The sequence below is a fragment of the Pseudochaenichthys georgianus genome, chromosome 1 (genome assembly GCF_902827115.2).
Source record: "Pseudochaenichthys georgianus chromosome 1, fPseGeo1.2, whole genome shotgun sequence".
Taxonomy (NCBI): Eukaryota; Metazoa; Chordata; class Actinopteri; order Perciformes; family Channichthyidae; genus Pseudochaenichthys; species Pseudochaenichthys georgianus.
In genome coordinates this window covers 33,167,945-33,312,123 of record NC_047503.1, presented here as the reverse complement: position 1 = coordinate 33,312,123, position 144,179 = coordinate 33,167,945, and the positions used below count along the sequence as shown (strand labels likewise).

Below are 144,179 nucleotides of genomic sequence, written 5' to 3'. Positions count from 1 at the left end.
TTTTCAAATACGTTAAGTTGACAGTTATAATAACAAGTTACCTTAGAGGTTAATATTTTAAATACAAAACAATAATGATCTTCAGCAACAACACATCAATGTGTTCCATAATAGGGCTATATACTTGTGTCATAGGGGCCATTCTCCATATCAAGTATGCCATTCAACGATAATTCAACGCTGTGAAGAAACTGTTTACCTTTAATGTGAACATCACTAATTCGTTACGTAGGTTTCACTTCCAATGAACTAATCAATTATGACTTTATTGGGCTATTTCACCTACCTAAAGGCCCTAACCTAAGTTCGTTTATCCTGCCCTGAATTTACATTTGCATTACTATTTGGATCACCTGTCTACAGGTAGCATGATGTACAGCTAGTAAAAACGTCATTGAGCTTTGTTTTAAATTGTGTAAACCTATACTGTTTAATAGCACGGCTCTGTTTTACTACGATATTAAACGCACAGGTGTTTTGGTAGTAAGTGAATAAAGCAACAGTGTGGATGCTGCTCGGTGCGGCTGTTGCTGGGAGCTCCGGCCAATCAAAGCCGCAGCGCTGCCATACAAGTACTTTGGGGGCTGGAGAAGCATGACATCATGCACAGCCCCGTCCCTCCCTGCGAAAACAAAGAGTAAAACATCTTTATTTCACTACTCCAAACAACAGTCGACGACACAGCGTCTGCACTGTGATACCCCGCGGGCCCGTCCTTAAAACCCACCTGGGATCTGGCCCTGGTGCTCCGGCGTGTGCAGCGGAGTCTGGGAGGGGCATCCGTCCGCACGTCCGGGTAATGGCGGATGGGGAAGCCACCTTGTCTGTGGATGGGACAGCAGTGATGGGGGCTTAGCAGAATAACATCCCACTTCTGCGTGTCTATTTTCTCTGTTTAGCTTGGTATTCAGCTCTCGCCATGGATCCAGAGAAAACGTTGACATTCTGCCTCGGGCTGAAGGCTGAGGAGGTAATGCACAGATTTCCTTTGATGCACACACACTGCCAACAGCTGGGCTTCAGTTATTGTGCAGAGCAACATGCTTTCCAAGGTCTGTGTTGTTGTTGACAAACAGTGGCCTCAACTTGTTCTGTAACCATCTGTCTTTCATGTCTTCATCTTGAGATGTGTTATCTGTTGACATGTATCGAGGACAAAGGGGGCATTTTTTTTGCACCACTGCAGCAAATGTTTGGTTTCCAGTAAAGTCTGTCAGGTCTGGCTTTAATTTGGTTGTTTGTGCTCAATGTTAAGGTTTACTGTGAGAGCTCTAGGTAATGCATAACATTGGATAATAGGTTTTTAGAAGCATGGGTCCTCTAACGCACAACTGATGTCCTGACAGATATACTGTACTAACATGTCCTGTAAGGTCATTATCTCTAAACTAAGAGCTACCACAGAATTTCACTTTTTCTTGGAAAACTATAGGAAAGTTATGAGTTGGATATTTATGATTTCAATAGCAGGTTGTAACTTGTTGATAAGACCGCAGTTAGATTTCAAGTTAATTTCTTGTTTCAAACGGAATAGCATATTACATCTGCCGTAATGCACCAAAGATTTCTTTTTAATTTATGCATGTCATTGAAAGAGCTTTGTCTGCCAAACTCTTGTAGCCTCATACATCTATGTACAGCTGCTTGTCCAGCACAAGAACAGCACCATGCTGAATCAGGACACTGCTGGCTCCACACTGAGGATGATGTTTCCTTCTTTCAAGTCTGTTGTTGTCGGAAAACGTGTAGGCTTACACAGCTGTATTTATTACAACAACATGAAACCTTAATTGGTTTACATCTATTTGAAGGATTTCAAGAAATCTGCTGTATGTTAAGCCAGTGTGCCATATAACAACATATTGATAACATCTGACAATAAAAGTCCTGTGGGGAGATTTTGTTATGCTTGCTTTAATGTCATTGTTAATATTAAGTACAGTATTGCCTCAGCATAAGATTTCACCAAGGAAGAGTGCAGTGGTTATCTTTATTGCATTTAGTCTGACAATAAAAGTGAAAATCTTAAAACATGATGATTAAAATGGTTTGCCTGAAGTCCCTTTACCTCACCTTAATCGCATCTTATTTCATGGCATCGTGTTCATGACAAAATTACGTAATGGCATGTTTTATTTGCATGTTCACAATTTACTGTGACTTGACTTAAGGCCATTTTACAGAACTTTGAATGTTTTCTTCTATCCTGCAGCCTTTAGCAGTGCTTCTCCATTCGATCTCCCCTCACTCATGATTTGTGGGTTTTCAGGTGTCAGGAAAAGGCTGACAGGTTTTAAGTCATTTAGTGAAGGTTTGTATGTGTGTGTGTGGTGGTACTATGGTAAACCTTGGGACCCCAGGGGTGGAAATAATTTGTGGTGAGTCTGTGGTCTCTGGGGAAGTCTGAATTATCACTTCACACCCGTGTGCGTGTACTCTGTGCCGTGCGGTGGATTTACCACAGGAACTCTGCTCCCTTCTGAAACCCTCTTGACTCTGACTTGCATAACCGTACAAAAGCTTACGTATGAACCTCCTGAGGTTATGTTTGACAGGCAAATATCCAGCATGACTTCTCTGCTGGCCTATGCAGATAGACACATTTTGCAGGATATCTTATTTATCTATGATTAGTTTTAGTAAAGTTAATACAAAAAATAGCTCTTGTTGAACAGTTGATTGTCAGTAGGGATGTCATTGATAAACCTGAACTCTGGTATTTATCAGACCTCAATACTTGTTTGGTATCCTCTAAAATGTGTCTGCAGCACATAATATTTAAAATCCCCAAGTAGCCAATCCAAAGTTTGTATGCTTTGATCATATTGTGTGTTGTTTAAATGGTAATTTTTAGAATATGTCATGAAGGAAGGTTATTGTCAGTGCTTGTACAACCAGCTTGGAGCCCTTTGGCTTATAGTGCTACAAAGTTAAATTAGTTTGAAAGAATATAATGTATCTCTCAAAGAAAGAAATCAACTAAATGGTATTTAGGTAAAAAACCTAAATACTGTATTGCTAGTATCGGAAATCGTACCCAGCTATAGATGCACTGCCTGTGAACATCATGTGTTCATGGTCACATGTCGCTGCCAGCATCCACATCACTTTCCTGCAGAAGAATCCTTGTCAGTTTGTCTCATGCTCCACCTTCATGTCCTTGCTCTTTCACCAGTGTGATTCGAAGATATGTCATGCATTTTATATAAACCTGTAGATGCACAGGTGTTGCTGATGCATATGAACAGTTGTATATGATGTATTTGATCAAATGTCATTATCTCTAGGCTAACTAACGGCTACTATTGTCATTTAAACAGCCTCAGGGTAGAATGTGGAGTTAGCTGCGTGTCACATTTGGCTCATTTTCATTTTGCACTTTGTAAAAAGACAATAGTTGTAACTCAGAACCTGTGGCACGAATTGCACTGGGCGAATGCACATATGCTATTTATTTCCTTTGTAGATAGTATGCAGACTCAGTCAATATATGTTTATTCACTCGTTTTCCTAAAGGTAGGTCAGCCTGTGTGATTTTTTTTTTATAGGTGTCATTGCCTGAGATGCTACATCTGTCAAAAATACCCTCACGAGGCAAACTGATACTCTTTTAAAAGGACCAGATGCTTCATATAGTATGTGACTGGTTTTAGTGTAAGAATGCTTTGTCAATCAACATTTTAATAACTTATTTATCATGCTTTTATCAAGTCTTTTGTTTGTTTTGCTTTTAAATACATGAATATCTTTGGGCCTCTATGTTTTTGCAAATTGAACATTTCACCTTGGGCCTCAATTTTCTGACATATTTTAGACTAAACGCTGGATTTGAATGGTCACAGTTTTAGAGCTGTAGCTATTGCATGTATGTGTGTGTGTGTTTGAAAGAGAAAGGGAGAGTGTCTGGGAATTGGTGCCATCTGTCTGCTACCTCGGCCCACAGAGGAGAAATAGGTTTTGTTAAAAAGCCATTGACCTTCCCGGCTCCTTGAGGAGCCGAGTGTTGGGTAACCTGCGGATGGAAACTGCTTTTAGTGGCCTTTTTTTCATGCCTGAGTACTAGAATGACAGCACAATATATGGGTTGTTTGTGCCCTTGTCGGTAATCATACAGTGCCATACTTCGTATATTTCTTTGCCGTTTACATCATATTATTCCTCTCTGTTTGTCTCCTTTTTAACCATTGTCTCTCTGCCTTTTTCCAGATGACCATGTCCCTGCAGGGCCTGGATGGGACTGAAGCTGCTACGGTAGGGAGCGTGACCTTCAACCACTAAACATTTCATACACTAGATAATATAAAACATTGTCCACACATGAGTAAAAAAAGCCTCCAAGCGTAACCACAGTGGTTGCTATGGCAAATAATAATAATTTGTTAGCACTTCTCAGCCTCATATGTGGTAACTATGTACATAACAGATATAGCAACCAACCTGTTCTTGCAGCATTATTACTGTCGCGTCTGAGCTCCTCTAGACTCTTCTCGCTATGTATTGAAATGTTTTTATGATGTGTCCAAAATATAATATTGAAAGTATGGCTTCAAATCTTCTCTCTTTAGCACTGACCTGCTAATGAATAAGATGTAACGTTTAAATTCACAAAGGGCTTTCCATTTCTCTTTTTAGGTGGCTGTTTCCCAGAAGGAGCGCACAGTGAATAAGGTGTGAGGTGTTTTTTTATTAAACCACAAACTGTAGCCACCATCTTAAAGCTGCAGTAATTAATATTTCCATGCAAAAATTAATTAAATGTGTAACGTGAAAGGGGTCACTTGTAGCAAGCAGCCCATAGAGAATTATCAGCCACCATGAAGCATTCCAGAATCATATAGTCAAATCAGGCTCAGTTTCAAACTAACACAGGCAGCTTTATTCACCAATAAGCTCTGGGACCAGTATCACAAAGATATTTTAGGCTAAGTTCTTTTTTTATTCAGAATTCATTGTACCGTTGTCTTGCTTAACATACTGTAGTCCAGAAATAATCTAAAGGCTGACTATTTGTGACATCTAGTCAAAGTCTTTCTTTGTGAAACTGAAGATGCCACTGTACACTACCTGCACAGACAAAATGAGTGACTATCTTGTGAACCTAATCGAGCATTCAGCTACTTAAGGGACACATATTTCCCTTATGAGTTGGAGGCCAAAACAGAGCTATAATACAGATACAGTATAGATTGTATTGGATTTATTTATCAGTTGAACATGGTCATGAAATGAATGCTAATGTTACTCTAACACGTCGGCCACAGTTTATCAATACTATGTCAGTATATACAGCTTATTGTGCCACTGGGACATAAAAGTCAAATTGAAGAACCACCCTCTTTCAACTCCCTCTCGTGGTCTTCATGAGGAGATGGAGTTTTCTCAGTAGTCACAACGATGGCTTGATTGTCATAATTTGACTTAAGTATGGACATTTGGGTTAGGCGATAGCGTGGTCATATAAAGGTGAGATTGAAACCCCTGTGTCCGTTTTAAAGATGGTGTAAGATGTTAATGGCCTCCTGTTCTGTCCTGACCTTATCTTCTGGTTAAAAGCCTTGAAAAAAAGAAGCGGATTTCAGGTCAACAGTCATATTACATTTGCATGGTTTGAAAGGTCCCTGCGCTCATACTTTTCAAAAGGAAACCATAGTCACACCAACTATTGAACTTTAGCAGAAACATCATTTTCTCTGTGGTGATGCTTTGTTTTGTCCACTAGGTGGTGAAGCATCACGGGGGCTCAGGTAGCCAGCCTGGTGTCAGCCCCAAGTACTGTCCAGGGGTCAACAACAACAACCCCGGCTACCTGTGTGAGACGGGGCACTGCTGCGGAGAGACGGGATGCTGCACCTACTATTATGAACTCTGGTGTGAGTCACCTGACTTTACTTCTTCTCTACTGTGTTACTGTAACAAGGTCATGAGGCCAAGGCTGCGCTCTGTCACATGTATTATTCAGTCCTGCCAGGATGTGTTCGGTGAACTGCACACAAAACAATCAGATTTTACTCACATTTCCATTACATTCTTCAACATATACCTGGTAATTGGATTTATGGAGCATTGAATGGATTTATCAAACCAGCATATCCAGACAAAATGTAAATTAAATAATCCGACGTAATAAATGTTGTGCATTTAATGTTATGAATTTATGTTCAAATGAATTCAGACAGACACCATGAGTCAGTTTTAAAATGTCTAACATCTCTCTTGCAGTGATGAACTTCTATTGATATAATCGTCTTCTATAACACATTTAACCTATATCTGTCTGTTACATTCTCAATTAGGAAACATTTAGGTTTACCTAATTGATGGGCCCTTTTTGAGCTTTTCCCTTCACCCTTCACATTAACTTTAGTTGTTGTTATTGTGTCATTGGTTTAATCTTAACTTGTATCTAAAAATGCTTTCAGGGTTCAAGAAATAAACACTAGGAAGCACCAAACTACAGTGTTGGGCTTCATGTTGCAACACTCTCTAGTTTAATCTGATCATACAGTCAGATCACAGCATCAAATATTTGGAGATTTAAAGAAAAAGTTAGGGGTTAAGTAATATGATGTTGTTGAGGATTTATACTCCACTCCCCAGCTGTACGCTGATTAAAACCACTGAATTTCTAAGTGGTATGTACTTAGGAATTGTTCATTTTTTGAATATTCATATTAATTATAAATATCATGGTCAAATGAATGCAAACAAAGCAAGGAAATTCGTCTTAAATCATAAGGTTTTCTTTGCAAAGCTTACAGTAGTAATGTAAAACGTTAAAATATTTGTACGTGATGGCACAACATATCCAAAACCACCATTATTATCGCCTCTTATTTGAATAGATCTGAGATGCAATTTCAAACAACAGAACAGATGATTTGTTCCGTTCATATTGATCTTTGATTATTGTTGGGCTCCCGTTGTGTGCAGGGTTCTGGCTGCTGTGGACGATGCTGATCCTCTTCAGCTGTTTCTGTGCTTACCGCCACCGCCGAGCCAAGCTGAGGATCCAACAGCAGCAGAGACAGAGGGAGATCAACCTGATCGCCTACAACGGAGCCAGCAACTACCCTTCCTCCATGCTTGACCTCAGTAGGTTCTTTTATTCATATTATCATTATTTTTGATGGTGTATTTCTGCTGTCAGGGGAACTTCAGAGTCAGAGACTTTTAACATCAATGCTGCAAAGAAAAGTTGGAACAACATAAAGCTATTTGATTTAGATGAGCAGCGGGCCACTGGTTTTTATTATACGACCATCTAACAATATTATTTATAGTGCATTTGTTCGACAACTTGTTTCTCGAAAGTTGGGAAATAAATAATATAAAAAATGTTGGTGAGTTAGTTATGTGGGATTGACTAAAGAAAATACTGTGCCCATGTTAATGAGGAAGCATGTGAGATATTTCTCATTGGTGTGTTTTAAATAGTTTTTGGTCACTAAGGAGGTATGGACCCACAGGCAATACTTGTTAGTAAGTTACACTCGTTGTTGTGATTTATGTCAGATGCATATTAAAAACTGTCTCTCTAGTCTTGTAGCATACTTCACATTTGAGCTGATGTGTCACATTTCTTTCGTCTCAGGTTTTCTGGCATCCTTCAAGTTGCCTTCCTACGAGGAGGTGGCGGCGCAGCCCTGCACTCCTCCTCCGCCTTACAGCTCCGTCTTCGCCCTGCAGGGAGGAACCATGGGGGGTCCTAGCTCTTCCTACGCTCATTACCACCACCACCGTCACCCCTGCCCTCCCTATCTGGGCCCCGGCCCCGGTCCCAGTGGCCTGACTTCCTCCCAGAGCTCTGACAACTACACCAGCTGCTCCTGCGAGTCGTGCTCCCTCACCTCCCCCTCCAGCACCTCCTTCTCTCTCCAGGTGACAGACGAGACGTACAGCAGCCACTTCTCCACCCCCAGTGAAGCAGGGTGCGACTGCGCCGTCATGCCGAGGCTCGGGGCCAACTTCACTCCGACTTCTTCCCCGACACCTCCTTCACAAGTTCCACTTGATGTTATACCTGCCGCCGCCCCAGATGTCATACCCATACAGAGAAGGTCCCCTAACGGCAGTGAAGGGGTCCCGCTGCCAGCTCTCTCTCTCCCTCTACACTCTCGTCCTTCACACCCTTCTCGTCTGCCACTTTATCCCCTCATCCTGTTATCCTCCCTCTCTCCTGGTCAAGTCCATCCTCTTCTCTTCTCAGACCCACTTGGAGCCATTCAGAGAAGCAGAAAAGAAGAGGTCCTGCCTCGTGGTCCGCCCCCCAGACCCGCTCTGTCCCCCCCTAAACCGGCTCTCTTTGCTTCAAATGTGGCTGTTTTAACATATTACAACAACAAAAAAGAGGAGCAAAAACGAGAAGAAGAGGAAGAAGAAGAAGAGGAGGATCATTTCCGGCATCGCAGGCTAACGGGTGACTCGGGCATCGAGGTATGTCGTTGTCATGTGAAGAGAGAAGAGCAAGAGGAGGAGGAACTGCAGAAAGGGCATTTTGGGAAAGGAGGAAGAGAGGCTTTGCAGGAAGAGGAGAGGGCAGACGTGCTGCACGACAGCATGGACTGCTCCCTGAGAGCGAGGGCTGCCGTTCACTCACCGCTATCTGAAGACTGCGCTGAACAGCGAGGCCTCGTCTCCTCATCCCGCAGAATCCTCCAGAAGACGTGCGAGGCCATCATCACTGTGGAGTCCTCGTAAGCTGACAGCGAGATGTGATCCAAAAGAGAAAGAAGTGAGAGGAAAATGCTTGATAGCATCTTCATGGATCAAGACTAGTAGGTGAAAAGTCACTGAAGAAAAGTCTTGCAGGTCTTACTTTAACGGTTGGAGACGGGATGAGAAATGAAACCTCTTGTTTTCTCTGTATTTAAATGAGAAACTCCCAGAGAAGCCGACACCTGAAAACCCTTTTTTTAAGTTAATTTATTTATGGTTTAGGAAAAGGCATATCTTATTCTCTGAAGTTATGAACGAATTGCTCTTTCCCCATCTCCATTTTCACTAGTGGCTCAGTGTCATATCTCTCTGTCCCTTTACTGTTTAACATTGCTAAAAGAGAAACAACATAGAAACAACATGCCTAATAGTCAGTGGTGCCTAATAGTCAGTGGTTCCCAGCCTGGTGGTCAGGACCCCTCAAGACGTCTCCGGATAACTCGAGGTGTCTTGACGACTAACCGTGTAAGAAAGTAGAAACATATTGTTATGATAAAGAAAAAACGACATAATGCTTTATCTAATATCTTTTTTATGTGAAACTATTAACAGTTTTTTGTGCACTTCAAAGTTGTTCAATTAAACAATCGAGAGGCAAACATCTATCTTTAAAGGGCCTGCTTTAAAAGTCTTGGTGTGAAATGTGTGAGGGGTCCACACATTAATATTATTTTATTTTAAAGGGTCACACACACCACGGTTGGGAGCCGCTGCCTGATGAAGCATATTACTCAAATCATCTCAGCAGCAATGAAGAAGACTGTCTATCATCAACTTACATAGTTTTAAATTGAGGACAAATTATATTCTAGAAGTTTATGAAGTTAAGTCACTCATCAAATTATTTTCAAAAGAGCAGCTCTAATTTATTGTGTCTCTTGATCCTGTTATATAATTCACTGGATCCTATCTTTTGAAGGAGGTTCACAACTATTGAATAGTTTGAGGTATGTGGTGACCTTTTTAGTTGTAGGGTGATTTTATTTGCTTTCACCTACTTCCCTCTGTTTTAGAGGAAATAAGAAGGGAACCATTTTGACTGAATTGTGAAGTGTGTGTTTTTAAACATTGTGTCTTACGTTGCTCCCAATAGGAAAGGGGTGCCAACTTTAATTATATCGTGTGGGTGGCAAAGCTTTACAATGGTAATATATTGTTGTTTTAGACTCTTACATGATTATACTGTATAATGAACTGACTGTTTGACTTTGGATTCAATGTTGTTGAACACGTTTTCCTGGTTGGTCGTTGCCATTTTTTTGCAAGGCAACATAAATCTGATTCCTCCATGGGCGGACTGTTGGGTTTTTACGAGGCAGAAACTTTAAGCCTAGTCTCCTCACTGTTATTGAATGTAAAAGGTTATGCATCGCAACAAAAAGGAACATTTAAATTGTTTACTGATAATTTTTATAGAATGCAACTTGACTGAAAAACCTCTGGAAAAGTGTCCAAATCTGCAGCAAGGCAATACAATCTGCCAGGTGTGGGGTTTGAAATAAAGTGCCGATTGTAATGTCTGTCTGAGGCAAGAAATGATTGTGAGATATCGATGGTGTAAATGTACGAGGTAAAGGGTTTAGAGTCAGAGTAATGCCTCTTTATTTTCTGTGGCTAAAAGGTGGTCACTTCTGAGAGTTGGACTGCTTTTCTCTTAATGTATCCTGGCTGATCCTTTTTTGTATTTAAAATCATCTGTCAGTTGCACAGTGTGTAGAGAATAGCCTCACTGTGAGGTAGAAACTTGTGGTAGATACTCTTACTTGCTAGGATTGTGTGAAATTGGATGATCTTAGCAGTGGGAATAGCACAAATGTACTTTTGTAATTAATTCTCAGTGCAAAGTGTACTAAAGCATAGAACAAGATTTAGAAAGTGAGAATGTCTCCCATCACATTTTTGTATGTGTTTGTCTTGCTGTAGTCAATAGACAAATGTGTCTGTAGTTCAATGACTAGACGCCACTTCATTGTGTCCTTGGCTCAGTGCAAAGCCACCTTAAATGTCTAAAGTTGAAGGCAAAGCTTTCAACTCATTTATAGTTCTACGGAGTGAAAACATTGCCTGGGTTCGGCTCAATATTACCTTTATTTGTCACAGACAGATCTTGTTTGTATATGGAGTCTAAGGATGTTTTGGTTTGTTATGAAGGTCATTTTAACATCCTCTGATCATCTCTGTTGAAAGCTCTCCTGTGATGACTCGGAGGTGAAGGATGGTCTGACTGAGACTGTTCCCCCTCTGAACATTTCAATATGTAATCTTTCTGGCGGCTATGGTAAATGTTTCGGCTATATAGTCGGGATTTTTTTAATTTTGTGATAAGTTCAATGGGCGTTTATCAAAGTATATGGTGCCTAGATGAATATAGACTTTCTGTAAGGCATTGTTATAGTTTACTGCTGCTATGTGAGTGTATATGTGTTATGTAAATTGTAAAGTCGTACATCAAATGGGCAAAGATTTTCTAGCAGTGCTTAGCAGTCTCTTTATAAAATACACAGTACGCAGTACATGTGAGACTTGCAAAAATAGTATTTAGCAATAGTATTCACACTTTTTTCCTTACTCTAGTTAATGCTGGTTGATGGGAAATTAACTGTTGTGAAAAAGACATTTACCTCTTTATTACTGATCCGTGAGCTGTGCTGGGCAGAGGCCTGTGATTGTACATGACTCTGCATTTGAATGCCTTGGCTTAAGGTTTCTCCCAAGTGCACACTCAGATGATCTGGTTTTACATAGGCCCAGTTGTGCCTGTCGTGTATTGTCATTATATTTGGGTCACGGAGCTACGCATCTGTGTTTCTTAAAAATATAGTTGTTGACGTTATTTCCAGAGTCCCAAAAGATTAGATAAAGGTTTGAAGGCATTTCTCAAATTCAAGTCTTTTTTCCTTATCCACACAAATACGGCAGCTGCACATAGTGTATCCCCTTGCTTCATGTGTGAACGTGGACCAATATTCACATGTTTTTTTAGCTGTTACATTTTCTATATTAATGTTACTTTCTATTTTTTCTATTTTTCATAATATTATTGCATTTATTTGGCCGTGGCCCATATGCAACATCTTGTTTATTTAGAGCCCAAAGAGGTAAAGTCAGCAAAGAAATTCAAGGAAGGTGTGCCCCAATTCTCCTTTATGACAATTTTTGAGTGTCAATTTTACATAGCACAACCAAACGATGAAATATTCTGTTATGAAAATTAGAAGGAAAATAACCTTTTTATTGTACAAAAGTCGTTTTATCCAGATTGATAAAGGCATCCTTCATTGATTTTGATCAGTGTTGTTGTGTTAAATGACTTGATGGACTTATATTATTAATTTTTTTCAAACAGATGTTTAGCTCTGTGTCTCAAATGTAATTGTAAGCAAAAAGGGCCCAACCAGAGGATACTTGGACTCCAGCTCTGATTTGACATTGAAGCCAAACTGAACTGAGTTCAGTGTATATAGAACTAGTTTGTTTTATTTACCTTGTCAGCAGCTAGTATGCACAGACAAAACGCCCAAACTCTACCCTCATTGCCACTGAAGGCCAAGGCCTGATATAAGACTGTTACCTCGCTGAGTTTTGACTGCAAAGGACTGTTTACTTCAACTTATCAAGATAGTATTTACTCTATATTTGTACTGACTTTATTTTGTGATGCCGAGAATTGAAAAATTGAAATTGAAGAGCTCATGTTGGTACGGCTGAAGTGCTGTTTTGCCAGGAAAAAACAAAATATCAGTCCCTGTTAATTCAGGATTACTCAATGTTTGCCCCTGGGAAAGTGTTCTCCCCTTTTACCCCTACAGCTACAAGACAGCAGGATTTTTAGAAGTATCTTTATGTGATTGTATGTGGATTAATTCAGATAAATATTGCTACAACATGTGGTGTTCTTTGAGGGTATCCTTGTGCAATTCTACCTGCGGCTCTTCAGTGTACGCATGTGTGAGAGAGTTATCGTCGGCCGTGTTGTTGTGCTGTTTAAATCATCGTTGCTTATTATGAGGCCAAAGTCGATTGTTGCTGGTATTTGTTAACATGTCAATATAAATATCCAAACATGTTTATGTCATCATGAATATCAAGTTGATTTTGTATCTTGGTGTATAGCATAGAGATTTCTGATGCTTACTCTGATGTAAAATCAAAACTAGCAGATTCTCTCAGATCTATTTGTTTGGTTGCACATGTCCTGGGGGGTATACTGCGAAGCAGGATTTTCGCTTAGCCGGCTAAATTCAGGGAAAACTCCGGCTTTCCGGTCCTACGAAGCTGGTTCTCTTTTTAGCAAGCTAGATCTCCATGGTAATATATGCTAAGCAGCTAACCTGGTCGGGACCAGGTTAGGTTGCAGGCTAAGAGCTCAACTCAGTGAAAGCACCGCCTGCTGACCAATCAGAGCTCAGTGTGTGGAGTTTAAAGCGATCAAGTCATATTACAGGAGAAAGGAAATACAGAAAAACTGCCGTCGCAGGAAAGACGGCCGGCAAAAATCACCGACTGTGTGAACGTGAACATTAATAGAATATCACCTCCATCTTCAGAGCAATCTGACTATTATAACATTAGCGTTAAGAAAGCTTACTTAAATATCGGCCACAACATAAGTAACCGGATCAGAGTACATTAAGTACAGTCCGCGGCATATCACTTCATAATGTATCATATCTCTCCTTATCTGAGTCAGCTGAGCCGTATCTGGCCGTGCAACACTCACAGTGTCACATACTGTATGCAGAAGTATTATTTTAAGCAACACATAAGTTGACGAAACACTCGAGACAAATGTAATTGAAGTCAGATCGTGTTTTAGACGGGGCAGTGATATCATAAACCTGTTAATGTACGCATTCAAACACTTTTTCTTTTACCAGCTGTATTCACCTTGCAGGTGCAGCTATGTGGCTTTTATCCTGGATAAAGTGTTTAAGTCATGGATGTTTAAAGTTTAACTTCTTCATTTTTGACTAGTATTAAAGTTCACTTTTCATTCAGGAAGTATGACGCTGCGCTGTCAGTGCGCTTCTCCATGTTTGTGATTGGTCGAATGCTCCAGATACCACCCCTTTCATGTGAACGCGCACCTAACTAGATAGGACACGGCTGGCTTGAGCGATCCACTTGATAACCAGCGTCGTAGTACAGTTTAGCGAGAGCGCGTATGTTTTGGATTAAGCCAACCGGCTAACTCAAACATATCCAGGTTAGGTTGAACCAGGTTCGCAGTATAGGCCCCTGGTGCTGTTTTCCCCCAGAAGGCGCAGTATTTAATTTCCTTCAATTCGAGGTTTTTCAATTGATGCTCATTGGGATTCTACCTTGTTGAACACAGAAATCTGCGTTACTTTATTCAGCAAAACTTTGGATTTTGTGTCAAAATAAAAGCTTCAAAATGCTACCAAATGGATGTCTGTGGTTTTTGTAAATATATACATCGCTAGTTGTAGTTGCCTGAGGTACAAGCTGTACTCTGCTTTGAAAAAAAGCAAATGCACTGAACTTATTTCACCAGGGAAGAGCTAAAAACACCCACTTATGAGTGGCTGTACCGGTGACTAAGGATGAATCATCAAGCTGTACTTACATGGAAAACAAATCCTCTTTTCAGGAGTAACTAGAAAAAAAAGCGTTTAAAATGTGTGATCGTGTGTTGCAGGCAGCATTGTTTATCAGAGATGTCAAATGCAACATGCAGTGTGAGAACATCTGCAGTCCCTTGTTGCTAGACATAGTTGTAATATATGAAATACTGCCATACACTGTAGGCCTATGCCTATACAAGACCTGTCTGTTTGCATTGCTCTTCTCCCCCTGATGAGATGAAGTCCAAAACCTTTGTGTCCCACTAGAAAAATGAGTTATTATTACCACGGCTGTATTACTAGGCAAAGACTGCCCAAACCATAGGTGAGCACATTTCATTCTGGGCACAAATGCTCCAGAATTAAATGTATATCATATTACATATTATTGGCCTGCTTTGCATGACCTTCATTTAGCAGTCTTAATCTTTCATGTTTTTATTCCCAAATGCATTTAACCACCACATGGGATACCAACTACAGTTGCAAAGAAAGTGTACAACAAGTCTACGTACAACAACCACATCCTAGCTTGGAAAAAAGGAGATGTACATATGAGAATAGTTAATTAGATATAAAATACCTCATTGACGTGCCAAAACAAAAACTATATATATATATATAAAGAACGATATGAGCTTAATGCAATAAAGACTTAAATGTTGCTCTTTGTCCTTGTAATAAGGCAATTCAGGCAAATAGGCATATGTTGTTATTGTGTACATTACAGTGGACGTGTTTTTCTTGCTCCGTGATTGATCAAGAGGACCAGCACCCACCCCCTTTTCTGACCACTCCCCATCCGCGTTGTGTTCACGTGACCCCCTCCGCTCTCTCTTGCAAAGTTAAAAACAGACTTTGTTTATCTTGCAGGTTGTTAGCTGAAATGCTCTCAGACTAGAACCTACTTCAAAGCCACGCTATTCTACTCTTCCCAGCCGTAAACGCCGAGAAGAGCGCGAAAAGCTCTTTTTATTTCGCTGCCTTATCATTTCCTTGTAATTAATTCTCATTGTTTTTTTTCTGATTTCTGCAGCTCACACCGTGCAACACGACACAAAAAGCGACCAGGCTTTCAGTTTTTGTTCTTCAGCACCTGCCATTTGTCGAAGACAGTTCTGTACTTAATATATTGTTCTGCAGACGTGAGGCTTGCTGTTTTTTTTTTAGAAGCTCCCCGTGAGGTTTTTTAATCGAGCATTTGGAGAGCGCCATGGCGACCGAAGTGGATACGTGGTCCTCCGCTCCTAAAGCCGACGGTGAGTAACTGAACCCGGGCTGGCTGTGTGTGCAAAGTGTCAACGAGCCACGATGGGCCTGCTGGCGGGCTCTGCCTAATCCATTGTCCTGCATGGGATGGGCTGCAACACCAGCCATACTCCACCATGTGCTCTGTTAAAACACATACACGCGCGCACATGCACACACCGAGCACTGCTGGTGCAACAGTCACTGCACACTGACGCAGCTTTGTTTGATTCACGCTGCAAATAGACCCAAACACGTTACCCTTTTTTTTTTAACGGTTCTTTGTTACGGTGTTGTTGTTGTTGAACTGCTTGTGCATTTAACCATTTCGCGTTTCTGATTGGACGAGGACACCATGCTTACTTCCGCTTTGACAAGTCGTTGTTTGCACACACTAGCGCTGCTGCTGAGTGCATTTTGAGATACAGAGGCTGTTTTTCTGCTGCGTGTTTTTGACGTTAAAAGACTACATGCATGAGTAACACTTAGCTGTTTTGGTTCCTGATTTTAGTCTCCCCCTTGAGAGTATGAATTATATACGGTTCCTTAATCACCTACTTGTGTGTCAACACCTTTTGTGTTAGCCCGTTTTAGATTTAGACCCATTATCGGAGCTTACAACGATGCACGCCCCTTTCCTGCACTAACAAACATATTTTTACAAGGAAATGCTTAAAAAACACGACGTTTTATGGGTATAAAAAACAACAACATGAAGCACAATCTGAGCAGCAACGACAATTAACGAATAATCTCTCCACATTGTCTGAGTAATGTGTGATATCTTCTCAATAATCTTTGATATCTCACTTATGGTACACTAGGTCCCGTGTTTTTTTTCTCTCAGACTGTCGATGACGTAGACATGTAGTATAGCCTACCATAGGAGCCAATAGGAAAGCCTTACATAATTCATCCCTTGCTGTGTATTTAAGGTTTACATAAGTAGTAGTATTGTTAGCACTGCATGTTATGTGTGAGTGGTTTCACACATTAACAGAGGTGGGAAGTAACTAAGTACATTTACTCATGTACTGTACTTAAGTACAATTTCGAGATACTATTTTATGCTACTTTGTACGTTACCCCTCTACAATTCAGAGGTTAACGGTATACTTTTACTCCACTTCATACATTTATTTTGTACCTTTTATTTAATTAGATGCTTATACTTTTTTTTTTTACTTGAGTAACATTTTGAATGCAGGACTTTTCCTACACTATCGGTACTTGTACTTTAACTCAAGTACAAGATCTGAGTACTTCTCACACCTCTGCACAATAATTCCTATATTTGTGTTGCACTCTCACACACATTCAAGGTTCCACGGAGGTAAATGGTTGCATGTGAGAAACCACACGGTTTGTGACTGGTGTGTTATGTTAGTGTGTGAGAAATCAGCCTGTGCTCCAGGGCACAGGTGGGCTTTTCTGCATGAACTTGGTTGCCTTTTTCTCAAGGAAGGTCGGCCACGCTTGATTGAGCAGCCACTGTTGATGAGGTGGTCATGCAGACTGTCAAAGACTCTATTGTCTGTGCCGACACATTTCTGGGTCAATGAAGTTGCACAACAGTCTTTACCATGTTAACCTTTATAGCACAGTCTGATCCAACACGTATATTCCCAAATGATCAGTCATCCTGGCTTAGAATATGTCGTTTTTTTTCTCGTAAATTAGGGATTTTTTTAATATAAACAGATTATTGATAGTGCCCATCTCTCCATGAATACTTGCATTTATGAGAGTTGTGAGGTTTTGCCATAATGTGTCTTTGTACACTATGTGACTCTAACTTCTTGGGTAAATACTTGAGTAACAAGCATCCTATAGAAACCTACAGCCATACATGTCAGACCAGATTTCTTCATGGCCTGCTGAGTAGATATTTAGTTGTTGTCTTACACCTCTTTCAGTTCTGTACTTAATATATTGTTACCACCTCCTCTTTCCCCCACTTGCACAAGATGTTCAGTTTTTAAGCTGAGAAAATAACGGTGCAAAGTAGAATTGTACTGTGCAGATGTGATTGTCTGATTAAAAAAAAAAAAAAAAAGAAGAAAAAAAAGAAGGATGTAATTAGCCTCTTAACCGTTTATCTAAGTAGCTGTAATCTTTTATGCACCTCCCTGAGCATGCACTTTGTCTCTGTTGTTGCTTAGCAGTTACCGAGGGGGACTCAAAAATGTACAGTCAGCGAAACAGCGCAACTTTACATTAAATTGAGTTGTTAATTTTTCCCTTCCTGCATAAATAAAACATTACCGTGTTTCACGAGTAGCAACCCTTGTATTTGTTTTACTTTTGGAGCATGTGTGGCACTTCCCCTGCGGTTATCTATTTAAACATGAATCACCTTGGCCCACAACGTTTACATGATGTCTCGAAAACATGTATTTGTAAAATTCTTCCCCTTTCATTAAATGAAATGACCGTTAAACCCCAAAGACGTCCACACCCTTTCTCCCCTGATAGATAAATACACTCAAGGACATTATACAGTACGGCAGTTTTTTTGGTCCCCTATTTTGTTGTGCAGATCGTTGTTTGACCTTTAGAGTGTATTTTCTGAGCGTAGGTGGACAGAAGAACAACGTTTATGTAGATTTTCGAAAACATAAAGCCTAGCAAACATGTGTTTTTAGTTATTTGGTCAACCTTCTAACTATAAATAATAATAACTATAAATAATTTGTACTAAGTTCATACAAAATAGATATATATATTGCGTAAACTGCTGGTCACAAGTTAGAATTCACAGAAATACAACAAGTGAGTCAGTTTAGTAGGCTTTAAGTTGCATTAGTTGCTGTCCTTTTCAAAATGTGTTCAGATCCTCTGATTTAGTTTAAAAAAAACTTTGATAACTTAGTTACAACTAAAAAACATAATTATAAAATCTGTCATTTCTGAATATGCAAATGCTCAGCACAAAAATGTGCCAGCTGGGAACACTTTCCATAAATCATGCCCGTATGTATATGCCTAATGTAAACAAAAAAAACATTCCTCGTTGAGAGAAGTATGCACAGCCTTCTTGTGTTAAACCTTGAAAATGCATCATTCTGCGCATACTAGTATGACATGTTTTTGAGCAGGGGGGGGTATAAATAGTGCAGAATTTGACAGACTCACCTAAATTGCAATACTTCCTACTTATAGTTAAGTTACCTCTCAGTGTACCTAGGACTGTTCATGGAGGAATTGTGCTCCACTCACCCTCTCATTCATGACCCCTGCTTCTCTATGGAGACCTAAAACTAACCACATGGCTGTGGACAGCTTCTACTCAACATGTAGTGCAGAGGTCTTCAGCTGGCCTGCCTCCGCCTGGGTTTAGAAACTGGTTACATGTGGGGGTGGTTTTGAAAAGCACCATGACAGCGTTGTGTGGTTTGGTATAATTTGGTCGTGCTCTGGGAGTCTTCAAGGCTTTAAGACAGCTGCGTTTGTTGCTGCAGCTTTATGAGACAGTATAGATTAAACCTTTACACCAGAACTTTTCTGAAGTCACAGTCACATGGTCTCTGCAGAGTTTAAAAATGCATTTAGCTCGCCTGCATTCTTTCCCCTTCTCGTTTAGCAACTCTTAGAAGACAGCTCTGACTTTTCTGCCGTCCTACTTTTCTGCTCTTTTCCAATTGGCTGGTTGTTAATTTGGTTCGTTGCCCTTGGTACGTTTCCAATTTAGTGCGCTGGCAGGCCTTGTGGCAAACATGAGGGAAGAACAGGAGGAGGACATGACACATGGCCGGCTGTTTACAGTTTCTAAAGTCCAGGGTGTGGTGCTGCTCTTACTGCAACAGGTTAATTAAAGGAGGGGTCCTGCTTTGCACAAAGGTGCTTCCTTTCATTTGTTATTCAAACTCAACGAAAAACATTTAAGGTCATTTTGAAATGTTTCTTTTATAAAGAAGGTTGCAAGTTAATAGTTTTTTCCTTTGCCAAAAGTATTATAATTACCCAAGGTAAAACCATTTGGTACTTTTTGCCGAATACAGACAGCTTTTTTTAGGTAGTTAGTTTTACTTTGGCTCTGGAAATGTTCCTCCTCGTGTTTTATACATGACCTGTAATACATAGGGCCATAACTTTGCACAAGGACTGCAAGTATTCATTACACCCTCAGACATTCCTCCTCCTCCTGCTCTGTTTATGTACTACTGCCTGGTCATGTGACCAGCTGTGGCCCAAAACATGCCATATGTAGTCAGGTCCACTCTAGCAGCCGCGGACAGATCGCGAGAAGACGGAGTAGGAAAAAAATCAAACAGCCGTGTCAGCATTTCTCAGGCATGTGTTCCCGTTTGGTCCCTCCCTCCCCCCAGGCCTGCAGTAAAACTCCTGTCGCACATGTTGTCGTCCCATACCTAGTACAGTAGAGGGCGGCCATATTTTGTTATTATATACAATATTTTCATCAATACAGAATAGTATAGAAAGTAACTTGATACTAAATATCACACCTACATTTTAACATCTGCTGCTAGGTGTTAAAAGACTGTATAAACGTGTCTGCTGCTGATACTCTGGTGTAATCTTTTGAGTGTTACATGACCTTTGGCTTGATACGCCCAACATGGCCCTGACGTATGGAGCTGGCTGTAGGGCACAGAACGCTTTGGTGTTGCTGTGGTGTAAAGGTGTTGGTGCCGTTTTTTTGTACATACAATAGCCATACACCAAAAAACATGTTTCACTATTGTCATGAGATAAGGATAAGTACAGCAACAACATGCAGAACATAACTTTGTCTTTTTTACAAAAATGGCAGAAATGTGTTGGTAGTAAGCATTAATGTTAGGCTTGTAGCCAGCCTCAGATTTACAAAAGTGTTTGACAACATTTGTAAAACTATAGCATCTGAAATGTATCCGCTGTAATACGATTTAACATGCATACACCGGAGTCCAAAAGAGTGTGACCTACAGTGATTTGCTCCATTCAGTCACAAGAGCATTAATGAGGTCTGAGACCTACAATAACTTCTGTAACAATGTGCACTGTGACATTGTCTCGGTAAAGGCTTCCCCAAACTGTTACTATTGTGTCCAGATCATTTACACAAGATGGTCTCCTTAACTACCCAATAATGTTATTATGGCAGTAGAATGACAACGTTGTTTGCTTTGGTGTTATTGTCTCGTTTGGCAAAATATAAACCATATAAACTAGGGATGCACGATATTGGGTTTTTGAAACCGATACCGATAACTCCCTGCTTCTCAAGACCGATACCGATAACAAATTATCGCCACTAATTATTTTAACGCGATTAACGCATGTGTATTTTTTTTTCTCGGCCGCCCCGTAGTTTCAGAGCGCATCGAGTTTAAAATACCATCTACAAGCTGACAGCCCAGCTCCTGCAGCCCGCTTGCAGCAGACCACACTTCCACGCTCACCGGCAGGCACCGACTGGCCATCGGGAGGACCGGGAGGGTGTGTGTTTGTGTGGCCCGAGCGAGCGAGAGAGAGACCTTACGTGCATTGTTGTTGTTAGCATCTGGTGCTAGCTAGCTGCGCTAACGGATATAAGGAGCGGTTTAAATGAAAACAGAGGAGCGACATTTTGCCACAACTGCGCCGAGCACTTGACTTTATGCAGGAAGCCAGACAGTGGGACATTGTAGGAGAAGTCAGCACGGATAGTGCACAACATGATTGCAGCGTCCAGGCAGCTCCGGTTCGAGCATATGCCTTGAGTTGCACATAGCTCCAACACACACACACACACACACACACACACACACACACACACACACACACACACACACACACACACACACACACACACACACACACACACACACACACACACACACACACACACACACACACACACACACACACACACACACACACACACACACACACACACACACACACACACCCACCCCTCATCCCAATCCACCCACACCGCAGTATTTCTTCTTTTTTTTTACCCAAAAAATATATTGTATATTATCGGGGCTATTAATACTGGTATCGGGATGACGTCATAATTCCTAATATCGGACCGATAATTATCGGCCCGATAATTATCGTGCATCCCTAATATAAACCCTTTTCTGACCACAGGGGTGTTCTCTTTCGAAGAAAACCTGGCCCAGGCGAACTGTCCCTACACGGTTGACGATGAGTTGCTGAATGAGGCGGAGGTGAACGAGAACTGGACCCCTCAGGAGAAAGCGCTCCACGAGGCGCGACTTAAAGCCAAAGCCAAGCGCCGCCTGCGCAAGTCATCCCGCAACTCCACCAGCGAGTCCTTCTCCGAATCGGGAGAAGCTTCAGGAGGTGACCCGAACAGTCCGAAGGGCAAAATCATCGTCAGCGACCGCAAATCCAGGGCCGGCAAAGGAAGAGGGCTGCCAAAAAAAGGTACATTTGAGCTACACTCACAGCCATGTTATAGTAGCAGAGAAGAGGCGTTGTGTTATAAACTTTATAGAGCAGCGCTTAAGACATGTGCTCCCCTTTTTCTTGTAAAAACAAAACATGTACAGAATTTTAGTGTAAATAAACCGCGGACCGGTTATATAACCTAAACCAAACGACATACGATAGAATATTTGTTTTCACATGTGCTGATTGTTGACAGTAGCAATAATGTTGGTTGGAAAACTGTTGCATGATCCACTTTTCATTCCCTGCAGCCAATGGCTTTATCATTTAATCATAATGCTGAGCATGTGTTTATGGTTTGTGTCTACAGGTGGGGCAGGAGGTAAAGGAGTGTGGGGGGCCGCAGGGATGGTTTATGAAGACGAGGAGCCTGATATGCGAGACCCAAACTACGATGAGTCTTCTCAGGTAAGCGAGTACAGCAGATCTGGATTTTTCATCAAATGAATGTTAAAGGGTTTAGACTCTCACACAAAGCTTGATTTCTGTGCTTTTTTTTATTTGCATTTTGTTGATTTAAATATTTGTTTTTCTTTGCGGGGGCATTGTATGTCTTTAGAGACATGTATGGCAGTAGAGAGATGACAGGAAATGAGAAGAAGGGAGATGGGAAATGAAAAATGATGCAGGCAGGCAGGCAGGACTTGTGCCCCAGGTTGTGTGCTTATAACAGGGGTGGGGAACCTTTTTCCTCTCAAGGGCCATTTCAAGTTTTACAATATCCTCAGAGGGCCGTACAAATTATTGACCTCTGCTTAAAAAAACTAAAATCACAGCCCATTCATTTCATTCTGTGCAAAGAAAAAGCAACCTCTTAATCCAGATATCTCACCATGACTCGCGTATGCATGCACGTGCAGGGTGTGGCATGCTGTGACCACATGCGTATGCATGCACGGTGTGGCGTGACCACCAAAACAGAAAGATATGGACACAAGATGTGTGCAAATGTATTTAGTTTCCTTTCCATGTGAACATGATTTAAGTGGGCCCCCCCCCCTCCTCTAGGGGGGTCCGGGGGTATGCTCCCCCGGGAAGATTCTTTTTTAAATGTTGACGTTAAAAGCATCAATCTGGTGCACTTTGAGAGCAACATGAGGAGATCTATGGATACATCTCTCAACACCCATATGAAACAGAACTGAAAGCAGATTTATTTTTCTTTATGAATATTTGACAAATCACTCCCCTTTCAAACTGTATTCTTCTTTATTAATAACTGTCATATAGTATTTTATACCCGTTTACTTTATTCTCTTGTCAACTATAATGATCATATAAAGATGTGCCTTTACCTCACTGGTTTAGAAAAAGCTTCTTATATTCGTTAGCATAGCTAGCTAACCAGATGCTAATAACAACAAAGTTATTGACTGTCTGATCAATATGACAGATGAACAGATCGCCACTGGGCTTTCAACTAAAGACACAGCCACGCAAAAACTGCGGCATGTGTACGGCTCCTTATCGGTACTGCAGTTTCTGAAGTGCTGGAGCGGCGTTCTGGTGCTCTCCGTCAGAACTGGCCCTGTCTCAGGTCGACTATTTTCATTTCCTCGCTCCTCGGTCTCACCGGAAGTTGATTTGTCTGCGCCATCTTGAGTACCGTCCCATGGCTCTTATTTCTGCCGGAGGAGCGAGGAGCGATAATCGAGGAACCACCAGTCCATCCTCCGATGAAATCCTCAGATACTCGCCCCGCCCCCTTACTGTGTATCGCTCACTGATTGGACGAGGCAGTGCATGCACTGATCTCATGCTTCTTGACATGAGAGCAATACCCCAGCGGAGTGAAGAAAATACATGAACCTCACAGGACTCACTCCTCAGTTTAAACTGTGTTTGTTTCAATTCAAGTATCATTTAGTTACAAATATGTGATATATCTGAACAACAAAGTGGTCAAAAATCATTTTACTCATTTATTGGAAACATTTGATCGCTTTTATCATTTTACATTTTCATTTATTGTCATTTCCATTCAGTCATTAAGTGCTATTAAAATGTTAATGTGCTACATATCCACACAAACAAACAAAGTGTGCAGTTCAATGAATGTTAATCTAACTGGGTTTTGATAGATATCTCTTTTTCTTCTCTCACTTATTTTATTTCTATTGTGCACTCTAATCAATATTAATCAAACTATTGTTCGTTTATACATTTTAAAAATGGCGTTTATCTTTGTTGAGAATGAGTTCTTATTTTATTTATTTGGGTCTACAACAGATGATACAAATGGTTGTGTCAGTAAATGTGTACTAACAGAGGCGGGGGTGTTTGTGGAAATAACGGGGACAGAGCTGCTGTCAGACGATCAGCTGTGCGGCGTCATCACAAACGGACGTCGCTTCACGTGACGCTCCGGAGGAAAGGACGTCCCATTGCTCTTAAAACTCATTTCCCTGCCTCTCGTGATTTCCTTGCGTCCCTCCATGCTTCCCTGGTGGGAGGGACTAGTCGCAGGGAAACGACGCAAGTGAGGGAAGCAAGGATTTCATTTAACCGACCTGAGAAGGGGCCCCTGTCAGTCGAGACATATACCACGTGATGACACGTTAGGCTCGTGTTGTGTTCAAGGACCCTGACCTTGGTCAGGAAAAACAGGCACTCTCTTGTTTAATTTTTTTGCGGTCTAGATTTCTTACATTTTTTTCTTTTTTGCGTGTGTTTATAAATTACCTCGAGGGCCGTACCAAATTGTCTCGCGGGCCGTATACGGCCCGGGGGCCGGAGCTTCCCCACCCCTGGCTTATAACATAACAAATTGTCATTACACATTATTTCCACTTAGCTATCTGCGAGTAAATATAATTTATTAAACGAGGGCTGAAACCAGTCGGATTTCTTTCTATCATTGATTCAAATTGCAATCTTTAAAATGTTCAACCTAAAAACATTGGCCACAGATACTTGACAATTTTACCTGGAAAAACGACTAAGATAAAGGGAAATGTGTTCTTTCTTTTGCACGTTTGACGTTGATCCAAAATGTTTCCTTTACCTGACTGTCAGCAGTGTGTACACACACTCTCTCATCTGTTTTTGCTGCTGATGAAAGAGCAGAGGATAGTTTATCTCAGTTGTTGATGGGCTGACCTGTTGTGCCGAGCAGATTTTTGTTCCAAAGAGGCCCGGTGATCAGAGCTGACACCTTTTATTTCTTGTGTCAAACAAACATGCTGATGTTGAGGAGCTGCTGCTCAAACACGCTGAATATAAAAGAGGCTTTGCTCTGCAAACAATATGAGTGTACACTCTCATAAAACATGCTCTCTTGCATCTCTAATGAGTTACACAATCGATCACTTGGATGGCATAAGATCAAAGAGTATGAATCAATTGGGAAATGCGACTCTACTTTTTTTAAACACAGGATTGTTTCATCCAGGTGGCTCCATTGCTTCACAATCAACATTATTTTGAATCTTTAACCCTGTTTTCGACCAAATGCTCCGTGTAATGCTGAAGGCTGAGTTAGTTTGCCCCAGGCTCAGGTCACACTGACTTCATTCAGGGTGGGATCCGAGCTTCTGTCAGAAAAAAAAATGATAACAGTTTTGGGAACAGCCCAGTAAAGCCTGTTTGATTTGGCTTTGAACGTAGTAGGAGGGCGGTGGAAAGATAGTGATTTTTAAAAAGGGAACAGGGACGGAGTTGATTTGCAGACGGTGCCCTTTGAACCAGACTGAGGGGGTCACCTGATGGATTTCTCGACTCACAGGTCATCCTGTACGTGGGAAAAGGCCCAACAAAATAAAAATGTATTAAGAATGAAATCGGGCAATGTAGCGGAAACTAAAGCATGCCACCTTTCCTCTTCTTTGATTATGCCTTAAGTATCAGGCCTCCATGTTGAAGACGTGTAAAATACAGGTTCAGTTTTGCCTGTACTTTGCCATAAACTATTGTTTTGATTCTCTCACATCCCCTTCTACAGTCCACATTGTTTATATAGGCAACAGCTTCTAAAACCGGAAAGTGAATCAGCGTTTTGGACATTTAGCTACAATCCTTCTTTTTCTGTTCTATAAACTTGGTCTCATCAGTACAGGTCAAAACAATGCTGTGATTAGTTTTTATGGTCAAGTTTGACAGGACAAATCAGAGCCAGCTTAAATAAAACATTTGTTTTTCTAGTTTTATTATAATTTGTAGGCTTTTGTTGTTGTTGTTGAATGTATTCAATCGATGCTAATCTCATTATTTCATCAATGTTTCATTGTTCTTCCTTAAAAGAAACATAACCTGAAAGGGAAGTTGGACGGGTTTTGACACTAATGCAAACAGTTGAGATGAAAGAGAGGCTTATGTTATATCACCACCTCGGGATAGCATGGGGACAGAAAGCACTATCTAACTATTTAATGGTTGTTGGTATAGATTTTTTTAGACTTTCATCGCACATGAAAACTTGCAATGAAACCTTGATAGTGTACATTTAACATACCTGTTTTTTTGGATAACTGACGGCTTGTAATACTGAATGTACATCCACTTTGTTGTGCATACATGTGTGCACGGATGGACTGATATGTTTATACTTCCACAGGGGGACACAGTTTACGCAACAGTTGTTCCAGAAATAGATGAGAAGGAACTGGAGAAAATGGTGAACCCGATTGTACAGGAGTACTTTGAACACGGAGACACGAAAGAGGTCCAGGTAAATATTTTCAAATGAAGCAATTCCTCTTCCTCTCACTGCTGACCACCAGTGAGCAGGTTTGGACGGATTAACCCAATAATGTAGAGCATGTATAGGAAGATTACATCAGTACTGATTAGAGACTATATGGTTCTGCGACTACATTACATTTTAACTTATTCAAACTTCATTCATTGACAATTTACCTTAATGTTAAGTTAATATTAAGCTGTCTTTAGCTCTGTTGTTGCTGTAACAAATGCAAATGTCCCCTCTGTGGGACAAATAAAGGGATTCTGATTCTGTTATTTGTCCTCACTCTATCAGATGTTGCTGAAGGGGCTCAACCTGGGCTCACATAAGTACGAGTTTTCCTCCCTGGCCGTGTCCCTGTCCCTGGAGGGCAAAGCCAGCCACAGAGAGCTGACCTCCCGCCTGCTGTCCGATCTGTCAGGCAAGATGCTGTCACAAAGTGAAATGGCCCGTGCCTTCGACAAGATCCTCAAAGAGCTGCCAGACCTCATACTGGACACACCAGAGGCTCCACAGGTAGGTGTTTATATTGTATCATAGTGCTGTAACAAAACATATGTCATGTGGAGTTGCATTCTGATGTTTTTTTCTTTAATGTCTCTCAGATGTTAGGGCAGTTTGTAGCAAGAGCCATAGCAGACCACGTCCTCCCCATGTCTTTCCTGGACTTTTACAAGGGCAAAGTGGACTGCGAGCATGCCAGGTGAGACGAGATGGCAAAACAACAAATTCAGATGCAGTCCTTTAAAGAAATCCACCTTTTATGCGACAGTTCTAAAATGTGTCATATATCTTCCTCCTCTGTGTTGGGAAAGGTTTTTACTTTTCATTTTTGAAGAGGAACACGTCTTCCTTTTCACTTAATGACTGAATGTACTTACTGAAAGCCCATTTAAGTGCAAGAAATATATTATGGTGTTGTTTTTTCTCCCCAGAGTGGCTTTAGACCGTGCCGAAGTGCTGCTGACCATGAAGAGGGAGATGGTTCGTTTAGATAATGTGTGGGGCGTTGGTGGAGGCCTGAGACCTGTGAAGCATCTCGTCAGAGAGGTAAGATCATTTAAAAAAACAAAACAATAAACTGATGAGTCGCCTTCTCATTTCCATATGTATTGACACGTTTTGCTTCTTTATTGACATTACATAAGGTAAACAGAAGGCAGAAATGCATGCTGGGTAGAGAGCCACAGGCCAACCCTCTGCTATTTTTCATTGTCAACAGAGCACTTTTCTCCCATGAGAATTTGGTATTGGCACAGGAGGGGCAAACACGAAATCACACCCTAGCCTTTAAACGGATACTAACACACACACACACACACACCACGTGCACCATATTGTTTCATGATCCGGAATTGCTGGAATGATTTATGCTAATGTAGGTGTGTCGTGTCGTGTTTATTGTCTTCATATTTTGTAATTTATGCATTTTAGGGATTCAGTGCTTGTTAAGCAATTGCATTTTCATCAATGTTTTCTCAGTCACCCTGCATTGTGTAAGCCTCAGAGGTGCAGGCTTCCAGTGTTGACCTCCTGCCTGGTGGGGTGCAGCCTCAGGGCGACACGCTGGACTGCAGGAAGCAAACTGATTATTTTGCTCGCTCTTCTTACTTTATTTCGGATTCCCTCTCATTGTTGTGCTATGACTTGCATTCTTCTTCTTGTCTTTTCAACTTCTACGTCCTCTCCTCTGTCAGAGCCCTGTCTGTCCACATTACATCAATTTTTTTGTTATTCCCAGATGCTCGGACAACCACACATTCCCAACGCTCAGTGAATTAGACCCAATTACCCAACTGTCGGTGTAGCTTTGAGGGTTTTGAACTTGTTGCTCCCCTCAAGGCGAATGACTAATTGTTCCAAAAATAGGTTTTAAGCGAAATGGTTGGTGCAGATCAGTAAGCGTTATATAACAAATGAACACTTAAAATAAAGCAGAGACTGAACCGTTTATGCACACCACTAAACACGAAGAAATGTTTTCCAGATATATCAGACATGTGTGCAGAGTTTTATTTCCCAAGGAAGTCAGGTTATTGCTCTAATAATCCCCCCCACATATTGTGAATTGAGGAAATACTTTTGAGCGACGGGTAGATGTTATTCAGCTCTCTCTTCAGCTCTGTCTTTTTTCCAGTCCCGTGAATAAAACATATTTTTAAAGATTTTATGTTAACTTTTACAACTACTGTAGTATCACAATACCTTGGGTGTGTTGAAACAAAGTCTTGCACTAGATAAAGACGAGGTCCGTGTATCTGAACATGGGATTATTCCATCAATTATCATGCCTCAATCACCACCATCGCTCTGATTTTTGTCTTAATAAAGAAGTAAAGAAACACACTTTTGCAGTCCATTCTGTTGTATCCTCATGGAAAGATTCCAAAGGATATTTATTGCCACAAACACCTCAATAACAAAGTTGTATTTGTGTGTCTTGTTTCCAGATGAACCTCCTTCTGAAGGAGTACCTGGTATCAGGAGACGTGTCGGAGGCGGAGCACTGTCTGCGGGATCTGGAAGTCCCACACTTCCACCATGAACTGGTCTATGAGGTATTGAAGCCTTTATGTTATATGTCATGGAAAACCCTACACACTTTCTCACATATTCATCAAGAAAACAGTCAAACAGTCAAGCAATAGAATAAAACACTTGAATGCAGAAGCTGAATTAAATATGTAAAAGACACATTTAAAGGGGACCTATCATGCAAAATGCACTTTTGTACGTCTTTTATACATGAATATGTGTCCCCGGTGTGTCAGGGAACTCACCAAGTGTCAGAAAACACAACCCTCTCTCTTTTCCTCCATACCCAAATCTCAAAAAACGGGGCTGCAACGGATCTGATACAGACTGATCCAGATTTGAAATTGTTCTGACGTCAGAAACAAGGAGCTCCGCCTATATGGGCAACTCTCCACCTATCAGGGGAATGAGAGGTTGCGTGGCATGGTAACAGCATGGTAACATGACGCTCGTGCCTTGCAGGGGGGCGTGGTCAGCTGCAGCTCATTTGCCACAGAATCAGCCCTTGCAAAACAGGGCTGGAATAGAACAGAGTGAAATGAGGCGTGGCTAAAATGCATGATCTGTTATGTATTTTGAAACAAAAAACTTCACAGACATGTTTTATATAGGTATGGCCCTACAATATATTATTCAAATATAGCATGATAGGTCCACTTTAAACTAAGTGATTTGCACACATGTGAAGAATGAGTAAGACTTGCAGGTATAAATAACATTTTCAGAGATATGTCAAACATGTCAGACAGCCAAGTGAAGTGAATTGGAAAGGAAAACTAGTAAGTGGTTGGTGACTGTCCTCACCGCTCTCTGCCAAGGACAGCGTGTGTCTGGCAGAGACCATCTCTCATTTGCAATTTATGCATCAACAGCTCAGTCCAAATGAATCTTAAATTAAAAGGCACTTTGCATTACATGGAACTGTCTATCCTCCGTGCTAATTTCTCTGTGATTATGTTCAGGGTGTAGCTGAGTGAACATGTTTACTCTGTGACATCTGTTTTTGTAATAAAAAAACAGGTGATCAAGAATTGGTTACCAAATATTTGATCAGGATTAGTTGTGGACACAATGTACTGTACCTTAGTGCTGTTTGTTTAGCACGACCAATCATTTTAGCCAGCCCGGCTAAAGTAACTGGATGGCCTACCTGCCTGTCAGCCTTCCATCGGTGCACAAACGTATCTCGTGCCCTCATTGGTCATGTGCGCGTTTGTGTGTGTTGGAGGAGGGGCTCTGTAAGGAAGTAGCAGATTTCTTCCAGCTGTGTATTTTCAAATTCTAGTGCACTCGAGCTGATTTCTCCAAAATGACCTACCCCACCTTTAAGTAATGAAATTATAGCCCCTTCTCCTTATGTTTTTAAATGATGTTAAACACTGCCACCCTGTGGAGAACTCTGCAGCTCGCTGTGATGTTAAACATAAATAAAGAAATAATTGCAACACTTCTCTTTTTTTTTTAAACGTTAGGTGTTGTATTCTCTTTTTTTAGGTTGTGGTTATGGTGTTGGAGTCGAAAGGAGACACTGCCAGTCACATGATGATAAAGCTGCTGCAGTCCTTCTGGAAAACGGGGCTCATCACTGTGGATCAGATGAACAGGGTCAGTGACATTTTTAATGTTCTAGTATCAAAAGTTATAAATATAATTGTGCATTAAACACATGAGTTAAACAATTTCTATGCTGTTCTCCATGTAGGGTTTCCACCGTGTCTATGACGAGCTCCCAGAAATCAACCTTGATGTGCCGCATGCTCACTCCATCATGGAGACCTTTGTGGACCTCTGCTTCAAGGAGGGTGTGATCACCAAAAAGCTGCAGGAATCCTGCCCTGCCAGGTAAACTGGTCTTGAATCAGCACCTCGAGTTTTTGTCTTCATATCTCAAAACTAAAAAAGTCCTAATGGCTGTTGTTATTTTATAGTTTAACCAACAAATCCTCAGAAAAGGCCAAAATCGTTTGCTTGTCTCTGCATGTCATGTTTTGCAAACCCGCCCACACCCACAAAGATCACCAAGACAGTGACCTGCTCTGTTATTAAGCACAAAAGGTGCTTCATAGTCACTCGTTAAGTGCTTTATTTTGACCATGGTTTCAGCTCTCTAATGTTGAATAAAAAATTAAACCGGAGAAAAGTCTCTTTCACTGGCTGCACTCAATGACGAAGTCCAGGACATTCTGTGCAATCGGTGCCTAATTTCCACAATTTAAAAAATCCTGTTGGCTGATTTATAGAAGAATACTGCTCAATAATTTCTATTTCTGATTCCTCCTGAAAAATAAAACTTTTTTTCTTAACCTGCTGCTTGCTCTCCTTTGGTTAAATTGTACCTTTCAACTGTATCCTGGTATTTATATAATGGTATTTATATCTGTTGCACAACTTTCCCAATAAATAATTTTCAAAAACAGCTGATAACTGTAGTATTAAGTATTACTTCATCCAGTACAACGGTGTAGCTCATTGATGTCTATAGTTTTTGATAAAACAATGGAGCTCTATGCCAAAGACAAAAAGACTCACCAGGCTTTCACAACTGAGACAGAACTTGTTGTAAGGATCGATTCAATTTGGTTGTATTACTGGGTTGGTTGATGATAAAAAGACTAGCTTTTTTAACCTTTTAAATAATTTGTTATTTTAGTTTATTAAGAAGTATTAAGGTGCATACTGAATTTACACTAAACATGTTTCTCAATCTGTATTTCCACCACCAGGGGACGGAAGCGCTTTGTCAGTGAAGGAGATGGTGGAGTGATCAAGAGCTAATTCACAGGAGGAAGAGCCGCAGGAGGAGGGAGAGGAGGGGTGTCGACAGGTCCTCACCCAGTTTCCTCTCCAGCTTCAACATGTTTCCCCCGTGATATTGGGGCGTGCTGGCAGTCTAAAGTTTCCTTGTTCCTCTCCTGATAATGTTGTCATTACACAAACCAGCATTGATGTTTGGTGTAAGTAGACGGAAAATTTGCCCAGGCGATCAGTTCCATTCATCTTGTTGATCACTGTTTGTGACATTTTTTTGTAAGAAAATTCTTTATTTTTGGGTTCGATGCGCCCCCCTTGCCTCAGTCTTTGTACCTGTTTATCAAGAATAACTAGAGTCAGAGCTGCAGAAAGACGAGTAGACGGGCTGGGGTGTGTGGGAGATGAATCTGGGTGTTTTGTTGCTTCGCTAAATGTTGAGCGCTATCGAAAAAAATTACTTAAAAGACAGAGCCTACTCGAGCATTCAGAGCGCTTAGTAATTTGGCTCAACAACAGGATCAAAACCGCTTCATTTTCTGCCAGAAATTATTAGAAATTATTTCAAGGACAACATACTTACTACCTTCTGGTACAAGTGATTTCTATTGATCCTTTATGAGAGGGTTTTTTTTTGTTCAGTTTTATTTTTATTGCATCTTGGTCCTCTGAGACCAAATGTTAACTTTATTTGGCACTGGTTGGTTGGGTATTTGAAACTTGCTTTGGGCAAATATACGTTGCTCTTTTTCTGGAAGAAAAACAAATATTGGGGTTAATGTATGTAAATGAAACCAAATTAAGCATGCAATATTTTGAGCACTGGAGCAATTTTCAGTTAATAAATCTACAGCTCAACATGTAGAGAATCAGGAAGTTGACTTTAAACTGGTTTACCTGTCTAATTTGTCTGTAAAATGGCCACCTCAGCTTTGATAAGCATATTCATTTATGCACTGGTTGTTTTTCATGTTGACGAAAAAATGTGTGTGTATATATATAATTCATTAAAAAGCAACAAAAAATAGTTTTCTGTATTTATTTTTGGTCATGCCCGCAGTATTGATTCAAAGTAACCAGGGGTGGTTTATTGTGCAAGTCTAGTAGAGATGTACATCAATCACATTTGTTGATCATTCAACAGTTGTGATCATAGTTGTATGTTTCCACTTGTCTTTCAACAATATATCTTCTATCTTTCTCATTTCCCGTCTTTCTTTATGAATACTGGTCGGAGCAGGTGTAGACATTTTAATTTAAGCCTGTAACTGAGAAGCAGTTTGAGGCCAAGGCTTTAATTTTTTTGTTTTCTCTCTGACTTTTGACCCCGTCCATGGTACATCTAAGATACCTGGTACCATGTCTCATGGCAAAGCTTTTTAATGCTTACAGTGTAAATAAGTGGTTGAGGGAAATTATGTTAAATGGTTCATATTTTGGAAACTGGTGTTATTCACAGGACATTCATGCATGCATGCAGCAAATAGACTATAATGTTTATGTGTTGTATTCCTACATCACATTTGTACTCTTCACTTATTTTGGAACGGCAACATGTTTAAAACACTCCCCTAAACATTAACTTCCATTTCTATATTTCAATAAAACTACATATTTCCCTCCACAGTGTCATATTTGCATTTTTCCCTACTAAACTAATAGTTTTTTTTTAACAAATATTTAATTTGAAATATAAAACTTTATTTTTCTTTTATTTCTTATTCATTTCAGGACATTTGTATTAATACTAATAATAATACATGAGACTATAGAGCTTTTCAGGAAACTCAACGACGCTTTGACAGAGAATTTAAAAAAATTGTATTACTTTATAATACCCCTGATGTTAACAAAATATATGATGTTCATTATGTTCTTGAATAAAAAAGGGAAAAATATATATATATATTTATATAGTCTGTAGACTAACGCCTACCTTAAACGGAAGTAGAAGAAGAAACAAAGTACACGTCAGTGGGAACGAGTAGTAACCAGGAAGTGGCTAGTAAGCTAGCAACGGATAATGAGCAGCTGAGACTTTGGTATTTTGACAGGTTAGTAATAATTTTCTCAATGAACATTAACCTAGAAGTACTTATTGGTTGCATATTTACTAGCTTCTGACTGATTAATGCCACATTAGATAGCGATAGCCGGTCGGTTTAGCTAAAAAATGATATAACGTTAGCACTACTAGCGAGTATCGTGGAGCAGGAAGCGCTGCATAACCGGGGCGTAGTGGAGAGATACAGCGGAATCTGTCAGGAGAGGAGCAGGTGTATGTCCGGGCTTCTGTGCCATGTGTCTTACATTTAACAGGCAGAGTTTAAGTATAACATGTTCGCTGTACTTGCACCATTTTTGCCATCACACACCATGCAACGGTACCATAAGAGTTAACGTAAGCTAGCTAAACCGCTTATTTTAGCCTTGGAAGACGTTAACTAAATGCTATCGCAATTATTATACAATACTGTAATGTACTCTAGTAATGGTTAATATGTCCCGTTGCTTTAGTGGACGAAACACTGAACTCCTTTGTGAGTGTATGTGGTAATGCTTAGAATAATGTTGCCTTAAATAACAGTCATTCAATAACCCCTACATCCATTTGTTTGAATATTTAGATTATTTCCTTATCATTTTCCCCCCCTTTCAGTGTTTGTCGAAATAAATGATCGGTATACTCAATACAATTGAACAGCACGACACAAACTGCAGCCTCTCTAATACAGTTTAAACAAAATACAGAACATTAAAGGGCAGGATTTGTTTCAGGACTCTATTACACTGCATGTGTTAAGCTAGGTGTACCGTTTAACTAGCAACTAAACATAGCTATAGTTTACAGTGCAGACTGAAAAGCTGTTGAATTTCTTTTGTAATGTACCTGCACAATGCCTGAATGCCTTATCTGTTTTTGTTGCACTGCTTTTTTGTCACAACTAATTTGTATGTATTTAGTTTACGTCTAACTCGGCTAGACCTTTGTCTATTTAAACATGTTGGTTTAATCAGCTATTCTCTTTCATATTAATATATATTTTTAAAAGAGAAACCTGAGTTTTCCTTTTTATCTTAATGGTGCAACTCCTTTACTACCAGTGTATTTATTTAGTTTTGTTTACAATAGGACTACCATTCTTGGTCTAAAAGCAATATTTAAATATTCATGAACATGTCATTGGTACAAAGCAAATACTTATAAATGCAAATATCTTCCCTTTGTCTCCAGCTTCAGCAGGGCAGGATGGGCAGGCAGAGGAAAAGGGTGGTGACCGGTGAAGCTGCTCCACCTCCAAGGATAGATGAGAAGCCCACTGCATTTCCCCGTAAAGAGAAGAAAAAGAAAGTTGATATTGGCAAAGTCTTCATCAACATCTCCATTGGCCTCTGCATATTCAGCCTGGTCTGGTTCTTTTACGCGCTTTACATGCGGTCCAGTCTGTCCAAACGGGTAATAACGCTGCACCCGTCGCACCCTGTCCTGGACGCCAACAGCAGCAGTGCCAAGGTCTCCACTGAGAGGTTCTGGGGCTCGTACAGGCCTCAGGTCTACTTTGGCATGAAAACTAGGAGTCCCAGGTCCATTATTACAGGTGAGAGACATGTCGTATATCATATGAAAATGTGTCCATGTTTGGATCATGTTTGCTATGATGACCAAGCGAGTTAAGCCCCACAATAATGAGTTGAAAACCACAAAGAGAGCTTTTTAACCTCTTAAACCTTACTGATTCTGTGCAATACAGTAAGCTTTATTTAAAATGTTTACATCATCTTACTTCAATTAATTAGAACCCATTTTGAAATGTATACAATGATGTCATAGGGTGAAATAAGGTGATTCAATCAAATCTTCAATGTTAAATTGCACTAGATCTGGGAAATAAGCCCAGGCACATTTTGGACATAGTTCCTGGGACTGTTTACCTGTTTACCCTGTCAGCCAATTTGGAAGACCAATGTTGTTTATTAGTTGACAGCACAATGTGAACTGTATTTTCCGATGTTGAGTACCAACAGTTAATCAAGCACCACTGTTCTCAAAACCCTGTTGGCCAGTAACATGGTGCATGCAGCCAGTGAGTTTTGAGACTGAATCCTTTTCCAAATGTTGTATTTGTGCATCTTCTGTGTTGTAAACCACAACCAAATAACTGAACTTTCACTGCTACATCTCCCCAGGTATGATGTGGATGCGTCAGTTTTCTGACATGGACGTAAACCTGAGGCACACTTGTGAGCAAGGGGATCGTTTGCAAGGCTATGGCTGGATGATGCATGACGGGATCACTTTTGGGGTCCAAGAAATCCGAGACAACGATTTCACACTCACCACAGAGTTTGTCAAGAGGATGGGTGGGGGTCACGGAGGAGACTGGACCTGGAGGATCACCGCCAAACAGCATGTGAGTGTGATTGTTTGTTCAGCTTTATGAGCAGATATTACCTCACATGAAGCACACATATTTTACTATGTGTTTAAAATATACCATCCAGTTGCAGATATGTCTTACGATGAATGTTTTTTTATTCAAGTTTTGATCATTTTTGTTTTGTCTTTGCCCACCAGAGCTCGGCCCCTCAAGCGCCAGTCATCTCCCTGATGTTTTACGCAGCAGCAGACACCCAGGGCTCACTGGAGGCTCACGTTGAGGATAGAAGCCGCCTCGCATCCATCACTGGTTTCTCAGAGGAGCTCGGAAACTTTAAGATCTCCTTCCGAAAGCCAGTTACGGGGGAATCATCCAGTGCCAAATATGCAAGGTAAGTGTTTTGATTACAGGAGTAGGTGTTAAAATGAGCTCAGCTCCAAAAGAGCGTGACGATGGAAAAGGAAGCTGAAGTGTGCATGCTATAGAATGACTGCCAGTGCTCAGTTTGATCAGAATTAAAGATATGGAGAACAGAAAATTACTTAATATTTTTCCAAAAAATAACATACTTTTCTTTTTATGTGCTGATCCAAATAGTGACATGATCAAACAGTGAGGGGTTTGAAAAGCCATGTGTTAATAAATCATTTATACAAAAGTAAGAAGACATCGTCATATTGCATTAACAGGCAATGGCCATTTCAACTGCATTTCAGGAAAAGAATGATGCATACAAAATGAAAAAAAAGGTGATTTTAAAGTGTGATGAATTACAAAATCTTATTTAGGTGTATATAAAACAACACATTTGAATGTCCCTGATTTGTTGACGTCTGTGGGACAGAATCGCTCATCAGGATGCTACATGGTAGTAATCATGTTGTTCTCGGGGTGAACCTACATTACTACTTGGGTAAAAACTAAAAACAACCACTAGATGGCAGGAAAAGCAGAGCTTTTCAAAAACCAACTGAAGGTATTAGGTTTTCTTAATTCTAAAAGTCTTATGAGCATCCTGAGATACAATACAGCAGAAAGTATATCATATACAGAAGAAAATGAGACTTTATGGCTCGTTCTGGCACATTTACATCGTGGACTCAAGTGCTCATGTTGATTAATGTGCATTTCCCTTCTTAAATAAACGATATATATATATATATATCCCTTGAAAAGCTTAAAAGAAACCGAGCCTTTCAAAAAGGGCTCTAGTCTTCTTCTGAACGGCACAGATGTCGTTTAGTGAAGGTGTTTATCTACCTTCAGAAGGAACTGTTGTTTCAGTATTCTTTGGATTCTCTGCTGGCAACACCTCCAGGGACCGACAATATTTCACACTTTGATGAGGGCCCGAAGAGACCAGCGTAGAAAATGAAAAAGTACAGTATGCACTGATAGAAAAAGATTGAGCAGTGGCTAAAGAAGATGGGTCATTTAAGTGGAAGCTTAATATTGGTTTACTGTCATTCTTACAATTGACTTAACCTCACCACTACAATATGAGACGACTTAGGACACATTGGGCTTAGGCTTCACAAACATAGCTAGTGCATTTGAGATTTTTTTTAAATAATTCAAAGGTTTTCGTGATTGCTCTGATTTAATAGATTTTAAAAACACAAAAAAGTTGACAATAGTGTCTTGTCTTTTTCAGCTACAACTATCTTCAGACTGTCTCTCCTGGCTTGGAGAAGCTGAGTGACATTGTGAAGCAAAGTCTGAACCGCAGGTTTGTCTACAGCCCTCCTTCTGGGGAGAAGAGGCATTACATAGCTGTAGATGCCTACAAGCCCCCCCACCACCAGAACCAACAGAAACCCGCTGACACCCGGAAAGAGGGTGCCTTCGTGCTTCACCAGGTGACCGTCCAAATGCCGTTTCAGATAGAAGTTCTGTTTGAGTCTGGGAGTTTCCACAGCCGTCCCAACCAACTGGTGGGCTCCGTGATGACTCAGGAGCTGGAGAGGAGGAAAGCGGCGTTCGACTCAAAGTTTGAGAAGACTTTTGGGCTGGAGAGCAAAGGCTATAGCCAGGCACATGTTAAGTTTGGCAAGGCAGCGCTCAGCAACATGTTGGGGGGAATGGGCTACTTCTACGGCCAGTCAGTGGTTCAGTCGGTCTACAATGAATACCCGCTCCTCTATCCTGAGGGGGCTTTATTCACAGCCGTACCATCACGCTCTTTCTTTCCCAGAGGATTCCTTTGGGATGAGGGCTTTCACCAACTGCTGCTGAGCAAGTGGGACCCCCAGGTGACACGGGAGTCTATTGCTCACTGGATAGACCTGATAAATATGGAGGGCTGGATCCCCCGTGAGCAGATCCTGGGAGACGAGGCTCGCAGTAAAGTCCCAGCTGAGTTTGTCGTTCAGCGTAACGAGAACGCCAACCCACCCACTCTGTTCCTAGCCCTTCAAAAACTCATAGAACAGCTCAATTCCAATCCAGAGAAGGCAACATCTCAACCGACCTTGCCTTTCCTCCGACGGCTCTTCCCCAGACTGAAAACCTGGTTCGAATGGTACAACACCACACAGACGGGGCCCCTACCCAACTCATACCGCTGGCGTGGACGTGACAAGGACACCAATCTTTTCCTCAATCCCAAGACCTTGACTTCTGGGCTGGACGACTACCCTCGCGCCTCACATCCATCAACAGAAGAGCGCCATGTGGATTTACACTGCTGGATGGCCTTATCCTCAGGCATCATGGCGAGTATAGCGCGGCTTCTAGGCGAGCCACATCAGGACTATGAGCTCACCCACCATGTGCTCAGTGACAACGACAAGCTGAATGAGCTCCACTGGTCAGACCAACTTAATGCTTTCAGCGACTTTGGCAACCACACCCAGGCTGTGTCCTTGCAGCAGGAGAAGGTGTACGTGCCTCCCGGACAGCCTCGCCATCAGTTCCCTGTGGCGCGCCTCGTGCGCTCAGTCCGCCGGGCCCCTAAGCTGCAGTTTGTTAATGCTTTGGGTTACGTTAGCTTGTTCCCCTTCTTGCTGCAGATTCTAACACCGGATTCCCCCAAACTAGAACACATCTTGCGTGACATGAGAGACTCCAACAAGCTGTGGACGCCCTACGGCCTGCGTTCAATCTCCAAGTCTGATCCAATGTACATGAAGCGAAACACAGAACACGACGCCCCCTACTGGAGGGGACCGATATGGATTAACATCAACTACTTGGCAGTCAGAGCCCTGCACCACTACAGCAACACAGAAGGGCCATACCAAGAGATGGCAGCTGCTCTTTATGAGGAACTCAGGACTAACATCATCAGTAATGTTTACAGACAGTATGTTGAAACAGGGTATATCTGGGAACAGTACAATGACGGCACTGGCAGGGGCCAAGGGAGCCACCCCTTCACCGGCTGGTCGTCCTTGACAGTATTAATGATGGCTGAACAGTACTGATACTGTAGATCGCATCTCATGTTTATAAGATATTGGCCCTCAGTTATCTGGATGTGACTGAAACCTCCACATAATCACGTGTTAAGATCTAGTTACAGGTCTTCTCTCGTTGATAAAAGTCAACACACTGAAATAACAATATCCAGCTTGAAAACTAGACATTTATGACCACATTTAAGCATTTAACCTTTAATTAAAACCACAGGTATTCTCTGAAGGTTGATTTTCAAAGTGTAAGTGCAGCGACTCTGTCTATGCTGTATGTGGAGCGCAGCACAGTCTAGTGCTTCAGGTATACACTTAAGATTCATTTAGGAAACATTTAATGCACTCATATGCCACATGCAGTCTCATTGCTTCACATTGCAACATTTAATTATCACAGTATTTTCTCTAATATGCAGGAAACCGCTGGTCTACTTTTCTTATGGAGCAAGGCTGTATATTAACTCTTCATCAGATTCATCACAAGTCTTCATCTGGGAAAGTAAGTGAGGGCCATTATTCTTTATTGTGCCATTTCTCTTCATTGTGTGTTCTCAGTTCTCTGTCTTAATGATTGGTCATTTTTGATATTTCCTTGTTTGATTAAAACACATTTTTTTACAGTCTTGCTCAATATTTGTAAAACAACTGCTTCTTAAAGCAGCCATATTTTGTACACAGCCTGTAGTTTGACTGGCAGGGAATACAACAGACTGACTGTGTTTTTGTTTTGTTTAAAACAATAAACGGTTTGAATTATTTCTTTTTTGACATACTGTACTTTTTGGGTCATTTGTGTGTGACTTCCATGGATGTAAGCAGATCAGGAATCTGAACCCATAGATACAATCTCTCCTTGAAATGCGCAAATAGAAACGCTTTTTTCCCTGTCGTGTCCTCACCTTATTGTTAACTCTATATTAGATTCTGTTGGTTTTCGTCAGAGTGTAAATAAACCAACCCACTGCTATAATCACACTCTCGACCTTGTTCTGACTTATGGTATTGAAATCCTGCTTTATCCGACCATTTCTTAGTAACTTTTGCAGTACTGTTACTAGACTACAAAGCATTAGTCAAAAGCTCTTGCAGCAGAAACCTATCTGTTAGTGCTATAGCCAAATTTAAGGAAGAGATTCCACCAATACTTAACTCGATAGCATGTCTGCATGTAAGGGAGGAAACTTATACAAAATGTACACCACCCCAAATTGATCATGTTGTTGATAGTGCTACAGATGCGCTGCGAATAAAATTAGACTCTGTTGCTCCTTTGAAAAAGAAGAAAATAAAACAACATAGATTAGCTCCATGGCATAATGCTGAAACCCGCAAAATAAAGCAAAAGTCGAGACAACTTGAAAGGATATGGCGTTCCACTAAACTTGAAGAATCTCGTTTAATTTGGCATATTACTCTCAATAAATATAAGAAATTACTGCGTAAAGCGAGAGCAGCCTACTACTCTTCATTAATAGATGAGAATAAGAATAATGCAAGATTTCTTTTCAGCGCTGTAGCCAGGCTGACAGAGAGCCACAGCTCCATTGAGCCTTCTATTCCCTTAGCACTCAGTAGTAAGGATTTTATGTGCTTTTTTAACGATACAATTGTTACTCTTAGAAACAAAATTAACGACCTCTTGCCTTTGACCAGTATAGTGTTATCAACAGCTCCCGGAAATGTAAGTTCTAATATTACACTAGATAGTAAACTAGAATGCTTTTCAGCCATAAACCTTGAACAATTAAATGCAATGATTCTCTCTTCTAAACCATCAACGTGCATGTTAGACGCAATTCCAACTAAGTTGTTGAAGAAAGTTTTTCCATTAATTAGCACTTCTTTATTAAATATTATGAATATGTCTTTATTATCAGGCTATGTTCCACAATCATTCAAAGTAGCAGTGATAAAACCGCTTCTTAAAAAGCACAACCTCGATCCAGAGGTTTTAGCCAACTATAGACCTATTTCTAATCTTCCGTTCCTCTAAAAAATTCTTGAGAAAGCGGTCGCAAAACAGTTGTGTGATTACTTAAAAAACAATGATTTATTTGAAGATTTTCAGTCTGGCTTTAGAACACATCATAGCACAGAGACAGCTCTGGTTAAAGTCACAAATGACATTCTAATAGCCTCAGACAAGGGACTTGTCTCTATTCTTGTTTTGCTCGATCTCAGTGCTGCATTTGATACTATCGACCATGATATCCTATTGCAAAGACTAGAGCACTTAGTTGGCATACTGGGAACTGCTTTAGGCTGGTTTAGGTCCTATCTATCTGAACGCTCTCAGTTTGTACGTGTTAACGATGAATCTTCCACGCAAACCAAAGTTAGCCATGGAGTGCCACAGGGCTCAGTGCTCGGAAGGATTTTGTTCACATTATATATGCTTCCGTTAGGCAATATTATAAGGAATCATTCTGTAAATTGTCATTGTTATGCGGATGATACTCAACTATATTTATCAATCAAGCCTGATGAAATTAATCATCTAAATAAAATTCAAGACTGCCTCAAGGACTTAAAAACGTGGATGACCTTAAACTTTTTGATGTTAAACACGACCAAAACTGAAGTTATTGTACTTGGCCCGAAGAATCTACGAAACAAATTATCTAAAGACATACTAACTATGGATGGCATTAATGTGGCCTCCAGTGAGACTGTAAGGAATCTTGGTGTTATATTTGATGAGGATTGATCCTTTAACGCCCACATAAAATCAATTTCAAGGACCGCCTACTTCCATCTACGTAACATTGCAAAAATCAGGCATATCTTGCCTCAAAACGATGCAGAGAAACTAGTCCATGCATTTGTTACTTCAAGGCTGGATTATTGTAACTCCTTATTATCAGGGAGTACCAAGAAGTCAGTCAAGTCGCTTCAGCTGATTCAAAATGCTGCAGCTCGTGTACTAACCAGAGTTAGGAAAAGGGACCACATTACTCCTGTTCTGGCTGCCTTACACTGGCTCCCTAGAAAACAGGATATCATTTAAAATTCTTCTTCTCGCCTACAAAGCCCTTAATGGGCAGGCGCCATCTTACCTTAAAGAACTCATTATACCCTACTGTCCTACTAGGGCATTGCGTTCCAAGAATGCAGGGTTGTTGGTTGTTCCTAGAGTCTCTAAAAGTACAATGGGAGCCAGAGCCTTTTCTTATCAAGCTCCACATTTGTGGAATCAGCTTCCAGTTTGTGTTCGGGCGGCAGACACCCTATCCGTTTTTAAGAGTGCGCTTAAGACCTTCCTTTTTGATAAAGCTTATAGTTAGGGCTGATTAGATTCAGCCCCTAGTTTTGCTGATATAGGCTTAGTTTGTCGGGGGACATCTTACTTCTTCCTTCTCTCTGTCTATACCTGTGTACTCTCATGTTCCGATTAACCCAGCTTCCCCACATTTCTTTCTTTTTGGTGTCTATATACGCTGGGATCCGGAGTCATAGATGATCCTGTTGCTGCGGTCCTGTGTCCTGGATCGCGAGCCCTGGATCTTGAGTCGTGGCTGTGGTCCTGGATCATAAGTCCTGGATGGATATCCTCGTGGATTCATCTTCCTATTATACACACATGCATTCCAAACATTTGGACTACCTGTGTTGCAAATGTATTATCTTTTCAATTTACACACGGCATCTATTGCACGTCTGTCCGTCCTGGGAGAGGGATCCCTCCTCTGTTGCTCTCCCTGAGGTTTCTCCCATTTTCCCTTTAAACTGTGGGTTTTCTCCGGAAGTTTTTCCTTGTACGATGTGAGGGTCTAAAGACAGAGGGTGTCGTATTGTCATACTAATATTCTGTACAAACTGTGAAGTCCACTGAGACAAATGTAACATTTGTGACATTTTACAGAACATACATGTGGTAATTATAGCACCATGGGTAGGTTTATGTCTGTGCATATTTTATATTTTAGTAAGTATAATCTTGGATCAGTAAATGAGTCTTGTTGCCGATCGATGAAATCCCACCACGACTCCTTTTTCTAATATTTCCCAAATCTTTTTAATGCTTCTAAAAAATGCCTAGGGGTGCAATATTATCCCAAAAATATGAATAAGCTTAAGATCTATGAGTCGTAAGAGCCAGGGTATTTAATTCTACAGCAACACTTGTATAAAACGGATTCGCTTGCACCATTACTAAGTAGCGAACATTTTGTATTGCCCATAGTTTCAGACATTGCCATGTACTCTCTGTTTTGAATCTAAAGTATTATATCAGATTTTTTTCCCCCAGCTTGCAGTCATAACTCCTCACATGTTCACACCTCTGTCAGTCAATAACTCGCTGTGACCTTAAGCATAGCAGCCCTGTCCTTTCTTTTGTCAGATGTCACATTCGAAGGCCTCCAGCTGACGTCAATGTGCTTTTTCATGGTTTCCATGGAGCGCTGTTGCTGAGAAGGCCTGGTGCTTAATTAGCTAAAATCAAAAGGCATGGATAACACATGGATGGCAAATTCTTTTTACTCCTTGACATGAGCTGCCATACATTTACTCACCGGAGCTTGCAGTTGCGATGTTCCTATTAATACTTTGACACCAAATATCAAACAGCGCTGCTGGAAAAACTAATATGGGCCTTCATTCTGTGTGCATGACCGCTGGGTTCCAACCTCTGGACTGTTGTGAATCCTTTGAATGGGCTAGATGTGTAGTTGTATAGTTGGAGGCTTACACTGGTGCTTTAAGGTTGCATGACTAAAAATAGTGCCTCTATCAGTTAGAGGAACAGCAGATAGGAAGCCACAGATCGGTAGCTTCAACACATTTATTAGAGGCTACAGTATGTCTCTCAGTTTTTTAATGCATGACTCATTTATTCATGTAGATGTACAGCGACATGAATACACCTCAATTCAGCATATTTTTGGTAAAAATTGTGAACCTTCTTTCGTCTTAATCGTTTGAGATTAGATTTTAAGAACTACAATGATGTATCGATGTGCAGTGATTGCCTTCGGGCACAGTCTTGGGTAACACAGGCTCATTATTTGACCCTTTGACCTGTAAACGCAAAGCATGGTATCCAGGCATTTGGACGCAGGTGAGCCATTTCCTTTGCCTTTCGCTGTTTCTCTCAGAGGAAATGGATTCCACATCCCCTCAATGCGACTACAGTCAAAAATGCATTTATTTCTTTGAAGAGTGCGGACAATCTGTGTGACTAAAGCACTCACTGCACAATCCATCCCCCTCACCCAAGACCCTTTTTCACAGTTAGATGGGATAATAGCCAAACAGCATCGAGCTAACTAATGTGACTGCATAATAAACAGATGAGTCAGGGAGTATTCGTTTGCATATCACCCAACCTTATCAGAGCTCCTATATAGTGAACATCTTGTGATTGACTAATATCAACGAATCGGCCTGCGAGTGCTCGGAGAGAATTTAGTGTTCAAATGGACGCTGCTCGGTGTTGAAATAGAATATTTTTATGATGGAGATCATTATACATTTGCAGAGCAATTATAAAGTTGTCTAATAGTTGCTGGAAATACCCCCCTTGTAGCACTGACTGCTGTATTGAATGTAATTACTGGGAACTTATGCTAGAGGGAGCTAATTAATAAGGCATTTGTGAGTGGAAAAGAGGCTTTTTGAATATAGTTTAGCTATCATTTTACTTACAATGGAGAGCTACTTAGAATTAAAGCAGTATAAGTGGATAATTATGCTAATGGCTCAATTTGGATTTAAGATATAGTGGCAGGCTGTACTTCTCGATGATCACTGCTCCTGCATTACAGTGCTCTCACACAGGTTTTCTGTGCGTATGTGGGCTTATGCTCATATCATCTCACTGGAGATGTCAGATGTTTTGTCCTGAGGCCACAGCATAATGTGTGTGTGTGTGTGTGTGTGTGAACTCCTCTGACACAACTTTTCTGCCTCCCATACAAATAAACAAAGCCTTTGGGAGAACTGGCTATGAACTTCTGCTCCCTGTGACGTATGAGTTTCTCCATTCTCTGTCTTTGTGCATCCCTCAAGCCTCATGGCTATAAACCTTTTAATGTGTCAATTTCCATTACCTTATTGCATGTTCATTTTGTACGTGGAACTCCGGCATTGCCCTCCCAGGACAGAGTAACCGTTTTTGTTCTCCTCAACTTCAAAACAGCAAGCTTTCCCTCCTCTATTGAATTCAGCATCTTCATCCAAACGGGGCTAATTGCTGTTTATTCTGCATGTCTTTCTGTAAAACACCCTGCAGGATGCAGCATCTCCAGCTCTCTGCACCCTGCCTTTGCCCCCCAGAAGCTCGCTGTTGAGCACCAACCTGCCTCAGCCAACATAGGTCTATGTATGTTATGTAAGGCCCACTATAAATAGGTTCACCCGGGATCTTTTGTCTTTACCTGATTCGCTCTTAGCCCAACAGTTTTTATTTCTGGAGAGAGCTGTGGAAGCTAGTGCAATATAGAGCTGGCCGTTTCCATAGTTACTTTTGTTAGCTGCAAGCTCTTAACATTCTTCATCTGTTTCCTCACATATCTGCTGTTAGCTATTTGTTTGAATCTGTTTGCATTGCTTGTCCCCTTAATAACTGTATGTGCATCTATTAAGCAGCGATGGAAACATTGTTTTTTAAATATTATCATTCATATTCAAATATACACGTTGTGGAGTCAATTGATTGAATGAGCAACAGATAGACAATAGTGTGGGAGCAGATGAGTCAGAGACTACAATATGTAGATGTTAACTTCTGTTGGTCAAAAGGACATAATAATAGTCCCATGTTGCATGATAATGATTTTGTGTATTGATATTATTGACTTTCAGTTTAAGGGGGGTTGTTGCATCTGGTGAAGCACTAAACGAGAGATATTTGCATTTTAATCGACTGTTAACGTTACCTTAAACTCTAATATATTTGGGATTATTTAGTTTATATAAAATCTTTGAAATTATGAAAATTCACAGTCGTTTATCACAGATTTCTCTTAAACATGTCCGAGCAGTTAGGTAACCGCAGGTACAGTCGCTGGATCCGGCCCAAGAATTTGACAGAGAGCTGCCAGCATGGATCCAGCAGAGAAGAGGGCAAGGTGGGAACCATGCGAGGGAAATGTGTGTGGAGGAGTCTGGGGGCATGGTTAAAGAAACACTGGGGCATTCTGCAATCATGAGAGCTGACTATGATTCTCACCCATCCCTGCTGTCGAACCAAAGAGTACAGGCGGCTGGGGACCAAAGTGGGCGAGTGCGAAAGTATTTTTGGATAGCACGGGAAACCTGCCACACCAACAGCAGCAGCAGCAGCAGCAGCAGCAGCAGCAGCAGCAGCAGCAGCAGCAGCAGCAGCAGCAGCAGCAGCAGCAGCAGCAGCACTGGGGCCTGGTACCGGGCTTCCCTAACCCACTCCCACTCTCAGAGGAAGAGCAGGAGAGAGATGCTCCTTCAAAAGAAGAACCACGCTTCCGCTGCTTTTATTTTTCTTATTTGTAATATCTTTCAATTGCCCAGTGTTTGCATGATGATGCAGTATATATAACTATCCAGAGCCCAACATGACAGAAAGAGAGAGAGAGAGAGAGAGAGCAAAATAGAGAGAGAGAATAACGAACTTGGCAGCTGAGGCGAGTATCTTGTATTTATAGAAAGTCGTGTTTCCGGCAGAGGTTTCTGTGGTGTTAGCACTCCCAATCCATTTTGCGGTGTCTTATAGGCCCCTTTTGTATCCAGGTTTAGATTGGAGATGTTCCCTCATCCAGCGCCTTGGGGGGAGATTTGACTATGAGACATGTCAGGATGAGATTTGGGGGAGGCAGATGGATTTCTCCAGCTCTTGTGCAACCCTTGCTTTCTAAGGAATGCTCCAAAGAAATCTGCTTTGCATCCACTAACTTAAAGAGACATTAGTCAAAAGTACAACACAGCACTTGGGGCTGAATGTAAATGCATGTTTTATGATCCATATGTGTTTCATCATTGCATGGATGCAGGCAAAGCATCAGCCTACGTTTTTAATCTCAGGCTTCTTGAATGTGTCATGTAGATCCAGTATGTTCTGTTTAACCTCTCCAGATCATGGTAGGTTTAACGTGCTTTTTTAAATTTCAAACATTAAATGGCAGCCTCTGCATCTCAGTGGATTTCCTGGTAAGGATAAGGTTCTTCTATTATTTACTCGCAAACAGTGTGGGTTGCATTGAGACTTAGATGAGCTACTGTACATCTAGTGGAATACAATATATTTGATTTTAAAGTGAGATTGATAAATGATTGCTTGTTTATGCTCTCGAGTAGGAATGTGCATGTGCTGCAGAATCAGCAAACTCTTCAGGTTCTTATAGTCTTGAGACAAGAGCCAGTCTGGGTTTAAAAGGTCTATTGTACACTAGATCAAGAATTCACATTGCAACAAAAAAAATGGCTACTGATTTTCATTTTTAAAAAGTCCTTAACTTCCCTGATTCAGCTTACACCACATTACAATGTGCTTTTCCGAACAATAACAATAATGATAATTAAGTACATCACTGATAACAGTAATTTTGCCGATACTGCGGATTGGCCTCTGATGACCTCTGGCCTCTGGCTGAGATCTGAGGTCATCAGCTTATGCTCATAAGGGAGATGAAGGTTTCAATTCTAAGATGGTTTCTTAGAACCAAAATAAGATGTAATGTGAGCCATCGATGTGCCTCTAGCTTGACTGCTGCATAGTTTTGCAAAATCAACAAAATGCCATTGCTGGTAGAATAAATCCCTGGATCAGTTATTTGTCTGGACCAGAATGTAGAAGTATCTTGTGAAAGAAATGCTTTTTGTAGTTTTGTTTCCGGAAAGCTTAATACAGCGAGAAACAGGGGTATCCGTATTGGTTAGATCAGTTAAGTTTTTATCAACATAGCAGCTGTTTCTCCTAAAAACACTAAAGAAAAGTAATATTAGTCAAAATATAGAACAGACATTGAAGCACTGCGGTGATCTCAGAGGGCAGTCACTCCTCACTGCCTCTTCAACTCTATCAGGCACCCACCTGCAAGCAAAACTCCCACTCACTGTCCAGGAGTGAACCTGAAAATAACACGGCCAGGGGGTTACTCATTACATGTTACTTGTCAGACGCTTTTATCCAAAGCGACTGACTTACTCAATACTGTGGGCAATCCCCACAGGGACACGACGACATGCTGACTGCAGTGGGGTTTGAACCTGTGCTCCCTTGATCCGAACACCAACCCACTAGTCCACTGCGCCACACACCGCAGCATATGCAGCATAAAGGAAAGTATTTACCTTTTTACGGGCCACAAATAATTCACTTCAGTTATGAAAGTAATATAAAGCATCTCCGACACAATGTATCAAGCTGGAGTAAAGTAATCACCAGTTTGAATTGAGCTTTATTCATGGTTCCCAGAGGATGAATCATTCTGCCTTGTTGATCCTCAGACTTTTCCCCCATCACTCATTGTGTTCAATTAATTCCACATTTACTGTATGATTCATGGCTCCCAGATCATGGATCCCCCATCATATCGTATTGTTTTCTTCACAAACCCACAAGGTTGATGTTTGTTATTTTGAGTCCTTACAGCAGCAGCCTTCTAATCCGTGGCACTTTCTTTGCATGATGTGCCCTCTCTCATTCTCCCTTTTTCCAGCCTGTACTCTCCATGAAAAGGCACACAAAAGCTATAGGGCCATATTTAATTTGTTAACCATATGAAGACAGACAAATTGATATAAGGGCTAATTTATAAAGACATACTACAAGTTGAGCCTATTTCAGCTCGGGACTATATTAAAGAATTCCACTTGTGCCTTGCTGAAATGATCCTTTCATTAAAGCCATGTTTCATCTTCTGTCCTCAGCCAGTACTTTGAACCCCTTTTGAAGTCACTATCCTTGTTAAAACATGGAAGCAACTTTGTATTGCTCTACATTATTTCTAAACCTACCACACCATTCAGAAATAGATTTGTCTCACAGTGCTCAGATGCAGAGGAATAAAACAAAGGCTTTCATTTATCTTTCACAGGTATGGCGTTACCCCTGCGCTATAATGTCAGTAAGTGCTTACATTACATAAATCCATTACTTAGTGCCTGTGCTGTGGCATTTTATGGAGGAGAGAGGTTAGCCACACTGCAGTTATCATAACAGCATCTCGTGATCTGAACTCTGTGTGATCAGATTGGTTTTAATAGACTCTGGATTACTTGGAGGCAGTCCCTCAAAGCTAAACATCTCTGGGCCTAGAATTAGAGTGCACATCTGAGGTGAAAACGATTTGTTCAGGAGAATGTCACTGCTGCAATGAAAGAGCTTATATGCTATTATCATACACTACCTTAAAGAGATGACAGGGCAGCGAGATCCTTTGATACATTTTCCACTTCTCCTTCAGTATTGAAGGAGATGACATTACATCTGAGTCGTCTAAGCAGGCTGTGTATTATGTCTAATAGTCTTTTTGCGTTTGTGCCGCAGTAATCATATTTTATTCACTATAGCCACAAGCTTTTTTATCTTCAGTTAAACTAGTCCCTACCAAATCTCTCTCGGATGCTTTTCAATTGGCTCACTCCTGTGCCTTTCCGTACAGTTCAAAAAGAATGATGTGGTTATTGGGAAAAGGCTGTCTGTAGTCGTGTGAAGGTAGCGATTTTCTATGGCTTTGGTCTATTGATCAATACACTCTTTCTTGTGTACAGAAATGTGCACGCCCGTGACCCCTTATCAAAGGTTGCTCCCTCACGAGTCCTGCATTCAAAATGTTACAAGAAAAAAAGTGTACTACATGTACTCCTTACTCCTTAAACTACTATTAAGCCAAATGGATCCTGTTAGTGTTATATTAATGGAGCACTTTTATTTCTCACAAATGAACATCTACATCGTGCTTGGATTGTGAAGTTGATCAATGTGGAGCTAATTTGAACTTCCTTATGTAGATTCCTGGGTTTTAAAATCCATACAGGCTGAACATGTTTGCATAATAAAAACATTTCCCAAAGCTGTCCAACATGTAGTGAAGACAATATTACAATATTTCACTCAGCTATTTACTGGTCTTTAAGTATAAAATACTCAAAGAAAACATAAAAATGTTGGATCTGTTTGCGGCTCACATGGTAGAACAATGAAAAGAAAATCTGCTGAGACCAAAATCATCCTTTAAATGTGATGATTGTGTAGTGAATTAGCATTTGCTTCATATAATGATTGCATTAAATTGTGCCAGCAGTAAATCAGAATTTCCCCTAGTCTAATAAGGTAGATGTAATGCACAGATAAGACTGCAGAGCCACAGGAAACATGTGGCTACAGGATGAATGCGGCTGCAGCGCCGCTGTCCACGGTCCTGACCCTCCAGCCGGAGCCAGAGGTCTGCTGCAGACTGCAGCTTCCTCTGAAAGAGTATTGACTTGTTGTAATAGGAAGTGTGACCACGGAGGGCACCCGGCAACAGATGCGAAACAGAAAAAATGCTTTGGGGGTTGAAATGTCATGTGAACAGTTGGGTTCAACCACTGAACACCTCAGGGGTGTTATTGACTCCCTTCAATGCTTTTAAAGGCCAAGGGTTCGTTTAGATGGGCTTTGCGGTTATTCGCCCTCATAGAGTTAGTGACCACAATTTACAGCGACCACAAGACATTTGTGGAAGTAAATGAAAGAGGTGGACTGCTATGAGTTGTTCAATTTAACTGCTAACATGTGGCCATGTAGTCTGGTCCAGATCTGATGCGGACACAGAGGCAAGTCTCAGAGGGAAATACGTTTAGCAGACTAGGTTGTTCTAGTATTTATCTTTAAAACGAAGTACGCCTAATTAATTCACTAGTGCTTACTTCAAAGAGAATCTGGCACACTCAAGAGAATACCTTATTATCTGCTCAGGTGCACGTCCTTTTGCGTTGAATCGTTGAATCATTAGAGGGTTGCTTTTGTCCTTTCCTTTTGTCTCACTTTGTTACATTTGGTACATTTACATTAGCTTCTCTTAGCTATTACATGTCATTGAATCGCACGGATTAACATGTCAAGTCTAAGAGCAAGTAGTTCTGTAAAGCATTACCATATTTTTGTGCTGCTTTTGCTGCGGTTTTTTATAAAGCCCTCAAGTTTCTTTAATGTTGATCTTGAACTAGTTAATTAATACTTAAATTGCATATATATTTATATTTATAGCACTTTGCGATTCCTGCATGTCCATCTCTGTAATTACCCTTTATATCAATATTTCATCTGTTCATTTTTCTGCCACAACTATAGGCCTCAATATCTCTCAAAAAACACAATGCTTATTTTTCATATCTTCTAATGAATTATATAGGTTTATATGACCTTTTCGAAGTTTCAGCATGTTTAAACCTTTTGTAGGACAAATGTGTTGCACATATGGTGTTGTTTTACAAACTGGTATCCAAAACAAAAATATATGTGACCTGTATTATTAAGCGCTTTGAGCACCAGGAAAAGCGCTTTATAAATGTAATGTATTATTATTATTATTATTATTATTATTATTATTATTATTATTATTATTATTATTATTATTATTATTATTATTATTATATATCATATCCTTCAAATGTATCCTGGTACATTATAATAATATAATACAATTGTCTTTTAATTTCCCTCCTTGAACCTTAAACATATTTATTTCAGAAATACCCTTTCTTTTTCTATAACTTTAATAATTTAGAGTGCCTATGTTTACGGTACATATTTCACCTTTCTCCTTACATTACCTTCATGTTAAACCCCCTAAACCGGTGTTTGAATGCCTTTTTACCTCCAAAATCTTCCATTGCCCAGCTTTGGAGATCAAGTCCGTTAACTGTTCACTTTTCTCCCGTGTATTACCTCTCTTTGCATGAGAGCGAACTACATTGGCGAATCATAGAGTTAGGCTATCTCGAATGCGTGATACCGCGTGAGGTAAAGGGTGATGCCAAGAGAAACAACACTGTCACTAGCTTAATGTTTGTTTCATTTAACTGATGCATCGTTTCTGGGCACAGAGATGCCATCAGTACACCGTTTTACCACCGAAACACTGGTCGCCACTTGTTGCAACGTCAGATTCCTTCTCTCCGGTCTGGGAGGAGGGAGGATTAGAGGAGGGGGGACTCCGTCACATCCTCGGTCCAAGTATGGGCATGAAGTTTACACGCAGCGGGGAATCCTCTCACTGGAGCTGATGAATGGGGAGGAGGGCCGACGGAGCTGCCAAAGTGTATATAAGGAGAGAGAGGGGAAGTCGCTGATGTGAAATCCACAGCAAGCAAATACCAAGCGAGGAGCAGAGACGAAAAGGAATACCTTTTAATTGCTTTTTACACCTTTTGACACAGACCACTTTGGATCATTTGTTGAAAACCATCAAAAGGGGAGTTGAAAGAAAATAGTCATCTGCATAATTTATTTTGCATTTTCTCCTTTTACCTTTTTCCCTGGGAGAGACGGACTTCTAAGAGCAGCATCAGTATGTTGAACAATATGGATTTGAATGCGAAAGACTCTTTTTACCCTCAGTTTGACAATTGCAACAGTTCTTCCATGGGAATGGACAACAGCGTGCGGAAAGATAACCAGGAGGTTTATGTCGATGCAGAGCGGGGGGTACCTGCCCAGTTTGGCCACGGTGAGTCCGCATCTTTGCACAGTCGATTAACATTTGCATGCAAGATCATTTAAATGTGTTGAATATATGAGAACCAGAGGAGATAGAGAACTCTTCCCGTACAGTCGCGTAGGCTAAGGCATCTTATCAAAGCATTCCTGTGCCAAAACAGCATGAATGTTTATGTAACGCTGATTTTTCATCCTCGTTTAATATGCACTGATTCTCAATTATAAATCACTCGCGATGACAAAGTTTTCTCTCTTGTTAATTCAACAGAAGGAACCCCAGCTACCCTCAAAACCGAAGCCTCCAACTCGGAATTTGCTTTTAACCCTTGCGAGTGCCCAAAAGACTCCTACACCCCCTCTTCGCTCGCATATTCCGGCAGTTTCTATGTTGAGGCATCTCAGGGAGCGCCGTGCAGCACCGAAACACTTCTCAATATGATCACTGAGATCGTGGGTATATCCACACTGCCACTTTTAGACGTGCAACAGAGCATCAACAGTCGGGGAACTTATCCATCGCCCGCGCCGATGGACAGCAGCAATGGGCATTTTGGAGACCCCGGCGTCAAGAGGCAATCCTACACCTGCTCCGGACCTTCTCCTCCCGTTTACTCTCCTGACCAGACGTGCCCGAGTTACGCTGATGATCAGAACCAGAAGAAAGACGAACCCAAGTCAGAGGCCGCTTCCTTCCCTGTCGTGGTTAAGAATGAATTTGAAAGCAGCTGCTACGAGTGGGGGACATTCACCAAAGCTGGCTGTTTGGAGACGAGTTTCCAAACAGAAACCTTCCCAATGTCAAGCGATTTCCCCCCTGAGCAGCAGATGGATGTCAAGGAACTTTTAGACACATTTCCCCCAATATGTCCCAACCCAGAGATGGAGTTTAAAGTGGAGGGAGGTATCAAACAGGAGCCGTGTTTCTCTGACACCTGTTCTCAGAGCTACTCCAGCCCCATGTACAATAATTACCTCCCTCCCCCTCCGATGGGCCTCTCCGCTAACCTCAAACCCTTCCCCGAACCCCCACAGCCATCTAACCAGTGTGATTCCTTATACACATCTCCAGCTTTACCAAGCACCATAGACTCCATCCTTTACTCTTCCTTGTTGCCAGATTCATTCGCCCAAAGTTACACCACCCGTCCTACAAAGCCCACCCGGGCCCGGAAGAGCCCCGCCGCCGCTCACGGCCCCGCCAAAGAGAAACCCTTCACCTGCCCCATGGAGAGCTGCGACCGGCGCTTCTCTCGCTCCGACGAGCTCAACCGGCACATCCGCATCCACACGGGCCACAAACCCTTCCAGTGCCGCATCTGTTTGCGCAGTTTCAGCCGTAGCGACCACCTCACCACCCACACCAGGACTCACACCGGGGAGAAGCCGTTTTCCTGCGACACGTGCGGGAAACGGTTCGCCCGGAGCGACGAGAGGAAACGGCACGGACGCGTACACCTGAAACAGAAGGAGAAAATGGAAATAAAGCCACAGGTGACCACCAGCGCGTGGACTTTCACTCTTCCAGAGGGAATTTGAAGACAAAGCTGTGTGTCCAAACATAGCCTACACGACATTAGGATCTTTCCGTCTTGGAAGATAAAGCCAGCTGACTACAAGTTAACGTCCAAGTTGGTTTGACTGGCAATGCCTGGCACGAGGTTTCGCAAATATTGCAATTTTTTTGAGGAGCAGAAAGGAAAGGAGAGGTCCGCTTCGGCCTTAGTGCCTGCTGCTGATGCTGCTGACTTGAGATGCACAAGTTGAAAAAGTCGATAAACAGATCCAAAGCGACTTGTTGCTGTTACTGTCAGTCGAGCCAAACCTCTCTGCTGCGGCATTGCATGACTGCTGCTCAGCACCTCTTCTCCTGGACAGCTCCGACCTCCATCTCCTCTGAGCCTGTATGGATTGCACTTACAGATTATTAATATCTCCATTTAAGATTCTTATTTTTTGCTTTTAGCATTCTTAGAGCAATGGTTTGGACTATGTTTCTTGAAATGCATGTTTATGTCAGTGTTTCTTTTCCTTTAAGCGGAATATCAACCACTGTCAAGGTACTCCTTCACTCCACAGTGAAGGTTATTGACATGAATGTAGGCTAACATATTTATGGCTTTGACCATAAAGCTGTCCATCTTTGATCAAATGTAGTGTTTGTTTGAATTCTTATCATTTGGCTGTCAGTGTTTTTTGTCATTGGTCTTTGTGTAGTGTTACAATTAATTGGATTATTACAATTGTGAAAGATATATCATAAATGGGAAATAAATATATTTGTATAACTGTACTTCTTTGTATTTTTATAGCTAATTGTATATTTTACATTTATCACATTTGAGTGTCATTTATCAAGGTGAAATGTATTCTAATCATTAATAATGTCTTGGTTTTTGAGGGCTATTGTTTAGTAACACAATATTTTAAATGTTACAATTTGATATCAGAAACATTTTCGCACTTCATCCCATTGTTGGTATGATAAGAGTTATTTAATTAAACTGCTGGTTTAGTTTTAAAAAGGACCAGTATGTACACTAGTTGTGGTACAGCTTTTCAACAAAAAGGATTTTACAGTATGTACAGAAGTATGTTTAATCAAGCTAGAAATGACTAGCAACATATAAAATAAATACTGCTTTTGAGTAATCAGGTAGCACACATTGCTGCGAGTTTCTGTGGATTTGACCTTGGACTTTACCATGAAAGGGTTTTGACTCCTGGTATCTTTTGCTGGAGATACTGTATGCTGAAATGTACACTTTAGCAACAACAACAACAACAACAACAAAATTCAAATGATCACCAACAGGGTACGGTACTGCAAAAAAGTAATTTAACTTGCCTTAAGTTATATTAACTGTTCAAGTAAAGATTTTGTACATAGACAGTTTCTACAATACTTTAAATGAATATTGATGTTGTTATTTTTATGAAAAGTTTATGAACAAAATAAACAATTTCTGGAAGCATCACGTTTCTTGTGTGTGGTTTAAAATGATCCAAATGATATCTGTTGCTCACCTTGCCCACTCTGTGTCAGATCCCCGTTGGAGCATTCAGATGAGTGTCTCTTTTCCCAACATATAAATGATAACAGTCCACGTGTGGCACCAGGCTGTCGCGCTTCCATGAGACGTCACGGTTCTAGCCTGTGACTCAAAAGGCTTTTGACTAAAACACATCAAAGCAAAAACCCTATTACTCAGTGCTGGGCTTCTGAATCCCCTCGACATCAAAGATCACTTCCCTCATGTTCTAAATGTGGAGATGAACACCATGTGTGGTAATCTCAACAGGACAAGTCTCAAGTTAAACAGGACATTGTCTTCCCATGTCAATGAGATGATCTGATGCTCTCCGTTCATTCATTCCTTTGTTCATTCACTCACCATTTCTGCAATAAAAGGATATTAATTTCCACTCGATTGCTGAATGTGATTACGGTCTATTATCATGTAATTTATTTCTCTCAAAGAACTAAAGTATGCTCTTTCCAAAGCTGCATGTGCATTCTTGTAAATGCTGTTAACAGTCTTCTTGAAAACCTCTCTGCTATAATAAAAAGAAAGTGGCGCAAGCCATTGCTTCTTTTTATGAAAATGGATATGATCCTATAATGAACGGATCCAAATTGCGCTGAATTTTCAAGTCAAGTGGTACAATTCCCAACACAACACTTTGAGCAGAGCACCAGTAATGTCTAAGATAAGCATATGTGTCTTTTAGAGTTTGGGGAGAAGACGGTTGTGCTGATCCTTTAAATAGGATTCAAAGATTCTTTGTGCTCTGTGCTTCTCTATAGGAGGCCAAGATCTTACATCTGTCCTTGCAAGCCATGCAGGCATGTCTTAGCAGGGACTCCGCGGTGTACGTATGACATGCATGTGCCCGTGACGCAGACGGCTTTCCGGACACTACGGTGCTTGCCCACGGCGGTGCATAAGTGTCTGCATTGTCTGAAGCTGACAAACATACTGTACCAGTGTGAAAATGCAATGTGAATAGTATGTACCCATCCTCTGCTGTCCATCACTCATCATCACTCACAAGAGCACAGGGCCTATCTAGCATCAACGCACACTCCTTTATCTGTGTTGTTTTAGTGGCAAACACTGTCCAGTGATGGACTGTTGAGGTTTTGAATTGCATTGATGTGCAGTCACAGTGACCATTATCCAGACACTTGAAGACTGAAGAGTTATTGAACTCTGGCCAGTGATGGAATTTGTGCATTTGTGCATTTGGAAGCTCAAATTCACATTTGCATACTGTAAATGGTCCTTGAATTATCTACAGCATGTGCGTACGCTTTCGGCTGCGTTGTCTTTATCGAATACGTTTAGCATGTCGTAAACCTTCCTAACTCCCTCTCCGATAGAGACTAAAGACATAAATCAGTTATTTTCCACTGACTGACATTTATGTCTTTTTACTCCTGTAGATAAGCGTAATTGCTGAAGGCATTAAGTGATTGTGCTGGGAGGGCACATGACCGCCACTGAGAACCATGATTTCTCATAACGCGGACCTCTGCTGTGAATAGTGGCACATCAAGTCCATTAAATCCCGCCAGGATGTTACTAATGCAAACATGTTAACATTAGGACTGTTGCACTGGGGGAGGTTTATCCAAGTGTCTGCTTGTGACTAATATATTACATATGTAAGCAGGAAGAAAACCATAAACAGATGTTATTTCACTTCTTCATTGTCTCATCCAATTAATCGCTTAATGCAGGATTGCTTTTGGATAAGTCTATGGGACTATTTATCTGCTGTACCAAATGAGTACTTTGGCTCAGGATGAAATAAAAAAAATCCCTAAAAATGACAGTGAAGGATTAGATGGTCCCGAATTCTGAGGATAAGTGTCATTGCAGAATTATACATACTTACATGTTCAATACTTGTAAGCTTTCTATTTTTTAAAAAACATTTCTGCTTAATCTATTATTTCATAATACACAAATACTGATCTATGTTCTATTGGCTGATAACTGAAGCGCACCCTCAACAGTCTCAAGGCAATCCACATCTATGCTGCCATTACATATCTGAAGTCTGCCTTCTGAAGAGGGACAAGTGCGGCCCCAGTCGTCGTAAAGAGCCCAACATCCCTTTTATCCATGCTTGAACTCCAAACAATTCTCGCTCTACAACAATAATCCAATAATGAATTTCGGAATGTATGAAAAAGGGTTTATTTGCTTGTATGAAGGATCGGAGGCAGTTTCAGTGGTTCAAGCTTCAGGTATCAGGTCACCTCAAGTACCTATTAATAATCACAGTCCTACTTGAGACGGTCCATATGGCCCCACAGTCTCATTCACTCGTGGATTGATCTATTGTGGGATAATCACCACATAATTTTATGCGCACCTTTAAAATGTGGACCAGGGCACGTCATGGTCCTTGGGGTGGGCTCAGTAATCAAGGTGCATAATCGCATGGCGGTAATGGCAATCAGGCTTAGCAGATTAATTCCTCGGATCATACATCGGGCCGTCGGTCCTGTATCTGATCATGAAGAAGGGTGTAGGTGGTCTGGAGAGTGCGGGTGATTAAAAAGAAGAGAACCATTGCGGCGACAAGGAGCTCGTTATGCAAACATTTTAAAGTGCCTAATTTCTTCCATTGTACTGGCTCCAAAATACTTCATTTCTTTAACTGATCAGGCAAAGCACAAAACTGAGGAAATAACTTTTCTTGCTCCTTGAACTTTATGTCAACCCAAGTGTCAAGGAGTTCAGTCTACCACGTTTGTCCTGCTTTTGGCATCTCTATGGTTACTAACACTTGCAGTATATGCTGTATCTTAAGTGAATGGGAAGCAGTCAGCATACCCCTGAAAGCTGAATGTCTTCAGAGCAAATGCCCTTGGAAAATTCCAGGTTTGAGCCAACACAATAATGCAGCAGTGTATGTATGTATACCGTGGAAGCTTCCAGTAATTGGGACAGTCAATATAAATCATTATGTCAGTTCATACAATCCATTTATTTGTAACCTGTTGTCTGACAGCCTTCTGGGTTGGATGCTTGTTGCTTCACGTTAGTATAGCAACAGTGCACTCTGGTAGCTTATTATAACTTAAATAATAGTATTTGTAACTAAAATCACTGCTTCTAGTGACAAACCTGCAGAGAATTATTCCCTGATACTGTAGTTCAACTCAGTTCTGTGAAGCATTTGAGCATCTTTCAGATCATTGTTTTGGTTTTACAACTGCAACTTGTGACTTCACTCTTAAAGCTCTCACTGCGTAGTCTTTGGGCGCACCAGGAAGCTGTTTAGGCAAGACAATCTCTCATAGCTGAATGTAGTCTGCTCAGCAACAAACAGCAGGTCGACAAAGCTGGCAACTAGCTGGAGAACCTCTCAAAGCATTGAGCAGATAATAAGCTAGATATTCCCCTAAAGAGCTGGTCGAGACCAAAACCAGAGTTTAAAGACATTATTGGAATACTTATAATTATAAGGTTACCAGAAAGGCAACTCAAAATGTATCTGAATGTTGCTTTTTTTATTTTATGGATGTGTAAATAACCAACAATATAATGAGTTTACCATATCAACGTTATATGGTGATATGTGTTCACGTTTGTTTCCGGCATCCCCACAAATACAGCTCTTGAGAGAAATGATTATTATTTATTTAGGTTTAAACAAAAAATGCAATCACATGTTTACCATCCAGACAACCTGCCCCTGTTCGTAGTAAAACACGGACCTGATTAGCTTTTCTCCATTTCCTTCCATAATGATTTTTTTTTTATTCAAGGCTCATACACCAAAAGGTGCCCAGCACACATGTGCTTGTAAAACCTTCGGAGGCAAGAGAAATCAAAGAGAAATCAAGCGAATACAGACACATTAGTTCAGAAATAAACGTAACAAATTAAATATACAATGCTGAGCGTGTGGTATACTTCATTTATCTGGTACATAAAACAGTGAATGCCTGGAAGACATTTCATTAACAGCTTAGCTCACAGATCATGAAACAAACAGTAGAAAAATGCATTTCACTCTTAACCTCAGCCAAATAACACTGGTGACACTTTCTGTCCTCCTCTGGGTTTGGGAGCATCCAGTTTTCACAGCCGGAGGCGGAATGCCAGATCTTAGCTGAGCACAAACAGACCTCTGAGCTCTGACATATTGCTTTCGATGGAAAGTGTCCTTGATAACACAATGCCTTCTCAGTCTTTGCTTGCTTAGTAGTTCTTTTGACCAATTTCCTTCATCATTTCCAGAGAGCAGAGACTTCAAATAACTAGAAGGCAACTTTTATAAATGCTGCTCAGGATAGTTTGGATGGCTGCGACAGCGGCTTGCAGTGACAATAGGAGGACATGTTAACCATTAACCTGATCAGCTGGCGGCAAAGCACTACAGCTTCCTCTAACACTGAATACTCAGTCACATCAGTCATGATATACGTCAGAGGGGATGTTCAGGGGAAAATCTATGCTGTCAACACTTTGCTAGAACAGTTAACAATGAAATAGTACAATGATGTTTGTGGAGGGAAATTAGCTTAGGGTGCACATATATCCTCAGCTTCCACGGGAGACACGTAGCTGGAAGCATCCTGGAGTGACAGTTATGCTTCTGAGGGAAGTTTGTGCTTGTGGATACAAAAGGTATTACTTATCTGGAAACCTGCTGCCGCATTAGCATGCAACCGTCAATCTGAAATAAAAGTGTAAAATCCACTCATCTATACAACATCAGCATCCACACACAACTGTTGACCCCTCTTCCCATAAAATAAATTACCGTCTGACCATGTGTCCGGTAGAGCTCTGAGTGATTACTTTAGTGCTTTGACATTTGCAACAGCAGTAATGAGGCATGTCTGTGACAGCTGTGTCACTACCAGCAGCCTATGTCTCTGCTGTTCAGTTCAACGCTGGGAAGGAGGCATACTGTGGCCAAACACTGGCACTCTCTCTAGATAATGATGGCGCACCGATGGAGAAGCAGAGAGAAGGTGTCGAAGTCGAAGGAAACCGTGCGCACATGTGTGTTTCCACCTAGAGAAAGAAGTGAGGCCGATTGAGAGTGCATGTGAAGTGTATTAGTATGTGTGTGTGTGTGTGTGTGTGTGTGTGTGTATGCATGTCTGTCATTGCCAAGATGGAATCAGAGACTGGGAGAGGAGGCTGGGACATAAAGACTAGTAGTGTAAAAATGAGTGGGCTGAACATACAGTGCACACTCCCGTCAAGCATGGTGACGATTTGCATGTGCACACCAGCTTCCAACGCCAACCACAGTATGTATTCTGCATCTAAATTAACCATACAAATCAAGTGCCTCTTTGGAGCTCCATGAAATGTATGCAAAATGTAGCTACTTCAACGTTAGCGACTGGCTCTCTCTGCCGCAACAGTTGTGTTAATGGCCGCTGAATTCTGGTGGTTTGAGGATTGGAGCCTTTAGTAAAGAATAACAGGGAGAGAGCAGCGAGGCTCATTATGTTCTACTCAGGTTCTCGGGGGACCTGAATCTTACAGATGGATTCAGACATTTTGTAAACGTTTAAAATCATTTGGGCTTTTCAATTCTGTGTAACCTTTATTCTATTTTACTGTTGATATTTGTTCTCTTTTCTTTTGCCGTCTGTTCATTTCTGTTCCACAAACAGTTATATTTAATCGACTAGATTTTGATGTAGATGTAGGTGTTAGTGCTCGCCAACGTGTGAGGAACAACTTGAGATAGGAAAGAAGTTCTTCTTCTGCCTTAGAAATTAAAAGTAGCATTACCAAAAAGAAATGAAACACTATTACAAGTTAAAGTGTTTAACATTTTTACTGAATTAGACTAATGTAGGCTGTTACAGACTACGACATGTTTGGGACAGTTGCGCACAAAACAAGGGCCGACCCCCATCACTTACATCATAGACACATTATGAAGACATCTCTTTATGGGGAGTTTGAACACCATGCATGATTAAGGCAAGCAACACCTGTTCCAATGTTCATAAAGCCACTTGACTTATTATTGAATAATGATTTAAACAAATTTCAACCTAAACCTTTAATGTATTAATCGTGAAAGTACACATGCACTCTTTCTGCCATTGGATTAGAATTGAGGATTCATAAGGAAAATGAAGAAAATGGTATATGTTATAACTTTAGGGTTTTTATTTGTACCATGTATACTAAATCTTTTAATCTGTATTATTGCATCAGATTGTAAATGTTAAATCTGCAGAATGACTGTTAACTGCTGCTACAATATTTCCCTCTGGAATGTTTTCTGCTCCTTCATACTTAGAGATACCTTTCATAAGAAAACACTGACAGTTTTCTCTAATATGTTTATTCGACTGACACATTAACTTTTAATATATTATCATATTTATGGCATTGTTACATATTAAACTGTTCAGTAGTTCATACAATAATTTAGATTTCCTTCATTATTTCCATCTAGATGTACGTGCTTAAGATTGTAAGCAACTCTACCTCTGATAGAGTATTATTCTTATGTTAAAAGCACATTCTGAGCATTTCTCCTTCGCTTAACGGTAGAAAGATGAGAGGTAGACTGGAAACAGAGGTCTAGAGAGCTTTGAGAAGCAACAGAAGTCCGCAGGCTCTTATCAAACCACGGACATTGCATTGAAGCGGCCTTCACTGTAACCACTCGGCTAGGAAGGTGCTTCAAACTGGAATATTTCTACATTGTTGTATGACTACTTTTACTTAAGTGTATGTTCTGAATACTTCCGTCAGTGTGAGCTTGTACCTGCTGATTCACCGCCCTCTGGTTAGCAACAAAGCAGACTAGGACACAGTCCCCTCCCCTGCTTATTCCTTACTGTTGCCCCTCTGCCCCCCCCAGTGGCTTTTAGCTGGTGATGGACTGTCACTTTCACAGGGTGGGGGAGTGCACAAAGAGTGATGTCCCTCCCTCCCTGTCTGTGTGTATAGGATCCATGCTGGGGTCCCACTGGGGTGCATACGGTACAGTATGTTTCCAAAGCCTAAAAGCCTGGGCCATTTATCAAGCAGGCTGTCTCTGATCTCAAACCTGTAGAGTGTTGAAACCCTAAAGAGACGCGTTTTGTCCCCCTCCTGGATTCTTGGTGCTTTAAATGGTTTCTTTGACATGCATGAGTCAGAGCAGCGGTATACATTTAAAAATCAAAACATTCTGCTCACTGCAGGTCCCAAAGTCCCCTGCCTTGTGTTGTAAGCAATCACCATGTGAATTCACAATGTGACTTAGGTTGTAGTTTTTTTAATTGCTTTTGTCGCTTTTGAAAGTATATTATGGCCAGTGATAGCTGAAATGGAGACTGAGAGACTTACAATTGTGATGTATACAGTATACAAGGTTAGAATATACAATACTACAAATTGTAAAATGTAAAATACATGTATTTCTCAAGGGGCATGATCTCAAAATCCTCCAATTCAGGCATTGAATGCATTCTTCATCAAAGGTGCAAATCATTTCATTTGGAAAATAATAATCCTACTACAAGTTTCCTGCAAAACTAAATTAAATACAGGAATTCATTCTTCATTCAGCTTAAAAAAATTAGCAGATCGAATGCTGAGCACGGCAACAGAAGAGGGAGAAAGAGCCTGCTCTGTTGTTGTTAGTCATCAGTGATCCTGTCACTCAATGCGGTGGCGGCATAGGGTCTGCTTCCTGTTAACAAGATATGTTCACAGCATCAGCATTGGGCTCCCACCTTCTGTGTATGTGTGCATTTATACTCCTTGTCACTCCTCTGGATTGATGCATCCACGTGTCTTTTAACTAGTAACTGATCAGGAACTGCCATCTTTGGGGAGACGGATAGTGACAGGGTCCCGGTCCTCTTCAGTGCTCAGTGGCTGAGGCAGGCCTTCTTTTGTTATGGAGCCAAAATGGTCGCTGGTGGCAGGATGCTGTGTCTAACCATTAACTAGAGTCTTGGCACCCCTGCTACAACCTGAGGTGACAAATGTCCCCCAGAACCTAGGCTGGAGAAACATTAACCTCATCTCAGCTGGGGCTCTTCCTCTATCGTCCTGCAGATAAATAAAGAGCTGCCGATCCTTCCATCACCATCAGCCTCTTCCTCCTCCCACTCATCCACTCTCTGTGTTTGTGTCTCTTTTGGCACCACTGACAGTGGCGTCTTGTGAAGGAGGAAAAGATTGATATGATTATAGGTAGATGTGCTGCTTCCTGCCTCTGGACGAGAGAAAAGATAATTTATGGACTCATCACTTTGCCAGTCGTGAAAACAGTATTTTTTCTAACAAAGAATAACCCTCAAATAAATTATCATTATGAACGAATACAGAAGTATGATTGAAGTTGAATAATCACTTAAACAGTCGCAGAGCTGGTACAATCAAGGACTTTAATTTATGTAGCAGATTCTCTTCCTTTGAGATCTTCTCCAGCACCTGTGTGGTGCACAGTCATTTTTGATGTGACCGTGCTTCTGTGCATACGGCCCATTAACTCTGCCCTCGGATGTTGTAGGTCTCCCCGTGTTTAACACCGCAGAAATATTGCCTCCCTCCTTCCACAAGAAGTTAAAAGGGTGACAGATTTAGCTGTTGCTTCCATCATTAAATCCTGTACCCCTTCATAAAGTCAGCAGACCTCCATGGTGTCTCGGCCCCGCGCCGTAATGGCCGCTCATGGTCCAAATGGACTGAAGAGCTTTCATGTGTCCTGAACAGTCTACTCCACTCATTACGGTCCATAGTGGTCTCACATCAAACAGCCTCATTATTTTCATCGAGGGAGCAAGCGCACACGTGTGACAAGCTGGAGCTACAAAGTATCTACCTAGTTCAAATACATTTGCACTTTGTGGATATGTAAGCAAGCTAAAAGCATGTTTCCCCAGACTGGTGACTTGCAGCTTTAAGGCTTTAAAGATACTTTAGCAGTATCTATGTGAAGCTACACAATCTAAATAGCTTCTTCAGCAGGAAAACTGCAGAAATATATTTGTATGCATGCTGAGCCACCGTAGCATTAAATCCAAAATACTATAATGATGAACAAGATTTACATTTAACATCTATCATAAATGGCTTTCCCCGATCATTAGAGCGCAGCAGAAATGTTTTGATATCAGAGACCATTGTATCAACTCTCTGCTGAATTATGACTATTTATAGATTGAAAGCGTTTTACATCATTTACATAAAAAGCCTCTTTTACTGGACTAATTTAATATTAGCTGACAACAGTTTGACAAGGCGAGATCAAAGGGTAAACTACCACACAATGGCAGGTAACTCTATTAACATGGAAATGAATGCAACAACTCAATAGCCTGTTGTCATACCTACAGTGAACAGCCTAAATAAGTTGCAGTGAAAAATCACAAGGGCTGTACTTGATAAGACATACTCGTGTTACTATGGCAACATCCATGGCTCAAGCAAAGAATGCAGAGATCTGGATAATCGTTGTCATTGTGATACATGGGGCTCTGCCATACTGTAAGGCCTGTGTATCACTATATTTGGACATTAATGCATTTGCAGTCAGCAAGATCAGTTTCCATTCACAAATCATTTCAACAAAGGCTATGCATTCGCTGAGCTGCCAGCCACACAAAGGCTTATGTCCATCATTACATCTCTAGGTTCACGATAAATATGCTTCATAGTGCTGTTCGGATAGGAGCTGGAAATAACACTAATTACAATGACATCATATGGTAGTTTGCACATATTAACACTAATCTGTATTATATTCTGTAACACATGTTAGATTAGTTGGACATTGTGCAGAAATGACACGAGGCGTTTGACTGCAAGACATAAACAGAAAAAAACCCTCCATGCATGCATATATGTATATTTATCCGTATGCATTTTCTACACTGTGCAAACAAGTAGCACAACACATTTTACACTCTTTATTTGCACGTTTGGTTGTCTATTTTATTTTTAGCCAATAAAACACGTCTAAATCTAGTTTTGATATTTAAGGGAAGATAAAGGTTGCACTGCTTGCAACACTTAGAGATACTTTAATGGCTGTTGGACAAAACCACAGCACTCAATTATTTAAAAAATATCATCCGATAAAAGAGATGGTAGTTCCTCATTAGCTGGCATTGTAGTTACATTTCTGCAGACTACTGGTAACATTGGTATTTAGTACCAACTGTGAGTAATGGCAGAGACTTTGTCTTTAAGTGATTTACAAATGTTTTTTATTTATTGATTTGGCTTCTCACACCAGTGTCTGCACACACTAATTTTCTTAGCTGGACTGCTTGATGATAAACTGGACACTTACAGCTGAGTTGCATTGTTGTGCAGTGAACGTGATAATGATTTCCAAGCTGTTAGCCTGCCATTTCATCACATTTTAGACCTTCAAAGAGCATAATTGCCACTTGAGGTGACATATTGATATTGGCTAAGCTCCCACATGTTTGTATGTTGTTCTATTGTGTTACTGAGTGTTAACAGGCGGCAAAAGCCCATTTGACTTAGTGATGTAGCAAAAAAAGGCCTCGTCCTTTGAGGACGCCAGGCTGTCATTTTGCATCGTGTGAGTGTATGGATTTTGCATATTCTCCTCTGGTTAAACTATTTATTTTACAGCAGTATGATCAGATAACCATATTAAACTCTGCAGCTAATCCTTATGGAGCTTTATAAATGTCTGATTCAACAAAAAAAAAACAGGCTTATAAAAAGGTATCAATCGCATAGACTGTTTAAACCTTTTGACATTTTGAATGTTTTATTACATAGTACGAGTTATATTTGTTTTAATAACTGTTATAATGTTCATCGGTTAATCCCTGCACATTACTGGTGCCCCCTGCTGTTCAAAGCTTTAACTGCTATCTCTCTTTTTTTGGTTAACATATTTGCTGTTGCTACATCATACAGCTTCTGCCTATTGATGTGTATAGGGGTCGGTTGTTAAGTCTAACATGACATATTGAATTACATTGATCTTAAGGTCAGATGCACAGGCTCATCTTATTGAAAATATAAAAATAACTACCATAGGGACGGGGCAAGTATCGTCCCAAATGTTTAAATGTAAAGTCTTTCAAGGTTAATTCAACATGTGATCACCAGAGTTTGTCCCCTCAATGTATCTCACATTTGACATCTCTTAAAAACAGAATTGTTAAATAACTTTAGCTGTAATGCTGAGCATCATGCACATTGATGCTAATAATAGACTTTTATTGTGTCCTTACATTCTTGTTCTCTTTTTCACCCTTAGAAAAAAACTCATGCAGTCAAAATAAAATTCAATCTGGGCAAAAAACGTTTTCGTTGTACAAAAATGTCAGACATGTGTTGTGGTTGCTAAGCAAACAGTGACTAATAATATCTACATGGAAGAGGTTTGCATTAGTGCAGCAAGCCAAAGCACAGCATGTCTCAGTCTCTACCAATGTAAAAACAATGAAGGTTCGCCACACTGTAATTACCACACAATGAGTTTGTCAGTCACTTCTCATAAATATGAATAAGGAGGGATGGATAAAGGTGTTCGGTCTAAATTTGCCACGGTTTTTGACGTGAGAACGGGAAAACGGCCTAGCAGCACATTCATCCTATCAAAATCTCCAGAGAGAGAGAGTTTTTAAGCTTTTGTGTGTCAGTCTTTCCCTGTCATGACTGGATGAGAGCGGCATGTAGAGGGCGGAGAGGGCTACAGATTGATGTAACAGGTTTTGGTTTTTACTCTTTTTTTTATGAAAAGGGTTTAATTTTTTTCAGAAACAGCCTGAAGGTGTCAGCTGTTACCTTAGCAGGAATATGTCAAGGATAAAGCAGACCGTATATAAAATAGAAAGAAATGCTTGTGATTGTTTTATCGTCTGGTTGATTTAAATATTAATGGCCTATATGAAAAGCACCACTTATACTGCGTCACTAGCATCTATGGAGAGTCCTCTTCATGCCCCCAAAGTGGGCTTGATCATAACCAGCGTTATACATTTACATTTCAAATTAACAATATAAAAGGTAATTTTGTCGTCAGTAACCATAATCATCAGCTAATCTTTATTTAGTCATGGAATCACTCCACATCTCTTTAGATTGCGTGGGTCTGACTCTGTGTTGTTTAACGGACCCGTTGCTATACAGTGATTGAGTTAACCCAGACATAAAGGAGAATAAATCCTCCCTGGCGTCTCAGAAATGACTAAAAAGCACAGCTGATTGCTGCAATCGGAAATTGTTTTAATAACAGCAGGTGTGGTAAAAAACAAACACTGTTTAACGCACCTTGCATGCCAAATCATTCTTGATGAAATTATGTTACAATTATTATTACGTGCAGTAATGAGCTTGCATGAAAATAAGGGTTAATAAGGTATTAACAACTACTCCCCTTATAACCTGACATAAGTTCAGAAGAAATATGTCAATGCGTTGCACAGAAATACATATATTTAGCTTGTAATATTTATTTGTGTCAAATGCTACTAAGGATTTTTTTAAATGCCAGATTTTAATTGTGCAGCAACCACAAAATAACATCAGGTCCGTGTATGTGTGTGTTTTCTGTGCATACATTGACATTTAAAAAGCATCATTTTAGAGCAGAAACCTCTTTATAACATCAGCGTGCTGCCAACGTCTTGACAATAATACCATTTACCATATTTAGAAAAGCTTTAAAACCAATACTCTGTAAAGTAAAGAACACTCTGCATCTTTGATCTCCTGCAAGTTTCACTTCTGAGAATTAGAGAGGAAAATGTTCACATTTGGCATGAATCATTTGTCAGGTGAGTGTGATGAATTATGGGCCTTTTGACACCTTAATGTTCTGTGAACTGAAGACAAAAGCGTTTAGACTTTTTAATTGCAATTACAAAATTAAGACAGGGTTAATACATTTTAGACATTATTGTGGAATAAGGAGAAAGAGTTATTAAACACATTCAGCTAATTTCGCATCCTAATGAAGAACCTCACAATGTAACAGGTTGTTCTGTTCATTTTTACAGATGACAACCTTTACTTCATTGTTATTGTGTCACTTAATGTTGAAAACCCGGATTCTGTGATGTGTCGTTGAGGTAATGATGCAAATAGTTTCTTTACTGGTTCTAATTTCTGACATGACTGATGATAGCTTTGAATGTGTTCCACATTATGATTTGTGTGCCTCTTAAAGCAACATTGATGTCAGTTTGCATCGGGAATCTATACATAAAGTGTTTCCTAACTAAGATTGTTTGAAGCCAGCACTGACACCATAACAAATCTGATGTATCTAATTAAAGGGAAATGTGTGTTGCACAGTAAAATTGACGACATGTACTCCACTGCATACACTTTCAATTAGTCACATGCTGTATACAAAGAACATTATGGAGACAATGTGGGAAGTGTTAACTCATACATTTCATTTGACACATCATGATAAGAACAATCACATTGTGTTCAATCTGTCCAGTCTGTACATGGTGTACTTCTCTCCTTTGACCAGTAAGTGGTGCTTGAGCTCCTAAATGGGATCCTCTCTCTCTCTCTCTCTCTCTCTCTCTCTCTCTCTCTCTCTACCACACACACACACACACACACACACACACACACACACACACACACACACACACACACACACACACACACACACACACACACACACACACACACACACACACACACACACACACACACACACACACACACACACACACACACACACACACACACACACACACACACACACTGTTCATGCAGCTTCATCTTGTTAAAGCTGTAAACATTACTGTTTTAATAACATTAGTCTGTGGCACTTTCAGCCACAGACTGAGATCACCTATAACCACCACACAGCGCCACAGGAGGTCTTTCCTCCCAGTGGCCATCAAACTCTTTAACTCTTCACCCCTAAGTAAAGGGCGCTGAGAACTTCCACACCAACACTATGTGCAATATATCTATATAATTAACATCCTTGCAATTACACTCACAGCTATATATAACTATGTGCAATATTATATTATATTATTATTGTTAGTATTAGTATTATTATTAATAAAGCTATGATAATGTGCAATTACGTAATTGCCACTACGTTTTAATTTTTGCACTACTAACTACTGAAAACTACTGAATACTGCTAATAATGATTGCATTGATTGTGTGAGCATCTATGTTTCTATGTTTCATGTTGTCGGTGGATGTTTGATTGCTCTTTTTCTGCTGTGTTTATTGTGTTTGTTGTATTTCGTTACTGTTACTGTTACTCTGGCACAACAATTTCCTTCGGGATGAATAAAGTCTTATCTTATCTTATCTTATCTTAATAAATACATTTGACTGTCTTTCACCTTGTTATAAAGCCATTTAGAAATTAATGCTTCCTTAAAAACTTGAAGTTAAGGCCAAACTCCATATGTAAGATATGTTCTTCCACATATTGTATGAAGTCACCATGTGGACAAATGAACATCTCATGTGAGCTGAAATGATTAATCATACCAAAGAGACATGCTGAGCCTGTTACATCATATACATGCATTATTGGTTGGTTCACACCTATTGAAATCATTGAAATGGTTTTCATACGGGCACACAACAGACCATATATTAGGTTTTGATCGGTATAAGGTTGGTTGCTTTACAAGCTTAATCCTAAATAGCATTAATTAATTGACACCTGGGTCATCATACAGTAGTAGCAGTAATAATTTAGATTCAAAGTGATATCCTTTATAGTGGATGACACAAAGTAAATAAAAGCTGCTGGAAAAAAGAAAGCATTTAAAATGAACCAGAAACTATTTTAATTACAGAAAACATCCCTCTGGCTGTGGCGCATGAGGCCAAAGCAAAATGGAGCAGTGGGAGCAGATTTGTTGTTTCCATTGATTTCTCTTTTCTGTCACCACATAATAACTTAATATATGATTAGGAAGAGTTATGACCCTGACACGAACACCATGGTTACACATTGTGTGCAGCGTGTTCACATGTCAAGGACTAACAAAGAAATAAACGGCATGCAGCTGATACCATATCAGAGGGGGGCTTTGAGGTTTCTCTGACTACAACACCTGTATAGTTGAAGAGTGACGGTATATCATTGATCATTTCCAGCCCATTTTAGGCACATCAATTCATCCAATTTAACACCAGGGCCATGGCCAGGATTTTAGAAATACTAAAGTCAAGTGTCCAAAGTCTCCAATGCTAACCATTATATCCTGTTAATGTTTGACGGACGACACAACATTTTATTTTCCATATTTGTTTTACATAATTAAACTGTTTAGAATCATATCACCTCATTGTATCTCAATTAATGATGATCTAGTTGAGCTTTTCCATCTAAGTGTATGTGCCTGCCTGAAACAGTAAATTGTAAACATTTACAAAGAAAGAAAACAACCTGATTCAGATTTGTAAACCTTGTTATGTTTAATTGATTGAATCCAGGATGCAAATACTTCTTCAGATCTTTAAAATCACCAGATTTCATTACACAATACTGAGGGCATGACCTCCGTGACAATAACATGTAGCTAATGATTATTCTCATTGTCGACTCACCTGATCATTAGTCCAATAAATGGTATTTCCCTGTAGCCTAGCAACCAACACACCAACACCCAAAGATATTCACTTAAGAATAATATACAACATGTCTGCATTTCACTGTTTAGGGGGTCGAGGTTAAAAGTGTACTCCTGTTGTCGACCCACAAATCAAGCCAAAAAGTGTAATACTGCCCAACCCCAGTTCATTTGTGTTTATTTAATGAAACATAACTTTATTTCACTTAGGATTAATATGACATGGGATTTAAACTAAATACACTGGAAAGCATTGCTGGTCACATTACTATAACCCTTAAGGGAACGCCAATTAGATTTAGTTTTTTAGAGTTGCTGAGTCCCAAAGAAATCTGTTGCTGATTAAAAACCGCTGAGCACGCAATAATGTACTATTTATCACGAGACTGTTAAATCAAAAATACCTTGTATTTATACAGGGGCCCATGTTAAAGCAAGACCTTGTAACTTTTGAATAACAATATGACCAAATGAATCTTCCCACAAATTAAAAGTTATTTGATCAGCCATAAAACATCAAGCATACCCATGATCACGTCACTACACTTAGGGGTGTTGTTGTTTCATCCTTACTATACTTTGTCTGATATGAACAGGAGCCTATGGCTAATGTCTAGTAATTGATCAATTAGTCAATACATGTCTGTTTCATTTTGCCACCTTTCATTTTGTCGCGGACCACCATGACCCACTGTGGGGGTCCATGGATTGCATACCTTCTCTCGCTGAGAAACACATATTGTTTGGATGATTGACAGGATGCTAAACAGGAAAGGCTATGACACATGAAGGAGGTTTCACAACCGAACCTTACTGATTGAACCACAAAGCAGCAGCTGGCAGAAGCAAATTGTTTTAACAGCATGCATGGATGCACTGATGCAATACATATACTGTCTGTCTGTCTGTCATCCATCTCTCACACCCTTACAGGTACAGTATCCTCCTTCAACAGTGAATGGGAGGGATGCATGTTTTATGATTCATGTTAATGCATCTGTTTAAGCAGCTCTCTCTCTTTCTCCTCCATCCTCTCTCCTCCCTCCCTCTCCTCCCTGCTCGTCCTCTGCAGGCCTGCTGCTCTCTGCTGCAGAGAGAGGAGCTGCGTGACGTCAGTGAAGGCTGGAGCGGTTCCTTGGTTGAAGCGGAAAAAAATGGGGAGAAGATTGCGAGGTGAGTGAGACGCACATTTCTTGCCTTTCTAAAAAACCTCCTCTTCCCATCGCAATTGTTTCGGTGCGCGCGTGTCTTTGTGTGTGTATGTTTTCAATTATCGCTTCATTGATGACGCTGCTCCTGTGCAACACATTTATGCAGCGAGTCCAGCGACGAGCCAGTGCTGCTGTGAAAACAGGAGGAAACCGGGTACATGCCAACCTGTCGCCCTTTGGCACAGCTGCTGCCATCAGCTTCGGTGTGCGTTAACCTAACTCGAGGCCTGTGAGTGCATTTAAGTCATTACGGTGGAGCTCATTGCTACATTATGACATGTTGTGATGCCGCGCGTCCACACCCACTTCCACATGATGTGCTGCTCGGGATTGATACATGTGCAGTGCAGATATGAGGATCAGTGTGTTTTAGCGCTAAATGTGTCAATGTTTACTGTCACGGTCGATAGACAGGCTGAACAGACAGGTGACTTTGACCGGCCTGCATGGCCTGCATGTTTGGGGATTGTACCTGCAATGGCTGTATGTAGACATTCAAATTAGCTCTACTACAAGTTATATATGCTGCAAACAAAGCTGTTACCTGTTTGTTGTAGTGTAGTCCATGAATGCACCATTATTCCCATTAATTTAGCATACTACATGTGAGGCTATCTTCCTACAGTACTATTAGTATACTGTAGTGATAATGTTAGGTTTCTAAGATTCCTCTGGGCACCCTTTAAGAGGAAGGAGTCTAATCAAGTCATGACTTTAATATTCACACTCCAATAATAATATTCCCATGGGAGCCTTAAACTCTCCTGAACAGAACTCTGCTGAGGTGACAAACATTCAGGACTGCTGGAGTTTTGGGAAACTGTCATGTGACTACAGTGCATGAGAAATCTGACTCAGAGTCAGTGGGCCGTGGCCTATACACTGCTCTGTTTGCAGAAATCCAATGTGACCAAAGTTGGAGCAGTCATGCTGAAAAGAGGAGGAACACCTACTAGATTAGAAGGAGAACATACATATGTGTTGGTGGGATTTTGTGTGCTCAGTGGGATTAGATTTCACTACCATAAATTAAACTGTTCTGTACTGCAGTGTACAACTACAGTGTGCAGTCACACTGATTTATGAAAGCAAACCTGCAGTTTTCAGCCTTCATGTAACTGTCACTGCAGACAGATTGTTTCCCAGTGATCACATGTGAGGCAGGTTGCAGAATATTTTACTGTATATTGTGCAGTCAAATATGTGTTTTTATCCAGTATGTATGAGTGTGTAGCTCTTAGATCTGTGACAGTGAATCCTGTATTCATTACCCATGATCCCACAGCAGGTAGAAATCCTCTGTTGTTAAAAAACGTATGAATGTCTCTGTGCCTTTCTGGGACAGTGAGGAACGTTTTGTTTACTGATTCACATATATATTTCTGCCTCATTCTTGATAATGATCTTTTTATCTATCTATCCATCTATCCATCTATCTATGACTGATGTTAGAAAGTTACCACACATTTAAAGAATAGTTGTATACAAATTCCATTACAATTCCAAATTCCAAAATGCATAATTTGCAATTTCCTAACTCTTTCCAAGCCTATTTGCAGCTGCTGAAAACGTAATGTAATGTAAATGTCTCAAATTGTCCCAAATGTTTATTTTCATTTAATAAAAGGTGCAGTTATTTCTTAAAATAGCTGGCCTGTGGCACAGAGGAATCAACTAAATCATACTTTGGCTACACAGTCAATACTTTTCACTGGTGTCATGGGCAAATCAAATAATCTTCCACTGTTACAGAGGGCACAAAGTGATCTCTCTTGTCTTGTTTTGTCTGACCAACATTCCAACAACCAAAGATGTTGATACTTAACAGCGCAAAATCATCAAACCTCACATTACACAACTAGAGACTGTTTGTCTTTCTGTTGATGGAGTTATCCTTACAGCTTCAAAGAAGAATATCACATGCTTCATCTTTGAAAACAATATCACTCCGTTCTAGACAAATCAGGACTTGTTTTCAGATGGGTGCCTTATTTTATACTTGTTATTTCATTTGTATCTGATGTCATGCCACAAGTGTCCATTCTCTTGTGATCAGACAGTTTTTCCCTTTAGCTAATCATTAATTTACGAGTCACTACGTCTCTTCTAGTATAACAAGACAGTGTTTGTGCCCATGCACAGCTGGCTCAGGCACCTCTAAGCCGCTCTGTTATTGTTGCAGCTGCCTGTAAAATGGTGCTCGTCCAACCATCAAGGATCAGGCTCGTGGCCTAGGGCATTTAAACTTTTCTTACACTTTGTGACGGTCAAGAATAAATATGGAAAAATACTGACACTGATATGTTCATTGCACTCATCCACTATTTACTAACTCTTATTGTTTGAAAGGTTTTTAAAAACCAAAACTACTGTTCATATCATATCTTCATATGACTGACATGATATTTCATTCTATTAAAAAGCTATCTTATTTGAAGTTTCCCATCCTTATTATACGGGGTGCCATATGTCCAGTTAAAATAAAACATAATCAATCTGCTCTGATTCTCTTACTCCTCTACAAGCAACTTGAATATCATGCCGACCCAGGCTTGGAATTAATGAGTATAAGAGGACCTACGAGACAGTTGAAATGCAGCCACAAATCACAGAGGCCATTTTCTGCATCATTTCCCACACACGTCCTCAACAGAGGCAGCGTCCCCAGTCTTGTTTAGGCTAGCACAGGGGGCTTAGCGTACCCTCTGCGTACATAAGAGGCTTGTTTCTGTTTTTTAAGAGGATATGAGATACTCAGAATCTTCTCTAGCTCTGACACAATGAGATATTCTAACACTGCTTGCTGGTGGTGACAAATGTGGTATGATGATATACTATCATATATGAGAGGGGTACCTGCAATAGCCAGGTGTGGCTTAAATAAATGTTATGTTAACACGAGATATGCTTTTTTAATTGCTCTAATTACCTGTTGCTCCATATTTTTGTAATCAATTTCTTCATTAACAAGTCAGTGTTTGTCTAATCTCCCTTCCTTGTCTGTGGAAATGATCAAACTGAATATAAACAGAGCTATATGCATGCATGGACCCATAGTGTCTGTGTTACAGGGATCACAGAAGGAACCAGTGCTGTCAGTGTGTTCAAAGACACCCTACTGGCATGCATGTGTGAAGTATGTTTACTGGAGGATAATTGTTCCTGTGAACAGCCGTGTGGATCAATAGTAGACAGCGGTGATCCGGGTCGTGATCCTGTCCATCATCAGCTCATATTTGTGAAAGTCAATCCATCTCACTCTCTATCGCACCCCCGTCCTGACCTGAGATCCAATCACGTCACTCACTGGGTGTCACTGCAGTGAGAGATCTGCTGCTTTAGCTTTGTTTTGTGTTGAGTCTCACGGGTGGCAACTGAATGTCAATGCTGCTTCAATGTTACTATATGTCTTGCGTATTAATGAAGTAAAGTTAAATGACAGAGAGCTGCTTTATATTAATTGTTTCTGTAGACCAATTGGAAAAGGTGTGGGGTGTATTATACTTTAGGATTACACTTTGTAACCACAGGATCCGTTTGCACTTAACTTGTTACTTTAAACTCCTAATAACTGATTATATTTGGCAGCTTTGACTTGACATATCAGTACACTTTCAGTTGATTTGGTGAACTTCTTACCAAGATACATTTCTGGATGCTTTGTTAGAACTTTTTTTTAAAGATTAGATGGTATTATTACAGTTGCAAATACATTGCGATAAACAGATGACATTGCTTCCCCTCCAACTAGAAGCAGGATAACGTTTCTGAACTGCTATAAGGCAGCTTGTCAATTCTGAACAAGGTTCTAGTTCAAAGCTTTGTAAATGATCGCAAAGCTTAATTTGATTCTTTGATGGTTAAATTGTAGATAGTTGGTCATTTTAATTGGTTATTTTGTGAACATTTACTTTGATTCAAGATGTTAAAACAAATTGTTAATTAGTCTTTCTTCATTGTTTTTTTTTCTTAAATATCAAAAAGCAGATGTTAATATATGGAGAGTGTCATGGTAACAGTCACATCAGATTACGTGTATTTGTCCGGTCTTCTTCAAACGGGTGGCTCTTTGTATACATCTAACGTGATGCTGAGTCCTTTTCAACATGCGTGGTTAGTTTGCCCTCTGCTGTCAGGTGAGGAGCCCCTGGGATTGTCCTGTCATGGGAGTCCCTTTGCTTTCCTCAGGGCTAACACTCTTTGACATGCTCATGGAGGAGCCTGGAAGGTATTGGGAGCCTTACTAAACCTTTTACTCAGCGCCTAAATTGCTCCACACATTGTAATGTAGCCTCTCTTGGGAACATGTCTAAGCTTTGAAGGATTTCGTTAGTGCTTGCCCTCAAACTTGATCCTATTTGACTAAGATTTTGTTAGTCGATTCGTAGTTTTTTTTAATGCCTTTTTTTCATTCAAATTCACTTATTTTCTTATTGTAATTTAGTACACATTGTAGAATTAAAGCTATCATTCTGTTCGCTTTGCAGAGGGCTTGGAATATTTTCTTTTTTATTTACTTGGATATTGAGAACCACAACCAAAAAGTTGGATTGGGAGGAGCACATCGTAAACATGACAGATACCAGCAGTGAAAACAGCTCCATTGTTGAGGCGTAGGCTGACGCTCGTGTCACACCTCTCATACAGTCTTTGCACCTCCAGAGTTATATACAGTAGCTAGCTGCCAACTGCTACTTCCAGCTCAGCACTGCAGCAGAGAAGTGGCATGACTGCTATGATACACCTTTAGTTGCTCAGCCCCCAGCACTCCCATCAAAACAAATCTGTATCAGAGAGCACATGCATGCAGGAATAAATCCCACCTGACTGTGAGCTCCAGAGCCTCCTTGCCTCCGAAGCTGAGTGACATTTGATTTGACCTGGCCTCTTTAATATTTATAAATGAATGTAAACAACATTGATCAGTTGGTGTTCATCCTCCTGAGGTGAACCTTCCACAGTCACGTCATTAGTGCAGCCTGAGGGCCAGCTGATGTTTTTTGCACACGGTGCAGAGTGTAGGAATTTAGTTGCAATGACTGCAGAGCAGGCTGCAGTATCTTCACACACATTATGTAAGAAGTTGGAATTCAATCATGTATTTTTGTATCAAGAGGCGCGTTCACACCAAGTACTTTTCCCACAAAGGTTCCTGAGAACTCTTTAGTTCTCATGAACTAAGTACAGATCGCGTTCACACCGGAAATTAGTTCCTGGGGGTGGATTAGGCAAATGAAGCCGCTGACGTCACTTCTTCTTCTGCTTTGGGTTTACTGGCAGGCCGCAAACCACTTCACGGCGTATACTGCCGCCCAAAATCCCCGGCCAGAAGTCCCCGGAGTTAGGAACTGGCTTCAGTAGAAGCTGCTGGGACTCCCAGCAGCTTCTACTGAAGCCTTCCGAGTAAATCGCCAGAACGCCGACACCTCCTCATCTCCACCGCTCCCATGTTTTATTTTGTGTTGTCATAAATTAGTCTCTCTGCGTTTCTGCTCTGGGCTAATGCTAATAATGCAATGTGAGGATAATAAAATGGCGGCTTCACAAAAGTTTTTGGGAGTTTGACGGGGCGTGGTTTGCATTCCGCCCAGCCAATCAGACACAGGAACCTTTTTCTCCCACGAAAGTCCCTGCTCTTTCAGGGCTGAAAAGGGGATACAAAAGGTTCTCAAGAACTAATTTAGTTCCTGGGACTTTTTCGTGTGAACGCAATCGTAGTTCTCAGGAACCTTTGTGGGAAAAGTACTTGGTGTGAACACGCCTCAGCTTATTTTGCATCTATGCCTCTGGTAATGTCAGCTATTGTGGTGTTGTTTGGTATTTAGGGAGATCTATTAGCAATAATTGAATATACTATTTAAGACTGTTTTCATCAATAACCTTAAACTTAAAATCATTGGGGGTTTTTTAACCATAAAATGAGCCCTTCATATCTACTTAGGGAGTGGTCCTCTTCCACAGAGTACACCATGTTGCACCGCCATGTTTCTACAGTAGCCCAGAACAGACAAACTAAACACTGGCATGAGAGGTACTTTTGTATTTCACGTTAGCTGAAGGCAACTGTACTTTTCAAACACGCATAAAAAAGCTGTAGCCTGAATTTCAAACATTACGTTCAGGGAATTGACCATTTATAGAAAATGTTTTTGTTTAGATTTGGCGGGAAAGGATGAGCTCGCAAAGAATCAGAGCAACTGCAAGTATTCTGCTGGGAGAACTAATTCCTCCTTAATAAACACATAAACGGACCTTCAATCATAACTAAGTAAACTTTACAAAATATAACACTTTAAAGAGGAATTTTGGACAGCCAATTCAAGGGGGACGTCAGTGCTGTGCTTGAACTAACAGGTTTATCCTTTTAAGTAAGAGTCATGTCTGTAGTTCTCCTACATATTACCTAACATAAGTGGCATTGCTGGGTTGGTTGATGTTATGCTTAAATAATCTGGAATATACCTCACATCTCTTCTTTTGTATTACCTTTGGTCTGTGAGCTAGGAAATATCTTCTTTAATAACAATGATTTGAAAAACAATACCACACAACCAAAAGAAAAAACAGTTAAATAAAATCTCTAGGTTATTTGACCTACATATTTATATTCTCTGTTGTTTGTAGTGCTGACAGCTGTGCATATTTTACATCCAAGTATTTTTGCTTACAATAAAAGACAACCATTCCTAGATCTTAACAATCAAGAATGCATCACAAAATGCAACATTACAAATATTAATATTAAATACAGTGTTCAAAAACATAAAGCATAAGGGCATGGTCTGCCTGAAGATAACCTACTTTTAACTTTTGGACCACGGGTGTTCGCAGAAGAAATGCTTTGTTCTACTCGTGCAGTATGAGCAAAGCATTTCTTCTGCGAAACTCAAAAAGCGAGTGACCTTGGGAAGTTTCAGTCAGACAGCGATGTCCTGCTGCGATGGTTTGAGCTTGCAGTGATTGTTGGGGTAAAATATTAAAATATCTATAAGCATGGATCTGCAAAGCTTGTGTGTTGAAACTTGTGTTAGCACCGCATTCATTTAAATGATAACATCTTAAAAACAGCAGTGTACACAAACGTTTAGCTAAAGACAACATACATAGTGGGTACAGTTTTTAAATGCTTTATTTGTAGTGAGATTTTAAATTGTGTAGAAGTAAGATTTGCTAAATCCGCTCGAGATTTAATACCCGCTCCAACGTTAATGTTTCCAGCTGTGTCACAACAATCTCACTCTGAAGGCTGATGCAAAACCTAAACAAAGAAATCATATGAAGTACATTTGTATCTCAAGTATATGGAGGCCATATATACATATTTATGTCTCAAAACTATGATTGAGTGCTTATTTGTTTTTGATTAGGGCTGAGCGATGGATGTAATCAAATGGTTTATGGACTGCATTTATAAAGAGATTTTTATAATACAGCGCTTTACAATGTTTCACCCACCCACACATTGTTGGCTTTAGAAATCCCCTTCAGGCTGCTATCCATCAGCAGCAATCAGTGACCAGTGTATTTCTCATCTCCAGTTAAAATATATACATAAAAATATGGAAAACAGAATGAAATATCGCATCCGAAATACAAAATGATAAAAATGTCTTAATGTGTTGAACATGTTAAATACATTTTCATCCTCATAAAACATTTGGAGAGATGATATTTGGAAGAGTTTTAAACTAGTATACGTTTGTAGAGGACATATTATGCTCATTTTCAGGTTCATAGTTCTATTTTTTGCCTCTACTGTGACATGTTTACATGCTTTAATGTTTAATCCTTTTTTCCCCTTTATTTCCTAAACTTCTGTTCACCCTCTGTCTGAAACCAGAGCCCAGTCTGCTCTGATTGGTTAGCTGGCCGGCTCTGTTGTGATTCGTCAACCACTTAGAGATGTCCCGCCCCTTAGACCATCACCTACAATTTGTTGGATCGCTAGCCAATAGGAGCGTGCGTGTTACACAGGGATATCATTATGTGTCTGAAGTAAACAAAGGAGACCAATTGAGGCGTAATGATTGAGAAATTCCCTCTGGAGGGAACACAGGGATTTTAATCTTTGCAGACCATTTACACAAACAATTATAACACACTACAGGAAAAGCAAAAGCACAAAAGGGGCTCTTTAAAACAAAACATCTTAAAGTGGCTATGTGCTCTTAACAATGGATGAATTCATTACACGTTTTAAATCTTGCAGAATCTACAGTAGAACACCCTCCCTATCACCGTGACACACCTTTGCTCCTCTCTTAGTCTTCGTCATCATATCTCTGTCTATTTTAGAATATCCATCTGTGACTCCCTCTGTACCTCACGTTCAGAAACCTTTATCTGTGGAAAGGATTGTGGGAGTAACCCACTATAGTGTAGCACAGCTTAACAGTTACTGCCTTGATGCAAACAGTAAAATATCAAAAATAAATTAACCTTTAAAGTCATGAGTATGTTGTAATGAATCATTGCCAATTGAAACCCATGTTATGTTTTATTTAGGTCTGTATATCCATTGACCCTAATGGCTTGTTTGACCATCTCAAAGCTTTCATGGGATTGACAGATGATGAAAATGAGATTGTTACTGTTTCCCAACAAATAGTCTTTAACAAGTAGCTCAGTTAAAGAATGGACATAAGGAGATAGTCTGCTCAAGATTCAAACAGCAAAAAAACAAGCAACTATAGGGATGAATTTACTGGCCTGTCATGTCAGTCAAGAATGTAGCAGTAACAGTATCTGGATCCTTACTAATGACTGTGTATGCCCATCAGACCGGGACATACAGTACATAAATCAGAGACAACTAAAAACAGTAAGAAGAAGTACCAATACGCATATGTGTTGAGAAGAAAGATACACATACAGTTTTCTCTTTAACCCTTAGATGCATAAGTGGGTCTTTTTTGACCCGGTGAGGTCGTTTTCTTGAAGTATCTTTGTACAGTAATTACATTTTTTTTATCATTTCATATTCCAGCTATTCCTCAAAAAACATGTTTTGGATATCATGCCATTCAAATTTTTAATTTACATTTTAAGAAATTGTAGTTTTTTACTACCCCAAGCTTCCATAAGAGGGTAAAAAATGACCCGCATGCATTTTCTATGGGAAAACGTTTTTTTTTTTTTAAATGTAAAAAAATGTCTAAAATTATAAATAGTGAAAAATTAAATATAAAATATTTCTAGTTTGATCCAAAATATAATACTAAATATTATACAAGTGTTAACCAAAATGACAAAAATGGCATAAAAACATATTATATTTTATTTTAATACGGGTCCTTTTACAGTATGGAAGAGTATAGGGTCCAGTCACTCGTGCATCTAAGGGTTAAAAGAAATCAGTTATAATACTGTGCCTCTTTCTGCTAATTACTATGCAACTCTGTGATATTTTGCCATCGCACCAGGTGTCAGCTCTCACCATTACAGAGCTGTGTTGTGCATGTTAGTACCCAAAATAGTGCCAAGACACAGAACGTGGCCCTGGGATGGTGGCAGATGTGCTTCTGATCAGTGCCTGGATGACAAAGAAGCACTGAGAGTTTCCTGTAACCCTATATATTTCCTTAAAGGACCTCTTGTATCTGGTCGCACAGCTAGTCACTCTGCAGTTTGAAGTTTTCAAATATGTATCTGTTTTTTGGTCCCAGCTTATCAAACCAGGTGTCTAATATTTGTATTTAATCATTTATAAAATGGCTTTTTATAGAAAATCCCATAACTAAATAATACATATACTTATCATGACTTTCACACAAATTTAAAATAGGATATAATTATGAAGTGATGGTATTCTTTTACAGATGTGAATGTAAGTTCCATCATGACGGGTTGGTTGAGGCCTGAAACTGCAAGCGTAATTCTAGTGTTATTATTGTTGATTCTGTGATTGTCTCGTATGTTCACGAATTTCCCAACACTTTTCATTGTTTTTTTTTTAAAGCTTTTAAATTATTTACAACAATGTTGATCAACAAATGCATTCTTTCATTAATTTTTCAAGCACAAATTAAATGAAATCAGTGCTACATGTTCTCTAATTCCAGCTTCTCGTAAGGCACAATTCGCTGCTTCTCTTTGTCATATTTAAATACAGTACAAGTTTGTATTCCTTTGGGGTTTCGATTTCTGATCAGACAAAACAATACATTTGATGATGTCACTTTGGACTAAACCCAGTTTATCTCCCCGTGTTCTACATCAAATAATTGTTTTTTCTTGCAACAGGAGAGCATGCAGTTAGGGAAGATACTTTACTTTCAAGTCACACACACACTTCCACTATGCGTTTTCCCAATACAACATTAAAACCAGTGCTCTGGGATGTCTCAGCTGAGACCATTGGCAGGATGTGACATGTGGCTACCAAACAGCCTCACTTTCTTCCATTTCCTGCCCGGTTAAATACCTCTCCTCGTAATTTTAAACAGATGGGAATGCCTGCTGTCTGCAGTGTAGTGACTGGGCCTGTGAAATCCTCCTTTAATAAGTGGGCACAGTATGCCAGTACACTCCCTTTCCCAGCCTCACCAGACTTCTAATAACAGTCTCAGTGGCTTTTTGGGATTTCCAGTATATAAGCCCTCTGTGAAGAACGGTCTACGCATCTGTGATTTGTGAGAACATCGCCAATGTCTCTGCCTACTGCTTCTCTCATTATGAGCCACTGTAGAAAGTTGTGAGAGAGAGTCTGTTCTGGTTCAAGTGTCAGTCTTGGATTGGTGTACAACATCTGAGCTGTGAGAGTCCAAATGTTTAGAGACAGACTGCACACACTGTGACATTGGATTCACTTAATATGCAGATCATGTGGGAGGAAACAGCATCGGACACCAATTCAATGCTTTCATATTCTTATTTTGTTTTTTTTACAGACAAAAAAGGCAAATTACAGTAATATTGTATTTTGTTATAATTAGGGAAACTTTATGGTCCGGTCCTTTGATTCATGAGCAACACTAAACCTGGTAGGATTAGTGGGATTATTTCAGCAAAGTAGTGTTTTCAAGAGGTTAATAAAATGGTCAATGCAACATGGCATGATATGGCTATTTTACATTTAAACATATGTTTAAGTATCCATTTTAAGATGGGGATTTTCCAAATAGTAAAAAGAAACATGTATGTTTCAAGTAAATTTGAATAAAAAGCTGCTGTCTAATATCACATTTACAGTAAATCAAGTTGTTTTGGCATTAAGTCTATGTTATATTTCCTTTATATTTAAGATAAGGCTTTGCTGGTATACTACAGTATGATGCAATCTTGTCACTGTTTTAAGTAATGCAACTTACTCCGAAATACTGAACTGAATTTATATCCTGTTAGTTACATAGATGATCCAATGTGATGACGGCATTTTTGTGTGTCATTTTCATAGTGAAGAGCGCATCAGCCTCTTACCAGTTTCCAGTAAAGATAAGATATTGCAAATATAATTTAGCTTGAACAGAGAATTGCACTTTGATTTGAGGACCTGATGCAAGGGAACTACTGGAGGCTGACATGCTGACTTTTTCTTTCACCAGGGGCCTGGTAATTGGATAAAGAGTGATGCAATGCTTTTGCAGCAGCGTGACTCTGCTCAGCATCTACGTAGGAAATGATTAATGAAAATGATTGAAAATATGTCTTCAGCCATACTCTGGTCATAAATACAAGAGGTTGCTGTTCAGATATGAGGTAAAGGAACAGCAATTAATATCATGATTTTATTGTAGACTCATCTTTTCTTCACTTTCTACTGGGGTTTTATTATAAAAAGAAGTAAGGTGCTTTTTAAGGCTGACAAGAAACCGCAGATGCAAAAGTTGAAGAGGACACACCTCAGGAAACATATAGTGTAGTTTTTCTCTATTATGAGTAACCAGACCCGCTGGTAAAGAATTTAGTGGATTGTGAGCTGACCTGAGATTTCAGACGAGAAGATGCTATTGGCGCTAACAAGCACTCTCACTAATGGAGCCATTTCCTTTACCCTCCTCTCCCCCCTAGTCTTCCTCTGAGTCTTTCAGGGTACAAGTGCATGAGTTTGCTTCGCAAGCCATAGTAAAAAAAAAACAGGTTTCATGTTCCTCGACCACTAAACTTAAAAATATTCCTACTTAGAGTTCAGACACAGTAGGACACTGGAGTGATACAAATGGAGACATGGACTGGCACAGTTAAGAGCTCTTTATTCATTTGAAAGCAATCAATCAAATAGTCCTTTAACAATATATATACACTTAAACGTGAAATCTGACTTTATCCTTCATAGGACAATGTTGGCCGATCTTTGCCCCCTTGATTGTGTGTGTGATTGAAATTACCTGAATTTTGGAGCAGTTTTTTCCATTGCTCACGATTATTTCTTATGCAGAGTATAATCTGACTTGTATTCACATTTTAAAAAGAAGCATCAGAATACTGATTTCATGCTATCAACTTCATGAACAAATTGTTCTCTTTTATTGGCAGATGGCAGTTGCAATAAAACGTGTTAATTTGTGATATTTCTTTCCTCGTTTGAAACTGACAAATGGTTTATTAAATGTCTGCATAGTTGTTGGAATCCGTACAAGTTAAAGTAGCAGGATTAAGTTGGCCTTGTTGCAACATAATCCTTGATATAATTGTTTAAAAAAAGCTCTTCAGTATTTTGTTTTGCAGTTGCACTTAGATAAGATAAAATGATGGGATGAGGTAATTTGTTGGGTAGGATTATTCTTTGTCATCAAGAGTCTGTTACTTATTTAACTAGATTTCGTCCAAACCACAGCACTGAGAGTGCTCTTGTAAAGGTCTTCAATGACATCCACTTAAACACAGACAGTCGCAGAACTTCAGTGTTAGTATTATTAGATCTCAGTGCTGCGTTTGACACTGTTGACCACAACATATTACTAGACTGACTGGAAAACCGGGTGGGACTTTCATCAACAGTTCTAAATTGGTTTGAATCCTACTTAAAGGACAGAAACAACTTTGTTTCTATAGGTAAATACAAATCTGAGTTGACAAAAATGATATGAGTCTGTTCTGGTTCAAGCGTCAGTCTTGGATTGGTGTACAACAGGGGTGCCCACACTTTTTCAGCTTGGGAGCTACTTTTAAAATGACCAAGCACAAATGATCTACCTACAGGGCCAAACCACAGCACTGAGGCTGCTCACAACATATTACTAGACCGACTGGAAAACCGGGTGGGACTTTCATCAACAGTTCTAAATTGGTTTGAATCCTACTTAAAGAACAGAAACAACTTTGTTTCTATAGGTAAATACAAATCTGAGTTGACAAATATGACATGTGGGGTACCTCAAGGCTCCATCTTGGGGCCTCTTCTCTTTAATGTCTACATGCTACCGCTGGCTGAGATAATGAAAAACAACAAAATAAGTTACCATAGTTATGCGGATGACACACAAATGTACATAACCATTTCACCAGGAGACTATTCTCCATTCAAACACTGAGTAAGTGCATTGAACAAATCAATGACTGAATGTGTCAGAACTTTCTCCAATTAAACAAAGACAAAACTGAGGTAATGGTTTTTGGAGCCAAAGCAGAACGTATAAAAGTTTGCGCTGAGCTTCAGTCTGCAATGTTCAAAACAACAGATAAAGCCAGAAATCTAGGTGTGGTCATGGACTCTGACCTGAGTTTCAACAGTCACATTAAAACAGTTACTAAATCAGCCTACTATCACCTAAAGAACATATCTAGGATTAAAAGACTAATGTCACAGCAGGATTTGGAAAAACTTGTCCATGCTTTTATCTTCAGTAGACTTGACTACTGTAATGGTGTCTTCACAGGTCTCACTAAAAAATCTATTAGAAAGCAGCTGATTCAGAACGCCGCTGCTTGAGTCCTCACCAACACTAATAAAGTGGATCACATCACACCTGTTCTGAAGTCTTTACACTGGCTTCCTGTGTGTCAAAGAATATATTTCAAAATACTGCTGCTAGTTTATAAAGCACTGAATGGTTTAGGCCCAAAATACATTTCTGATCTTCTGCTAAATTATGAATCATCCAGATCTCTCAGGTCTTCTGGGACTGGTCAGCTTTCTGTCCCCAGAGTCAGAACTAAACATGGAAAAGCAGCGTTTAGTTATTATGCTCCAAATATCTGGAACAAACTCCCAGAAACCTGCAGGTCCGCTGCAACTCTTACTACTTTTACATCCAGGCTGAAGACTTTTCTTTTTGCCGCTGCTTTTAATTGAAACTGAGCGGTTGTGTTTCGTTTTTGGTTAATGAACATTTGGGGCTAGTAACCCCAGGGAATCAGTGTCTGGGGACTCTGTCCTGGCTGGTTTTCTCTGTGTATGCTGCTCGGGACGTATGTGCCATACAAGCGTACACAGCTCATGTTCGGAGAAACCTTAAAGAAAGGCATCAGTAAAATGGAACTTCTGTGTGAACTATTCATATCTTAAACTGCACTTGATGTTTGACCATGATGTACAGCATACATTTGTTAAACTCACCTTTACTTTCTTGCTCTGTGTCTAGGACCTCCGGTAGGCGGACCCTGACGGATGAATTGAGGACACCAGTTGAATGTTGCCACTATGTGTGGTCATGTGACTGAGCCACGCTCCTTCATAGCACATGGGATCTCTCTTCCTGCTACCCACTTGCCGTTGTCCCCCTGTTGCCCTGTTTTCAGCATGAGAGGATCTGTCAAACGCTTGACCTCTGTGCCCTCATACTGGCGCTGCGACTGTGCGGCGTGAGCCTCCCCCCCTCCGGCAGTATCTGCACGGCATGGCCTCTCTGGACCTGCCATACCGCTGTCCTCGCTGCGGGGAGCACAAGCGCTTCCGAAGCCTGTCGTCCTTACGTGCCCACCTGGAATACAACCACACATACGAGACCCTCTACGTCCTCTCCAAGTCCAACAGTGTTTGTGACGCTGCTGCTCTGCTGCCTCTAGTGGCCCAGGGAGCTCTCCTCGCTCCTGTGAACAGCAACGACCCTTTTGAGCCGCTGCGGCCCTCGGCTCTAAAAGAGCGCCGCTTCCCTTGTCGGGAGCTTCCTTGTGCGGACGACTTGAGTTTGACCCCGGCTAACTCCAACACTGCAGCCCGGTATATACCCAATGTGGAGTTTCCCCTGGGGGAGATTTTTATGAAGAAAGCCATGACATCTGCAGACCCTGGTCCCCATGGAAACCCCAACACAGCTATAGCGGTGGCAGCTAACGTAGCAGCTAGTGCGGTGGAGGCAGCGTATGAGGAGGGCTTAGCCAGGCTAAAAGCCCGGGCGTTTGAGCGGCTGGAGCTGGATGAAAGGCTGGAGAAGCTTTCTGAAGAGGTCAGTATGATCATTAAGGTTTTTAGAATTAACTTGGTTAGCCAAGTGTGGCTGATATAGTTACAGACAATCTGTGAAGTAGATATTACAATCTAAACAGACAAAGAAAACTTAAAATAAAAGTATAAGTTTATACCACCCCGTGTTGTGTTGAATTACAACATTTTTGACTTTAGCACCCCCTAGTGGTTCTACCAAACAAAATGACGTGAAGATGTTCTCTGACAAAAATGTTTTTAAAAGAATGTGGTAACTACTTAGCTATTGAACTAATTTGTATAACTAGTTATGCTTCATAGAATGATAGTACTTTAACGGGACAATCGGCTGCTCAAGTTCCTCTTTCTGATGCAGGTGGAGCAGAAAATAGCGGTCCGCGTTGGTCGTCTTCAGTCAGAGCTGGAGAGGAAAAGCTCTGAGCTGGAGCGGGCCAAACTGGAGAGCGACCATCTGAGCCAGGAGAAGCAGGACCTGGAGGACAAGGCCTCCGAACTCTCCCGGCAGGTGGACGTCTCTGTGGAAATGCTGGCTAACCTCAAACAGGACCTGGTGAACAAGGAGCAGGAACTCAATCACAAACAGCAGTAAGTGATTTTTCTGTTCTTCAGACTCAGTTTAGTCTTACAACTGTAGCTGGCTTGTTGGTGGTTTTCTTAAAACGGCTAATATTTGTTCATGAATTCACATTTTAAAGAATTAGTCCACTGCTTGGAATGAGTGAAATGTGAACATTTGCTGGTTTTCATTACCTGTGATGCAACAACTTTTTTTCGTTTTCGCTGTTGGTTAGGAGGTAAAGATGTCACCTAAATTGTCGATTGGAATATCAATCCCTATTTCAGCCCTAATTTTCATTGTGATTTCAGTTTGTTGGTGGATCAATCTCTCTTGCTTTTACAAAGGTTATAGTTTACATGGCTTATGGTGGGGTCATTATCATTAACTATCATTATCATTAACATTTATTCAAGGGGCATCCCTTTCACAACAATGTTCTAAATTCAGATTTACAATGTTCTAAATTAACACACAGAGCAGCAGTGTACACCACAAACAGTGAGAAAAAAGTATAATAAAACAAATAACTAGCAGACATGTCGGTTAAGGAATGATATACAACAGTACGATTATGAAAAAAGTAACAAAACCATATAATAACTGCTCTGTGAAGAAGAAAATATATACAACAACAGCAATCAAAAATAACATGTAGAAATAGATCGATAGATCAAAGAACATTTATAAATATGTTGTTCCAGCAGCAGTGTCAAGCATTACAAAAGTTACAAATTATTAAAAGATATATTATACAAATTTAAATCAACATTAGCGTAAAGTATATATAGTAAAAAAATTCAACTAGCAGCAAGTATTTACAAATTCAGTCTAGGCTACAGGAATATATAGAACTATACTATTGGCATATATAATGGTATTGGATTGAATATACATTATAAATGTGCAAAACAGCTGTTCTGGGTGATGGAAGAGGAGACACAATATCAGATAAAACAAAAAAATACAACAAACATTTCTTCTAGCATATTATTAAATATATGTACCAACACATTCTCATCTAATTCAAACACCTTCTGTAATCTGTTCCATTTATGTGGTGTGAAAAACAAATAGCCAAGTTACCGAGCTCAGTGTTATATTGAAGAGTTTAAGGAGTATAAATTGTAGCAGCAGAAATAAACCAACATGAGAAAACTTGAATACCAACTTCCCCACCCTTGACCTCATTACAGATGGCTCCTAACTATTCCTCGCTCTTCTTTTTATAAAACATATTGTCATGCATACAAACCCTCGCTCACATTCCCCTCCTCTCCTTCACCTCTTCCTATCTGTTGATGGTGTAATGCTCAGTAGCATCCACCCACCAGATGTGGTCAGCATCTGTCCCGCTGCTGTCTCCGTGCACCAGTGCCCCGCAGAGCTGGTTATCTGCTCATGCTGAATGCCCCCCCCCCCCTCCTCCTCAATAAAGCTGCCATGCTGCTTCATGAACTAGTTAAAAGTATGGCTGCTGTAAATAGAAGGAGCTCTTGGATATAAATCACAGTGTGGTGATGCGAGTTATCGCTGGCTCTGAATCTGATGAACATTTGGAGCTCTCCAGCAGAATGCCACTTGAAGCGAGTGAGACCGGAGTTTCAGAGCTTTTATTGAAATTAATACTGGAGTAATTTACTGTGTGGTCCCAACATTGGTGCTGTATTCAGTTTGACAGGCTAGAAGCAAACATTCATTATGTTTATGTTGAAATGAAAGGCAATACATTAAAATATTGCATCCTATTATATTTTACAAATTGGTTTGCCTTCTTCCTCACTCACTAATGAGGTTTTTATAGATGCTTTGAATTTCCATTAAAATATTCTACCAATTTCAAAAGTCAAACAGTTTCTTATTCATTATTAATGACAATGTTTACAAAAGGGAATTTCGAGGCACAATAACAATGTAATGGGAAAAGAAGGCTTTAAATCATATCGTTTTTGACTACTTGTGAAGATTGAGGTGTAGTACTTAAATATCCTCAAACACAATAGCTTTGCTTGTTCGCGTCTATTTCCTTTGTTAGTGATCAACAAGTGTCATCCAAGGCTCATATGAGAGTCATCTGGTATCTGTGCTGTGTCTTTATCTGAAAGGACAGCCAGCCTCGTCTTTCTATCTTCCTCTGGGGTTTTATCTCTTCTACTCGCTTTCTTTATCAGGCCTGAATGTCAACAGTAGGTGTGGGACAGAAAGGCGTCTAATCTCAAAAACACACAACTGCACATGGCACTGCAACGTATGTATGTGTGTGATTCTTTAAGGCATCAAAGGTAATGTACAAAGGTCTTTGATATGTTACCTTTGGATATTAATAGTGAGGCATTATAATATGTGTCATGTACGGCTATAATTACCAATCATTTTCATCATCCGTTAATCTGTTGATTCATTTCAATTACAAGTTCATCTTTAAAATATCAGAGGATATAAAGTCAATTATTTTCCAGTTCCCAAATTAAAATGTTAATTTATTTGTCACAAGTCCACTGATTTGGCTTTCCTGGAAGTTGTAGCCACATATTGATAAAACTGTTGTCATGCATGACTTGATTGTTATCATGTGACCTTAGCATGGAGCTTCAGCCATGTGAAAAATGCTGGTACAGTATACAGAGGAAGATGTATCCCATGTCTCTGTTCAAAAATGTCTTTGGCGGTCGATGTGATGGGTTCATAGAAAGGTGATGCTGTCAGTTTCCAGTGTTCATTCGATCTGTCTTCCAGAATCTTTGCGGCTTTACTGTTGTAGTGATTCTCACGTTAAAGGCCGTCCAGCGGCTCTAAAGCATCCACATTTTATTTCCCAGTCGCAAAGATCAGAGAAAGAGAAACAACTTTTATCAGGAAATAATGTGTTGTTTGTTGATAAGCTTATAGGTCAACTAATTGTTTTAGCACGAGCGTCGTCCATTAAGCTTCACTGCTCTTGAGATAGCGTGCGTTTAGTGATGCTGCAGTAATTGACAATAAATATGAACACATGTAGTCGTTCCTCTTGGATCCTGCAGGTTAGAGCTGACTCAAAGTGTCTCTTTGTTGTCTGTCAATGTTACAAAATCCTTCTATTTCTCCCACAGCTGAACTTGTAACAGAAGTTGCACTGGCTGATCTTGTGATGGTAAGATACAAAACAGTGTTTCATCCGGTCGAAAGAGCAGAAGACAAGTGTGCTTTTCTTTAATTAAGTCCCGCCCCTCGGTTGTAAAGGGTAGCTGTGGTCGTGCATCCCAAACGTGGCAGCATCTGACTGGGAAGGGCATACCCTGCCCCGGCTCAGTGACTGCCTCCTAGTCATGCCTGCAGCCCAGTCTCTCTCACACACACACATACTGTACACACACACATACAGTACACACACACATTACAAACTCAGAGGAGAGGCTGGCAGTCAAACAGTTAGCTCTTTCAGACTCTTAAACACAGAGTAGGTCTGAGATGGAAAAAGAGCATCAGAGCCGGTGAATGTTCAGCAGGGTTGATGACTGAGCAGAAGTTAACAGACACAGAGCAGCTGATTGGATAAACATGGTTGCCTAACAACATACACTCAGCTGATTCTTTGAACAACCTTTGATAATGTCGAGTGACTTCGCACAAAGTCGCAGAAACTCCTTCAAGGAGAAATGTACGCCTCATGTTGCACATCAGTGTTGTCAAATGCTAAACATGCCAGTCACCTCTCTATGTGTTGCTATGCAACCAGAGAAAGCTCCCACAAGCTGAAAATACGACACAACCCTGATAATTTATTCTGCACTTGCTGTAAATAAGTATGAAGAGCATACAAGACGCCTCAGATGCTGTTCGATTTTCCTCATTATAATGTCAGGCTGCAGTTTAGTTTGTACACAATGCAAACAACAACACACAAAAACGCACACCATGCTCGCTCTGTAACAGTCACTGCAAACACTTAGTGATAAAGATCACACTAGACTGTAGCAGTCATAACTAAATGAATAACAGAGTCTGTCAAGCACGGCTGTTAAGTGATTTGATAGCGGCTGCAATAAATGAGAGCAGCTGTAATCAGCAGAAACCGGAGCCGGAGGAGAAATGAAAAATGATGGGACGGTTATCTCCGTCATTCAGCGTGCTGCACACTCACAAAGTATGAAAACAGCCTCATATTGTGTCTGTCTCAGAAATATGTCGAATACTGTCTTAATCTTTCCAGCAATTTACATTTGCTTGATGACACAGCAGGGTTTGTTGTTGACTTTCAATGAAAGTATTTTAATCTCTAGCATGCCTATTGTGTGGTATCATTGTTCCAGTATCATTTTAAAGAATATCTCTGATTAACTTTGGTCTTTATCTTCAGTTTGTGATCTGTTTCATACATGGAAGTGATGGCGGGTTCCCGCTGAAAAACAAACAATAATACTGTTTGCTCCAGTAGCAGTCAGATAATCACTACTTCAGGGTTCCTACAGTCATTAAAAACCTGGAAAAGTCATGGAAATTCAAAATGCTAATTCTAGGCCCTAGAAAAGTTATGGAAAACAATATTTTTCCCAAAGTTTTGGAAAAGTCATGGAAATGTAACCAAAGTTGCATCAAATATAATTTATATTTTATCTAATTGCCGAAATAGTAATACTATAATGATAATAAATACTGTATCGTATATAGTAATTAAACGTAAAATGGCATTTAACTGACGAGGTATTTCGCTGGTGAGAGAGTTTTACAATCACGCCCTCTAGTCTACAGTGGCTAGTCTGTAGGAGCTAGTTAGCCTACTATTTGATTTGTTTTAGATAGGCACAACATGTTTTATATGCAGACCTTATTTTCCAGCTTACCATGTTAAAATCAAAATGTTTCAGTGGTACCGCTGAGAAAGAGTAATTTTTTTGGTCATGGAAAATGAGGTAAAGGTCATGGAGAAGTCATTGAAAATCATTGGTGAAAAAAGTGTATGAACACTGCTACTTTTATTTTAATACCTAATTGTTTGTCTTCTTGTGGGAAAAGCTTGTATGAGTTGTCCATGGTTTTTATAGTCATATTAAGACCGGTGCAATCTGAGAAGACCAATACTCCAGCCCTAAAACCAGTTAGACTTCAAACAATTAGGTTATTAGTCAATTGACTAATTGAAATGTTCTGCATCAATTTGAGTTATTGATTTATCATTTGAGAATTGTCATTAATGCATAGATAACGAGCATGATTTGCTGCTGTTCTTTTTCTTATTCATTAGTTTTGGTCTGTCAATCAGACAAGAATAGCTATTTGAAGACAGCATTAAGTGCACAAAACAGCAATAATGTTGTGTGTTACAGTGTTTCATTTGATTTAAAAGGTATTTAACATAGCACATTAATTAGCATTGCTGTAAATGTGCCACAGTTTGACAAGAAGCTGTTTTTCAGAGTCCCTTCACAGATGTTACAAAGTCACCCTGAAAAGAATAGAAAGAGGATTACAATTACAAAGTCATTGAGATCATTTAAAAGCGTGCAGAGCAATAATAGAAAGCAAAGAGCCTGGAACACACGGAACCAATTAAGTGAGAACATAATTGGAAAAGTAAAGACAATATAAATAATTGTTGGATGCAGCACTACAACAAATACTTCCTTTGTGAAGCTTAACATGGCCCTTTGTGTGTGGAAGGTGATAATTAGGCTGTATGTTTTACCATTGTTGCTTCAGATTGGGTTTTATTGTACTCTCCTCATGTGCTGTACACACAGAGCAGGGACTAAGTGATGCAGCATTGCAGATGTTTGAATTAAATTGTGCAGCTGTTCATCGGCTTTGTATTGAGGAAGAGGAGGAGAGCAGTACAATTGCTGCCAGGTTTTCATATTTAACACACACACACACACACACACACACACACACACACACACACACACACACACACACACACACACACACACACACACACACACACACACACACACACACACACACACACACACACACACACACACACACACACACACACACACACACACACACACACACACACACACACACACACACACACACACACACACACACACACACACACACACACACACACACACACACACACACACACACACACACACACACACACACACAGTTGCTGCAGTAGACCACAACTCTAAGTCTTGATTTATTCCTACAACCAGCTATGATAGAGTAAGAGTGCCCTGTGCAGCATATACAAGCCGGGGGCTATACAGGCTCCTTCAGAGCATGCAGGAGTCTGGCTATTTGCTTTCGCTGTGCCTCCTTTGGATAAGTAAGCTCGGGCAGCAATCTCGAATGCAAAGCGAAGCTGTCAGGATGGAGAGAGAGTGAACTTGCCTCATTAACGGCAGTTTCTAAAAGAGAGGGGAGCGTGCAGTATTAGCGTGGCGGGACTTCCAAGGCCATCTAATGAATAGAAATCAGGGTAAGAATGTGATCTGCAATACATCTCAGAATGTAATTGGTTTGAATACTCCTGTGAAGATGGACGTTCTCAAGGTCCTGGGTTTTAATCAAATGTTAAAGCACAGTGAATATTTATAATATTCCTAAACATTGGTGATCAAATGTCATAAAAAAGCATCGACACCAAACACTTCCACGCTATTTCTTGATGTGTAATATGTTGAAATGTCAAAATATTCTTTGACACACTGCATTCTGACGTACTTACAGTGCTCATTTGCTTGGACTGGATATCCTCAGTTAGCTATTCAGCTATAATGTGCAATATAAAGCAGCTTATAGAGGATGATACTCTGAGTACGGACTGCATCCAGATTTCCAGCAGCGATATGAAGTGTCGTATAATAAGAAAGGGTTCTGCATGATATTAGATAGCTCAGAATGTAGCGCATGCATGTTAGCCCTCAGATAGAGCAGGATTTATGAGCGAGGACTATTTATTTCTAACATAAGATGGAAGAAACTGACGTGCGTGTCCTTGAGGCTGGATGAATAGCTTTGAGAACGAAGGAAAAGAGGAACAGGAAGGATAGTTTAACCAGTCCTTCAGTGGACTCGTCTGTCTTCTTTCCCATCGTGGTAAGACTGTCAGTGCATGTTACACTGTTAGCTGATGACTATAGGAGTGTGATGAACTGGGGTTCAGTATATGTGTGGTTCTGTAGACAGCTGATATTGAGACAGTGCTGTCATGATTTTCTTTTCTCTTTTTTCAAACTGTTGAGCTGTTGAGCTGAATCAGTGATGCTGGTGTCTATTCACAAGGGCCAATATGCAAGTCAACATGCAACTGACTGATTTGTTTGGTAATAAAAACAAATATCAGAAATATTTTTTTATAATCAATTCAAAGTATTGCTTGCAGACAATTACATTTCTCAATTATGTAAAACAGTATATTTCATTTTGGACTGAAAAAGTGGTCATTAAAAAATAACCGTAGTCATTTTAAAACTGGGATGGACATTGTATAGCAATAACTGACATTTTCTGAAAGAAATGATCAAACTATTATTAGGAAATAATTGACAGATTAATCTAAAATTAAATAATTGTTAGTTAAACTTCAGGCTCCATTAGAAGATAAATCTGATTATCATCATTCCAAATACGTTCTGGTTTTAGCCAGTTTTTTGTGAAGATTAAATCTCAGAGTTTGGGCAAAAAAGAAATATAAAAACGTCACATTGGGCTCTTTGACATTTTCACGACTGACATCCCTAAACTGTAGCCCTACTTGTTTCCATATTTATTCTTCCCTATTTTGTTCCAGCTCAGCTGCACCGTCATCATTTGCAAACAAGAGTTAGAGGACAGAATTATTCTCAGTTTTTTTTCGACAGCTGTATTTCAAGTTGCCTTTTCCTGCCATTTCTGTCATTTCTGTCAATGCTCCACACCATCACCTCGCCGTTGTATCTCTGGGTGATTCGGTCATCTTTGACTTGTAAGGGGTTTACATTTTGATAGGACTGGTTGGAGCCACGTTTAAATATTTACTCTCCCATGATTGATCAGAGCCAAGATGTGGATAAGTGGTTTCTTGGGAAACCAGTCAGGCGTCTTTTTTTTTTGTCTCTGAGAGGCTTTGAATGCATTTCAGCCTCTCTTTCTCTTTCATCATCCCTTTTCTCTCACCCTTTCATCCTTGTCTCCTTCACATCTCCGTCTCATGTAGCCAACTCTGCACACATCTCCTCATGCGGCCTTTATCTTTTGTTTGCGTGCAATGCATACAAAATGTGTGACATGATGACACAATGTAGCCCCCTGAATCTGTCTCACCAAAAAAAAAATCGCTATTTGATCCAGGTGTCAAAACACGAGCAGCTGTCCTTTGTTGGAACTGAGAAAAGCTCTTGTCATGCAACAGCCTACTCTTCCTCGCGCAGGCCTTTCAGTCAATCATCTCTGCGTTTAAATATTAATGAGGAATAATATTTGAATTAGTGGCTGGAGATGATGACAACTGTGAAAGGCTGCTGACCAGTGATTGTAATTAACATTTAAAGGGAATCCTTACCTTATTAATCACGCCTATAGCTGGATGTATTTGCTATACTAGACTATTTGTAATGGCTGTTAAGTGTAAGGCAAATGAAACATGGTCAGTTAAGGATTCATTATTTCCCTCTGCATATGCAGTAGCATGGGACATATATTGAGGTCTACAAAGCCCATTTTCATTTGTTTGATAAAGAACTGTTGCCTACATTTCTGTAAGCAACGTCTAAATGATTGGACCTTTTTCTATTTCAAAGAACTTAAAGCAGCACTAAGGCATCAGATTTTAAATGGCTTTCATGCAAGCAAGCCCTTTATTCTAGTATCATGGGGAGAAACAGCAGGGAACAGGACCAGTGTTTGTTGTTTTGGCTTTCAAATCAAATCAAATTTTATTTATATAGCACATTTATAAACGATTTTTGGTCGAGCCAAAGTGCTGTACATATAATAAAAATAGCCTACAATAGAGACACTTTACAGCAAATACAACAGCACAGATTGTTCAGAATATCAGTATGAGAAAAACGACACCCTCTATCCTTAGACCCTCACATCGTACAAGGAAAAACTTCCAGAGAAAACCCACAGTTTAAGGGGGAAAAAAATGGGAGAAACCTCAGGGAGAGCAACAGAGGAGGGATCCCTCTCCCAGGACGGACACACGTGCAATAGATGCCGTGTGTAAATCGAAGAGATAATACATTTTACAGCATATAGACCGAATGTTAGGAAATGCATGTGTCTGTAATAAGAAGATGAATCCACGAGGATGTCAGCTACAATCCTGTGGAAGCCATCAGGGAAGCAGCATGACGAGACGCAAGGCAGGACCGCAGAGACAGGTTCAGCCACGACCCAAAGTCCACGACTTAATCCAGAACTCAGGATAGAGGATCCAAGACACAGGACTACAGCAAGAGGATGAGCCTCGACTCCGGATCCCGGCGTAGATATAGATACACAACAAGAAAAAAGATTTGTCTGGGTTAATCGGAACAAGAGAATACACAGACACAGACAGAGAGGGAAAAGGTAATTGGATAAAAGTTATTCTTGATAACCCTCTAGAAAGATCTCATGAACTTCCACACTCAATCTATCAAGACCCGAGCAGTTCTATTAGATATAGGATAAGAAACAGAGAGAGGGAGCACAACAAGGCTTTGAAGGGGAATGTGTGGTAAATCTAAAATGTGGAACTATGACCTTATTTTTTTAAGGTCATTATTATTATTTTTTAATCGGAGGTATTGATCCTATCTCAACTGCTGTGTGTTTGTGTAAGGATTTAGTGAGGCTCATTGTTTGCATCAGAGTTAAGCTGTTGTATATAATGTTAAATCAATCGTAGTGTGTCACGATACAAAGATAAGAGATAGTAGCGGATTCCCCAGAGTCCACAGGCTGGTGCTGGTGGAGCAGGAAATGGATGAAACTCATGCACGTCCTGGCGGTGGTGGTTATGGGGAAGTGGTGCGTTGTGAAATAATATATGTAGGTCTTTTATTTTAGATTTAGTCATCAATATATTGACAAATCTCCCAGCTATAATGATATCCATTGTTGTTAATATAGCCTTTAGAGCAGGGGTGTCAAACTAAATTTCGTCGCGGGCCACATTCGCATAAAGGTTGCACTCAAAGGGCCGGTTGTAACTATATAAATATATAATATATGTAAGGAAAACTTCTGTAGCAATGGAGAGTCACCAGGGCCGTTTCTAGCTTTTTTGGGGCCCTATGCAAGATGCTGTTTGGGGGCCCTAGTTTTGACTACAATGGGGAGGATTCCGAAGCCTTTAAAATAATCTGTGGAGATCCATAAATCTGTTACACTTTAATAGGAAAACAAGCTAATTTCACAAAAACCAAGCAATTGAAAATTTAAAAAAATGATATTAAAAAGGTAAACAATAAGGCTCCTCTATGTCAATAAATGCAAGAGATGCAGCATTTTCTCAACAATGTTTAATTTACATTTTTCATCTTCCTCAGACGTCACTCATTGGACTTTATTACCCCAAAAACCCAAGCCACAGCTTTGCTATCATTGCAGTTTAGTCGTGTTTATATCCTACATTGGATTTGTAAGCATATAATGCTTCACCGAACACACAGTGGCGACTGGCACAGCCCCACCTAGTGTCAGCAGAAAGTATTACAAATAATGATTACAAAAAAATGCAAAAGATAAATAACAAAATATATAAAATATATTTTAAGATCATGGTTAATCATCTGATTCGTCTGTACATTGCTGTTTTAGTCTGTGTTCTTCTAATTAGTGTCTACAGAGTGTGCCTATTGAGCTGTTTAGAGCCATGTGGGATAAAACCCGATCATGCCCTTCCCTCTCACTGTCTAAGTGAACGGTGACTATAAAAACTACACTGTGCATGCTCAGAGTATTGTCCTATTTAATGTGTGTGGCAAACAAATAATGACCATAGGGGCATAGAGCTGCCATCCCCACCATACGTCACCTCACATAATTCAGAGCTGGCTACGTGTGCCGCGAAAAGTGTGGTGTGTGAAGAGGAGACGAGAGACGCGTCCTAAAACCAGGAAGTAAGCTGCGCATGGCTTCCCTCCACAAAAAAGCAATGATATTTCTCCATGGGATTTTAGAAAATTGCTCAAAATAAGATCTGTGGGAAAAGTACCTGTTAGATAAATGCACGTTTTGTTCAGCCGGATAATATCCACATGTCTACCCTACTTTTATCATTTTCGAATCAAAAATCTATTGATTAGATTAGATTTATGATAGACTTTTGAAACTACAAGAAGATAAGGAGGACTTTTACAAAAAAGTAATAGAGATTTTTGTCCAGAAGGATAGGCAAATGGACTTCATCTTCAAGTCAAGGTAAGACCGCAATTTTATTGAAAATGGGATCTTACTAAGAGAGAACAATTCAATATTTAAATGAAAAAATTACATTTTTTGGGTATCCTTTTGTTGAACTGTCTGTTTAAAATTAATCGAAGCATCAGACCAAAAAAAGCTTTTGAAAATAATATTATATTTTGATTTAGGTCAAAATATAATATTTGTAAACCTGAAGAGTCAGTGCCAGTGCCTCAGCAGCCATGAACCTCATTGCAGAAGCTTATATATAGACATCTACGTTTTTTATGCCCCACCACTTTTGTACATATAAAAACACCACTACGAACACAGGAGGGGGCTTGGCCGTCTAGAAATAAAGACGGCTCATTTTAATTCTCCCCAAATATAATGAGGCTGAACCTGAACTTTGAATTCTCTGCTCCCATCATAATCTTGGCGATCTTGTTAAAATTGTGAATGCAGAATTAAAAATACTATGTAACTGGTTTGCAGTTCATAAATTATCCCTTAATGTGGCCAAAACAAATTACATGTTATTCAATACAAAGTCTGAGAGTAGAAATGACTGCATTATACGGATTTGCAATACAGAGATAGAAAAAGTTGGTGCATGTACATTTTTAGGACTGCTTGTTAATGAAAAACTCAATTGGAAGCACCATATCAATTATGTACAGACTAAACTGTCAAAAACAATAGGTATTTTGTATCATACTAAGAACATTCTTGAAGAAAAGATACTCTTTATAACAGTCTATTTCTCCCTTACCTTTACTACTGCTCCGAAATATGGGGAAACACGTACTCAACAAATCTACAAAAAATAACATCCCAAAAAAAAGTATTACGAATAGTCTGTGGTATTGGTAAATATGAACACACAACTCCCATATAAAAAAAACTCAATCTATTAAAATGTGTTGAGATAGTACAGCTTAAAACAGTACTGATTATGCACAACATTTTCCATAACAAAATGCCTAATAACATTCAAAAGCAGTTCCAAACCACAGCGTGAACATATGAATGTAAAAAAGTCACTTGAAAATAAGTGTTCACAATGTTTATATGCAATTATGCATACATTATTATTATTATTATTCATTTGCCAAGTACATGTGTACCTACTGTATGTATATAGTATTTTAAGTTCCAAAAAAAGATAGTTGAAACTGCTATTGACATGTGCAGAAAATGACCCTATATCTATATGCATTTATTGTTTTCCTGCCCTAACTTTTATTTAATTTGTTCTCCTGTTTTCTTTATTTCTTTGTACTCCTTCATTTCTATACGTTTTTGACGCAATAATGCCGCTGTATTAGGATGATGCACGGGAGGGCTACTTTCCACAAGCTATGCTTCAGCCCTCCTGCTTATACTAATTTTGTTCATCTTTGTGTGTATGAATTACACTTTTTTTGTTTTTCGGATGAAAAAAATAAATAATTTCAGCTTGGGGGCCCCCTAGTGACCGCGGGGGCCCTATGCACCCGCATAGTCCGCCTATAGGAAGAAACGGCCCTGGTCAGGACTCAGAGAGACACAAGGAGAGTTGGAGCTTTGATTTCAAACACTGATAGTTTATTATGAGTATCGGCCGGAGGATTCACATCACAAGTCACAGCAGCCAGAGGTTCTGGCTGCCCGGGAGAGTTGCCATGTCAATTCTGCCGCCTCTCTCCTGCTATACCTTTTTAAATGGTTTACAGAGAGTAATCAACATATTGGGGGAGATAACCTAAACATCTGCGAACACTGAATCGCATGGCCTCGAAGATTACACCTAGACACTGAGAAAGACATTTTCCAGCGTTCTCACAACCATAAACCATTTGTGACCGAGAGTTGCCCGGGCATAAACTGAGAATATCAACATATAGCTGAGGCCTTCCATTCCTTAAGAGAGATAACAGACGTCAGGGTTGGCCATAAACGTCAAAGGGCAAAAAGGTTAAATATCTTAGGAGTAAAGGAGAATTATTCTCGAACAATATATATATATATAAAATAATGTATTATATTACATTATTGCCTCTGAATTGGATTATTATCGGATAGGATAATAACTTAGTAATTTAGTAATTAACTACATCTGAAAGCAGAAGTCCAGGGCAAATAATTGCAAGTCTCTTCAGTGCGCATGTCACAAAACGAGATGCATTGTGGGACATGTAGTTTATGGGCAACCTGCTTCTGTAAAGTGGCATGTAACCGTATAATAAACGTATTATATTCTTTACAAGCTCTTGCGGGGCCACATAAAATGAAGTCGCTGGCCGGATTTGGCCCCCGGGCCTTAATTTGAGACCCCTGCTTTAGAGAATCTAATCACAATGAAAGATTTCTTTCACACATAATAATGTTTATTTGAACCCCTTGATCTTTATATAATGTGGTAAGACCATTGGTTACATTTTGAACATACTAGATATACAGAGAATAGGAGATACACTGACAAATCCTGTGAGTCTAGAATTAACAAAGGACTGACAGTGTGGTACATTTGAGATTTCATTCTTACTTCTGAGCTGTTTTCATATAAAATAAATAAAGGTAATGTCGTAACTATAAACGGCACAATGGTAGGATTTGTGTAAAAAAACAACTTCAAGGAATAGACAATAGGAGAGGAGATGCAAGCGAAGATAGAGAGCAGACAAAACTCTGTCGCCAAGTTGAGAACATGAGGGACACAATAGTGGACCCACATGTCGGTTATTAGGACGAGGAACCATCGGCGAGTCATTTTCTCTGATTCACGCCACAGACTCAACAACCTGCATGTTCATCAGCGAGAAAAGATGGCGGTCTTCTTTATCCCGCTCCCCCAGCGTCCGGGTAAACAGGAGGGCATGTTTCTCACCTTGAGGCTTTCTTTCTGAGGTGTTGGTGTGAGTCACGCTGTGTGTGTGTGTGTGTGTGTGTGTGTGTGTGTGTGTGTGTGTGTGTGTGTGTGTGTGTGTGTGTGTGTGTGTGTGTGTGTGTGTGTGTGTGTGTGTGTGTGTGTGTGTGTGTGTGTGTGTGTGTGTGTGTGTGTGTGTGTGTGTGTGTGTGTGTGTGTGTGTGTGTGTGTGTGTGTGTGTGTGTGTGTGTGTGTGTGTGTGTGTGTGTGTGTGTGTGTGTGTGTGTGTGTGTGTGTGTGTGTGTGTGTGTGTGTGTGTGTGTGTGTGTGTGTGTGTGTGTGTGTGTGTGTGTGTGTGTGTGTGTGTGTGTGTGTGTGCATCTATCTGAGTGTGAATGTTGAAATTAAGATTGACAACAGGAAGCAGCCACATCCCATTTCTCTTCCCTCTGTCAAACCTCCTGCGCTCTCTGCTTCCACAGGACTGCAGATTTCTGTCTGTAGCTTCAGCCTATGCAGTGTTTTTTCTTCGCAGACTTTGTATCTCATCTTTATCCGTTTCTATCAGCTTCAAACCTTCTTCTCTCCTCTTTATTTATGGTCCTACCCCTTTCTCCTTGCATGTCTCTGGGGATCCAGTGAGGAGATGAGGTTTTTCCTCTTCTCCCCCTTTTCCCAGCATTTAACATCTTCCTTGGTTTTTCAATCAAATTCCTGATTCCCTTGCTTCTTCTCCTTAAGGATTTCCACGCTGAGTGAGGTTTCTTCAGCTGAGCGGTTAAGCTGCCAGGCGGTCTGTTGCATCCGTGCATTGCTTACTCACAGGGAAAGGCTTTCCTGTGTTGCCTTCAAAACGTTCCTCCTCGTGGGATTGGTGCATCTGTCTCTAGTAGCGAAACAAAAATCTAATACCGTTGAATAATTAATGAAGACTAACTACAAATCTATTGCAATTTGGATTCCAAAACACAATGTGAGGTACATTCAAACCTTCCTGCTCTTTTAATAGCATATGAGACAGCCATATGTGGAGGCTGAAGCAAATATAATGCTCAGTCATTGCTCTCTGTTTATTACCTTGAATAATGAGAGCAGCAACTTTCGCTTCAGGCTGCTTAATTATACACCACATTAGGTACAGCTCCAATCATTGAATTAAAAATAAATGAGGGGCTCATTAATTGTGTGCCGTAATCAGATGCATCATATACAGTCGAATGAATCAATCTGCTGCGGCCGTTAGCTAATGCATGTTATTTGGATAGGAGCACTTCTTCAACCAGCATCTGTCTTCCTCCTATATTCAGTGTTTGGTTTTTTTGCATAACGGTATCAGGAGCCTCATCACTTCAGCAGTTCACTAACAAGTGTGGGTTGTTAATATTCTTCATCTCTTTTGAAAAAAATTAAAAGATGATTTTGCACAAAGCATATGATTATCAGTACAACCAGGTTCAACCATCCTTCATCATTGTCCTTCTTTTAGACTAGGCAAGATTATTTGCAAAATAAATTCAAAGTGCGTTACATCGCAATAGAAATGATCAGATAATGATAAGAATTCATTTTCATACAAGTATTAAGTATTTTTAAGTGTTTTGGTTTAATCTCCCCTCTCTAATTAGCATTTTTTCAGTGATTCCGCTCTATACACTACCTACACAGCACAAAACTGCAGACAGACTAAGTTAGTGACCAGCTGAGAAACATAGTGGAGCAAAAAGCAGTCAATATTGGATTGAATTCACCACCATTTTTGAAAAATGCTTTAAAAAAAAAGGATGTTGCTTTAAGGTTTCAGTCACAGTGAATGGAAACTTTTTTGCAAAGATTTAAAGGTAGGCCAAAGTGGAAGTAAAACATTTAGCTTTAGCCCCCAACACTGATAAAGCCCATGCCCTTCCTCCCATCTCTATCTCCACTTTGTCCCCAAGAGATCCCTGTTAATACAAGCTTTCCCTATGTGCGAGCTAGATGAGGATATTCTCTTCCTGTTCCAGAAAAGAGAGGAGAGTTTATCATTTCAAGATGATGAGGTGGTTGGAAGAGCTTAAAGCCAAGACACTTGTTGTTTTCTCTGTAAGTTCTCACAGTGTAGACAGTGTACAGTAAAAGGCCTCTTTTAATCACTTACAACCAATCGCATAGAGTCCATTGAGCCCAAAGTAGATAAGAATCATTTTATCTCACATTATGAATAGCCAAGAGCCACGCCAAAGAGAAGTAATGGCCACTTAATTGACTGATTCACTGATTGCTCACTCACAGGTTTGATAGCAGGTGTGCTTTTATTTCTACCCTGCGCTCAAACACCTAAGAATACTTTTGGAATCATAGTTTTATAATCATTGCCTGAGGATAAGAGAGTTAACTGCGCCAAACGGCAAACTATTTTTATCCCAGAACGTCCTCATCTTAAAAATAATCACAGAGTGCCGTTACTGTTTTTGGAAGGATTCAGGGTGAATCGTAATGGTCAGTGGATGTTTGACATCAGTTGGACATATCCATCCTGATAAGCAGCTTGGCTTATTTTATGAGAACAAGCCTATTTTAAATTGGAGGGACACAGATTTGATGTCTGCAGTGATGGTCTGATCCTTTAATGGTTGCTGTGGCTTCGTCAAGGTCAGATGTCTGAATGGTCTTGTTAAGCTCTCCTGACTGCATTGCTTAGACAGTAAAAGCTCAGGTTGTTTAAAGGACACAAACAGAGGTACAAGAAAAGCTTCTGGGAATACAGTAAGTCCCTCATAGTTCCAGATTAACAGGCATGAAAAGAACATTTTCTGTAAAAGGGGACATGGGGATGTGGGTCAGGTTGTGAGGAAAGTAGAGCTGGAAAAATTATGATTTGTAGATATACAGAAATAAATCTATAACAGTTAGGAATATCGATTAGTTTGTGTGTGGAGCCAAATAAATAAATAAGTGCTTGTTCCAGCATCTCCAATATCCGTATGGTGATTATATGTCACCTTTCTTTTCATAGCTTGTTCCTGCTTTCTCCAAGTGGCATTAGCAAGGGAAAACGTATCTGCATGTTTATCATATTGTCACTAAGGTAAACAATTACATTTTCCAATTTGTATATTCTTTTGGTTTGTTGCTTATAGCTGATTTGGACAAACACAAACTTGAAGCTGGTTCCAATCAATGCTGACCCTGCTTATATTATTCATAATCCATTCTTAAAGTTATTGATCTACTGTATTATGATGTATGAATCATGTCTGGACATTCAGGATTGTTCATCACTTGACCCTCCACACACATGTTCAGCATCTATCAGTAATACATAGATTTGTTATGATAACGCTGAACAAAATCACTGCAGGGAATACTGGAAGTATACACTGGCTGCAGACAGCTCCTAACACTGTCTGAATTCCTGGTTTGCTTGCCTCTGTATCTCAGTAACACACTGTCCCCTAAAATGACGGGAACTTGGCCCTGCTGTGCCTGCGGCCGTCTAAATATCCAGCTGCTCTCTCACCCGCTATTTTTCTCTTTCTCACCCACTCTGTGTGTTTGTATTGATAATACTTCTCTGTCACAAAGCCTGTGTGCAAAGTCTCCATGCAAAACAGGAAAAACCATTTGAGCCGAACATGTAAGCCTTTTCCATCAGCGAGTTCCAACAGATCAGCAATTTCCCCCTGATGAGACACATTTACAAATAAGCATTCAAAGAGCGTACCCCCACATGTAAAGAATGTCCCCTTAAAGGTCCCCTATTATACTGTTTTTCGTCAATATATTATAGGTCTCAGATATATACAAAACATGTCTCTGAAGTGTTTGGCTCGAAATACCAAACAGATCATTGTAGCATCCCATAATCCCCTCTGTTTCAGCCCTGTTTCAAAAGGGCTGATTCTCTGTCTGATACTTCAGATGAAAATACGGAGCTACTCCCCACGCCCCTCAGAGATATTGGGTTAAAAAGAACACCATGGTGCTATAGGAGGAGATTCAGGTGATAAGGTGGGGGGGGGGATGGTTCTTGGTTGGTGATTGGCTAATGATTACACAAGCCAAAACATCGTTATGACATCATAAAGTGGCCAAAATCTGATCAACTAATTTTAGACAGGTTTTTATATAAATGGATCAGGACAAAAAGTGAGCGAATTTTTTTTCCTGAAACTTTACGAATCTCTTTACACAGAGGGGACACATGTTCATGTATAAAATACATGAACAAGTGGATTTTGCATGATAGGTCCCCTTTAATGTTTCCTCTCTGCCTCTCAGGGAAGTCGCCCAGATCGACCAGTTCCTTCAGGAGACGGCGGCACGAGAAGCCAATGCCAAGGTGCGGCTGCAGCAGTTCATCGAGGAGCTGCTGGACCGGGCGGACCGTGCCGAGAAACAGCTGCAGATCATCAGCAGCTGCGGGACCACGCCCAACGGCAGCCTGGGGCGCTGCAGCCTGCAGAACTCAAAGGGCAACGGACGCCAGGTGAGGATATCCTGACGTGTGTCTTCTGTAGTATCAAAAGGTTGCATTTTACAGAATGCCTTGTGAGATATTTTGTTTCCTGTGTGTTAACGCTTGCTTTTATTTAGGGTATTCAAGACATGTTGTTTTCAGACAGGGTAACAAAAAAGAAAACCATATTTGCACATAACATACAAAGAGTTTTAAAATGCTGAAGGACTTGTTCACATTGATAATATCGCTTGATAATAAACAAAGTGATACAAAATGTAGTGGGATGTTTCAGATCTATTTTACGACACATTTAAATTATTTTGATACGTTAGATTGACATTTGTTTCTCCATAACGCAATATCATCAACTCAGAATTATTTCATACAGTATATATATTTCTTTTTGTGTTTGTTTTACCAGCATAGACACTTCAGAGCTCTCCCACAGTTCTTGCGGGGGCAGCTTCTTTCTTTGAATAGTGCTTAAGCATTGATTATATTGAGTTATGTCCCTGTAATGCAGCACAGGTCGAACCCATAATAGACGTTTGATAAACTGTCTGAACAGCTGCCTGACCCTGAATTATGTGCACACCTTTATTCTGTATGCGTTGGTTAACTCTTTTATTTTTAAGATTTTGGGACATGGAACAGGAATGTGCTCCCGGGAGCTTGAGTGAGATTGGCACATTGATGTTGTTTGATGAGATCTGACTTGACGTTTCTGTTGCAAAGGTGTAAATGAAGTTGGGGTCTCTGCTCTGTGCAGGCCCCACACTTTGGAGTCCATCTTATGAACACTAGAACGTGTTAACACAATATTGTGAGGGTTGTATCAGAATGAAATTAGAAGCTTAATACCTTCCTGTTTTGCATTCAGCATCACAATTGTTAGAGAAGCACTTCAGCAGACGACCTGCTGACCAGGGTACTTACATAAAAAAGCAAGAGATCAACCCCCTGCCTCCAGGCTCTCCACATCTCCATTTGCAGCCTCCCCCCCTTCTTTTGCACTATAACACTTTAATAAAAATGTAAAAGCAGACACTTTCTGTTCCTAAAGATGTCACTTATTCAAAATGATTATCCAACATCCCTTGAAAAAAGGTTGACCCGTTTTTCATTTCACAAATCTGTGTGCTGCCATGGAAACCAGTTCTTGCTCTTGCTCGTGTTCGAGGCTACAACGTGAATTTGAATCAGATGTAATGTGCTACAGATCTGCCTGAGAGGAACTGGCTGGTTTCCTTTTGGCTTAATATTTGAGATGCTCAGTAAATGTCTTCTCAGATCACTATGAGTGCAGAGATATTGTCGACATAACTTTATCTCCTCACACAGTGCAGGGAATAGTATTGGTGAGACCTCTTTATAATGATGTCATCAACCCATTTTAAGATATCGGAAATCAGAAATAGCATTAATAATAAAATCTACTTTTTTCTCAGTCATTTGACCTGGGATTGACCCAAAACGCTGCTGCCTAGATTTAGACTTTCTCCTCTCTGGAGTTGAACATCAGCCAGTTTCTCGTAGGACTGTGAATAATCAACAAGACAAGTACAAGTGTGGAGTCACAGACTGGTTGGCACCTTGCTGCCCTGCTGAGGGAGGCCTGGAGATGTAACCCCCCCGACCCGACACGACACCCTAGCCACCTCACTCTCCGTCTCTCTGTCACAACATCATCAAGATCTCCTCGGAGACAGGTTTTTAAAGGCACAGAGGTATTTTAGGACTGACAGTGGATGAAGAGATGGATGTCTTGTTTCCTGCTCACTCTCTAGTTCAGCTAAAGTGCATTCTTGTGCATTTATTCCATAGATTTTATATGAGAAGTAAACCAAGTAAACGTCATGTCAACCATCGTTTTGTTGGACTACTGTTCAGAAGCCTAGGGTCCGTTTTATTGGCCAACAACATTTTTCTTTTCTTTTTGGGATGAGATACAGAAGGGATGAGAAGGGACACGAAAGGGTGCAGCAAATACATCCAACGCTGAACAAGAACATTTTAGGCAACCAAAATGTTACAATTAACTTTCATGAACTGAAAACACACTGTAGCAGCGAGATGTCATTTTACAGAGTAGCCCCTTCATAACCATACGTTGCTTTATAGTTTATTTTACCCCAAATTAGACTGTTTTCACAAAATGGATATCATGCTGGTTTGATCAAGACTTAAAACTAGATTGAAACCATAAACTTATTTGAAAAATGTTTACTGAGGTAGGTAACAAAGAGAGAAGCATGGTCATTGAGTTGCAGCAGGGGGCTGGCCATTAGATCACATTGGCTTTATGTTACAGACCGAAAGAATCTCGCTAGATTTATTTTCAAAAGGGTCAAGGTGAAAATAGTGTTCATGAAGTTGTGGACTTTTAACAAAGAAGATAACAAGATCCAAGAAATAGAGAAGTGAGTTTGAGAAAAGCTTGGGTCACCAAATTACAGTTTTACTGTCTTTTGAATGTATTTGTTTCCATCTATATCTTGGAGATTTGTTCACATTCTGCCTTTACTGCAGGCTTCTTGGCCATGAGATAGTGTTTGCCTGTTTCCTCGATGGACCATTTTCAGTGGCACTAGGCCAGGTTCAGGCTGTGCGAGTAGAAGCAGAGGAACAGAGACAGGGAGAGCGAGAGAGAGGGAGGGAGTGACAGGGTTTGTGCACATTTTTCCTCTGTGGCACGTCCCCAGTCTGGTACACAGAGTTCCACCTGGCATTACTTCACACACACAAGTAAACACACTACACACTTCAATGCACAGGCAGCTTTAAATGGTGTATGAATTAGTCACTAGGAGGATTTTGCTCTCAGGCAAACAGAGAGAGCAAGAGTCAGGCTTTACACCCACAATCAAATACACCATTTCCACCTGCTTTCAGAGATACAACCAAATATCTGAGGTTGTAGGATGCTGAAGGTTTTTGTGTTGCTACTGTGAGGGTTTAACGGTCAGTGAATCTGTAATTTGAACATTGTAGTAAAAAGCAACAACCCTGGAGTACTACTTCTACCACAACTACTACTACTACTACTACTTCTACCACAACTTCTACTACTACTACTACTACTTCTACCACAACTTCTACTACTAGTACTACTTCTACCACAACTACTACTACTACTACTACTACTACTACTACTACTACTACTACTACTACTTCTACCACTACTTCTACTACTACTACTTCTACCACTACTTCTACTACTACTACTACTTCTACCACAACTACTACTACTACTACTTCTACTTCTACCACAACTTCTACTACTACTACTACTTCTACCACAACTACTACTACTACTACTACTACTACTACTACTACTACTACTACTACTACTACTACTACTACTACTACTACTACTTCTACCACAACTTCTACTACTACTACTACTTCTACTACTACTACTACTACTACTGCTGCTGCTGCTACTGCTACTAGAGTCAGACTGCCAGGAAGTTTCTTGAGGATATTCATAATCCCGAGTTGAGGACTCCAAATGATTCGTGTGACTGCCTGTTGCCTCAAAATTTGAAAAAGGCTTTCACAAAAATCCCTTCCTGTACTGCCACCTTCAGGAAAGAAAATGCATTTTTGGACACAAGATATAGATGTGGAATGACAGGATTTCTATGACATTTCTAAAAGATATTCACGGTACACAATTATGATTTATTTTGTTGTGAGCATCAACACTGGATTTCTATGACATTTGCTGTGAGGACTCCTCGTCCCCCTGAGCTTTCTAAAAGGGCCAAACTTGTATCATAAAAGATGAGAGATATAAAACAGATATGATATTTCCTCATTACACTAATGCCCCCTCAGAGAATGATCCCTTTCTTTTTTATGTTCATTTTATGAGCTTTTGTTTTTTGCCACCCTCAGGAGAGAAATCTCGATACACTTCTTCTTCCCTAACGTTTCCTCTGTGACTGATCATCAATAATTCCTGTTGGGAAATAGTTTGTCTATTAATGTCTTTGATTTGTGTCTGATGCTGTCACTCTTCAGTTGTAAAGTACTGAAGTGAGATCAAACTGCAATGTTGTAATGTCTGTAATGTGAAGTACGCTTAAGCTGTTTATTTCAGCTGTGATTATTTGTGAAATATCTAAGCTGTCAAATGTACAGAAGTGCCCCATGATTAAAGCATAATAGGATCCTCTTTGAAATAAATGAAAACGGTAAATAAAATCAGTGAGAATGTGTTAAGCAGCATTTATTATTTTAGCAAAGCTAACTCAGTGGGAGTTAATATGAAACGCTGTTTATCTCTTGCTTTAGTTTTAAGTGTATTGTTTTAATTATGTTTTAGAAATGTGTTAGACTTTATATGACATGAACTATGCCAATTAAAATTCTCTGAAATTCTCATGTAGGTTGAGTAAAAACAAAACGCTTTCTTAGGAATACCTATGAGGAATACATTTGAGCCAAGAGCATGCCTTAGAAAGCTTAGCGAAGCTGTTTTATTTGACTAAAATCACTCTTTTTCGTGCATGTTTTTGTCTCTCCAGAGAAACTCAAGCAACTCTGGAAGCACAAGAGGCATGTACCAAGTGTCGGAGCGACGTTCGTCTCCGAGCACGGGGTAAGTGAGCATATTCTACAGAAACACATGATTTCACATCTCTGAAACGTAACAAATTCACACCGCTGCTATTAGGAGGTTTGATGGTACGATAATGTAGACCCTTACAAGGAAACATTTCATTTTTTCAGGAAGACTTCCTGTTTGTCTATCATTCTGTTTGGATTGCTAGAAGTAGACACGGGGAAAAAGCAGGTTTTCTTGTCCAGCTTGAGATTTTGTGGCTCTCGGCTGACAATTAGGTTTGGTGCGCCTCCTCTTTCTTACCTCGGAGAGCTGCTGCAGTGAAACACAGTCTGTCAGTTGTGTGGAAATATAACAGAACCTCTGGAGCTGCAGAGCTTTTAAAGAACATCCACTGTGCTCGCTGCCTCTGGCCTTCGGTGAACAACTGTAGAAATGTTTGCAAGCATGGCATTTGCAGTCACAGTACCTCAGAAAAAATATAAAAACTATTAAAGTGCCGTTGTTACTACTTGTTTGACTTGTGGGATTTTAAAATACATTTAAAATATACAGAGATTATACTAATTTACATAATAAAAGATTAGGTTTCTGTAACATAGAAACACCATTGAGTGTGCTCCGAAAGCAGGTTCACAGTGTGGCTCCTCTTTAAAGTGAAATGATAAAATAAGTTTTACATTAATACATTTAGTATTTTAGGAGTTGATTTACACAAAAAAAGTTTCCATAATGTTAGGTTATAGTTGGTCCCGCCTCCTCCAAAGTTTGTATCATTGTATCTTGAACATCTTGTTCATAGGTCGATGGTTGGACTGAACAAGCAAATAGAAGATGTAACTCTGAGGCCTTTGTTGCTTTTTAATGAGAGGTTTAACCTGTTAAGTCCTGAGCCTGTTTTTCAGGTCTCAGGCTCGAAAATGACATTCCCAGAACTAATGACCATATCTTCCCTTCTAAAAGGGTTAAATTAATAATATTTTTTCTCAAAGCAAGGTTACATCTGTGAGTTGGAGGTAGAAGTGTCGGAATCAATATAGATGTTTTCATTTTAAAGTAAATTCAGATTGAAAAAAAATGTAAATTATAGTCAGTCCAAAAAAGAAAAAGTACTTATAGTGAAAACCACCCTTGCATGATGGGAATGTAGACTAAAAGCTTTAGGAATCCAAACTACAACATATAATAAGTACCCTGTATCAAGATTGATGCAAAGCAAGTGAAATGTGACCTTTTTAGAGGGATTTAGCAAAAAGAAAACACTTCTGGGGTCATTTGGGTGTATTTTCCATATCTCTGGCCCCCCTTGGTTGATTTTGATGATTGGCATCTCCTTTTAACCGCTAGAGCCAATGGAATCGAGGGGAACTCCCACATACACACACACATTACCAAATAAGGAGTGACAGTGACACGTAGCCAAAACCGGAAGCTGCGATAATTCTGGTGACTACCATTAGCAGCTAATTTTTATTCTCAGATTTTTACATAAAAATTAAATTATGGATAATAAATAATTTTTTGAAAGTGACAGACACATTGGATTAACCTATGGATTAACCCTCAGCAGCGTTTTTATCGTTTTAATGCCATTGAACACGACTTTTGATCAGAATAACAGCTAAGGTGAGACGATATCCCGTTTTGCTCCGTAATGCTACGTGTTGTGATGTCTGTGTTTGCTTCCCCTGTCCCGAGTTCTGATCGCTCAGTGATGATACTAATACCTATATAATCTGTGGAGTCTCAGCTTTAATCGGATATCTTGTATGTGCAGTTGCGATAAGTAATAAGGCTATCTTTTATCTTGAGTTCTGTGCCAAGTGCGTAATTCGCTCAGGGGTCATTTAGATGCTTCTTATGAGACTTGTGTTTTGTTTTGGTAAAAATGGTTCATATCGTCAGTTAACTGAGATTCTTCCCGTTAATCTGGTATGACACATTAATAGGTTTTTAAATATTAAGATGCCCTGAGACACAGTTTCATGAAAAAACACCTCGCAGCCCCCTCCACTGGGGGCTCTCGGGCTTAACAATTGTTTAAAATAAATGGTTAGTTCTACAATACTTTATTGATTCATTGCATGCAGTTTGCTTTATATTAAAATTAGACTGTCTCTTCTCCCTGCACGTTGTTTCACACTAAGTTGTCCACATTAAGATACTAATATGGAGTCTACTGTACGAAATTTAACACTGTGATACATCCTTGATTTAGCATTTGGAGTTTTCTAATTGAGGACATTAGAGGTGCAGGTTGGGTGTCTGTACTCGAGGTGTGACTGAAGTATTTCTGAGTCCCTGCTGGAGATCTCAGACACATGGCGGTGTCGCAAAGCTCTGACTAACACAACTGTCATCCCCAGTGGGTTTGTGAATGTGTTTCCTCTCATGACGTCACGCAGAACCAGGCCTTCCCCATTGAATCATTGATGGCACGACACACACACTCGTAACCTTCTGTGTTCTCGTTATTAACAGCTCTTCATCTTCGATAAAGGTCTTGATCTCAAGTGTGCAACATTTTTCATGATTTATCTACGTTGACCTCACCAGATATTTATTCATTTGTTGCATCTGTCAATTTCAACGTTTAACTTTATTTGCATTTAAAATAGATTAAAGAAAATAAAATGAATGTATTATGGCTTAAAGGTGGGGTATGTAATTTATTTCAGAAACACTTTTTGTTATATTCCATGGAATGCCCTTAAAATCCCGATAGCAATGAATACATTAAATGCTTTGACAATAAATCCATACAAAAATTCATCTGTGGAAGCCGTAGTACTGTAAAAAGCACGACCAATGGCCTACCTGCCTGTCAGCCTTCCATCTGTGCACAAACTTATCGTGCCCTCATTGGTCATGTGCGCGTTTGTGTGTGTTGGAGGAGGGGCTCTGTAAGGAAGTGGCAGATTTTTTCCGGTTGTGTATTACTATTTTCAAATTCTAGAGCACTCGAGCTGGTTTCTCCAACATTACCTACCCCACCTTTAATGTATGATAGTAATAAAGTTATGAAATGCACAGATCTCATCTTAATATAAACTTTCATCTTTAATTTTATGAGTCAGTTATGTTCAGACCATTCAACTCAGCATTGAAGCTGTGTCTAAACAACCTCTAATGATGCATCTCTGTCAGAATCAGGACATGACGTTAAAATGTTCACATGCAAAGTCAACACGTGATTTGATTTGCACATTCGGGATCAACACAAGTAAGATGACAGCCTAAAATCCTTATTAGCTTTTGCTAATCGTGAGCTTCTCATTATTTCATATCATTACTTCTTGCTATTGATTAAATGTTGTAAAACATTCAAGCTGTGTATCAGGTTACTGCTTTAAAACCAGCTCATCAAACTGTAATGCATCTCAGTTTGTCATTGACCCAGTTTAGATTGTTGAAACCATAAACACGTCGCTTTGTTACAGTTTTACTTCATTTTAAATTCACAAATTCATATTTGTGGCATAAAATGCATCCCATCTTCTGTGAATCCTTTTCCCCTGAAAGTACTGCTATGTGTTACCTGCAGTATCATTTGTGATTCTCTTTCATTTTGACTGCTAAAATGATGAATGCACAAGCTCCCACTCTTCTTATTATGCAGAGAGAAGGAGGAAGAAGATGCCCTACTTTTTCAGACTTCTCATTACTTGTATTGGCTCGGGTGTTATTTAAAGTAATATAGCATGTGTACAAAAGCTTCACCCATTCTACTTTATATCTTCTGAAATGCAGCTGTTTCTAGAGTGTCAAACGATCAATATCTGTGGTTTATTATGGTTTCAGAAGTGCATCCACTACTGTCAGATGAAATACCATAATATTGTTTTCCTCAGTGTACTGAAGGGAAGTCTCTACAGAAACGTACTATCAGAAGTATCAAATGAACAGCTCACACAATGGATTAGAGCGGGTGTGATGACGATGAGAGCGCATATTGTTTGTTTTCTGAATAACAAATATTATTAATAGACCCCGTCAAACACAACCTTTTTTCCTAATTGGGTTGTTAAAAGCAGGGATTGTGTTGCATCACAAACCGATGTTATTAAAGTTCAACTTTTGTAACATACTATTGTTTGATTGGAAGATCAATATATCTTTCTTTAATATAAAGCCACAGCTTAGCTTAGCATTAGTTAGCCTTGCCTTTGCTGCTTGGCACTGCCTTTTTAATCAATTGCATTCTGGACCATTTGTTGATATAACTGCACTGTAATCACCTCCTCATTCATCTTTTGTATTCTTTTTAGATTGTGTGTATCTTCTTTTTGCAAATATTTTTCTTAAGTTCCTCTTTATAATGCATTGTGTTTAACATGTTTAACTTCAGTCGTGGTAACATTTAAAAGTGTTTATAGTCTTAAAGGGAACGTCTTTAAGTCTTTGTGCTAAGCTAAACCACATGTTATAGCTCCTTATTTAAAAGATGACAGTTTGATCATTCTTCTAATCCAACCTCTGCATTAAGGCGTATAAACGCGTTTCCTTGAATGTCAAACTGTGCCTTTAAACATTGTTCGAAAGTCATTTTAATAACATATTACATTTATATTATATTCTGTTTTTGAGTCTCGTTATTTTGATTTCCAGAACACAGCTTTGCGTGTTATTGGATAATGCTTTGGACCATCACATGTCTGTGTCCTATTATTATTTATAGCACCCTTCCTTTAATTTCCCCACAGAGCATCGGGGCGGATCAAGTCTGTGTCCGGGGGCTCTGGGGGTTACGACAGTGACAGCGTGGAGATGCATCCCATGGAGGACTGCCCCGAGGCGCAGTACTACATGCAGTGCCGGCTGGGGGAGGCGGGCTACGATCGCTCCCCGGGATGTGGGGGGGGCGGGTCGAGGAACTGGGGTCTTCGTAAACAGGCGATCCAGAACTGGCAGCGGCGACCTTACAGGAACAGCACCGAGGGAGATGAGGGGGACATGTCGGACGTGGGCTCTCGGACCACTGAGTCTGAAATGGAGATGTGGGAACAAGACAGGAGAGCTGTGGCTGAAGTGCAGCAGTCGGCCCCCCCATATTCTCACCACAGCCGGACAGCGTATCGCTCCAACACAGGTAACACACACGTTATTCTTAGAAGTGTACACACTGACACTCTCTTTCTAAACTTACATCCGGACACATGGGAGCCAGGATTTCACAGAATAAAGGCTCTGTAAAGGATTCCCATGAGAGCAGGGACTGATTTGGATCTAGGTCACGTTGAGTCGCAGTCAGGCTGCTGGAGCTGTGTCACTGACCAACGCTCCTTCTACAAAGTTTGGATCAGACATGAGCTTATATGGTAAACATGGAGGAAAGAGGCCCTGCATCTGCTCCAGTGTGTAGACACAACAATGTAAACATTTCATGAAAAATGACTAAGACTCTGAGCTTTCACAAACACTGCCTGTCTTTTTTTCCAATTCACGAGTCTTAGGATGTGGCAGTCGTTGATACCCTTTTTCCCTAGTTTATTTTTATCAGAATGTCACCTGAGTTGATTGAAGGGTTATTCAGATCACCTGTAGCTCCTAATTAAGAACTGATAACAGCTTGGTGCATTCCCTATGTCGGCCAATCAGAGTGTGAGGTGGGGAATTCAACTGTAATGGCATTTTGATCCTTCCTTTACCAAATCCAAACCACCTATTTTCCAATCAAAATATGTGTTTATTTATTATTAAAGAGGCATGTTTTCATCATTAAAAATACTAATGTATTATAATTAAAGAGACATTTGTTAGTCATCAAATAGTTATTTATTCTAATTAAATAGAAATGTTTCAAACTCCAATCAAATCAAATGTATTTATATAGCCCAATGACTGAAATTACACATCCGTCCTAAGAACCTAGCATTATTCATTATTATTGAGTAGATATTTTTAACTGTGAAGACAGACTGAGTGAGAATTTGTTCTCCAAGTAAACTGAGTATTTCTTTTTGTGGTTGACTACACAGGATAGGGAATGTAGTGTGCTTTACATTCCTCATATTAATTTTGACTTGCTACAAGGACAATTAGTAACATCATCATCTATTGAGAAGGCCAGGCACTCTAATGTAGCATCTTGAGACCAAATTGCAGGTGCATCCATAGGAAAACTGAGAAAGTATTTAACATGTCGTTTGCTTGTGCCACAAACCTGAAACCCATAGAACAGTTGTACAAGAGAGCTATCAAGGTTTTTGACAGAAAGCCAAATTCATACCATCCTTGAAAAACACAATTTCTTGAGTTTTGACCATTTTAAGTCTTTTAAAAGTATGTGTTTTTTTTATAAATGTTCGCATGGACTGGCCCCCCCTCCCTTAGGGGAATTCATCCACAAAAACACACTGAACGCTGCACTAGGTCAGAAACCAGAGGAGACTGTGGAGTCCACCGTAGACGGACCACTTTTGGACAAAATGTCCTCTCCATTAAAGGCAGCTCATTCTGGAATAGCCTCCCAACTGAGATACGGGATTGTCCCACTCTCAATGGCTTCAAAGGTCAACTCAAAGAATGGTTGAGAAACAAACAGACGTGCACTCACCGCTAAATGCACTTTAACACAGGGGTATCTACTCTTGCACTTTATGCATCTCTTGTATAATCTCTTGCACTTAATATGTCGTTGCTGCTATGTGGTAAATACTTGTGTGTGCTGCTCTTGCTCTTTTGCATATCATGTATTTAGTTTTTGCTATGTTTACAAATGTCATGTTCTTCTTATATGTTGTATGTCAGAGACTATGGATGGAAATTAGCTCAAAGCTCAAATCCAGCATATTAACACTTGAAGCATTATTTGTCTAAAGTGTTCATTAAAGGTGGGGTAGGTAATTTTGGAGAAACCAGCTCGAGTGTGCTAGAATTTGAAAATACACAATCGGAAGAAATCTGCCACTTCCTTACAGAGACCCTCCTCCAACACACACAAACGCGCACATGACCAATGAGGGCACGAGATAAGTTTGTGCACAGGTGGAAGACTGACAGGCAGGTAGGCCATCCAGTTAGGCCATCCAGTTATTTCAGTACTACGGCTTCCACAGATGAAATGTTTTGATGTATTTTTTGTCAAAGCATTTAATATAATCATTGCTATCGGGATGTTAAGAGCATTCCATGGAATATAACAAAAAGTCTTTCTGAAGTGAATTACCTACCCCACCTTTAATGTGCATTGTCCCTATTCAAATAAACGATTAAATGAAAAAAAATTAAATGTCCAGCTTTGATTGGAATCAATTACAAGCTGCTACTAAATAAAACCAAAGGGAATGTATTTAATTAAAATAAACTCAGTATAGGGGGTATTAATCCTGCTAATTGGCATGTAACCTAATCGGATCCATCTTGACTTAAGTTCTTACAATTTGATTTAACCAGCTGAAATCCTTTTTTCATGAGGTGTTAACACTATTTGGTTTAACACAAGTATGAGCGCTGTTTGCTTGTGCACATTTCTTCTGATCCAGCACAGATTGTGCTTCTCTCTGTTAACTTCCGGCGCTGCCAAGCTCCTTGAACTCACTGCTGCTGCCCTCCATTTTTACTCACCTGCTGTCGGGCTTACTCTAAATACTAGGTGAACAGAGGCAGTCTGGGAAAATGGGCCAGAGCCCTATTACAAACTGGGATGCACTGCTATGACTGACTGCCCCATTAACTCAAAGGTTTTCTCACGAAACACTCAACATGTTTCTGGCATTCCTTCTCTCTGACGTAGATCTCCTTATCGGGAGAGTCTCTGCCAGGTTGTATCAGATGGTGTGTATCGACAAGCACACAGTTTCTTCTCAGCATGTAACACACAGCTCGGCTTTTTTAGTGCATTTGGCAGTCTTGAGCGTAGGTGGTGTGTGTGTGAGAGAGAAAGAAAGACAGAGTGAGAGTGTAAGGAATGGTTCAAAGCCTTGATGGTTTCTTCCAAGGCCAAAGATGAAATGAGTCATCTAGGAGCAATCTTGCTGGGAGGAATAAGACAAGCTCGGATTGGACACGCTGTATCAGCCAATAGATAGTAATAGAGAGAATGAAATGATGGAAAGGAAAAGAGGAATTATGTAATCTCATTTAGCGGTTTGTTGAAGGTTGGCGCCACCGTGTGACAGAATATCTTTGAACATTTTGTATGTGACATTCATTTCTTATAAAGGAAATTGGTCGACTGTAATAGGATTAAGATAATTCGATCCTTTTTCTAAATGTGCATTTTTGCATATAGCACTTTGAGCACATATAAATAACATGTATTATTATTATTTACATAATTAGATAATCTTGATTATAACCAAGTTTATTTGAGTTGCAATTGGTTTGTTTCGCAATCAACGATAACAAAGTGCTATACAAAAAAATATCAAAAAGTAAAGAAAAAAATTATACAGCAACAACCATATGAGGAACATTCCAATAAATGATAACCTTAAAAAAAAAAAGGTATTTCCCTTCCTTCAAAGACATCTTATAGAAATCGAACAAAAAACTAAAACATTTAATACATCTTGACAAACTTTTGAATCCAAGTCTAATGATGGTAAAGGATTTGTATATATACAGTGGGGCAAAAAAGTATTTAGTCAGCCACCAATTGTGCAAGTTCTCCCACTTAAAAAGATGAGAGGCCTGTAATTTTCATCCTAGGTATACTTCAACTATGAGAGACAAAAATGAGACAAAAATAAATCCAGAAAATCACATTGTCTGATTTTTAAAGAATTTATTTGCAAATTATGGTGGAAAATAAGTATTTGGTCAATAACAAACAAACAAGATTTCTGGCTCTCACAGACCTGTAACTTCTTCTTTTAGAGCCTCCTCTGTCCTCCATTCGTTAACTGTATTAATGGCACCGGTTTTAACTCGTTATCAGTATAAAAGACACCTGTCCACAACCTCAAACAGTCACACTCCAAACTCCACTATGGCCAAGACCAAAGAGCTGTCAAAGGACACCAGAAACACAATTGTAGACCTGCACCAGGCTGGGAAGACTGAATCTGCAATAGGTAAGCAGCTTGGTGTGAAGAAATCAACTGTGGGAGCAATTATTAGAAAATGGAAGACATACAAGACCACTGATAATCTCCCTCGATCTGGGGCTCCACGCAAGATCTCACCCCGTGGGGTCAAAATGATCACAAGAATGGTGAGCAAAAATCCCAGAACCACACGGGGGGACCCAGTCAATGACCTGCAGAGAGCTGGGACCAAAGTAACAAAGGCTACCATCAGTAACACACTACGCTGCCAGGGACTCAAATCCTGCAGTGCCAGACGTGTCCCCCTGCTTAAGCCAGTACATGTCCAGGCCCGTCTGAAGTTTGCTAGAGAGCATTTAGATCAGGGGTGGGGAACCTTTTTCCTCTCAAGGGCCATTTCAATGTTTTCAACATCCTCCGAGGGCCGTACAAATTATTGACCTCTGCTTAAAAATACTAAAATCACAGCCCACTCATTTCACCTTTCTTTCATGCTGTGCAAAGAAAAAGCAACCTCTTAATCCAGATATCTTGCCATGACTCACGCACGGTTGTGGCATGACCACCAAAACAGAAAGCTATGGACACAAGATGTGTGCAAAATGTATTTAGACTCCTATCCATGTGAGCATGATTTAAATTGGTGGGACCTAACCTCCTCTAGGGGGGTCCGGGGGGCATGCTCCCCCCGGAAGATTTTTTTTAAATGTTGAAGTTAAAAGCATAAATCTCGTGCACTTTGAGAGCAACATTAGTAGATCTATGGATACATCTCTCAATACCCATATGAAACAGAACTGTAAACAGATTTTCTTTTTCTTTATGGATATTTTACAAATCACTCCCCTTTCAAACTGTATTCTTGTTTATTAATAACAACTTTTTTTTACTGTCATATAGTATTTTATACCTGTTTACTTTATTCTCTTATTTGTTTTATAACTATAATGATCATATAAAGATGTGCCTTTACCTCACTGGTTGTAGAAAAAGCTTCTTATATTCGTTAGCATAGCTAGCTAACCAGATGCTAATAACAACAACGTTATTGACTGTACGATCAGTATGACAGATCGCCACTGGGCTTACAACTAAGACACAGCCACGCAAAAACTGCAGCATGTGTACGGCTCCTTATGGGTACTGCAATTTTTGGAAGTGCCGGAGCGGAGCTGCGTTCTGGTGCTCCCCGTCAGAACTACACCCCTGTCAGACGAGACATATACCACGTGACGGCAGGTTAGGCTTGTGTTGTGTTCAAGGACCCTGACCTTGGCCAGGAAAAACAGGCACTCTCTTGTTTAATTATTTTGCGGTCTAGATTTCTTTATTTTTTTTTATTTTTTGCGTGTGTTTATAAATTACCTCGAGGGCCACACGAAATGGTCTCGCGGGCCGTATATGCCCCGGGGGCCGGAGGTTCCCCACCCCTGATTTAGATGATCCAGAAGAGGATTGGGAGAATGTCATATGGTCAGATGAAACCAAAATAGAACTTTTTGGTAAAAACTCAACTAGACGTGTTTGGAGGAGAAAGAATGCTGAGTTGCATCTAAAGAACACCATACCTACTGTGAAACATGGGGGTGGAAACATCATGCTTTGGGGCTGTTTTTCTGCAAACGGACCAGGACGACTGATCCGTGTAAAGGAAAGAATGAATGGGGCCATGTATCGTGAGATTTTGAGTGAACAACCTCCTTCCATCAGCAAGGGCATTGAAGATGAAACGTGGCTGGGTCTTTCAGCATGACAATGTTCCCAAACACACCGCCCGGGCAACGAAGGAGTGGCTTCGTAAGAAGCATTTCAAGGTCCTGGAGTGGCCTAGCCAGTCTCCAGATCTCAACCCCATAGAAAATCTTTGGAGGGAGTTGAAAGTCCGTGTTGCCCAGCGACAGCCCCAAAACATCACAGCTCTAGAGGAGATCTGCATGGAGGAATGGGCCAAAATACCAGCAACGGTGTGTGAAAACCTTGTGAAGACTTACAGAAAACGTTTGACCTCTGTCATTGCCAACAAAGGGTATATAACAAAGTATTGAGATAAACTTTTGTTATTGACCAATTACTTATTTTCCACCATAATTTGCAAATAAATTCTTTAAAAATCAGACAGTGATTTTCTGGATTTTTTTTCTCATTTTGTCTCTCATACTTGAGGTATACCTAGGATGAAAATTACAGGCCTCTCATCTTTTTAAGTGGGAAAACTTGCACAATTGGTGGCTGACTAAATACTTTTTTGCCCCACTGTATATTTCTGTCTTTTTCTCCCCACAGGTCGGTCCGATGGGGTCTACAACAAGCCTTGCCGCCATGAAAAGAGCCCGTCCAAATCCAACGAGGTGATCAGTCCAGAGATCCTGAAGATGCGTGCAGCTCTCTTCTGCATCTTCACCTACCTGGACACTAAGACCTTGCTGAGAGCTGCGGAGGTCTGCAGGGACTGGAAGTTTGTGGCCCGGCACCCGGCCGTGTGGACCAGAGTGCTGCTGGAGAACGCCCGCATCTCTTCCAAGGTGCATAGTGATTATATAGATACTGTGTCCAGTCTATCAGTAGCTTTATCAAAGCAGCACCATGATTATAACTTTACTGTTTTAGCTGTGCCTTGTAAAGATGTATTGACTGATCTTCATGTTTCTGCTTCAGTTTCTGAGCACAATGTCTCAGTGGTGCACTCAGACGCACTCCCTCATCCTGCAAAACCTCAAACCAAGACAGCGAGGCAAGAAGGAAACCAAGGAGGAATACCTCAAAAGCACACGGTGAGACACAGAAATATACAGGAAGTGACATCTGCTCACACTTTACAATAGAATACCAAGTCACTGTGGGGGACTTATTACTACATTCAGTATTATTTTAGCTTTGAGAAGCACATTCATGGATAACTATTGAAGTAAGTGACATACTCAATGACTCCTCCAACAATGATTGATGAGAGGAAGACACCAAGAGGAACATGAGTGATTAAATGCTGATGTTCTTGGGCTGGTTGATAAGGATAAGCATGTAAAAAAAGTTTGCATTTCCTGAAAGAAGGCAGGAAGACATTTTATATGAGTGGCTAACTGTTTTGTGTGAATGTACAGCTTAAATCTGCATCCATAACGCATATAAGCTGCTTCCTTCCTGCTTATATTGCATCATACACTGGAGGAATATTTTATCTTGTGCTATAAATGGTAAAAGTGCTGTTCTGAAGGCCAGGAGAATTACTCTCGCTGCTCTGTCTGTCTGTCTTTTTCTGTTGACCTTCCCCCACGTTTCCATCTAAGTGGCTGTCTGGAGGAAGGTCTGGAGGCGTTGTTAAAGGCCACAGGAAGTAACCTTCTGATACTGAAGATTTCACACTGCCCCAACCTGCTGACCGACCGCTCCCTCTGGCTGGCCAGCTGCTACTGCCGGGCCCTGCAGGCGGTGACCTACAGGTAACCAGGACGACCAGGTCCCCCCCGCACACATATCACAGTGGTGCCTGAGTTACGTTACTTTAACAAGTCTATGAGTTTTGACTAAGGTTTGTGCTGTACAGATAAAGTGTCATATATATGCAAAACAAACACAAACTTTGGTCACATATTTTGCTCCAGAAGTGCTACGGATCCAGTTGGCCAGGAGGTGATCTGGGCTCTCGGAGCAGGTTGCAGAGACATCATCTCCCTACAGGTGGCGCCACTACACCCATGGTAATTAACAGAGCAAAAAAATCGACCTCTTATGATCAATACAGATACGTTCTATTATTTAATGACATAAGTATTTTTAAATGACTGAACATGGACATATATATGTATTTTGTCCCTTCTAGCCAGCAACCCGCCCGTTTCAGTAACCGCTGCCTGCAGACGATTGGCAGATGTTGGCCGCACCTCCGAGCTCTCGGTGTGGGCGGGGCTGGATGTGGCATTCAGGGGCTGGCCTCGCTAGGTAAATATGATTTGGCTTGTTCTCAACTGTGTTCTTATAATCATGAATCACATTGTCATTGTAATTGAAAGCATGAGCCAATCGAACATAATTGTCATGGAATAAAGTCAAGAATATCCAAACAAAAGTCTTAATCGGGTGGAGCACCGGCCTCCAATTGTAGGGAAAAAATACACAACATTTTTTTTCTGAAGTGGTTGTTCCTCTACTGTAGGTAAACCAAACAGTTAATTTTGAAGCGTCAGTCATGGATATAAAATAACACAGAAAAAATGTAAGGGATGCCATTACTCACTTAGTGTTAGTTATTATTATTTATTTTAAATGTACAAAGGTAATTCTGTTCTTACCTATGAACAAATCCAGAATTATTTTATTTATGAATATTAGAATCTCCATTAAAACTGCATAAGAACAGTTTGGGATAATGCTCAATATGTATTTCAAGCAGATTTGGTTAAACAAGCCCCTATGCACTACTGTTACCTCCCCTGTTTTCCGCATCACTACATTTCCCCCCACCTCCACCAGCGAGGAACTGCATGCGCCTGCAGGTGCTGGAGTTGGATCATGTGAGTGAGATCAACCAGGAGGTGGCAGCAGAGGTCTGCAGAGAAGGCCTGAAGGGTCTGGAGATGCTGGTGCTCTCCTCCACCCCTGTCACTCCCAAAGCCCTGCTCCACTTCAACAGTGAGTTTAAATTCTGCTGTATTCCTTTACTGTGTAAAATCCAGATGTAAACAATATTAAACAGATAACTGTGATATCGACACCCTGCTAATGAATGCTCTTTAAATCCTCCTTCTACTCCTGCAGGTGTTTGCCGTAACCTGAAGTCCATCGTGGTTCAGATTGGAATTGAAGACTACTTTGAAGACCCCAACAGCCCTGAAGCTAGGAAACTGTTTGATGAGATGGTTAACAAGCTGCAGGTAACAGCCATACCCCCCACTACTAACTAGAATATTATTTTGAAATATATATTTTGAAATGTATCATTCTGCAATATGAGTACATTTACTTAAGAGACAATTCTAATTCACCACTTTTAATTGTACTTTTGTTGTATTTTTGGGGAAAAAGTCCTTAAGTGTCCGTGAAGAAAAATGTTTCCAAGTTGTGAGTTTTGTCCTAAATTCCAAATTGTGCTCAACATTCAGTTTTCCAATGAGTTGTAAGTCCATAAATATATGATATTTTGTGTGCACATTTCGCCTTAAAGCACAAATAAACTGTAACTACACCGTTGAGCGCAGTGTTGACTAACAGGCAGGTTAGCTCTGTTCTACACCTTCTTCTTTTCAGCCAACATGTCCTTGGATTTTTGCAGCACTATGCACTACAGCTGGACGAGTTCCTGTTCAGAGGATTAAATACATCTATTTTTACCATGACTACACACAGTTTAAAACATGACTCAATCTTTGAATTCCCAGTGCTGGCTGGTTTTGGATGTGCTGGTGCTAACTCACTGAGAAAAGGCTTATGTGAGAGGCTCGGGTCATTCTCATAGCCGACCACACACAAACAGAGATATCAACGCTGTGAAATCCCAGGTTTTATTTATGTTTTGTTTTTATGAGTCAGTTTACAGTGTGTTCCTCTTGGTTATAACACTCAATACAGTGGGGTTGCTCACAGCCGTTAGGTAACCACTCAAAAGGCTGCAAACAGGCATTGATTTATATTTATCCCTCCCTTTTTCAGTTTGCTCTGAAAAGGAAGCTTAAGTTCTCCTCAAATGTTTAATGGTCCATTTTTGAAGGGAGTCCTGTACCTCCTTAAAGGGGACCTATCATGCAAAATGCACTTTTGTACGTCTTTTATACATGAATATGTGTGTCCGGTATGTCAGGGAACTCACTTAGTGTCAGAAAACACAACCCTCTCTCTTTTCCTCCATACCCAAATCTCTAAAAACGGGGCTGCAACGGAGCTGATTATTATTTGAATTTTTCTGATGTCAGAAAAGGGGTGCTCCGCCTACATGGGCAACTCTCCACCCATCAGGGGAATGAGAGACCGCTCGAAAGCGCTGGAGACGCTGTAGTACATATGTCAGGCCTGTAAGTGGCGTTGTAGTCTGCCACAAAAGCAGAATCAGCCCTTGCAAAAACAGGGCTGGAAAAGAGCAAATAGAGCTAAATGAGGCATGGCTAAAATGCATGATCTGTTTGGTATTTTGAAAAAAAACTTCACAGACATGTTTTATATAGGTATGGACCTACAATATATGTTTCAAATATAGCATGATAGGTCCACTTTAAACTAGCTTTCTGTCACACACACAAGGTATTGTACACACCTGCTAATGGAGGGAAATACAAAAGTATGATGACAACAGGGGGAAAGCATTCATTAACGTCAGATACTAAAAATATCACATTGAGATAATGACATGCTGGTGTCCTCCTGTCCCTCCTTCTCTTAGGCTCTGAAGAAGAGACCCGGTTTCTCCAAAATCCTCCATGTGAAAGCAGACAGTCTCTGCTAACATATTTTGTGCAGATTCTTCTTCGAGTCTTGGCGAGGCGCCATCTTGGCTCAAGTCAATCAACACGACCCAGCTGTTTTGAGCCCGCTCCATGGGGTTGAATACGTCTGCGGCACAGACAGAAACAACAGAAGAGGATCACCATGATGCACCAGGAAAGAGGCTCAATGTGCATCCTCCACAAGGACAAAGTTCAAACTGAAATAACTCATTCACTACTACAGTAAGGGGAAATCAATGTCTCCTTCGTGTTTTGCTAAGACTAAAAACGAGTCAAGAGGCTTATTTTGAATTAACAATGACAATGATATCACATAAAGGGCCTGCATTACAGCTCACTGACTCCACAAATCCAACAAACTGTCAGAGTCCTCTTTCTCAGTCGTCTCCTGCTTTCACCATACAATGGATAATGTCGCTGCACAGAGCCAAGGCCCTTTATTGAAACTCCTGGAGCCAGGGGACAGCGCTGTTTTGTTTTCAGCTGCCTGCATCTACACCATGCTTGACATGTACTCAAGACTACCTTCAACAGCAACAGCTGGTGGGCAGGAGCACATTAAGACTTTCTGCAGAGGTATATATAAATCGAGTGAGTGAATGGCAGGAGTTGTAGAAAAATAGATTTCCTCAAAAGATGTTGACTTGAGACAGGAGCTTCATGTTTGCGTGTCTCTCGAGGATTGGATACATGGTTTCCCATTCTGCCTGCCCTACAATGCTGTGTGTTAAAACAGGACAACTTTCAACACTTACTGCTTCCACCCCGGACAGAAACATGCTGCACCAGCTCCAAGCACAGCGTAGAGAGCAAGGACACACACACCTTGACAGTCTTTTTAGCCATTTGCATGGCAGCGATGCATTTACTCTCTTCTAATCATCCTCTTTGCTTCCTCATGTGAACAGCGTCATGTCACAAACCTGGACTCAGTGTTTCTTTGATGGTTGTAGTAACTCTGAACAGGATGAAGTATCTGATGCTGTTCTTTACTAAGACTGGAAGAATGATCCACGATGCATTTCAAAAACTGCCGCCATTTGTTACAATTTTCTGTCCTCATTCCAGTGAGCGTTTTCTCCAATGTGCCATTAATGAGGGAAGAGGGACCATGTACAGTAGATGTGTAATCTCTTCAAATCAGTTTGATTTGAGTTTAAGCAGCAGTAACTCAGCACAAGGGTTTCACAGGTGTTACAGTGTTTATAAGTCATGTGATTTTCATACTTCACCATACTAAACAGTGCCATTCTTATTAACAGTGCTCTTCATGGCGCTGATCAATCCTCACTTGTATTCAGCTGAGATCCTCTGGCTCCCTCTGCTGGTTTTTCCACGCGGTTACACAGACAACAGCCAGCTGGTGTGATATGACACCTTGTACTCTTAGCAGCGAGGAGCATTTATCACCTTTACTACTTTGCAGAACTCCAAACCAACAGATTAGTCTTCACCTTCAAATTAGCAGTTTGATTTTGGTGCAAACAATTGAGTTTATCCAACCTTGCAAAAATTGTCAAGAAGTATGAGTAGCAATACTTAATGAGGTGACACTTATGCGCTCCTATGTGCTGCAGATAACCTAAAGGGGGGTTTCAACTATTTTTCACATCATTAGTTTACTATTCACAAAGAGTACCAACCAGCCTGGTAAAACAGCTGTCCAATGTCTTCTGGATCAGGAGCTTCGTGTGTGCTTATCTCGGCTTTGGAAAACATTTATAGCACAGAAATCTGAATTACAGGGGGAAGCATGTAGGAAAGAAACGTTTACACGGCATCGAGGGTCCATAGAAAAAAATATGTATAGGATTTGTTGGAGCTTGACCCTTACTGGGGACCAAAAGTCAGGATTTCTCTTCCCTGCTGCATTGATTCTTTTGTATGAATCAATCTCTTGCAAGACCCAAAACATTATATAAGTGCAATACTCAATCACTGGAGCTAACAATCACTTTGCTTTCTAAGAAATTGTCTGCACAGTTTTGTAGCCGGCTGAAAAATGATTCACACATCAGAGGGAACATCACGTCTCTTCCTTTGCGTCATACTTACCGCCTGTTGCTTAACAAGTTGTTCATTTTACCCTTGCATACCTTTTGTTGCTACAAAACACATTGACATTGGTGGGCAGAGAAGAGCAGGACTTTGTCACGAGAACTCTTTAAAGGTCACCTATTATACTCTTTTTCAACGATATATCATAGGTCTCAGATATACATGTATCTGAAGTGTTTGACTCAAAATACCAAACAGATCATGAATTGTAGCATGCCATAAACCGGTTCACTGTTTCCAAAGAACTGATTCTGTTTTGAAGCTTAAAATGCTAATTAATGCCTCCCTAAGCCCGTCTGAGAATGATTGGTTAAAAAAACCACAATGGAGAATCAGGTGATAAGGTGGGCGGGTGTTACCGCGGTTAGTTATTGGCTAATGGTTACACAACCCGAAAAAACATTGTGACATAAAGTGGCCAAAAGCTGATCAGCTCATTTTAAGATAGGTTTTTATATAAATGGATCAGGACAACAAGAGAGACACTTTTTTCCGGAAACTTTTAGGGGGACACAGGGGACACATGTTTATGTATAAAAGTGGATTTTTGCATAATAGGTGACCTTTAAATGAGAAACTGATGAGGAGAGCTGGGCTGCAGTCGAATAGTCCAAAGATCAGCTCCTAAGTTCTAACCCTATCGTCTATTCCTTGACCTCTGAGTGAAACGTCACGGGGTTAAGGGATAGTGGACAGGAGAATTCAAAAGGACTTAGGAGAAGAGACTGCGGTACTTTAGAGAATCCGAATGCACTTTCACTATCCGAAGTGTTTATGATGCGCCAGCGGACGTCATTTTGTGCGTCTGCTGCTGTGGGGGAACTATGGAAACTACAGTTTTCTATACAGCGGACTACAACATGGATGTTTAATAAGAACGAGGGACTACTGTAAACTCATCTAGAGACTCTGCACCGTGGTCTGATGCTGTTGCTTTGCTTTATGAACGTGGACAACAGAGAAACATATTCTTCATGACCAAAGTTGGAATTGAAATAAAAAAGGAAAGTGAAACTTATGCTCGTCACCCTCTTCCTCCGGTCCACATTAATACCAATACGTGTGATTGTATGAACTAAAGATCTTAAAATCAATACAAATGTATTTATTATGAACGTTAGTCCTTAACAACTATCACTGTGTATATCACCATTCAAACATCTTTTAAAAGTTGAACAAACCCCACACAGCTCAGTGAAATGTTGACTTTATTTGATAATTTCAGTAAAAACTAACGTTCATATTTCTCTTTTTGATTATAATACTGATGAACGTTCAAAACAAAGCACTTTGGCAACTTACCACCTATGTTTTAAAATGCTTAATAAGCACCGTAACTTTCATGATATAATTTCTCGGTCATAATCGGTTGTTTCCGTGAACGGCCGACTGTTGAGTGACGGCAAATGCTGCGGCTGCAAGGCATTGTGGGGGAGCATTTTCGCTTCTCCTGTCGGTTAGGGAGGTCCAGTGGTTCCTAAGCTAAAGGAGGTTATAAAGGAAGTTTGAAACCTCCTTTCCTATCATTCTCATCATTCTAGAGAATTCGAACGGCACTTATCATGGCTGCCACTGAGGGACTTCCGGGTCATTTCACTCCTTTAGGAAGGTTCCTAAGCTAAATGGACTATTCGACTTCAGCCCTGATGTTTTTGCGGTCACTGCTTCACTATTATGAGAAACGGTCTAGCTGCTTATTGGAGTGAAGCTGTTCCAGGTGTGAAAACAGTCATGGGTTTCATTTCTTCATGTTTTTCCAGTCCTGCATATTATTATCCTACACTGCTACTGACTCATCTGAGGGAAATGGGTCTGTGACACAATAGAGAAAACACAAAGCACTTGTTGATTTTAAGTTTTAGACAATCCTGCCTTCGCTGTCAGCTACTCTGTACATACTATTTGTAAAAAAAGAAGAAAACGAGGAGGAAAGAAAGGACCAACATTTGATGTTATATAATATTAAGGTCATACTTATGAGTGGAAAGAGTTTACAGGTCTTCATTCTGTAAGCATTTTCTCTCCAAAGTGAATGAACGATAACCATAGAGAATTATATTATGTATAACAGTAGTGTTGAAATTGCAGTTGTGTATTAGATACTTTATATTAAATGTGCATCAGAGTCATATAGAGATGGAAATTATTTAAGAAGAGGATAAAGATGATAATTCAGCTATTTATTTCTTTAAAAAAGAGCGATGTGTATAATGTTGGCATGTTTGTGTTCAAGCATCAATCATTAAGTTGCCTTCTTAACTGTTCTGCTACTGTGAAGAAAATATTTAGATGTTTAAAAAGCTTTGATTGCCTGCAGGTTTCTTTTTATTTGATCCAGTCTGTTGTTGCACTAGTGAGAAAAAAAATAGATATTTCAGATGTTTATTATAAGATTGTTGTTTTAATGTTTCTCAGTATTTGACAAAATATGATGCACTTTTTATCCTGGATACTTTATCGGCCCGCCGGTCATCGGCTCAGTCGGAAACGACACTGGTTTCATGGAAAGAAGATTTTGGAAATACATATGAACGCGACTGAACAAAAGGACAGTTAGCCTCTTTTCTCTAACACCATCTCTCCTCTCATCGGTTGGGAAGTTAAAGATGGAAACCGAATCCACTCCATTCAAGTGCTTTTTTAGGTTAATTGCCAATATGACCTTATGCTCCTGGCATACATCTCCATCCTCTGTCTCTCCAAATATAAAGCAAAATAATTTATTATCTATTTATTTTGATTCAGAAACTGAAGCATCACTTATAAACCGTGGTGCTTCCTCATTCTCATTTTATTTCATAATTGAATTCAAGTTTTATTCCTCTGTTAAAGTTCCATGTGTCATACTGTGCAATTGAAAAACAGTGTCTGAGTGTTCATGTACCACTGTACATATTTTATGTATGAATGATTGTACTCTGCCCGTTCATCTGAATAGTATTTTACACATTACCTCAACACTTATCTGGGCAGTTAAGTGTGCAGTTTGTAATTTATTTATTTTATTTTTCACTGCCATCGACATGTATGACCCTTGAACTTCATCCGTGTTGGTACGACGACAAACATACAATCTGTCGCTAAAAATTACTTTCCCAAAAGATGATCAGCCTTCTGCGATGACTGCAATAGATGGAAATGTCTTACTCATTTTCACTCATTTGTTATCATTAATAAAATTGCTTTAAATTGTATTTGTTGTGCATTTAAGCTACTTTATAATATCATTTATTGTACCATTAAGCACCATTAACACCAGTTCACAGTTATTTCTGTGGATTATACACATGAAGTTTTGTCCTGAAGGAAAAGTTTTTTGTGGAATTTATTAAGCATAATTTTCCCTGCAGCGCATTGTAAGAATATCTTGGGACAATGCTGGGGTACAAAAGGGTGAAAAACATTGCATGTGGTCAAATTTAGCATTTATCCACAGAGGTAGAATGAAGTAAAGCTGTAAATGCTTTTAGCAGCATCAATAAAATGTAATTTGGTCACTGTATCTCAAAAACTGAGAAAATAAGACCAAAACTAACAATATGATAAATACCAGCAGTTGTAAGTGAGAATTTGTTGTTGTTGTACGTGTACATTTAATTAAGCCTTTCTCTATCCTGCAGCTAAGACCATTGATAGATTAGATAGATGCAGCATTAGTACAAAGCGCCCCGGAACATTTCACTGATCAAACTTCTCTGAGCCTGGTTCTGATCTTTGTTTAGGTGCTTGTCCAACATTTTTAACTGTCTTGGCAGGAAAAGCACAGGTGAAACACATTGCGATAACAATGGCTCGCTCTTTACCATCAAGCCTTCCCTACCAAGCCGTGTTTTCAACATAAACGCTGCTTTGTTTTCACCTTTTGTTTCTGTGTCATCATGGCAAAATATGTTCCTGAAGTAATTTCGCAAGTTGATATTCCTGTCTGTGGACATATTTTGTCACAATGATATTGCAAGAAGCATTCACAAAAATGTACATGTGTGTAGTTGAATACATTTATTTGTATGTATGCGTAGTAGCTATTCACATTTGATGGCATAATTAAGTAAGTGTTAGTAAGTTTCTACCTATATAAAGATAGACTATTTCAATCAAATGTTACAATATATCTCAAGTTCTTGTTTGTTTATATCTGCAGCGTTGAGTGTTTTTAGTCACATCTGAGAGGAATCCACAAACACTGAGATGCATCGCTGTGCAGTGATGTGGAACAGTAGCAGGTAAGGTGACACGCTGTTAACCTGTTTTCTGAGGGACACACAAGAGCTGAGGGTTTGTTAGGCAACGTTCAGGCTCCTGTAGCCTACATGGTTTCACGTGTCATGAAAAATAACAAGGAATTAATGTTGCATTTTAAAAAGCCACAAGCTTCACAAAGCTTTACTCCTTATTTGACAGCAGCAGTACGTGACAAGGCAACTATTTCGTATTTGGGGAAACCAAATTTGATTACATTTTTTACAAGTGTAGTGGAAACTTTTGAGATGGCAAAAGTTCACACATCCTTTACTCAAGTAAAAGTACAGATACTCGTGTTTAAGGCTGCATCTACATGGAGACGAAAACGAAAACTAACCTAATTCGATATCAAAAAAGTATTTCGTCCACACGGTATCGGCTCAAGAAACGTGTACCAAGTAGGCCTACGTCATTTCCGGAATGCCCGTCGCCATCTTTGTGACCGACTGACAGTTTGTTTACACTCGTCATGGCAGCAAACACAGCACATTTAAACGGGAAAGAGAGAGAGAGAGATATTTGGTAAAGACGGCGATTATTGGATGCGATCCCTATTTGTTACCTTGGAATTTCGTCATTTTAGGGCAAGGCCATTTGGCCTTTTTTTTAAGGGCACAAAGGCCACATGACAGGGCACAAAGGCTGTTTGGTTAAATTACGCTGGTCAATCAACATGACTGAAAAGTGTAGCACTAACGTCAACACCAGTCGTTTTACAAACGGCTGAATAGCAATAGTGTTTCTTAAACATATACGTTAAGTTCAGCCATAAACCACATAAGTCAGTCAGGGGTAGACAGTAAGGGTAACATTGTATTGTCACTGGCCCCACCATTGTAACCACTGGCATTCGTCCACCAAAAAAAAATCGACTAATAATGAAGAAAATTAACACATTTGTTGCAATCATTTATGCACTAACTACATTACTACTTGTACTACAACATTTTAATCATCAGTTCTTCCTCATTTTCCTCAATTGTTCATATTTGGTTTATTAAAATAATGATATTGTGGTCATTGTTAAAACAAGTCTGCTATTATTATGAGTATTATTATTTGTATAATGCGCTTTCTGCCTTCCTGTCATTAGGAGTTAGACATGTAATGGCTATGTAATTGATTTGATTAGAACCTCATTATCCTAAACTGCTGGGACATTTCGGCATTGATGTACAGAGCCGACAGAATACCTTGTTTATACTGGCATCATATTGAGAGGTGCAGTGACGCGTCCTGAAACCAGGAAGTAGCTGCTGGTTCCCTCCACAGAAAGCAACGGGATTTCTCCACAGGGTTTTGGAAAATAGCTGGAAATAAGGTCTGTGGAAAACAAACCCGTTTGATAAATGCACGTTTTGTTCAGCCGGATAATCTCCACATGTCTACCATACTTTTATAATTTTCGAATCATAAATCTAATCGATAGATTATAAAAGGGTTTTAGGACACAGCACTGCAGCCAACTCCCTGTCACTCCTTTAACTCCTCCGGTGACTTTCTTTTATTTGAAGATTGTTTTTTGCACGGCGCTTGTTACCGCTCATATTAAAAACATTTTGGCGAATGGTTAGGTGGCGCGATAGTCTGTAGTGAAGAAGGAGCGCCCTCCCGCTCACGGGAGCCTGCTCCCGCAGTCCGCACACTCCAACAACGACAACAGACTCACGAAACGCTATGTTGTAGCGTTGATAAACGAAACAATTTAACTAAATTGCTAGTCAAAATACCAATACCACAGGACATTTTTTTTTTACTTTTAACAGGGGCACAAAGGCCACTTTGGCCGTGAATTGCATTTTTTTTAACAGGGCATCACGGCCAAAGTGCGGGGCAACGACGGCCATGGCCGTGGCCGTCGTGAAATTCCCACCCTGCAAGCCCCAACTGTATTTTGTTTATTGAATTCGGCTAAGTGTCTTCCCCAACTAACTTTTCCCTACATTTAAATGTATCTTGTTCACAATCCATCTCCATTCACCGGAGAGAGCCTGAAGGCTTTTAAGAGCACAGATGCATATCGATACGTTGCCGGGTGGGTGAACGACACCAATATATGGCATGTGGAGAAGACACACCTACATGTGATCACAGTGAAGGTATGTAATTGAACAACAATCATAAACCGTGTTAATATAGTTGTATTTATGTCTAAAGTGATTATGTTAGCTTGCAAGCCAGTTGCTCGCAAATGGTATTTCTAGCTAACATCATAACTCCAGCCAGAGATGGAGTACTCGAGTCCTGGACTCGGACTCGAGTCGGACTTGAGTGCCGATTTTCGGGACTCGTGACTCGACTCGGACTCGCGCACTGATTGACGCGACTCGGACTTGGACTCGTGAATTCTCGCACAGGATGACTTGTGAATTCCCCCCCCCCACGATGACTCGGACTCGACTCATACATTGACGCTCCGACTTGGACTCGGACTCGAGCACATTTTCTCTGGAGTCTGATGTCCTCTATCCTGTATGGCGAGTTCACGTACTGGGCCCCGCTATTCCAGTCTAGAGATGTCTACAGACACACCCCGCATCATGCTGTATGCTTTCACACATTCTGCTTCCACATTGGAAAAGAGCAGCGCAAAATGCTCGTTATGTGGAAACAATATAGAAGAGAAGGCTCCGTAACACATTACTCTAAGGATCGAGTTCAGACATATAGGCTGTCTTGAACACTATCATCAGAGTAACGTGATCTAATCAATAAATACAATTCAGCCGATAACGAAAGCACATGGCTACTTAACATGCAGAATGTAGCCATGTGCTTTCTGGGGATAAATCTTTATCGGTAAACTGATTTAACCCGTAAAAGTTCCTTCAAAATAAGAGTCCCGATCTTATTACTATCAAACTAAAAGTGCAAAACGAAAACTTTACCATAGGAAAATATTGGCATACAAATATAATCACTTCTCTAAAAGGTAACTCATTTTAAATATAGTTTATTTATATATAATAATAATATTAATATTATAAATAAGCTTTATATTTGTATAGAACCTATTACAAGAATTGTAGCCAAACTCTCTTCACAGCAGTTCAATAGACAGGATAACAGCAATGTAGAGGAGCAGCTACATTTCAAAACATATATCCACGAAGATTAATACATGAAGACTTGTGACTCGGACTTGACTTGGACTCTTCTTAAGTGACTCGGAATTGGACTCGGACTCGAACACAGGTAATGATGACTCTGACTCGGACTCGACTTGGACACTCCTTGGGTGACTCGGACTTGGACTCGGACTCGACTACGACTCTCCCTTGGTGACTCGGACTTGGACTCGGACTCGAAGAGTGGTGACTCGAGGGTGACTTGGACTCGTGAATTGGTGACTTGACTAGCTGGCAGCTATATATATTGTTTTAAAGCAACATAGGCCTACTCTTCTTTCATTGACAAATTAATTCTTATTTTTTTCTACATAAGCAAGAGAGGTCCATGTTTATTTCACAATTCTCTGTCACTTGCACTATTGTTATATTTCGTGTTGCTCTATCTTTACTTGTTTTTTTGTCTTAAGGATATTGTATGTTGTAGCCTACTTTTGGAGCAGCCTGGGACTTCAGATATTAAATGCCAATCTGCGCTGTAGCCAGTGGCGGCCGACCCATAGAGGCGCTAGGGGCGCCGCCCCACCTCTTCCCACATACAAAAAAAATAAAATAAATATCATACAATTGGTATCAGTAAAATGTATAATCTACAATAAAATCTCGTTTAAAATTGTGTTACGATGTCTAAAGTTACTGATAAGTCACATGTTTCCTGCCTGGCCTTGCCCGTGGCATTAGTTTATCATTACCAGGCGCCGTGCAAGGAGCCCCCGAGCCAAACAGCAGCAACCAGCACGTTGCAAAAGTCTCAATAGTAAACTGTGCTGCCGAAACATAATTTCAGCCAATCAGCGCCGTCAAATGTTTTGGTCATGAGGGCTCACGTTGGCGGCGCCCACGTTGCTTACGTGCGTTGACGTGAGTTGTTTTTTAGACTCGTGAGTGACCAAGGTGACGCAGTAGTTGGATGAGAATGGCTTCCGCACCCAATTCCGTGCAAGAGCTACTCTCCAATCCTTTCGAAAGGAGAAGTTTGGGAGATAAATTGATACTTAAAGACCTTGGACCAGACCAACCCGATTTGTATATATCGCAGCAAGCTCGTGAAAAAGACAAAACGTATCAACGAGGCTTCTCACGTAGCTGATACACCAGAAAGGCATGGCTAGCTGGATGCAAACAGGTAAATGCTGTCTTTTGTTTCCCATGCTTGCTCTTCAAACAGCCGGGGACAGATACGATCTGTTCAGAAACTAGACAAAAGTTAAACAAGTACAAACCACAGACTGTCTGTGTCATGGAGAATACAGTCGCTGGTTTATTTATGTCTGTATTGGCCGTTGTTGTGAGTGTGGACGGTCGGAGCATTATATAACGTTAGCTTAGCCAAGCTCCATTTAGAAAACACGCATTTTAAAAGGGTTTTTCGCCTGCCGTCTGTCTGCAGACTTGTCAAAGCATTAATTCATGGTTTTTACTAACTGGTGTTGTTAATTCGGCATCATTTTGAAACGTGTATTACAATTAAATCACCGTAAAATATATTCATCTTGTTGTAGTCCCCTTGCCAGCGATTCTCTCTCTAGTTTAGCATACTCAGCCCGACTCAGCCTGGTTGTTCCTGGCCCTAGAACCACGATTTTATGGGGCCAGAAAAACTGTGAATTAGGACCCGCTAGCCGGTACTAGGCCAAGTGGAAACGCAACGTCTGTGTCATGGCGAATACAGTCGCCGGTTTATTTATGTCTGTAGGCCGTTGTTATGAGTGTGGAGTGAGCATATACAACGTTAGCTTAGCCTGGTCGACCCAATCTCCATTCAGAAAACAAGCATTCTAAAAGGTTTTTCGCCTGCCGTCTGTCTGCAGACTTGTCAAAGCATTAATTCATGGTTTTTACTAACCGGTATCAGTATGTTGTTACGTCGGCATCATTTAGAAACGTGTATTACAATTTAATCATGGTAAAATATTTTCATTTTGTTGTAGTTGTAGCTCCCGAGCCAGCGCGTCTTGTTTGAATGATGCGAGTAAACACAGCTGGCAGCCGCGGTGAAACTCGAGCGACTAGAGTGATGCGATAGGAGCGTTTAGAGCGAAGCGAATATTCGCATCGCGTCCGGTCTGAACGCAGCATTAAAGCGAGCTCCGCGTTGCACTGGAAACGCGCCATTACATCACCAGAAGTCCTAATTTAAGGGGTCCTTTCTCCCATACTCACTATATCAACAGCCCCACCAAAAATATTTTCCACCAGCCGCCATTGGCTGTAGCTATTGTATTTGACAATAAACCTTTGAACCTTACATGTGTACAAGCTCAGGAGAGTTTAGCTTTTATATGACAAAATTAATGTACTGCATTTTTCACTTAACAGGTCAATCATTCCCAGGCTTTGAACAGCAAACCAACTGTAGCGACAGCAGGAAACAAACTAAGTCGCTGAGAGGCTGAGGCCGGGCCTGTTTGCTGTTGTATGACACGCTAAAAAAGTACTCGCTGAGATCTGAAGCTCTGTTTCGTAGTATGGTAGTTTAAAGACCCCGTGAAGTGTGCGCCTGTGCATGATCTGTTATGCTAATACATATAGTAATGACCAAAATTGTCCATTGAAACCCATATCAAAAGATGTTGGAATAGCAACTAATTTGATGAGTTTTGAATTTGCTGCCGTGAAATCCGCAGTTGACCTCCGCCTTCGTGGGCGTGGCTTGCGAGCTACTGCGTGACGTCACAAGATAGTGGCCTCCGAAGTGTTTCCATTCATCACAGTGTATTGTTTCTCTGTTTCAAAGTCGAATTTATCAAAGTTTTTGAGCGAGTATTTTACTGGAAAGTGTGTCGGAGTCGACTGGAAGTGATTGCCAATCGAGAAAACCTGACAATGGAGGCGACAGTGAAGAAAAAGGGAGGAAAAACACACGGGAAGCGATGCATTGCCGCTGGCTGTAGTAATGTCAAGTCTGCCGAAGTGGCGATGTTTCTGTTCCCAAAAGATGAAGGTGAGTCTGGCTGGTGTCATTGTTTCGTAGATTCGTTGATTGTTCATGACAAATAAAGGCCACTGGTCGATTCGAGAGAGAGAGAAAGAGAGACTGAGAGAGTTACAGGGTTGTTGTTAGCATCTAGTGCTAGCTCGGAGCTAACGGAGATTAGCTGTTTCAAGAGGGAGAGTCTTCTCCTGAGAGAGATAATGTCAGCTCAGGGAGGTAAAGGACTCTGAGTGATTAGATTGTAAACTGTAGCCTAAGTTATCTCAGTTGGTTTGGTCATCTATGTAAACAAATATTTCCATCTATGTTAGTTGTATAAAATAGGTTAAGAAATCCTTCCAATGTTTTTTGATTATTGAAATATATGTTTGATATGAGTGTTGAGAGCTGTATCCATAAATCTCTTAATGTTGCCCTCAAAGTGCACCGGATTGATGCCTTTAACTTCAATTTAAAGAAAAACATCTTCCCGGGTGAGGGTGTGAGGTCATCACAAATAAAACAGGTTCACATGGATAGGATACTAGATAAGTGTGCACACTCATTATGTACATTACACATTTTGCTTGGATTTGTTAACACTATAGTCCCTAATATATTTGTAGAAAGGCAGGAAATGGAATTAAATCGAGAAAAACTGTCAAAATCAATCATTTCTCTCACACTTGTATCACTTTCCAAAGTCTCCGCCATGTTTACAATCACAACTGGGCCCATCTTGTGACGTCACCGCCGCTATCGTCTGCAACTTCCGGTAGGCTCAGACGGCCGTTATTATTAAAAAATATTTTTTAATTTTTCATAATTAATGAATCAATAATTAAAATTATTTTAGCCATGAACAGGCACAATGATATGTAAGGAATGAAACTGCCATTTCATTTTGGCGCAAAAAAAATGCACTTCACTGGCACTTTAATGAAAAAACTCGGTTCTCAGACATATACACTGTTTATAATCAAAGCAATTGTAATCTTGCGGTCAACAAAAAAGTACAACGGCCCCGTGTCACCCTCTCTTCCACACACCCACACAGGTGAACAGGATTATAATGAGTGCCACCCATACCCATGTGACCCAAGCCAACCAATCAATATTGATCATGGCTCCTACACCAACATCTCCATGGATTGTGGTGCAGGAGGACGGGACAGTGGTGATGGTGCATTGTACATGCATGGCAGGGTTAGGAGAGGTTTGTTCCCACGCAGCAGCACTTATGTTTACAGTTTTGGCTGCTGTTGAGAAGAGAGAAAACCATGCACAGAGAAGCCATGCACATGGACACAGCCTAGCACTAAAATGGTGAAGTACGATGAGGTGTCTAACATCTTCGCCATCAAAGAACAAGTTCAAACCGAAGACCTGTTTCAGCACATGAGACCATCTGCTGATGATTTCAAATTATTCTGTGAACAACTCCACCAAAGTGAAGAACAAGAGACAAAGCCCAAGAAAAGTGCTATCCTTGTTACGGTGGAGCGAAGGAAGCAGGTAGGACCCAAATGCAGATTAAAGTAAAAATAACTAGGGCCACCAGGGTGGGTGGAGGGGGTCTGGAGGACGGGACTGAACTGACCACCCAGGGGCACGGCAGAGGACCAGGAAGGGGTCTCGGGCGGACGGCCCGGGGGCAAGGCAGAGGACCAGGAAGGGGTCTCGGGCGGACGGCCCGGGGATAAGGCAGAGTCCAAAAAGGGGGATTCGGGCGGACGGCCCGGGGGCAAGGCAGAGGACCAGGAACGGGTCTCGGGCGGACGGCCCGGGGTAAGGTAGAAGCTGAGAAGGGGGACTCGGGCGGACGGCCCGGGGGCAAGACAGAGTCCAAGGTGGGGGTTATGGAGGGGCGAAGGCCACCGCGGCCGGGAAAGTCAGGGGGCCGGGCTCGAGGGCGAAGGCCGTGACTCTCAGGGGCCCGGGATCGAGGGTGAAGGCCGTGGCTCTCAGAGGGCCGGGCTCGAGGGCGAGGACCGGACAGCTCCGGAGGCCGGGCAGGAACCGGTGTCGACCGGACCGGATCCGGAGGCCGGGCAGGAAAGCGCTGATGGGACAGCTCCGGAGCCCGGGCAGGACCCGGTGTCGGCCGGACAGAAACCGGAGCCGGTCGGACAGGCTTCGGCAGGATCCCCCACGGAAGTGGACCAGGAGTTGGCAGGAACCCCGGCGAGACAGGTGAAGGACATGGGGCTGGCAGGGCCCCCGGTAGAACCTCCAACGGCACGGGATATAGGGTTGGCAGGACCCCCGGCAGGGGAGTAGACGGCAGGACCTCCAACGACACAGGACACAGGGTTGGCAGGACCCCCGGCAGGGGAGTAGATGGCGGGACCTCCAACGAGACAGGAGAAAGGGTTGGCAGGACCCCCGGCAGGGGAGCAGATGGCGGGACCTCCAACGAGACTGGACCTAGGGTTGGCAGGACCCCCGGCAGGGGAGTGGACGGCGGGACCTCCAACGAGACAGGAGAAGGAGCTAGCAGGCCCCCCGGCAGGAGAGTAGACGGCGGGACCACCAACGGGACAGGACATGGAGCTGGCAGGACCCCCGGCAGGAGAGTAGACGGCGGGACCTCCAACGGGACAGGACAAAGGGTTGGCAGGACCCCCGGCAGGAGAGTAGTCGGCGGGGCCTCCAACGGGATAGACATACGATTGGCAGGACCTCCGGCAGAGGAGTAGTCGACGGAGCCCCCAACGGGACAGGACCCGGAATAGGGACCCGAGAGGAGACTCGAGAGGAGACTCGAGAGGGGAACCAAGGGGGAACTCGAGAGGGGACTCGAGAAGGGACTCGAGAGGAGACTCGAGAGGGGAACCAAGGGGGAACTCGAGAGGGGACTCGAGAAGGGACTCGAGAGGAGACTCGAGAGGGGAACCAAGGGGGAACTCGAGAGGGGACTCGAGAGGGGAACCAAGGGGGAACTCGAGAGGAGACTCGAGAGGGGAACTAGAGAGGGGACTAGAGGAGGGACTAGAGAAGGGAACTCGAGAGGGGACTCGCGAGGGGAACTAGAGGAGGGACCAGAAGAGGGACTAAAGGAGGGACTAGAGGAGGGAACTCGAGAGGGAACTGGAGAGGGGACTCGAGAGGGGACTCGAGAAGTGACTAGAGGAGGGACTAGAGATGGGACTAGAGAAGGGAACTCGAGAGGGGACTCGCGAGGGGACCAAGAGGAGGGACTAGAGCGGGGACTAGAGCAGGGACTAGAGCAGGGACTAAAGGAGGGAACTAAAGGAGGGAACTCCAGAGGGAACTCCAGAGGGGACTCCAGAGGGGACTCCAGAGGGGACTCCAGAGGGGACTCCAGAGGGGACTCCAGAGGGGACTCCAGAGGGAACTCCAGAGGGGACTGGAGAGGGAACTCCAGAGGGAACTCCAGAGGGGACTCCAGAGGGGACTCCAGAGGGGACTCCAGAGGGGACTCCAGAGGGGACTCCAGAGGAAACTGGAGATGGGACTGTGGCAGCTGGAGCCGGAAACCTGGCTGTAAGGTCCGGAGCGGAAGCCTGGACCCTGGCTGTGTAAGCCAGGTAATCCAGTATGGACGCAAAGCTGCGTGGGCCGGTACTGGAGCATGGAGGCATGGCTGCTAGCTTGGCTTTGCGCCTCCTTCTCTTAGCAGCCGCCTGTGGCATCAAAAAAGCTGAATCCGCTGGGTCCATCTTTGGTCGGTTCGTAATGTTACGGTGGAGCGAAGGAAGCAGGTAGGACCCAAATGCAGATTAAAGTAAAAATAATTCCTTTATTTCAAGGCTATATATATATATACAGGCAGAACAGAACACTCACCGAGGACAAGCCAAATCACAAGACGAACCGACAATGAACACTGGGAGACAGGGGGATTTAAACACAGGGTAACTAGACACAGGTGGGAACAATCAGGGGCGGGGCCAACACTGATGAGCACAGGAGACACACAAGGAGTGACAGGTGAAAACAATCAGACAACTAGACACACCAGGGAAACTAACGACGGGAGGAAAAACACAGGGAAAAAGACCAGACAATATACAAGGAGGAAAATACCCATAACCAGACATACACAACTACAAACGTGACAAAACATGAGAATCCTGACAATCCTGTCTGTCATTGAAGGCCATTCCCACAGATATACGCCAAAGACTGTACAACTGGATCTGCCAACACCCCTTACCAGTCTGTATCAAAGCAGCAGACTTGTACTGGATTTGCCTGCTCTGCTAGAAGTCTTTGAGGAGCTGAATCTCTTGTACTGGA

General features: G+C 40.6%; 5 protein-coding genes across 9 annotated transcripts; all 5 read left to right on the top strand.

Moving 5' to 3' along the window:
- Positions 1-581: 581 nt before the first annotated feature.
- LOC117447590 (uncharacterized) lies at positions 582-13,293 on the top strand. The gene is made up of 6 exons (XM_034084352.2): positions 582-970; positions 4,207-4,251; positions 4,633-4,668; positions 5,720-5,870; positions 6,931-7,092; positions 7,592-13,293. The coding sequence occupies exons 1-6, from the start codon at positions 920-922 to the stop codon at positions 8,695-8,697; spliced, it is 1,551 nt and encodes a 516-aa protein (XP_033940243.1). The 5' UTR covers positions 582-919; the 3' UTR covers positions 8,698-13,293.
- A 1,846-nt stretch (positions 13,294-15,139) lies between these two features.
- Positions 15,140-32,944, top strand: pdcd4a (programmed cell death 4a). Its single transcript, XM_034084340.2, has 11 exons — positions 15,140-15,559; positions 21,630-21,929; positions 22,264-22,361; positions 26,506-26,619; positions 26,929-27,150; positions 27,240-27,337; positions 27,570-27,684; positions 29,085-29,192; positions 30,664-30,774; positions 30,872-31,011; positions 31,893-32,944. Exons 1-11 carry the CDS (start codon positions 15,514-15,516, stop codon positions 31,942-31,944), a joined length of 1,404 nt encoding a protein of 467 aa, XP_033940231.1. The 5' UTR covers positions 15,140-15,513; the 3' UTR covers positions 31,945-32,944.
- A 937-nt stretch (positions 32,945-33,881) lies between these two features.
- On the top strand, positions 33,882-40,465 carry mogs (mannosyl-oligosaccharide glucosidase). 3 transcript variants are annotated; one of them, XM_034084321.2, is made up of 5 exons: positions 33,882-33,971; positions 35,153-35,516; positions 36,106-36,329; positions 36,494-36,687; positions 37,951-40,465. In XM_034084321.2, exons 2-5 carry the CDS (start codon positions 35,168-35,170, stop codon positions 39,719-39,721), a joined length of 2,538 nt encoding a protein of 845 aa, XP_033940212.1. In that variant the 5' UTR covers positions 33,882-33,971; positions 35,153-35,167; the 3' UTR covers positions 39,722-40,465. The 3 variants fall into 3 exon arrangements, with proteins under 3 accessions (XP_033940212.1, XP_033940221.1, XP_033940204.1); XM_034084330.2 differs by lacking the exon at positions 33,882-33,971 and adding an exon at positions 34,150-34,193; XM_034084313.2 differs by lacking the exon at positions 33,882-33,971 and adding an exon at positions 34,223-34,318.
- A 12,510-nt stretch (positions 40,466-52,975) lies between these two features.
- LOC117454398 (early growth response protein 1-B) lies at positions 52,976-56,302 on the top strand. The gene is made up of 2 exons (XM_034093624.1): positions 52,976-53,340; positions 53,599-56,302. Exons 1-2 carry the CDS (start codon positions 53,184-53,186, stop codon positions 54,864-54,866), a joined length of 1,425 nt encoding a protein of 474 aa, XP_033949515.1. The 5' UTR covers positions 52,976-53,183; the 3' UTR covers positions 54,867-56,302.
- A 16,697-nt stretch (positions 56,303-72,999) lies between these two features.
- Positions 73,000-132,834, top strand: fbxo41 (F-box protein 41). Of its 3 annotated transcripts, XM_034084291.2 has the most exons (15): positions 73,025-73,071; positions 73,216-73,338; positions 87,632-88,435; positions 88,790-89,019; positions 107,403-107,610; positions 112,116-112,189; positions 116,857-117,242; positions 123,427-123,665; positions 123,799-123,914; positions 124,428-124,580; positions 124,743-124,838; positions 124,961-125,079; positions 125,611-125,769; positions 125,896-126,011; positions 127,511-132,834. In XM_034084291.2, the coding sequence occupies exons 3-15, from the start codon at positions 87,887-87,889 to the stop codon at positions 127,571-127,573; spliced, it is 2,508 nt and encodes an 835-aa protein (XP_033940182.1). In that variant the 5' UTR covers positions 73,025-73,071; positions 73,216-73,338; positions 87,632-87,886; the 3' UTR covers positions 127,574-132,834. The 3 variants fall into 3 exon arrangements, with proteins under 3 accessions (XP_033940192.1, XP_033940174.1, XP_033940182.1); XM_034084301.2 differs by lacking the exon at positions 73,216-73,338 and having other exon boundaries at positions 73,000-73,071; positions 124,746-124,838; XM_034084283.2 differs by lacking the exon at positions 73,216-73,338 and having other exon boundaries at positions 73,000-73,071.
- Positions 132,835-144,179: the final 11,345 nt, after the last annotated feature.

Bases quoted from the DNA above. Each gene is read 5' to 3' on its own strand.
- pdcd4a (XM_034084340.2), top strand. From the start codon at position 15,514: ATGGCGACCGAAGTGGATACGTGGTCCTCCGCTCCTAAAGCCGACG. The intron at 22,362-26,505 runs GTAAGCGAGTAC...ATACTTCCACAG, and splicing joins ACTACGATGAGTCTTCTCAG to GGGGACACAGTTTACGCAAC. The intron at 31,012-31,892 runs GTAAACTGGTCT...TTCCACCACCAG, and splicing joins CAGGAATCCTGCCCTGCCAG to GGGACGGAAGCGCTTTGTCA.
- fbxo41 (XM_034084283.2), top strand. From the start codon at position 87,887: ATGGCCTCTCTGGACCTGCCATACCGCTGTCCTCGCTGCGGGGAGCAC. The intron at 124,581-124,742 runs GTAACCAGGACG...ATTTTGCTCCAG, and splicing joins CTGCAGGCGGTGACCTACAG to AAGTGCTACGGATCCAGTTG. The intron at 124,839-124,960 runs GTAATTAACAGA...TGTCCCTTCTAG, and splicing joins GTGGCGCCACTACACCCATG to CCAGCAACCCGCCCGTTTCA.
- LOC117447590 (XM_034084352.2), top strand. From the start codon at position 920: ATGGATCCAGAGAAAACGTTGACATTCTGCCTCGGGCTGAAGGCTGAG. The intron at 4,252-4,632 runs GTAGGGAGCGTG...TTCTCTTTTTAG, and splicing joins ATGGGACTGAAGCTGCTACG to GTGGCTGTTTCCCAGAAGGA. The intron at 7,093-7,591 runs GTAGGTTCTTTT...CTTTCGTCTCAG, and splicing joins TTCCTCCATGCTTGACCTCA to GTTTTCTGGCATCCTTCAAG.
- LOC117454398 (XM_034093624.1), top strand. From the start codon at position 53,184: ATGTTGAACAATATGGATTTGAATGCGAAAGACTCTTTTTACCCTCAG. The intron at 53,341-53,598 runs GTGAGTCCGCAT...TTAATTCAACAG, and splicing joins ACCTGCCCAGTTTGGCCACG to AAGGAACCCCAGCTACCCTC.
- mogs (XM_034084321.2), top strand. From the start codon at position 35,168: ATGGGCAGGCAGAGGAAAAGGGTGGTGACCGGTGAAGCTGCTCCACCT. The intron at 36,330-36,493 runs GTGAGTGTGATT...TTTGCCCACCAG, and splicing joins GGATCACCGCCAAACAGCAT to AGCTCGGCCCCTCAAGCGCC. The intron at 36,688-37,950 runs GTAAGTGTTTTG...TGTCTTTTTCAG, and splicing joins TCCAGTGCCAAATATGCAAG to CTACAACTATCTTCAGACTG.